This window comes from Lactuca serriola, chromosome 6 (genome assembly GCF_051521515.1).
Source record: "Lactuca serriola cultivar US96UC23 chromosome 6, Lser_US96UC23_V15, whole genome shotgun sequence".
Lineage (NCBI taxonomy): Eukaryota > Viridiplantae > Streptophyta > Magnoliopsida > Asterales > Asteraceae > Lactuca > Lactuca serriola.
This window is the reverse complement of record NC_136413.1, coordinates 170,917,845-171,062,023: the sequence shown is the minus strand read 5'-3', so window position 1 is coordinate 171,062,023 and position 144,179 is coordinate 170,917,845. Positions and strand designations below refer to the sequence as shown.

The 144,179-nt window shown below is 38.4% G+C and overlaps 8 protein-coding genes, 1 non-coding gene and 1 pseudogene across 10 annotated transcripts; 8 read left to right on the top strand and 2 right to left on the bottom strand.

Annotated features, from left to right (window-relative positions):
• Positions 1–26,040: 26,040 nt before the first annotated feature.
• LOC145060879 (small nucleolar RNA R71) lies at positions 26,041–26,147 on the top strand. Its single transcript, XR_013687061.1, has one exon. It is a non-coding gene; the product is annotated as a small nucleolar RNA R71 (small nucleolar RNA).
• Positions 26,148–63,118: 36,971 nt separating this feature from the next.
• On the top strand, positions 63,119–64,592 carry LOC145060411 (uncharacterized). The gene is made up of 3 exons (XM_079008083.1): positions 63,119–63,527; positions 63,613–63,924; positions 64,003–64,592. Exons 1-3 carry the CDS (start codon positions 63,464–63,466, stop codon positions 64,590–64,592), a joined length of 966 nt encoding a protein of 321 aa, XP_078864209.1. The 5' UTR covers positions 63,119–63,463.
• A 27-nt stretch (positions 64,593–64,619) lies between these two features.
• LOC145060410 (uncharacterized) lies at positions 64,620–66,855 on the top strand. Its single transcript, XM_079008082.1, has 3 exons — positions 64,620–65,693; positions 65,771–66,020; positions 66,095–66,855. Exons 1-3 carry the CDS (start codon positions 64,620–64,622, stop codon positions 66,853–66,855), a joined length of 2,085 nt encoding a protein of 694 aa, XP_078864208.1.
• A 4,730-nt stretch (positions 66,856–71,585) lies between these two features.
• LOC145057358 (somatic embryogenesis receptor kinase 1) lies at positions 71,586–75,393 on the top strand. Its single transcript, XM_079005174.1, has 11 exons — positions 71,586–72,064; positions 72,286–72,418; positions 72,522–72,593; positions 72,678–72,821; positions 72,904–72,975; positions 73,043–73,114; positions 73,209–73,321; positions 73,405–73,536; positions 73,618–73,959; positions 74,438–74,832; positions 74,912–75,393. Exons 1-11 carry the CDS (start codon positions 71,971–71,973, stop codon positions 75,224–75,226), a joined length of 1,884 nt encoding a protein of 627 aa, XP_078861300.1. The 5' UTR covers positions 71,586–71,970; the 3' UTR covers positions 75,227–75,393.
• A 901-nt stretch (positions 75,394–76,294) lies between these two features.
• On the top strand, positions 76,295–78,957 carry LOC145057359 (uncharacterized). Of its 2 annotated transcripts, none has more exons than XM_079005175.1 (9): positions 76,295–76,522; positions 76,650–76,774; positions 77,114–77,194; positions 77,300–77,388; positions 77,467–77,541; positions 77,851–77,912; positions 78,017–78,073; positions 78,151–78,414; positions 78,605–78,957. In XM_079005175.1, the coding sequence occupies exons 2-9, from the start codon at positions 76,652–76,654 to the stop codon at positions 78,706–78,708; spliced, it is 855 nt and encodes a 284-aa protein (XP_078861301.1). In that variant the 5' UTR covers positions 76,295–76,522; positions 76,650–76,651; the 3' UTR covers positions 78,709–78,957. The 2 variants fall into 2 exon arrangements, with proteins under 2 accessions (XP_078861301.1, XP_078861302.1); XM_079005176.1 differs by having other exon boundaries at positions 76,300–76,522; positions 78,169–78,414.
• A 5,022-nt stretch (positions 78,958–83,979) lies between these two features.
• LOC145057357 (uncharacterized) lies at positions 83,980–87,545 on the top strand. Its single transcript, XM_079005173.1, has 2 exons — positions 83,980–86,797; positions 87,097–87,545. The coding sequence occupies exons 1-2, from the start codon at positions 84,223–84,225 to the stop codon at positions 87,399–87,401; spliced, it is 2,880 nt and encodes a 959-aa protein (XP_078861299.1). The 5' UTR covers positions 83,980–84,222; the 3' UTR covers positions 87,402–87,545.
• Positions 87,467–89,536, top strand: LOC145060409 (uncharacterized; annotated as a pseudogene).
• A 5,152-nt stretch (positions 89,537–94,688) lies between these two features.
• Positions 94,689–95,811, top strand: LOC145060408 (uncharacterized). Its single transcript, XM_079008081.1, has 3 exons — positions 94,689–94,835; positions 94,924–95,099; positions 95,145–95,811. The coding sequence occupies exons 1-3, from the start codon at positions 94,689–94,691 to the stop codon at positions 95,809–95,811; spliced, it is 990 nt and encodes a 329-aa protein (XP_078864207.1).
• A 1,128-nt stretch (positions 95,812–96,939) lies between these two features.
• On the bottom strand, positions 96,940–99,233 carry LOC145057354 (large ribosomal subunit protein uL3z). The gene is made up of 5 exons (XM_079005170.1): positions 99,121–99,233; positions 98,695–98,801; positions 98,281–98,391; positions 97,450–98,164; positions 96,940–97,370 (listed from the first exon to the last, which is right to left on the bottom strand). The coding sequence occupies exons 2-5, from the start codon at positions 98,777–98,779 to the stop codon at positions 97,112–97,114; spliced, it is 1,170 nt and encodes a 389-aa protein (XP_078861296.1). The 5' UTR covers positions 98,780–98,801; positions 99,121–99,233; the 3' UTR covers positions 96,940–97,111.
• A 6,984-nt stretch (positions 99,234–106,217) lies between these two features.
• LOC145057353 (cellulose synthase A catalytic subunit 2 [UDP-forming]-like) lies at positions 106,218–112,635 on the bottom strand. Its single transcript, XM_079005169.1, has 14 exons — positions 112,386–112,635; positions 111,742–111,937; positions 111,407–111,639; positions 111,010–111,118; positions 110,753–110,927; positions 109,644–109,910; positions 109,212–109,557; positions 108,998–109,135; positions 108,788–108,913; positions 108,478–108,690; positions 108,110–108,389; positions 107,822–108,018; positions 107,245–107,595; positions 106,218–107,163 (listed from the first exon to the last, which is right to left on the bottom strand). The coding sequence occupies exons 1-14, from the start codon at positions 112,464–112,466 to the stop codon at positions 106,582–106,584; spliced, it is 3,294 nt and encodes a 1,097-aa protein (XP_078861295.1). The 5' UTR covers positions 112,467–112,635; the 3' UTR covers positions 106,218–106,581.
• Between the last annotated feature and the right edge of the window lie 31,544 nt (positions 112,636–144,179).

Here is a 144,179-nt window from a genome sequence, read left to right as displayed (position 1 = left end):
CACTTATTTTGAACAACGCTCATTTTATACATCCCTCCGAATCCATCCGCATAAGACTTCCTTAACCTCAAGTCATTTTTGGTTAAACTACCAAGCATACATAAATTCTAGAAAAATTACAGCTATGATACCACAATGGAGCTCTTTGTATTCTTCATTTATTTGATCTTTGATCTCTTGAATTCACCACCTTCTTTGTTTGATTTTTGGTATCTTCAACTTTTGAATTTTGTTTAGAATTTTGATCTTCATACCTTATACTTTGATAGCTCTAAAATTCTTTAACTTCTTGGTAATTTGTCTTTTTTTTTCAACATGTTCCTCACTTTTTTTTCACTCAAATCCAACATGCTTAAGCAAGGAGCTTAACTTCATCCTTTATTGTTAAGGTATTAGTCTTCCTAAAGACATTTCAAGTACACCATGCTAAACATGTTGCGTCTCTCAAACTAAGTGAGGTTGTGTTTCTGTCCCATGATTTTACTAGAATAAAGGGGGCCACAAATGCACTAGAACGTATATAGGCTCAACCAAACAGTTGGGTCCTCATAAAATCATCAAATACAATACTAGCATGAATCCTAATTGCTTTTACCAAAGTTTCCTAATTTAGCCCTAGCAATTTTAATGCAAAAAATTTTCAAAATTTAACTAAAATAACCAACCTCCTACCACACACTTAATTTATGCAATGTCCCCATTGCATATCATGCATGATAAATAAATAATAAAGTAATGAGGGAATTAGAACAAACTCCCCTGAGATAGTAGTGGCGAGGTTAATATTCTTCATTTAAAGCTCCATTTTCAATTGACTTTAGACATGGGAACAGCTCATCCATGCCTTGGGTGTTAAATCTCGTGTGGTTGACAACTCTAAATATGCAGGAAAAACTCTTAGAAATTCTCAGGAAATGGTCTTCAAAAGTATAGCCAATTACCCCCATCAAATGTGATTAAATCATGAGCTTGGAAGTAGAAGACTGAGCAACTCGTCGAGTTCATATATGGACTCGCCAAGTGGTAGCGTATTTGGCAGAAAAATCAGGTTTTTTTTAACTTGCACTCGTCGAGTTCAAGATATGTACTCAACGAGTAGGCGTTGTATGAAAATAATTATCTTCTGCTTCAGGTCCGGTTCTGGTGTACTTAGGTAACATCAAGATGACACTCCCCTTTATTTTTTTTCTGTTGGATTAGTGTCTAAGTCAGTAACCATATTTGGTATATACTTGACCCGAGTGTGCATGGTCCTTTTGGGTTGCCTTCACCAAAGCAACTTGACAAGGTAATTTGATATGAGAGAGGAGATATTATGATTTATTAATATATTATAAGAATAATATATTAAAGGAGAAATCATATTTATTTAATTAGTATTAGTCATAAATTAATTAGGAATTAATTTGGTGACTAAAAGAGATTAATTAAATAAAAGGGTATAAACTGTCAAATGTGTGATAGTTGAGTTTTGGGCTAGGAAACCTAATGGACTAAGGGGGAACGAAATTATGATGAAGGATCATCATATTTTCGTCCAAAGGCCTCATTCCATAAGGCTCCTTGGGCTGCTTGGTGGCTAAGCTGTCCATTAGGGTTTTTGACTAAAACCCTAGCACCCTATAGTATAAATACATGCCCTATGCTTCAATTTAAGGCCACTTGATTCCAAGGAAACCCTAGGGCCGAAATTAGCATCATTCTCTTCTCTCTCTTTGTTGCCTTCTTGCTTCAAGGTGTTTGTGAGCCATTAGAGGCACTACAATTGTGGTGCTTGCTTTCAAGAGTTCAAGAGAGTTCAAGAGATCAAGGAAACTAGTTGTTATTGCTATATAACAACAAAGGTATGTTTACTACACTTCTATGTATTTTTCGAAAATTATAGAAGCATGCCAGGGTTTTATTTTGTGTTCATAAAGTTGTATGTCTTATAGTGAAAACATAGATCCAACTAGGGTTGCATGCACACATAGGATTGTTTGTACAAAACCTAACAGTGGTATCAAAGCCATTGGTTTTTTGTTTTCAATTGGATTTGATGCATATTATGAATTTGACAAATTAGGGTTTATGGCAAGTAAACCCTAAGGCTTGGTGATTTTCGCAAATTAGGGTTGCAAAACCCTAGTTGGCGATTTTTTTTTTGATAGGGTTCTTAAACTCTTTTTGCCTAGCCTCCAAATTTCGAAATTAGGGTTAAGAAACCCTAGGGATTTCGAAATTCCCTTGCCCCCCAAGATAAGATCCCAAGATTTTAGGGATTTGGATATTGCTATCTTTATGATTATCCATTTAATTGTTTAAACTAGATAATTGAAGATCTTGTATTATCCTTTCCATATATTTAAAAAATCTAGGGGATAAAAGGATTAATTAAATTAATAATTTAATTTTATGATAAACCTTAAAGATTTAATAGTTCAAATTAATTGTTTAATTTTGATAATTATTAAATCAAATTTTTCTTGGTGTTTAAAATTTTTAAATTAAATAGCCTTAATATTCGAAAATTTTTAAATACACATTAAGATACTAGTATTTTGAAATGCTTTAAAATACACCCTTATACAATTATGATATTATAAGATTAATTATTATATATGTATAAGAATAAGCTAGTCTTATCGCTAGTAGGCCTCATTCACGAAGCCGGTCTATAAGGTGGGTATAAGGTTGCTGCCTATAAAATGGCGCTTAATGGATGTACACTCACATCTACCGCTTGCTTGACTGGTGGAGGGTCGTTAGCCGAACGGATAGGATAGGGCACTTAATTCCTCATTAAAAGTATAATGGAAATATTAAAGTAACTACATTGTTTTACAAATTCCCACTCTTAGTTACTTTAGGGTAAAATGTGAAAATGATGCTAATCCATGGAATTACACTTCGTACCCTTGTCAAACGTTGATGGAGCGCGTGTGGTTAACCGGCACATCAATTTGGGGATGACATAGGTAGCGAAGGGTGACTCGATGTTTGTCATAGATCAATGGAGCGTGTGTGGTTTACCGGCACATTGATTAGGTGATAGTGACGTTGAGTGCACCACGTTGATTCGCATGGTTATTCACAAATTTGTTTGCGATCCTCGGCATCCCAGTCGCAAATGTGAAATGCATATCGAGATTTAAACATGCCATTGAAAAGTTCAATGAATCTCAAAGATCTAGGAGTTTTCAATACATTTAAAACCTAAATTGCTTTTTCGTTTTTCATGGTGAGAATTAGTAAATCGTCATTCACTTACCTTCAAGTTATTTACTTTTAGAGTACGGCATCCCTTTCTAAGTTGTAAATAATGTTGTTGGATCCTAGCCCTAATTTCTCATTTGGGTGTTTAATTAGGGATTCATTTCTAATCAAGCTTTGTCCCTTTCTTTTTCAGATGTCTGCTAACAACAACAACAACAACGCTTCTGGGTCATTCTCGTTGATGAACTTGTGTCAGAAAGTGACATTTGATGGTTCAAACTTCAACGAGTGGATGAGATACATTCGCATGATCACACGCTACGAGGACAAAGAATATGTCCTCGATGAAAAGCTTGAGAAGATCATCCCAGATGTTGCTACTCCTGAGGAACTGGCCGCCTTTGAGGCCCACGAGCGTGATGCCACGAAAGTTCACTGCATCATGCTGGCCACCATGAACCTCGAACTCCAAAAGTCCTATGAGGACATGTATCCATATGAAATGCATCAGGATTTGCTGGACAGGTATCACCAGAGCGCGAGGCAAGAGCGCTATGAGATCATTACTAGCATGATCACCGCTAAGATGGGGAGTGGAGAATCCCTAACCTCTCATTTGCAGAAAATGCAGAGGTATGTTGATCGTCTTCTCAAACTTAATGTTAAGTTTGATGAGGATTTGGCTATTGACATAATCCTCCACTCCTTGCCCTCCTGCTACAATCAGTTTAGGATGACCTACCATATGAACAAAGAGGAGGTCTCCTTGAGCAAGCTCCAAGGACTCTTGAGGACTGCTGAGAGCAACCTCAAAGACAAATCCGTTGCACCGTCGCCTGCTGTGGCCGCTCCCGTGATGGCGATAGGTCAAGGAAAGGGTAAAAAGAGGAAGGCTCCATGTAAGAGCCACCATAAGGGGAAACCCCGTGATGGTTCGTCATCAAGTGGGACCAAAGCAGGCCCCATTAAACCCTCTTCCGATCCTAAAGAAGCAGAGTGCTTCTATTGCCACCAAAAGGGCCACTGGAAGCGAAGCTGCCCACAATATCTGCAGGACATAAGAGATGGGAAGATCAAGCCCACATTTGCAGGTATGTATTCTATTAAATCTAATAACTCATCATTTGCTACTTCATGGGTTCTTGATACAGGATGTGGTTACCACATTTGTTCTGATTTGCAGGGCCTAAAAAGAAGTAGGGAGATGGAGCATGGGAAGATGAACCTGATTATGGGAAACAGAAGATCATCGCCTGTGACCAAAGTCGGTGTTTATTCTTTAGTGTTAAGTAATGGGTTAGGAATAGATTTAGAGAATTGCTGTTATTCGCCAGATATGGCAAGAAACATTATTTCTTTTCATGGGTTGTTTAGACAAGGTTTCAGATATTCTTTTGATAATAGTAATGGTTCTATTAATGTTTATTTGAATGGTGTCTTTTATTTCAATGCATTACCTTGTAATGGGATTTATGAATCAGTGATGATTGTTGATAATTTTGGAAATAATGTTTTGAATATTGATTCGTCTACTAGTCTAGACAAAGCATGCTTGTGGCATTGTCGTCTTGGCCATGTCAACAAGAAACGCATAGCCCAACTCCAAAAGGATGGAGTGTTGGAGTCATTCGACCTTAGGGACGATGACACGTGTGAGTCTTGTTTACTTGGGAAGATGACCAAGTCACCCTTTACTGGCACTTGTGAAAGGGGTGAGGGTTTATTGGATCTCATACACACCGATGTGTGTGGGCCCTTTAGATCCACCACAAGGGATGCTTGCCGCTTCTACGTAACTTTTACAGATGATTATAGCAGATATGGATATATCTACTTGATCAAGCAAAAGTCGGAAACCTTTGAAAAGTTCAAAGAGTTTAAGAATGAAGTGGAGAATCAGCTGGGCAGGAAAATCAAGATGCTTCGGTCAGACCGAGGAGGAGAGTACCTAAGTCTTGAGTTTCACGACTATCTAAAAGAATGTGGAATCGTTTCGCAATTGACGCCTCCGAGAACGCCACAATTGAATGGTGTGGCTGAGAGACGTAATCGGACCTTGTTGGACATGGTTCGTTCTATGATGAGTCGGACTTCGCTACCAATAGCTTTCTGGGGGTATGCCTTAGAGACTGCCGCCCATATACTTAACTTAGTTCCCACTAAGAAGGTTTCCAAGACTCCTCACGAGATGTGGACAGGGAAGGCTCCCTCGTTGGCACATATCAAGGTTTGGGGTTGTGAGGCTTTCGTAAGACGAGAGACTCACGACAAACTAGAACCTCGTAGTGAGAAGTGTTATTTCATCGGCTATCCGCAGAAGTCTTTTGGCTACCTTTTCTATAGACCGAGTGACAATGTTGTCTTCGTTGCTAGAAGAGGGGTTTCCGAGAAAGGGAATTAATAAGCCAAGAAGACAGTGGGAGGCAAATTGAACTTGAAGAAATTCAAGATCAAAGCGATGAAGGAACCTCGGACACTGGCACTCAACTTGAGGAGGAAACTCCTGTTGAACCTATTGACGAGTCCCTACCTCTTCGACGTTCCACTAGGGCTAGCGTTCCACCCCAGTTTTATGGTTTTCATATTACTACTGAAGGGGATACATTTATTAGTGATAGTACACTAGTAAATTTGGATGAACCTAGCAGCTATAAGGAAGCCATGGCAGGCCCGGAGTCTGCAAAATGGAAAGAGGCTATGGACAACGAGATTCAGTCCATGTACAACAACCAAGTTTGGAATTTGGTTGATAATGTACCGGGTCGAAAGACAGTCGGGTGCAAGTGGATCTTCAAGAAGAAGACGGACATGGATGGGAAAGTGCATACTTATAAAGCGCGATTGGTTGCGAAGGGCTTTACTCAAACTCCCGGAGTTGACTATGATGAGACCTTCTCACCAGTTGCGAAGATAAAGTCTATTAGGGTGATGCTTGCCATAGCTGCGTTTCATGATTATGAAATATGGCAGATGGACGTGAAAACCGCTTTCCTTAATGGAAAGTTGGCTGAGGATGTCTATATGAATCAGCCAGAAGGTTTTGTCGATGTGAAGCATCCGAATAGAGTATGCAAGCTTGAGAAATCTATTTATGGATTAAAACAAGCATCTCGCAGATGGAATCTTTGTTTTGACGAGAAGGTTAAAGAGTTTGGCTTTCTGCGAAGCGAAGATGAATCTTGTGTGTATGTCAAAGCCAGTGGGAGTATAGTAAGCTTCCTCGTATTGTATGTCGACGACATACTACTCATAGGAAACGATGTCCCAACCTTGCAGGAAGTCAAGTCCTGGCTTGGGAAATGCTTCGCTATGAAGGACCTCGGAGAAGCCGCTTATATTCTGGGAATAAGAATAGTAAGAAACAGGGAAAAGAGACTGATAGGACTCAGTCAGGATACATACTTGGAAAAGGTACTAAAGCGTTTTAGTATGGAAAATTCCAAGAAAGGGGAGTTGCCAATCCAAAGCAATACCAAGCTGAGTAAGACTCAGAGCCCGAGTACAGAGACAGAGATAGCTGATATGAGCCGAGTACCTTACGCTTCCGCAGTAGGCTCTATCATGTACGCTATGACTTGTACTCGCCCTGATGTGGCCTTCGCTTTAAGCATGGTCAGCAGATATCAAGGGAATCCTGGTAGGGCACATTGGATTGCGGTTAAGAATATTCTTAAGTACCTTCGGAGGACCAAGGGATGGTTTCTAGTCCTCGGTGGGAGTAATGACTTAAGGGTACGAGGGTACAGTGATGCTAGTTTTCAGACGGATCGGGATAACTTCCGATCGCAGTCAGGCTGGGTCTTTACCCTAAATGGAGGAGCAGTGACTTGGAAAAGTTCCAAGCAAGAGACCGTAGCTGATTCAACGTGCGAATCAGAGTATATTGCGGCGAGCGAAGCGTCAAAGGAGGCTATATGGTTGAAGAACTTCATTGGAGACCTTGGAGTTGTGCCATCCATAAAAGAGCCCGTGGAAATTTTCTGTGATAATGAAGGAGCGGTTGCCTTAACCAAGGAACCAAGGGATCATGGCAGATCTCGACATATCGACAGGAAATACCACTTTATTAGACATCGGGTAGAAGAGGGACTCCTCGTTGTGAAGAGGGTATCGTCAGAAGATAACCCAGCAGATCCCCTTACAAAGGGACTGAGTAGGGTCAAGCATTTGCAGCACGCTAGGAGCGTAGGGCTGAAGGACGATATTAGTTTAGATTAGATAGGTAGAAAACTTGTAATAGATAATGTCATATTCAACAAATGATGATTAAATAAAGGTGTGTTATTTATAAGAAAGTTTCTATCTTGTGTTGATTATTTATCTATTGTGTCGATTTTGCATGTTTTGACTTCCTGAATAATAAGATTATTCGAACAGTTCACAATCGCTCATATGTTGGAAGTAGATATGAAGGAAGATTGTCATAAATTTGTTTGTAGATTGTCTGAAAAGTTTTAGACATAGCAAAGGTTTGCTGCAAAGTTTATGAGTGCTTATGAAATTTGTATTGAGCATTGAAATAGACCCACACTTGCTTCATGAATGTTATCACAAGTGATCGCAAGATGATAATATCATATAATCTTTAAACCTAGAGATATGGTTATTGTTTACTAGTTGATTATACATTGATAATGCGAAAACGCATCAGTAACTTGATGTTATAAAACGTATTATTGTGTGTGGTTTAACTAGTAAATGATAAAGGCATATTAGTCAACGTTTTCTGTTCCTTTTATTCTATGAGGATAAAAGCGATATCTCGGCCACTTGATGATTTAGTTTGACTTATGTGCCGGGCCCGGTCAGGATAAAGTTGATGTGTTCAACTGAGTTCTATGTCGAACAAATTAGAAATCAAGAAATAGAATGCTAGACAATAAGTATTGTTAGCATGATATCTAGAACAGAGGATTATACGATCCCTTATCTGAAGGACAGATTATTGGTCAGAGTTGACAGCGGCTATTGAAAGCTACGATTGCTATCGGGTACGGAAGTTATACGTGAGATATAGTTACTAGACTTATCTGTAACACTCGTGTTTCTAGCCTAGGCATTTATATCGAGTTGATAGTCTAGGCTAACCTTTGTAACTCATTTTGAAGAAATGAAAAGGAGTTATGTGAATATTATGTGAATAATGTGTTTTATGCTTAATTATTAGGGCTTAATTAATTAAGAATAAAAATAAGCGTCAAAATTTAAGTGTGAGATAAGCCCGATATCTTTACATAAAGTTGTAGTGGTCGAAACAAGGATTTCGGGGATATAAAGAATACCAAAATCCGAGTTATAACGAAGAAGTTATGACCTGTCGAAGTTTCGCGACAAAACCGGCACGGTGCTGAATGTCGTAAAAAGTGAGTTTTTGATAAACTACTTTTTAGCCTTAGTAATCTAAACGAAAGTTGTAGTATTCGTTAAACCGAGAAGTTCGATAAAAAGAACGCCCAAATCTGACTTCGTATGAGGAAGTTATGATTTTTCGAAGTTTCAGCGTAGCAGTAGACAGCTAAAAACTCGAATTTTAGATCGAGCGATTTTTAGCCGACACAACCTAAACGAGAATTGAAGGTCTCGTTATTAGGAGCACAACGGTAAAAAGTCTGACGAAAACGGACGTCGGATGAAGAAGTTATGAATTTTTAACGGATTTCCTGTCCCGGTCTGTTAAAAATAATAATATAAAATTTAAAGTCAAAATTAGCCGACGAAGTCTAAACGGAAGTTGTAGATCGTAATTTTAGCTACGCGTGCATATAAAGAACGTCAAAAACGGAGCTCGTATGCGAAAGTTATGGATTTTAGAAGTTTTGGCGTGAAAACCGAGAAATTTCGCATAGTCACACTTTGCCACGTCACCCTTGCCTCGCATGTGACACGTGTCCTGCTGAGTCATTAAGCTGCTGAGTCACCGAAGCTGCTGAGTCACCAAGCTGCTGAGTCACGAAGCCACCTGGCGAGGCGTGTCATGTCCTTCCGAGTCCGAGCTGCGGTCCAATCCGCTGACTACACGTAGAAGCCTCGGTGGCGAGCCTCGCATCCGACGCGTGTGTAGTGACTCATGAGTCCGAACCCTCGCAGGCGCCACGAACCCCCTACTTCGGACCCTAGACCTCGGTCCAATCACAAGCCGCCAGAGAGCCCTTCGCACGCGCAGCCCTCATGCGAGCCTCCCCCTCTGCGAGCCTTCTCAGCCGTCGGATCAGAAGCCTCCTGGCCGTCCGATCAGAAGCTTCCCCCTATAAATAGGAGGGTGCGAGACCTCCCGGGTATTTTTGGAATTTTGCCATATTTAGCCCCTAAACCCATATTTTCTTCATATTAACATTCCGCAAAGCCCCGGTATCGATTGTAAAGCCCGGAATACCCCACGAAGTGCCCGAGAAGCCCGGAAAATTTATCTTTTCGGTTTCGAAGCCCGACTTTTACAAAGCCCGGTTTCTCAATAAAACTCCCGGTTTTATTAGAAACGGTCGTTTTAGGAAACGAATTGCTGCCCGATTATCATCAAATCATGTGAGTGTATAGTCACTTTCATTTTACACATAGATATGAAGTATTTACCTTATAATATGTGCTATGTGTAAATATATTAATTATTTATTTGAGGTGATTGTTGTGTTGACGTTTTATACAAGTTTTAAACTGTATAAGTATTTTTATCTACAAATATGTTGGGTAGAACATGGGTAGATTGTGATGTGTGATAAAATAAAATTGATGAGAGGCCTCGATGTGTTTTGAGATCCAGTCATCTAGCGGAGTTTGGATGACGACCACGGACTTTCTAGACAGTCCAGTGGGAAACATTAGCAGGTCCGCAACCTGTAGGTGTTAATGAACTAAGAGTGTTCATTCGCTGTACTCCATCCCCCTCATGGTTGCCTTTAGGACATGTATGGCTGAGGAAACCCCTTAGCAGTAGTGTCCATCCCGGTGATATTCTTTAGGCTAGGTCCCTTGTGACAAGTGTTTAGGGACATAAAGTGAGGATAACGGGAACGGGTAATCAGGGTTATTGTTGATTGATGAACTTAGTAAGTTTATTATTATTGTGGGTTGAAAACCCTATATGCTCACCAGGCTCCCAAGCCTGACCCACTCAGCTTTTTATGTTACAGGTAGTGGACCCCGAGCATAGTCGGAGGACAACGAGAGATTTTTGGATTATAGGCCAGTAGTTGTAAATAACTGTTGAAAGGCTTATAATGTCTTGTTTATGCTTTTGGATCTGTATCGGAACATGACATCCCGAGGTTTTGATATATATATATATATGGAAAACATATACCTTCTTAATGAAGGGTTTTGATAAACTTTTATCATATTTTGTTTGGGGACTAATTCCGCAACATCTTTTAAAAAGATTTCTCTGATTTTATTTTAAAAAGCATAAATTAAATCGGTCTTTTCTGGCCGAGAAATTAGGGGATGTCACAGTTGGTATCAGAGCATTAGTTTAAGCGAACTAAGAAATTGTAGAATTTCTAGACTTGAACTTAGAATGCTAAGTGATGATTGTGAGATGAGTGTCTACCATATTCTAGACACGAGCACTAGTTTATTTTAGGGAAGATGCCTAAAATGCCCTTATGTGCTAAATGCTATGTGTTTTCCATGTGTGCCATTATTTGTTCGGATCTAAGGTCTGTTGCCGACCGGATCTGGAAACCTTATGTGTGTAGGATTCTAAGCGTATGATTACGAGATTAGAACTAACACGTAAACGTTTCGGAGTGATAAGGGAATTGACATGTCTAACAAGGATAAAGACCTAAATTCGCCTTATTCGTTATATAGATTGTAATGGCCATAACTCGTAGTGGAGCTGCAAATGCAAACGGAAACAGGGATCAACAGCCTCAACCTCAAGTAGTTGAGCAAGTACCTGTTGTAGGAGTTGCACCTGAGCCAATGACGATGGCTGGGGTACAAGCAATGATGCAAATGATGTTAGATCGCCAAATGGAGGAGACAAGGCAATTACTACAACAACATAGGGAAGAGACTACGATGCCTGTTGAACAACCCGTATTGAATGAAGGGCAATCAGTAGGAGGGAACTACAGTGGGACTCTTGGTCAAGCCAACCCACCGATAGTTAGACAAAACAACCAGGATGGAGGAGTTGATGGACGCGGATGCAAATACAAAGATTTCATGGCATCCAAACCGCCGTGTCTATCTGGGAGTCCGACACCGGTGGAAGTCATGAATTGGATCTCCGAAATGGAGACGATGTTTGAAAGTTGCGAGTGCAGCAACAAACAAAAGACCGCACTTGCAATTCCTCTGTTAAAGTCTGGTGTGTTGAGCTGGTGGAAGTTACTAGCTGATTCGATGCCCAAGGGTGAAGCTAGTAAGATGTCTTGGGAAGAATTTGTGGTCCAACTGAAATTGCAGTACTGCTCTGAGCAGGATCTTCTGGAAATCAATAATGAGTTTCAGAATTTAAAGAAAGGAAAGATGAGCGTTACTGAATACGCTGCCAGTTTTATGGAAAAGATGAAGCTAGTTCCTCATCTAGTTCCAACTGAACTCTCTAAGGTCAACAAGTTTGCCCTCGGATTACCAGCGGACTTTGGTCCGATGGTTAAGCAAGCAACCACTTTAAAAGCCGCCATATGGGCTGCTAAGAATGTCGAGGTTCAGATCAAGGAGAAGGGTCTGGAGAGGGCAGAAGTTGGTGAAAAGAGAAAATTTGAAGGAACTTCGGGTTCCAACAAGAAAAGCAAATTTTCTAAGTCCAAGAAGTTTGGAGGAGGAGGAGGTGAAGTGAAATGGTGTGAGAAGTGCAAGAGAAAACACTCTGGGAGATGTAGTGAGGAGGTGACTTGCTTCAAATGTGGTAAGACTGGGCATTATGCCAACGTGTGTCCGTCCGACAAGAGGGTATGTTTTGAGTGCCATGAAGTAGGGCATGTTCTTAAAGACTGTCCAAAGAGGAAGAATGCCGCAAAGCCCAATCTACCACCAAAGCCAAAGGCGAGAGCCTTTCAGATGACACTTGAAGCTGCAAAAGAAGAAGTCGATGTCGCTTCAGGTACCTTTCTCGTAAACGAATTGCCTGCCCAAATTTTGTTTGATTCTGGAGCCAATTACTCCTTTATATCGCATGAATTTGGTAGAAAGCTAGCTTTGCCTGTAGATAGGCTAGTTAATGCCTTATTAGTCGAGATTGCTAGTGGCAAGTTTGTACCTGTTAGCCATCGTATGAAAAACATCCTCATTGACTTGGATGGGAATAAGTTCCAAGAGGAATTATTGCCTATTGAGTTAAATGGATTCGACATAGTTTTAGGAATGGATTGGCTTAGCGCCAATGATGCAGAAATACTATGTAGAAAGAAGATAGTAAAAGTAAACCCGCCAGGGAAAGAGTCGTTTATGGTGTACGGAGACAAACGCAGAGTAAACTCTGGAATCATTTCCCTAATGAAAGCCAGAAAGTGTTTGGCCAAGGGATGTACATCATATCTAGCATTCGTGATCGATGCCAAGATGGAAAAGAAGGAGGTGCAGAATATTCCGGTGGTGTGCGATTATCCGGATGTCTTTCCCGAAGATCTTCCCGGATTGCCCCCTGATCGACAAGTAGAATTTCGTATCGACTTGTTACCAGGAACGACGCCGATAGCGAAAGCACCTTATCGATTAGCGCCAACCGAAATGAAAGAACTTATGACACAACTTCAGGAGTTATTGGACAAAGGTTTCATTCGACCTAGTTCATCACCCTGGGGAGCCCCTGTGTTATTTGTAAAGAAGAAAGACGGAAGCATGAGAATGTGCATCGATTACAGAGAGATGAACAAAGTGACGATAAAGAACAAGTACCCGTTGCCAAGGATCGATGACTTGTTCGACCAGTTGCAGGGTTCGAGCTATTTCTCGAAGATCGATCTTAGGTCGGGATACCATCAACTAAAGGTGAGAGAGCAGGACATCGAAAAGACTGCTTTTAGAACGAGATATGGACACTATGAATTTTTGGTTATGTCGTTCGGACTAACCAATGCCCCAGCAGCTTTCATGGATTTGATGAATAGGGTTTGTAAACCATTCTTAGATAAATCCGTGATAGTATTCATAGATGATATCTTGATTTATTCGAAAAGCAAGCAGGAGCATGAAAAGCATCTGCGTGAAGTGCTAGAAGTCCTGAAAAAGGAGAAGCTGTATGCAAAGTTCTCCAAGTGTGAATTTTGGATTCAAGAAGTCCAATTTTTAGGTCATGTGGTTAACCAAGAAGGGATAATGGTCGACCCAGCAAAGATTGAAGCTGTAATGAAGTGGGAACAACCAAAAAGTCCTACGGAGATTCGAAGCTTTTTAGGATTAGCTGGATATTACCGAAGGTTTATCCAAGGCTTTTCTTCGATTGCTACTCCATTAACAGCTTTGACCCACAAAGGAGCCACTTATTCTTGGAATGAGAAGCATAAGGAAGCCTTTGAGAAGTTGAAGAAGAGATTGTGTGAAGCACCGATTCTTTCATTGCCCGAAGGAGTTGATGACTTTGCAGTTTATAGCGATGCATCCGGAGTTGGGTTAGGTTGTGTTCTGACCCAAAGGGATAAAGTGATCGCGTATGCATCGAGGCAATTGAAGGAGCATGAAAAGAACTACCCCACTCATGATTTGGAGTTGGCAGCGGTAGTATTTGCCTTAAAGATATGGAGGCATTATCTTTATGGCACCAAGTGTAAACTTTTCACTGATCATAAGAGTCTCCAATATCTCTTTAATCAGAAGGAATTGAACATGAGGCAACGACGCTGGCTAGAGTTACTCAAGGACTACGACTGTGAGATACTTTACCACCCTGGTAAAGCAAATGTTGTTGCCGATGCTCTCAGTCGGAAGGTAAACCTTGAAAAGAAAAGGCCAAGAGCGTTGAGAATTGAAGTTGTCTCGACAATTCTGGAAAGTATAAAGAAAGCTCAAGAGGAAGCTTTAGAGAAAAATGACCGAAAGGAAGAACGTTTAGGCAAAACGTTAGTGTTCGGTACAAACAACCAAGGGTTGAAGGTATTTCAAGATAGAATTTGGGTACCTAAGATGGGCGGAATAAGAGATCTTCTGATGGAAGAAGCTCACAAGACCATGTACTCGATTCATCCCGGCAGTACGAAAATGTATAGGGATCTAAAACCCTATTATTGGTGGCCGACGATGAAGCTCGATGTTGCTAAGTATGTGGCCGAGTGTGTAACTTGTGCTAGGGTTAAGGCACAACATCAGAAACCGTATGGGAGTTTAGAACCTTTACCCGTACCCATGGGTAAATGGGAAGACATCACCATGGATTTTGTGACTAAACTGCCCAGAACAAGGAATGGTCACGACATGATTTGGGTGGTCGTTGATCGCTTCACTAAGAGTGCGCATTTCATAGCGGCCAAAGAGAAATGGTCTATGGATAAACTTGCGAATTCTTACGTGAAAGAAATTGTGAGGCTTCACGGTGTTCCATTAACGATTGTGTCCGATCGTGATAGCCGTTTTACCTCAAGGTTTTGGAGGAGTCTACAAGAGGAATTGGGTACCAAGTTGTGTTTGAGTACAGCTTACCATCCGCAAACCGATGGTCAGAGCGAGCGAACAATTCAAACATTTGAGGATATGCTGAGAGCATGTACCCTAGAATTCCAAGGTAACTGGGATGAACACTTACCTTTAGTAGAATTCTCCTATAATAATAGTTTCCACTCAAGCATTAAGATGGCACCTTATCACGCTTTGTATGGGGAGAAGTGTCGAACGCCATCATGTTGGCTGGAAGCTGGGGAAAAGCAGTTTATGGGACCTGAAATAGTCCATGAGACTGCTGAAAAGTTGAAAGTGATAAGGGAAAGGATGTTAGCTGCTCAAGATCGACAAAAGAGTTATGCTGACAAGAAAAGACAACCGATATCCTTCGATGTTGGAGATTCGGTTTTACTTAAAGTCTCACCGTGGAAAGGACTTATAAGATTTGGTAAGAGAGGGAAGTTGAGTCCAAGGTTTATTGGACCATTTAAAGTTCTTCAGAGAATCGGAAATCAAGCTTACAAGCTAGAGTTACCGGAAGAACTAGAGGGTATTCATAACACCTTTCATGTGTGTTATTTGAGAAAGTTCACAGGAGATGTGCCGACATAATTCCGATTTCTGAGTTAAGGTTGGACGAAAACAAGAGGTTGATCGAAGAACCTGAGGCAATCGTTGACCGTAAGACTATGAAGTTACGACGCAAGATGGTCGATTTAGTGCTTGTGCGCTGGAAACATACGAATGGACCAAATCTCACTTGGGAAACGGAGAGTGACATGATGAGTCGCCACCCGCATTTGTTTGGTGATATATGATTCCGGGGACGGAATCATCCTAAGGGGGAGAGAATTGTAACACTCGTGTTTCTAGCCTAGGCATTTATATCGAGTTGATAGTCTAGGCTAACCTTTGTAACTCATTTTGAAGAAATGAAAAGGAGTTATGTGAATATTATGTGAATAATGTGTTTTATGCTTAATTATTAGGGCTTAATTAATTAAGAATAAAAATAAGCGTCAAAATTTAAGTGTGAGATAAGCCCGATATCTTTACATAAAGTTGTAGTGGTCGAAACAAGGATTTCGGGGATATAAAGAATACCAAAATCCGAGTTATAACGAAGAAGTTATGACCTGTCGAAGTTTCGCGACAAAACCGGCACGGTGCTGAATGTCGTAAAAAGTGAGTTTTTGATAAACTACTTTTTAGCCTTAGTAATCTAAACGAAAGTTGTAGTATTCGTTAAACCGAGAAGTTCGATAAAAAGAACGCCCAAATCTGACTTCGTATGAGGAAGTTATGATTTTTCGAAGTTTCAGCGTAGCAGTAGACAGCTAAAAACTCGAATTTTAGATCGAGCGATTTTTAGCCGACACAACCTAAACGAGAATTGAAGGTCTCGTTATTAGGAGCACAACGGTAAAAAGTCTGACGAAAACGGACGTCGGATGAAGAAGTTATGAATTTTTAACGGATTTCCTGTCCCGGTCTGTTAAAAATAATAATATAAAATTTAAAGTCAAAATTAGCCGACGAAGTCTAAACGGAAGTTGTAGATCGTAATTTTAGCTACGCGTGCATATAAAGAACGTCAAAAACGGAGCTCGTATGCGAAAGTTATGGATTTTAGAAGTTTTGGCGTGAAAACCGAGAAATTTCGCATAGTCACACTTTGCCACGTCACCCTTGCCTCGCATGTGACACGTGTCCTGCTGAGTCATTAAGCTGCTGAGTCACCGAAGCTGCTGAGTCACCAAGCTGCTGAGTCACGAAGCCACCTGGCGAGGCGTGTCATGTCCTTCCGAGTCCGAGCTGCGGTCCAATCCGCTGACTACACGTAGAAGCCTCGGTGGCGAGCCTCGCATCCGACGCGTGTGTAGTGACTCATGAGTCCGAACCCTCGCAGGCGCCACGAACCCCCTACTTCGGACCCTAGACCTCGGTCCAATCACAAGCCGCCAGAGAGCCCTTCGCACGCGCAGCCCTCATGCGAGCCTCCCCCTCTGCGAGCCTTCTCAGCCGTCGGATCAGAAGCCTCCTGGCCGTCCGATCAGAAGCTTCCCCCTATAAATAGGAGGGTGCGAGACCTCCCGGGTATTTTTGGAATTTTGCCATATTTAGCCCCTAAACCCATATTTTCTTCATATTAACATTCCGCAAAGCCCCGGTATCGATTGTAAAGCCCGGAATACCCCACGAAGTGCCCGAGAAGCCCGGAAAATTTATCTTTTCGGTTTCGAAGCCCGACTTTTACAAAGCCCGGTTTCTCAATAAAACTCCCGGTTTTATTAGAAACGGTCGTTTTAGGAAACGAATTGCTGCCCGATTATCATCAAATCATGTGAGTGTATAGTCACTTTCATTTTACACATAGATATGAAGTATTTACCTTATAATATGTGCTATGTGTAAATATATTAATTATTTATTTGAGGTGATTGTTGTGTTGACGTTTTATACAAGTTTTAAACTGTATAAGTATTTTTATCTACAAATATGTTGGGTAGAACATGGGTAGATTGTGATGTGTGATAAAATAAAATTGATGAGAGGCCTCGATGTGTTTTGAGATCCAGTCATCTAGCGGAGTTTGGATGACGACCACGGACTTTCTAGACAGTCCAGTGGGAAACATTAGCAGGTCCGCAACCTGTAGGTGTTAATGAACTAAGAGTGTTCATTCGCTGTACTCCATCCCCCTCATGGTTGCCTTTAGGACATGTATGGCTGAGGAAACCCCTTAGCAGTAGTGTCCATCCCGGTGATATTCTTTAGGCTAGGTCCCTTGTGACAAGTGTTTAGGGACATAAAGTGAGGATAACGGGAACGGGTAATCAGGGTTATTGTTGATTGATGAACTTAGTAAGTTTATTATTATTGTGGGTTGAAAACCCTATATGCTCACCAGGCTCCCAAGCCTGACCCACTCAGCTTTTTATGTTACAGGTAGTGGACCCCGAGCATAGTCGGAGGACAACGAGAGATTTTTGGATTATAGGCCAGTAGTTGTAAATAACTGTTGAAAGGCTTATAATGTCTTGTTTATGCTTTTGGATCTGTATCGGAACATGACATCCCGAGGTTTTGATATATATATATATGGAAAACATATACCTTCTTAATGAAGGGTTTTGATAAACTTTTATCATATTTTGTTTGGGGACTAATTCCGCAACATCTTTTAAAAAGATTTCTCTGATTTTATTTTAAAAAGCATAAATTAAATCGGTCTTTTCTGGCCGAGAAATTAGGGGATGTCACATTATCCAAGTGGGAGACTGTTGGATTAGTGTCTAAGTCAGTAACCATATTTGGTATATACTTGACCCGAGTGTGCATGGTCCTTTTGGGTTGCCTTCACCAAAGCAACTTGACAAGGTAATTTGATATGAGAGAGGAGATATTATGATTTATTAATATATTATAAGAATAATATATTAAAGGAGAAATCATATTTATTTAATTAGTATTAGTCATAAATTAATTAGGAATTAATTTGGTGACTAAAAGAGATTAATTAAATAAAAGGGTATAAACTGTCAAATGTGTGATAGTTGAGTTTTGGGCTAGGAAACCTAATGGACTAAGGGGGAACGAAATTATGATGAAGGATCATCATATTTTCGTCCAAAGGCCTCATTCCATAAGGCTCCTTGGGCTGCTTGGTGGCTAAGCTGTCCATTAGGGTTTTTGACTAAAACCCTAGCACCCTATAGTATAAATACATGCCCTATGCTTCAATTTAAGGCCACTTGATTCCAAGGAAACCCTAGGGCCGAAATTAGCATCATTCTCTTCTCTCTCTTTGTTGCCTTCTTGCTTCAAGGTGTTTGTGAGCCATTAGAGGCACTACAATTGTGGTGCTTGCTTTCAAGAGTTCAAGAGAGTTCAAGAGATCAAGGAAACTAGTTGTTATTGCTATATAACAACAAAGGTATGTTTACTACACTTCTATGTATTTTTCGAAAATTATAGAAGCATGCCAGGGTTTTATTTTGTGTTCATAAAGTTGTATGTCTTATAGTGAAAACATAGATCCAACTAGGGTTGCATGCACACATAGGATTGTTTGTACAAAACCTAACATTTTCTTCATTTAATAGACACTCTTTAACCCCCTTCATGATCGAACTCATACTCGGACTCAAAACTTCTATTTCTCTCGGCTAGACTCGTTTTTTTTGTTCCTTGGTTAATATTGACTCTATACTCTTGCATTCATACCTTACCCTCAAATTGAAAAGACCAAAAACAACACATACGTAATAGGAAAGGAAAACAATTAAAAATCCTACTTAATCCCTAATTGCTACAAGTTTCACACATTAAAATTAAAAACAAACCAAACAAGCAAAAAATAAAAATTGTCTTGAAACGACCACACAAAAATAAAAACAAAAAAGGATAATCATTCTTCATCTTCTTCATCATCTCCAACTCCGCTCCCCCGGCTCCACTTTTCTTGAACTTATCCTCTCTTCCCAACTCCTCACATACAGGTACTCGGGTTCGTCCATGGGTGCAATATTCAAGTTATTGAAAAGTGAACAAATGGCCTATTGTGATAATTCATGCTTCTTCCAAGGTCATCTTGATACCTTCTTACCTCCATATTAAACCAATCCATTGGTATGTCATCGTCAACCAGGATCACCGGCGGGTCTTCTTGAACATTTTCTCGTCTTGGCCTAACCCGCCTACCCAGTTCCTCGGGAGTCAAAACCGCATCATCATTTGGGATGGCAATATGACCACCACCATAGTCTTCCACAATCCTTGCCCTTCTATACAACATAAGACTAAACGAAGGTGTGGGTATCATTGTCAAGAAAATCTTGACTCCTCTTTCCAACACACCACATGACCTTGCCAAGTGGGTCACAAACATTCCACCATTGATCTTTGAAGTTACCCTCTGTTTGACCGCTCCCTCTCCCAAATACTTTGCCAAACAATAAGGTATATTGCAAAATGTATTTGGCACAATAATGCACCACAAGTAGAAGACATCAAGAGTCGAGACTTTGTCATCATCTTTGCGCATATTTATGGTACTAGCAATCAAGCGGTGAATTAGATGATGAATGGGGGACCGTATGCTTCCCTCTTGAGTTTCCGAAGGAATGTAAACTCTATTTTCTATGGTGTTCCACCATGTTGAACCAAATACACCCTCTAGAAACTCCCTATGATAATTGTCTAGAAAAGTACCAAAGGCCCCAAACATGACCACAGATTGGTCATAAATTTCCATTCTCCAACTTACCTCCGTGATACTACACTGACGGGCTTCCCCATAAGACAAAACATGAGGGCATTTCGATTGTAGTAGTCATTACCCCCTCGGAAAGCAACGGTAGAAAATAATTCCCAACAGAGTTCTTGGTACACCGACTCTTGGTTTCGGAAAAGCCTTCGCCACCCATCACAGGTGACTGAGACCCCGTTTTGTGCAAAAGTTTTGACCAAGTATGGGGTCAACTCCTCTTCCAGACCCTCTTGTCCTATCCAATCCCAATCAATCTCATTTGGAACATAAATCTCCTTCTTCTTCAATGTTTCCAGCTTCTTCTTCATCCGAACCAATGTTGACTTTGAGTTTATTTGTGGAAAATTCAACCAAGGGATATCCCCATGGCTGCTTCCACGTGAGCTTTGTCCTCTTGTAGACATTTCCTGCAAAATCAAACCCAAAACACAACAAACAAACCATAGAGAACATTAAAAATCATAAATCTAGAAAGTAACAACATGGACTCATCGAGTCCATGAACAGACTCGGCGAGTCCAATGAACTGTTTGGGTCAGGTTCCTGATTTGGACTAAATCAACCATGAAAACTTGAAATTAGTTCCAGGTGTTTGTCTAGGGTCCTATATCAAGTGCTAATTCACAAAAAATTCCAACTATAACACCCTAATTTGACCAAAATCGAAACCCTAAAAATCATGTCAAGTTCAAAAATCGGAGTAGTAACAAAACTCAGCCGTGAAATCACCAAACATTGAACCTTTAACATAGTTAAGAGTGAAAGATCTTACCTTTTGACAAGAAATTGAAGAAATCACAAAAAATTGGAGATGCTTGCTTGAGAGGAAACTTGCTCGTCGAGTAGGGTTGTGGTGACTACTGGAATGAATAAGTTACCTATTAGGGTAAAAACCCTAATTTACATAATTTAAAAATTATTTTTTTTTCAGTAAATAGGACCGACTCGTTGAGTAGGGTCGCGATTTAAAAAAAAAAAAAGATTCAGAATTTGGACTCGCCGAGTGAGGTAACCGACTTGACGAGTTTTTTGCTATGTTTGGCCAAATTTTGTTTTCTTAAAAATGAATCCACCACACCCCACACTTAAGCTTTGCTTGTCCTTAAGCAATCATTTCAAGGTATTATGAAGATGTAGACTGAAAATCCTAATAACACACCAAAGAAAATAAAAGACTAAAAAAACGAAAAATAAAAGGGCAAAAGAAAGCAAACTCTAGCATCGGGTTGCCTCCCGTAAGCGCTTCTTTTTGAGGAGTCTTTAGCTAGACTCCTTCCAGCTCTACGTTGTAGCGGCTTTCTCCATATCCAACTCTTCTTCTTGTCCTTCATCCTTTAGCATTCCCTCTTCTTATTTCTTGATCCTATGCCCATTGACTTTGAAACTCGATCTATCATTGCTCCATAACTCAACCACCCCGTACGGATATACATGTTTGATTGTAAAAGGCCCAAACTAGCGAGTGCGCAATTTTCCCGGAAAGAGCTTTAATCTTGAATTGTATAGAAGCACTTTTTGATTGACTTCAAACTCCTTGTTACCCATCAACCTTGCATCATGCCACTTTTTAGTTTTACCTTTATATATGAAAGTGATTGTGTAGGATTCATTTCTAAGTTCCTCAAGGGCATTCATTTGCATCAATCGGTTAACACGAAGTTCGGTTAGTTCAAAATTACACAACTTCAAGGCCCAAAATGCTTTATGCTCGAATTCAACCGACAACTGGCAATTCTTTCCATAAACCAACCTATATGGTGTAGTAACAATAGGAGTTCTAAAATCCGTTCGAAAGGCCCAAAGTGCGTCGTCAAGCTTGTCTGACCATTCTTTTTCTATTACTTCCAACCGATCGCTCCAATATTTGTTTTAATGCCCGATTTGTAACTTCGGTTTGTCCACTTGTTTGCGGGTGATATGAGGTGGAAAATCTATAATGTACACCATATTTTTGTAACACCTTAGCTAATTGATCATTTACAAAGTGGGCTCCCCGATCACTAATTAGAGCCTTAGGAACACCAAATCTTGAAAACAACTTCTTAAGGAAACGCACCACCACACGAGCATCATTAGAAGGTAAAGCTTGTGCCTCTGCCTATTTAGATACATAATCTATCACCACTAATATATATTTTTTTCCTTTAGACATTGGGAATGGTCCCATAAAGTCGATCCCCCATACATCAAAATTTTCACAAACTTGAATGCTATTTTGGGGCATCTCGTTTTGGGATGAAATATTTTCCGACCTTTAGCATGAATGACATTCCTTAACATATTGAGCGACATCTTTAAAAATTATAGGCCAATAAAAACCTGTATCACATACCTTTTTAGTCGTATATTGCGCTCCACGATGTCCTCCGGTGGGCCCACTATGACCATGTTTCAAGATTTCTTGACTCTCTTTCCCGAATACACATCTTCTTATAATCCCTTCTGCACAGCTTCGAAAGAGGTATGGCTCATCCCAAAAATAATACTTGATTTCAGAAAAGAATTTCTTCTTTTGTTGTCTAGTCAAATCCTTTGGAATATAATCACTTGCTAAGTAGTTAGCTAAATCAGCATACCAAGGTACTTCTCCTTCTACATCCATAAGATACTCTTTGGGAAAATCATCTCCAATCTTGTTTTCTTCTAATTCTTCCAAGTGAAGGTTCTCTAACCATGATAATGATAGCTGCTACATTCTCTATTCCCTTTTTGTCTCTAATATCAATGTCGAATTCTTGTAACAGCAATACCCAACATATTAGTCTTGGTTTAGAATATTGTTTGGCAAAGAGATACTTAATGGCAGAATGGTCAGTAAATGCAATTGTTTTTGACAAAACTAGATATGGGCGGAATTTATCAAAAGCATAAACCACCGCGAGCAGATCTTTCTCGATAGTAGTGTAGTTCTCTTGAGTTGGGTTTAAAGTCTTACTTGCATACTAGATCAGTTGAAAATGTTTGTCAATTCTTTGTCCCAAAACAGCTCCCACCGCAGAGTCACTAGCATCACACATAATCTCAAAAGGAAGGCTCCAATTTGGGGTTATCATGATAGGGGTAGTGGTTAACTTTTCCTTTAACAATTGAAATGCTTCGTGACACTCCTTAGAAAAGTCAAACGGGGCATCCTTCAATAGCAATTGAGTTAAAGGCCTCGTGATCTTCGAAGACTCTTTAATAAAACGGCGGTAAAATCCTGCATGGCCTAGAAAGCTCCTTACCCCTTTTTCATTAGTTGGAGGTGGAAAATTAGCTATGGTGTTAATTTTTGCTCTATCCACATCTATTCCCAACCTTGAAACCTTGTGGCCTAACACAATCTCTTCCTTTACCATGAAGTAACACTTCTCCTAATTTAGGACTAAGTTTGGCTTCTTACATCTTGCCAACACTAGGTCTAAGTTAGATAAGCAATCTTCAAAAGAGGACCCGAAAACCGAGAAGTCATCCATGAAAACCTCCATAAATTTCTCGATCATGTCGTGGAAGATATCCATCATACACCTTTGGAATGTAGCCGGTGTATTGCATAACCCAAAAGGCATCGTCTATATGCAAATGTCCCACTTGGGCAAGTAAATGTGGTCTTTTCTTGATCTTGTGGGTCAATTGGAATTTGGAAGTAACCTGAGAAACCCTCAAGAAAACAATAGTAAAGATGCCCAGATAGCCTTTCAAGCATTTGATCGATAAATGGCAGCAGAAAGTGATCCTTGCATGTAGCATCATCATGCTTCTGGTAATCGATGCAAACGCGCCACCCGGTTACGGTCCTTGTCAGTATAAGTTCATTCTTCTCGTTGGTCACGATCGTTGTCCCTCCTTTCTTCTATACCACTTGAACGGGACTAACCCATGGGCTATCGAAAATGGAGTAGATTATCCCCGCATCTAAAAAGCTTGACAACTTCTTTCTTGACCACCTCTTGCATGTTGGGGTTTAAACGCCTTTGGTATTGAATGACCGACTTTGCACCTTCTTCAAGAATTATTTTATGAGAACAATAGGAAGGACTTATTCCCTTTATGTCATTAATTTTCCATGTGATGGCATTTTTTCTTTTCTTAGAACTTGCACTAACTCCTCTTTTTCAGTTTTGGTGAGGTCGGAAGCAATGATAACAGGATTTTGATTTCCTTCTTCGAGAAACATGTATTCCAAATGTTCAGGTAAGGTTTTCAGCTCTAAATTCGTGTTCTGTACACCGAACACATCAAGTCCAAAGAGGGGACTTGGCGAGTCCAAGCTAAACTCTTCGTCTGATCGCGATTTTCCTGATGGACTCGTCGAGTCAGTGACTTCGACTTGGCGAGTCGACTTTTCAGAGCTCCTGATTATTTCTTTGTATTCCGATTCCGCAAGCATTCTTTCTATCTCTTGTAGGTCCCTTTCAGCATCAAAGTCACCTTCAAGGTCATATGTGGATTCGCTTGACTTTTCTTCTTTCAATTCTTCCATTAGTTCGTCGAAAACATCCACTGAGAAGGACTTCTCATCACTATACTTGGAATGTTTCATTGCTCGATCAACGCCAAATGTGACTGACTCTTCTCCCACCCGGAGGGTAAGCTTGGATTCTCTCATGTCGACTATGGCACTTGCGGTATTTAGGAAAGGTCTTCCAAGAATGATCGGAACTTGGTGATCTTCTTCCATATCTAGGACTATGAAATCCGTGAGGAATAAAAATTTATCCACTTTTACCAATAAGTACATATTCCCCTTGGAAAAGTCACCACCTTGTTTGCTAAATGTATTGCCATGTGGATTAGTTTTAGCTCCGGAAGGTTCAACTTTTTAAAGAAGGGGTATGGTATAAGATTGACACTCGCCTCGAATCCGCAAATGCATAACTTGTAGCTAAGTTTCCAAATTGGCATGGCAAAGTTAAGCTACTCGGGTCCCCCATCTTCTTTGGTAATTTGTTCAACATTGCAGCTAAACAGTTTTCATTAAGCACCACTTTGGACACCTCTTCCAGCTTCTTTCGATTAGTAAGTAGCTCCTTTAAGAATTTAGCGTACTTAGGCATTTGTGGAACCGCTTCTATGAAAGGAATATTGATTTGGAGAGCCTTGATGTGTTCCAGGAACTTTTGATACTCTTCATTCTACTTGTCTTGTCTAGCCTGGCTTGGAAATGGCAATGGAGGTTGATAAGGTTTCAAAGGAGGGTCGTTTTTCTTTTCTGACTGTGGACTCATCGAGTTCTTGTCTCCGACTCGACGATTCGGATTGACTGATTGGTATCTCAGGTCTTCTCTTGCACCTCTCTTGTATCATCATTCTCTATAGGTGTCATAGGGGTAATTATTTTCCCACTTCTACTCGTCACCTTTCGAATTTTTCTCGGTAGTGCAAGTTGGCCTAACTGTTTTTCAATGTTTAGTATAGAGGTCTGCTGATTTCTCATCAATGATTGTTGATCTTTCATCAGAGCTTTTTGTTCTTTTATTGCATCATTGGTGTCGTTGTGTCTTTTCTCGGATGCAACTGCAAATCTAGTGAGCATGTCTTCAAATTCCATCTTCTTTTATTGCACCGGCTCCTCCTTTTGATAAAAACCTCTTGCTTACAACCTATATTTTTCCTCTTTAGCCTTCATGTACTCATCATAAGGTAGCCACTCTTTTTTTGGTTTTCGCCAATCTTCGTCATATCTATCGCTACTTGAGTAACATACTTGTGCCTTCCGGTTCCCATATTCATCTAGATCACAATCTTTAGTAAGGTGAGGTCCGCTACAGTTTTCACATCCCACCCGGATGGCATGGATGGATTGATCCATCTTTGTCATTTTGCGGCCCAATTTAGCCATTACGGCTGCCATACTATCATTGACCGAGTTCACCACCCCTTGAGTTAAGTCATTCCTAGGATTATGATATTCTCTAGAGTGCTTAGAGAATTCTTCAATTAGCTCCTTTATAGCCACGGATGCTTTCTTAGTAAGTAGTCCTTAGGAGTCAAGGAGTTTCCTTGTTGTCACATTGACTCCATCATAGAAAATTGAGACCTCTTGTTGAACGCTAAGATCATGATGGGAGCAATTCATTAGCAAACCCTTGTACCTTTCCCATGCCTCATAAAGTGACTCTCTTGCATGTTGTTCAAAGTTTGCAATTGCCTTCTTCAAATTTGCTATTTTGTAGGGAGGGCAAAATTGGTCTATGAACTCTTCACGCATTTTATCCCAAGTAGTAATTGATCCTGTAGGGAGTGATTTTAACCAATCTTTCGCGGCTCCTTTGAAAGTGACCGATAGCATACAAAGCAAAACAATATCGTGAGGCACATTAGGGATGTTGAAGTAGTCGGCTATGTCATTGACCTCGTCGATATGCTTGTATGCGTCTTCGTGATCTTTCCTGTAGAATGGGATTTCCTTGAGTTGTGCGAGAATGTGGCCTTTTAGTTCAAAGGTAGCAATTGCTGGTATTGCAGGTTGCACGAGTCCCGACCCAGTGTCGTCATGCATTCGCCTCTTGTACTCCCCCATGGGGATGTTTGCAATGTCTCCCATGGTATTGTCGGGTTCGCCTTATGGATCGCTTTCTTCATAATCATTTACACTTTCCTCTTTCTCAGTTTTTTACTCAGTGTCTTCCTTTGTGTTGCTAGATTCCCCCACTTTCTTTCCCTTCTTCTTTCCAAAAAATGATTTGAGACTCTTAAAAGGTGACTTCTTTTGAGTATTTTCTTCGGTCTCGTCCTTGTTCTTGCGAAAAGATTATTCCAGGTCTTCAAGTGGTGGAAGTAGTGCAGAGCTGGATCCTCGGGTCATAAAATACCTGAAAGAAATAGAAAACACGCGTAAAAAGAACAAAAAATTAAATAAAAACGAAACTGGAAAATTTGCGATGGACTCGACGAGTCAAAGCGAAAAAAGAAACGAAAAACCTAAGTTATAAATAGAAAAACTAGAACTTTAAACTAACTAATTAAATGTTATAAATAGTAACTTTATGCAAGATAAATCTGTGACATCCCCATTTTCACGGCTAGAAAATACCGATCTTGTTTATGCTTTATAAAAATCAGAGTAATTCTTTTATTAAAAATGTTGCGGAATTTGTTCCCACTAAAACATGATAAATACATTATCAAAGCATTTCCGAAGAAATGTATTTTTATTCATTTTAAAACATTTATGATATCATCGTCAATACAGAAACATAAGCATAAACAGAACTTACATTCATTTATACTAGTGATCTACATCTATTTAATCTCTTAGTGTAATGTAACTTCGTATCGACACCTGTGATACAAATAAACTGAGTGGGTCAGTTTGGGAAACCTGGTGAGTACATAGGGTTTTCAACCCACAATAATATAATTATTATGTTCTAACATCAAACAATCAACCCAATTACCCATCCCCATTATCTTCTTTACTCTTAAGGATCTACCCTAAGAATCAACTATTCATCGTTCATTTATTCCTAAGGATCATCCTAAGGAATCGGCACGAAGTCCATCGTCACCGGGTTTAGGCACTAAGTCTGCATAGTCGCCAGGGTTTATACAACAGGCACTAAGTCCGCATAGTCGCCAGGGTTTAGGTACTAAGTCTGCATAGTCACCAGGGTTTAGGCATCAAGTATGCATGATCGCCAAGGTTTAGGCACTAAGTCTGCATAGTCATCAGGGTTTAGGCATCAAGTCTACATGATCGCCAAGGTTTAGGCACTAAGTCTGCATAGTCTCCAAGGTTTAGAGTACACCGGGTGAACACATCGTTCACAACACCTACAGGTTGCGAGCCTGCTAGTGTTCCATTAGACTGTCTAGAATAGTCCGCGTTGTCATCCATACTCTGCTAGATGACGGGTCCATCATTTAGGTAAAAGGCTTCTCTCATTGCTCACCTCTCACCCTTATCTCATGGTCTATATCACCTCTCATCTCATTATCCGACTCATATTTCATCTACCCATGTTCTACCCAACATATTTTGTAGATATAAAAATACATATACATTTTAAATCATTTAAAACATATATAAAATCGTTCATTAAACATAGATAACAAGTATACAGATAAGATGCACACATAGCACGTAATTTATATTAAATACTTCATATCTATGTGTAAGATGAAAGTAACTATGCACTCACAGCACGTAATTTATATTAAATACTTCATATCTATGTGTAAGATTAAAGGGACCATGCACTCACTTGAAAATGTGGTGACTCGGCACTCGAACAACACTTCATTACTCGGACAAAACCTAGTATCATTACCATTAGAGTTTACTCTAATATTCGACGAGACTAATTAATAGTCTTATTATTATTATTATTATTATTATTATTATTATTATTATTATTATATAAGCGTTTAAACAATACTTTCCAACCACCATGTACAGACAGAGGCCAGACATAAAACACCGGAGGGCAGGACCATTTTGGCATATAGCACTTCTGAAATCCAACAACCATATGCGACCCTTTAAACCAGATTCCCCGTACCGCGAGTAGTTAAAAAGATATTATAACGACACTTATATAAGTCATAATAATAGCTCAAATATTTATTATCAGTTCATAATAACAACACTAATTTTAAATATAAACTATATTTAAAATAGGGTAAGCATAAATTACTTACAAGGGGGTTTTAGCTAGGAGTCGGGCTCTGCAGGGGCAGAACTTCGTCGCTGAATCTTTCTAAGAAAGATTCGTGCAGCGCTTCGGCGCTCACCTTACTATACTAAAACTACAGAAAGAGAAGTCGAATCACGAGGGACCGAAATGCTCGGGGGATAAGAAGAGAAAGATTCTTGAACCAAGAGAATGTTGCAAGAAATATCAGAGCCCAAGGCTCTTATTTATAGTAATTGAATTTACAAAAATTACCCTCCATAATTACTTAATGACCTTATAGTTATATAAACGACTAAACACCCCTTCATAGTACTATTTTAAATAGACTTAAAGATTTTTATACTAAACTAATGTCGAAAATACTCAAAAATAGTTTTATAATGACCGCATCGTTGATACCTTTCTAATGATATATAAATTTGTATATATATGTATACGTATATATGATTTATACTTTATTTTAATACATAAATATGCTATTATATTTTATAACTCGTTCATACGAACTCCGTTTTTGACGTTCTTTATATCCACGCGTAGGCGGGACTGTACCCTACAACTTTCGTTTAGACTCCGTCGGCTAATTTTGACTTTATTTTTAAAGTTATATTTTTAACAGGTTGGGACAAGATTGGTCCCTTAAAAATTCATAACTTTTACATACGGACTCCATTTTCGTCTGTCTTTTTGTCGTTGAGTTCCTATTAATGAGATCTTCAATTCTCATTTAGGTCGCGTTGGCCAAAAACCGATCGATCTAAAATTCGACTTCCGGGTTGTGCACTGTTATGCTAAATCTTAGAAAAATCATAATTTCCTCATACGAAGTTAGATTTGGGCGTTCTTTTTATGGACGCTCTCAGCTTAACATATTCTACGACTTTTGTTTAGATTACTAAGGCTAAAAAGTCCTCCATCGTAAAGTCACTATTTACGTCTCCCGGTGTCATGTCGGTTTTGCCGTAAAACTTCGACAGGCTATAACTTCTTCGTTATAACTCGGATTTCGGCGTTCTTTATATATACGAAACCCTTGAGACATATTCTACAACTTGGTTAATATTATTTATTCTAAACAATCGTTTGTCTAAAAGTCGTTTTCGACCCCTATTACCACTAAATTGACTAGCCCGGATCTGCGGGCGTTACAAAATCTTACACAAAGGATCGATAACAGTAGCAATTAAGATAATTATTTAAAACTGTTCCTCGGCAACGGCGCCAAAAGCTTGATGTGTGTTAAATCTACCAGATTTATCCTACTTACTTAGACACAAAAATAGACACACGAAAGGCAGTGTACCTATCGATTAGCAGTTTAGTTCAGGTAAGTACGATATCAAACACAGGGAACGGTAATAGTTAACCTAACTCCTAGAATTATCTAGACTAAAGCAAATAATAAAAGAGGGGTTTTCTCTAGTTTCCCAAGAGTCAAGACTAGAAACTTAACTAACTAACTAGCACGCAAACAAAGGAAATCAATAACTAAGGAATTAGAAGGTAACTAAATTCAATATTAGAAGAGACTTTTGTTTAGGTTCGACTCACTTGTTTCAATAGATGATTTTATGGCAAGTGCAATGGATTATTTTGTCATTGGCTACCGATTAATGTGATTGGGTTCATCCTTAGAAAACAGATTAATTTAAACAGTGGCCAACTGGTTAAACTAATGAATTTCCTAGTATTTTGATTCGGATTAATTAAGACTTGCAGGTGTAGCTAATTAAATTGATAATTCAATTAACATCTTGTATGATTGTTCGTCATACAAGCTTACACATTAACTTACCTATTTTCTAGTTAACCCTAGTTTCATGTTTACTATTCCTAGGCATATAATAATGTTTTCACATAAATCATATGAGGCAAGCAATTAAGAGGATGTTCATGCAACTTAATATACTTAGTAATTAACAAAAAATAGTTGTTGTTAACACATAAGGATCTTTCACAAGCTTGACAAAACAATTTTCACCAAAACAAATAATCCATACCATAAAATCAATCCATATTAACAAGCTAATCTACCCTAAAAAGAAGTTATGAGTTTTAGCTCATAATTACAACAAATAAAAACTAAAAAACGATATCCATAAGTGTAAACATAGGTTTATGCAATAGATTAAGGAAAAGAGAGTATATGTTGCCTTTAATCTCCTTCGAATCGATCTCTAGGGTTAACCTTCGAATTCAAGATCTCCAATAACCTTTAATTCGCTTCTAAGTTGCCAAAAGTGCCAGCAAAAAAACCTGGTCTAGGGAAAATAAGCCCTTTATATAGATTTCTGAAAACAGGGGCGCCTCGTCGAGTCCAGTGACCAACTCGACAAGTCCATCACTTAGAATCTATGTACGGCAAGGATTTTTATTATTCGCGAAGTTTCATGTCTACTCGACGAGTTGGATGCCCTGACTCGTCGAGTAGGAGCGGATTTCGTCGTGGATTTTAAGTGACCAACTCGATGAGTTGGAGCTGGCGGATGAAACCCTAATTTTCATGGCTTTGCACCCTATTTAAAGTATCATTAGCATCCCTTGCCCCCCCCCCCCCCACTGTTCCCTTGAGCTCTAAAACCCTAATTCGCATGTGCTCTCCTTTTTGTGTGATTTTAAAACTTGGAAGGTGATTAGGAAGAGGAAGGCTTAAAGTATAAGAGGATTGGAGCATAGAGGAGCTGATGGATCTGACTCTTCATCTTATTGGCATCATTTTGAAGGTAACAAGTCGTTACCTTGACTTTCCTCCTCCTAGATCTCTTTAGGTTTAAGATTAGGGCTTTTCTAGCATGTATGTGAATCATTTTCGGGTATGGGCTAGGGTTTGAAGTTGCAACTTCATATATGAACTTATCTTGGTCCCTATAGCTATAAAGTTCCCAGCTTTAGCAAGTATGAGCCTTCCCTTTTGAGTTAAACCCCATTATAAGCTTGGATTTGGTATTCTAAGCCTTTAAAGCCTTGCATGCACGTGAAGTTTGCAACATGACGTGATGAACATGCCTTGGGAAGCTTGATCTGCAATATGGAGCCTTGTAATAGTTTAGAATCGTCTGGATGGAAAAAAGACTGAAGGGACTCGACGAGTTGCATAGCCAACTCGGCGAGTCCGATGAAGATTGTCTAAAAAGGTTCCTGCATGAACTCGGAGAGTCAGTAGGACGACTCGGCGAGTTGGTTAGGGTCTTCCTGACATTGGACACGCATGAACTCAACGAGTTCCTAGAAACTCGGCGAGTCAAATAGGGATCTTCGTGGCTCCTCGAGTTATGGAAGGACTCGACGAATCAGTGAGCTGCACTTGACGAGTTAGGTCAACATGGACTGTTGACCTCAACCATTGACTTTGACTTTGACCAAGGGTTGACTAAGTTGACATCTGAGGGGCATTTTGGTAATTTTGGAAATTATGGGATTGGATCATTGGTAGGTGTTGGTATTGGAGCTGCTTTAGAAGAGATTGATACAATCGTTACGAGCTACTTGACAAGTGAGTTATCCTCACTATATCAACAGGGTCTAAGGCACCAATGTCGGCCCTTTACGGATTTGTATCCAGGTTCATTGCATGTTATGCTTTATGATATGTATCCTAGTTATAAGATGGTTGCTATGCTAGTGATTGGTTAGATCAGTATCCTGGTTATAGAATGGTTGCCATGATTAGTGATCTGTTAGATCTGCATGACTACTTGCTTATATGTATGTGCACATGTTTGTTGGTTTGGGGGATTGGGTTGAGGCAGGTCCTACTGTGTGCTATAGGCCAAGACACCCAGGGCGGACCGGATAGACTGCAGGCCCAGGCTGGGCAAATTAGTCAGAGGCCAAAGGCCCAGCGAGCGGTCCAGATAGGCTGAAGACCCCGAGGAGGGTGGACCAGACATTCCGAGGGCTCAGAGAGCGGTCCAGATAGACTGAGGACCGGGAGTCAGTCCATTCAGACTGATGGCTCATTATGCATGTTGTATTTGTTTATATGTTATGATTATATTTATATGGGTTGGTATTTTGGGGGTAACTCACTAAGCCTTCGAGCTTACATTTATCGATTATTGTTTCAGGTACTTCTGATGATCAGGGGAAGGCCAAGGCGTGATCGTGCAACTCTTTATATTTTATGAATTGATTATGGGGATACTCTGATGTTTAAACTATTTTAAAAATAAATTGTAATAACTTAATGGTTTTAAATGTTTTAAAAGTTTTAAATTGGCTTGATTTTTATAGGTGTTACATTCACATCGATATACGTATAAATCTCCATATCATTCCGAAAAGTTACACGCTAGTTATAATATCGTAATTAAACATTTAGAAGTCTAAATACATAAAATTTCCAGATCCGGTTGGCAATAGACCATAGATCTCATAACATCATAAAGCATATAAGACATATTATAGCATAAATCATTTAGCACATAAAAAGCAATTTAGTCATCTCCCCCAAATAAGTTAGTGCTCGTGTCTATTTAGGCATACATCCTAAATATAGCAGACACTCATCTCACAATCGTCGCTTAGCATTCTAAGTTTAAGTCTAAAAATCTCTTACAAATTCCTAGTTCGCTTAAACTAATGCTTTGATACCAATTGTGGCATCTCCATTTTCACGGCCAGAAAAGACCGATCTGTTATGCTTATAAAATCAGAGTATCCTTTTTGAAGAATAATATTGCGGAATTTGTTCCCATAAAACATGATAATGATATTATCAAAGCATTTCCGAAGAAATATATTTTACTTATATTAAAACGTTGGAATGTTATTGTCAATACAGAAACATAAGCATAAATAGGCCTTACATTAATTTACACTAATGATCTATACCTCCTTTAATCTCTCGGTGTAATGTATCTTCGCATCGATACCCGTGATACAAAAAAACTTAGCGTGTCAGTTTGGGAAACCCGGTGAGTACATAGGGTTTTTAGCCCACAATAATATAGTTAATTCGATTTATCACAAATTTCATGTCAAATAATTAACCTTATTACCTATCCCCATTTTCTTTATTTATTCTTCCCTAAAGATTTACTCTAAGGTACATTTCCTACATCATATTTACCTCTCATAGCCTTACATCGTATTTTCTTATATGTTTGTTCCTAGAGACTTTTCCTAAGGATCATCGCCTACATCACATAGACAATACTGATTCGGGGATTTCTCCCCCAGTACGTGTCCAGTAAGGGTTAGAGTATCATCGCATGAATACGTAGTTACTACATCGCCTGAGCTTGTAACTCATCACCTACAGGTTATGAGCCTGTTGGTGTTTCCACATGACTTGTTTAGATTAGTCAGTGGTCGCCATCTATACTTTAGTAGATGACTACATCGCAACATTTCATGTCAAGGTTATGACATCTCATAATCATCTCTTATCTCACCTCACCTATTCATCATCTCATATATATCATCACCTAGTTATCATCACCTATCACTCATCTACCCGTGTTTACCCATTATATTTATAGGTATAAAAATACATATACATTTTAAATCACGTAAAACATGTATAGATCATTCATCTAGCATAGATATTAGGAACACATATAATAAGCACATATTGCATGTATTAATATTAAATAATTCATATCTATGTGTAAGATGAAAGTAACTATGCACTCACTTGTTAAAGTGACAACTCGAAATTCGGACAACACTTCGCTTTTAGTAATTATCTTTTCATTTGACGAAATGTAGTATCATTATTACTAAGTTTTAGTCTAATATTTATTGCGACTAATTATTAATCTAGATTCATCATTAACTCAAAGTCTACTTTCACGATCTACCAAGTAAGGAACAACCAGGTAGGATCATATCGGAGGTAGGGTACGTTTGGTATACGAAGTATATTGTTCGGAAATCCCACTTTAAACACCTCACTAAATCACAACCTAGACATCATCCCTGTAAGGAGAACAATCAGTATAACAACTTGGAATCACTGATAAGTCTTGTTTATAGGTTCATAATAATGATAATGAACTTAAACATAAGTTATACTTAAAGCAAGGTAAGCATAACTCACTTACAAGGGAGTCTAGCGAGGAACTGGGCACTGCACGAGCAGAACTTTTGAGTCAAAAGCTCTTCTTCTCGGGGCCTTTATGGCACTTCGGGACTCTCTTCTAACACCTAGGAGGTTCTAGGGAAAAGAATAGAGGCTTTGGGGGTGTTTGGGAGACAGTTGGATAGAAAGATGTGAGAAAAATGAGGGAAAACACGACTCATTTATAGGCTGCCAATAGTTGTGTATGATGGGCGTACGTATTGGTACGTTAGGCGTACTCAGTACGCAAGGCGTACTTGGCGCTACGCAAGGCATACTCCGCCCATGTGTCGCGATCTCGTTCCAAGCAACAGGGAAGAAGGTGTGGGCCAGATCTTGCCACGTGTCACTCGTTGGTTAATCTTGAACATTAATTATCTTCTAAATTTTGTAACTTTTGCATACGAGCTCCGTTTTTTACGTTCTTTATATCCACGTGTAGGTAGCGACGTTATCTGCAACTCTTGTTTAGACTCCGTCGGCTAATTTTGACTTTATTTTTAAATATGTATTTTAACAGGCTTAGACAATTAAAGTATGTTAAAATTTCATAATTTTGTCATCCGACGTCCGTTTTCGATTGTTTTTATATTGTTAAGATCCTATTAATGAGATATTCAATTCTCATTCAGGTTGTGTCGCCTAAAAATTGACCGATCTAAAATTCAATTTCCAGGTTGTATACTGCTATGCAAATTCTTATAAAATTCATAACTTCCTCAAATGAAGTCAGATTTTGACGTTCTCTATATGCACACTCTCGGTTTAACGTTTATTATGACTTTCCTTTAGATTTTTAAGGCTAAAAAGTATTCCACCAAAAAATTCACTTTTTACGATACGTGGCGTCGTGTCGGTTTAGTCGCAAAACTTCGACGGGTCATAACTTCTTCATTATGAATCGGATTTTAGCGTTCTTTATATGTACGGAATCCTTGTGACATATACTATAATTTGGTTAAGATTATTTATTCTAAATAATATTCTATCAAAAAGTCATTTTTAACGTTTATTATCTCTAAATTGACTAGCCCGAATCTGCAGACGTTACATATAAGGCCCAAAGACCGAAAACTAGGGTTTATTGTCTCACCGCCGTCGCACTTCGGCCAATGCTCCACCGCACCGCGGTCTATGGAGCTTTTCCCAAAAGACTGCATTCCTCCAAATACCTTATGTTGATCATATTAGTCCTGAAAACGGGTGTTACAACAAGTCTAAGAGCTTCAAGTAAGAGTAGGCTCTCTTTTAGTCATTCAACTAGTAGTTAGTTTTTCAGCTATTTTGTCAAACATAACATTACTATAGTTGCAATTCGAAAACAGTTGTTTCACAAATTTAATTGGTCCACGCTAATGTAACAAGCCCTTTTTAGCGAAATAAATGGTATTTGTTAGAGGAATTTACAAAATAACCACTTTTCCTAATCATTTTCACAAAATATCCAAATATTAAGTTTTCTTCAAAACGAGTCATTTAAACCACAGGTGAGGGAAACATGCATGTAGATTCGTCGAGTCATCTGCAGTTTTATATTTTATGGATGACCATTTCGTCCATACACGAAATCGCAGATGACATAAGGGCTAAGGCCATCGCCGTTTCCTCTCATCTCACCCGTGACTTCTTCATTTTCTTTTGTAGTATGATATTTGAACATGTTTGTTTTTTCATGATAGATCGAAACCTTAATGACTTAGTATGTATTTTTGCTATTTTTTATGTAACATGTAGTCATTTTGCTACCGTGCCGATTTTAGGCCATGGATTTTAGTTTCCACACATATGCTTTGTATTTCCTGGAATTCTAAACGGTGTGATTATGTCTAAGTTTTGTTTTGGATGTAAGTATATACAATTCCTTTTCTTCTTTATGGTAACCTTTATATTTTAGCTTCCAACCAAATTCTGTGGAGCCAACTTGTTGTTTTGTCATTTTAAAGTTTATCGTTATACTTTTATACATCCTGAAGGTTGATATTATGTCATTTGCGATTTCAGTTTTTTATTTTTTAATTTTATAATCTTATATTTGGACTATGCATTTATATAAAATACTAATACATGATCAGGGATAGCATATAAGAACGAAACTGCAAAAAAATCAAACAAAATCGAAAAAAGGAGGAACGATACCATAGATGGCATATCCTTAATTATGTGAATGCAAAAGTCGTTAATGCACATTGTTTGCATTAAAACTTGTACGATCACAATGACTATGCCATCTGTCGTTTCGGTTTTTTTTTTCGAATTCGAGGCAAAAAAATAAATACAAAATACTATTATATTTCAGCTATATGATAAAAACAAATAAGAAATCAATAATAAAAAAAATAATAATTGCAAGATTGTTAATCAAAACCTCGTCTTATGCTATAAGAGAGAATTTATGCACCTTTGAATATGAAAATAAGATTGATTTTGTTTACAGTTTAAATATAATGGATTAATAGGTCACGATTCCGCAACCAACTAGATGAAACCACAGGCGTTTGCCTAATCTGTGGTTTCGATGATTTGTTAAAAAAAAATCTAATATTCGATTATTTTTGAAAAAATGATTAAGAAATTTAGCTATTTTTGTAAAAATAAATATATTAAAGTGCAACAAAAAGATAAGAAATTAAATAGCCTCCTATATTTTATGTACTTACTTTCCTACCCATATTAAATGAAATTAATAATATTTTAATATCAGGACTGTTAATATGGTACAACGAGTTTTAATATGTATAATAAGCCTGACAATTTGGTTGGGTTCAATTTGGCAGGCCATAATACATTGACCTAACCTAACCCGTATAATATATAAGTTGTCAGGTTTGAAACATCAACCCAACCCACACAACCCATTTAAGTATATAGGTTCATGGGTCAATGGGTAGATTCTGGGTCAAAAAATCGACGAGTCATTTTTTGGTGATTTTTTGTAACATCCCAAAAATAAGACCCAAAATTTTTATTTTTAGATTAATAAAACCAGTATTCCAGAAACACTATCATAAGAATACAGATAAAACAAATGTGTAAATCATCACATCCTATCAAAGTAAGTTAAGAAAATACGGAACGAGGTGGTGTGTGCTCTGTAATCATCCCAAATTCTTCCTTTGAAACCAGAAGTATCTGAAACATAAACTGAAAACCGTAAACACAAAGCTTAGTGAGTTCCCCAAAATACCACACTCAACACAACCCAAATAAATAGTTATGGTTTGTCAGCAACCATGGGGACTACCAGTAGTCCCAGTAGGCTAACAGCACGCCCGATGGGTCATCAGCAACCCTGGAAACTATCAACAGTCTCAGTCACATATAAACAACATAACACACTAATAACAACTAGACCCAGCTGGTCATCACAAATACATCTATTCTACCACACTAGCTCATACAGACATGCAAGAGTCACAAAGACAACTAGCATCCTACATATATAATTTTGTGAGTCGGCATAGGTGTCTTCGACTCATGAGCACCAGAAGAAGATTCACCTCGAACTGCTGACCCACACTGATAAATCCCCCGCTGCCGGTCCGATTAATCCTCGAGCTAACAACATCAGATAACATCCAAAAAATACTTGAATTCCAATCCATAATTATCATCCCACAATTAGGGTAAAAATACCATTGCACCCCTTATCTAGTTTGGTCCAAGACTAAGGCCCAAACCTACTATCCAAAAGGCCCTAAAACCCAATTAATAATACAAGGCCCAATCATGGCCCAATTTTCCAAATTAGGCCCAAATCCCTTTCATGGCTTTAACCCACGGCCCAATAATGCTCCCAGACTAAAACACTTGAAATCAGATGACCCAACAAGCCCTAAACATCTAGGCCCACAAGAATGGCCCAAACCGAAGACCAACAATCTGAGGCCCACTATGCTGAGTACGTGGGGCGTACTCAACTCGTACGCGCAACGTACTTGCCTCAGGGCATGCTAAACGTACTTGCTTGTACGCCCATCGTACCCTTGCATACAGACAATCTTCCATAGTAAGCTTTTATTCCATAAAGACTTTACATCACAGCCTAGATCTGACTTCCTTGGACTGATTTATCACAAAAACTTACAAACTTTACGTTCATGCATGTCTAAAAGAAGCTCTTAAGCTTAAAAATGACTTAATGCATGCATGAGACCCAATACCCCCATAAAGTTAGCACCTTTATGCACAAGGGACTTTCAGTAAGCTCAGAACCAAAAGAAATAGTCCTTCAAACGTCTTAACACAACAACCAACCCAAAAAAGGACCAACAACATAACAAATCATTGCGCCTCGCCATACAGTCATTGGGCATCGCCCGGTAATCATAAGACACATACTGATAATTAACATACAATATCCTCCTCAGGCCTTGCCCGTTAAACATTTCATCATATAACACATGCAAGATTTGGAAAGACATCTAGCTTCCTAACATAAAACCATGGGACGGAGTTGGTGCCTTCGACCCATTAAACCTAGTGAGGAGACTCACCTAGCACTGTTGAATCTCGCGGATAAATCTCTGGCAGCTGGCTGACCGATCCCCGAACTATCAATATCAAAACAACATCCAATTAACAGTTGGGTTCCAAACCATAATCCATAAATCCATACTTGGGGTAAAAATACCATTTTACCCCTAACCTAGCTTGTTCCAAGACTAAGGCCCAAACTCACACTCTTAAGGCCCCAAAAGCCAAATAATCAACCAATGCCCAATTATGGCCTAATTTTCCAAATTAGGACCAAACCCCATTCATGGGCCTTACCCTAAGGCCCAACCAAAATTCCTGGTCCAAGACACTCATACTTAGATGACCCTCTAAGGCCCAAAGCAACTAGGTCCATGAAGTGACCCAAACCGAGGCCCAAATATGCAAAATCTATAATGACCCAGTTTTCAAAAGAATTTATTTTTATTAACCAAAATACTTTCCACAAACCATGAAATTTCCAAATACAATTGTTTTTAGAATTCATAACCATTACAATTTTATTTCAAAACATCATAGTGTCCCATAAAAACGCATAAGAGAGAGTGCACGCCGCGTCATCAAACCTTTCCCTTGCCCTTAGGGTCAGATGTACCTGAAACAAATCCACAGACTGTAAGCTAATGCTTAGCGAGTCCCCCAGAGCATACCCCACACACAATCCACATAACACATATCATATTAGCTATAAAAGCAACATATATCACATAATCCATGCATACAAACATATAAGGATGCCATGGGATCCTCCCAAGGTCTTACTCCAGGATGCCATGGGCACCCCCACATGGTCTTACACCTAAGTGTCATGGGCTCCCCCCATGGTCTTTAGCTGGAAATCCATGGGCTCCCTTATATGGTCTTACATCCAATTGTCATAGGCTCCTCCCATGGTCTTTAATTGAAAATCCATGGGCTCCCCCACATGGTCTTACATCCAAGTGTCATGGGCTCCCGCATGGTCATCCCTGCAAGTATCACATATATAGCTAGCATAACACTAAGTATATCTAACTATCATACCACATATCTCTACACAATAAGTATACCACATATCACAAAATGGGCTGGCCTTGGTGCCTCAGACCCATTGGTATGGTGAGAAGACTCACATCTCAAATGTTGAACTGACAAGTTAAGACTAGATATATCCCACACACTGCTCCAACTCAAATGTATATAATCATTATGTGATTAACTTGTCACAATCCCGAAATACCATAATTATCCTCAAAGTCAACCTTGGTTAACCCTGGTCAATTTCAAGGTCAACAACCCATGTTGACCTCAACTCATTAAGTGCATCTAGCAACTCATTGAGTTAATTGAATAGTTCTTCGACTCGCCAAGTTACCTATGTAACTCGTCGAGTTCCTCCCGAGTCCATTCCACTGAATCCTAAGTCAACTTGTCGAGTTAGCTAAGTGACTCGTCGAGTTCATTAAATGTCCAAAAGAACCAAAGTCCCTTTAGACCAAAACTCTAATCCTTCACTGCACTTATTCATAAACTCGAAAACGGGCAAACCCTACCCCGACTCGTCGAGTCGACTAAGGGACTCGATGAGTTCCTTCAGTCCCTTTTGTGTTCAGTCCTTTTCAGTGGGATCTAAGGACCCAAACTTCAGATCCAACCTCCCCTAGTGCAGTTACCACGTAAAGTTGCAAACTTTACGTGCATGCAAGGCCTTACTAGGCGAAAACATCAAAACTAAGCTCCCTGCAAGGTTTTAGTGCATGGAAAGGGCCTAATATGGATAAAGTGAGCAACTTTATGTCATTGGGGACCTAGAGAGGTCTAGATCTGGAACCATATCCTTGTGATTAGTCCAAGTACGAGTATGACTCCATTTTACAGCAAAAATGGCCATTTACTTCAAAGAAAAGGGATCTAAGCAACTAAAGATCAAGGTAATGACTTTATACCTCAAGATGGTTGCCACTACAGAGTAGATGTCGGATTTATTGCTTCTCTCCTTGCTCCTTCTTCTTCAAGCTCCAAAAGCCTTCACAACCACACCAAAAATTACTCATAAAATCTCTCTCTCTCTCTCTTTCTCTCTCTCAAGAAGGTTCAAGGTTCAACTAGGATTCTCTCTGGCCAATGAAGTGCTAAGGGAGGCTATAAGAGGCGGATTATATTCTTTAAATAGGGTGAAAACCCTAAAAATTAGGGTTTCCCTTTACAGTGCCTACTCTTCAAGTCGGGGCATTCATACTCGTGGAGTAGGATTTAAAATCCGCGTCCTCGTAATGAATTCTACTCGACGAGTTGGAGCTCCCCAATTCTCCGATTCCGTGCACAAAACCCTAAAATTAGATAATTTAAATAATACATGGAACTGGTGTTACAAATCTCCCCCATTTGAACTAGACTTCGTCCTTGAAGTCTACTGACCCAAAAAGTAGTAATCTCGCATCTCGTCCTCCAGCTCCCATGTCCATTCAGAGCCCCTTCGGTACTGCCATTGCACCTTTACCAGCTTCACTTCCTTGTCCCGAAGAACCTTGGTCTTCCTATCTAGAATCGCAACAGGCCGCTCAATGTAGTTCAGGCTCTCATCCACCTGAATGTCGTCCAGAGAAACGACTGCGGCCTCGTTGGTGACACACTTCTGAAGCTGTGACACATGGAAGGTGTTGTGAATCTGGCTAAGCTCATCTAGCAGATCCAAGCGATAGGCCACTTTTCCCACCCGGGCCGTAATCCTGAATGGTCCAATATATCAGGGCCCTAGCTTTCCTCTCTTCCGAAACCTGATGACCCCTTCCATGGCGACACATTTAGTAACACAAAGTCCCCCACTTGGAACTCAAGATCCAATCGCCGCCGGTCAGCAAACTTTTCTGACGGTTCTGCGCGACCCACAGCCGGTCGCGCACCTGCTGAATCAGCCCGGTAGTCTTGAGCACTACCTCAGTGCTCCCCATGACCCGGTGTCCAACCTCGCCCATACAAATCGGGGTCCTACATCTCCTACCATACAACATCTCAAACGGAGGTCGGTCGATACTGACATGGTAACTGTTGTTGTATGAAAACTCTGCCAATGGAAGGTATGTATGCCAACTCCCTCCAAAATCCAACACGCATGCCTGAAGCATATCCTCAAGTGTTTGGATCGTCCTCTCACTTTGGCTATCTGTTTGGGGTGGTACGCTGTGCTAAAATGCAACTGAGTGCCCAGTTCCTCGTGGAACTTCTTCCAGAATCTAGATGTAAATTGAACATCTCTGTTAGAGACCACCGACACTGGCACCCTGTGTCTATCCACCACCTCTCACACATAAATATCCACCAACTTCTCAGTGGATATACTCTCAGAGATCGTAATAAAGTGGGCACTCTTCATCAACCTGTCCACAATCACCCATATGACATCCACGCCCCTCGATGTCCTCGGTAACATCGTGATAAAGTCCATAGTGATCTATTCCCACTTCCACATGGGATGGGGTAGCGGCTGAACCTTTCCATGAGGATGTTGATGCTCGGCCTTGACCTTCTTGCAGGTCAAGCACCGCTCCACGAACCAAGTGATCTCCCGCTTCATGCAGGGCCACCAATAGCTCAGTCGTATATCCCTATACATTTTTGTAGCCCCCGGATGTATAGAGAACTAAGACTTGTGTGCCTCCTCCAATATCTTCTGTCTCACCCCTCCAGTCACCGATACCTACACCCGGCCACACCATGTCAGGAGACATCGACTATCCCGAACAAACAAGGGATATTGTCCCTGAATCTGCTCTATCTTACAATTCTTCTTCTTCACACCCTCGACCTGAGCCTCCTTGATCATATCTAACAACTGAGAGATCATCGTCATCCTCACACAAATGTTCCTAATCGGGGAACCTGCCGCCTTGTGGTTCAAAGCATCAGCCACTACGTTGGCCTTCCCTGGATGGTATAAGATCTCACAGTCATAATCTTTCACCACATCCAACCACCTCCTTTATCACATGTTGAGGTTCTGTTGATACATTAAGTACTTCAAATTCTTGTGATCAGTATAAATAATGCACCGTACTCCATACAAGTAGTGCCTCCAAATCTTGAGGGCAAACACCACTACCCCTAATTCTAGGTCGTGGGTGGGGTAATTCGCCTCATGAGGCTTCAACTCCTCAAGGAGTAAGCAATCACATGCCCCCTCTGCATCACTACCGCGCCTAACGCTGAAATTGATGTATCATAGTACACTACCAAGTCATCCAACCCATCTGGTAGTACTAGAATGGGAGTCTCACATAACCTCTGTCTCATGGTCTCAAAAGCCAACTGTTGGTCCGTGCCCTATCAAAATGTCACATTCTTCTTGGTCAAGCAGGTCAAAGGCACAACAATCTTGGAGAAATCCTGGATGAATCTCCGATAATATCCCTCTAAACCCAAGAAGCTACAGATCTTGGGTGCGTTCTTCGGTACTTCCCACCGCATCACTGCTTCAACCCTGGCTGGATCAACCTAAATGCCTTCCTGGTTGCTGATGTGCCCCAAAAACTGCACCTCTCGCAGCCAGAAATCAAACTTTGAGAACTTGGCATACAGCCTTTCCGTTCTCAGTGTCTCCAATACCTCCCTCAGATGCTGCTCATGTTGCTCCTTGGTATTAGAATAGACCAGATATCATCAATAAAAACAATCACGGATCGATCCAGCATCGGTCTACACACTCTGTTCATGAGATCCATGAACGTTTTGGGCCATTGGTAAGCCCAAATGGCATCGCTACAAACTCAATGTGCCCATACCAAATCCTGAAAGTCGTCTTTGGTACATCCTCGTCCTGAATCCTCATATGATGGTATCCTGACCAAAGATCAATCTCAGAAAACCAAGACGCAACCTGCAACTGATCGAACAAATCATTGGATCTTGGTAACGTATAACGGCTCTTCACTGTTAGTTTGTTCAGCTCTCGATAATCAATAAACATCTTGTATGACCCGTCCTTCTTCTTTACGAATAGGATCGGTGCTCCCCATAGGGAACTACTCGGAAAAATAAACCCTCAGTCTAGCAGCTCTTGAAGCTGTGTAGATAGCTCCTGCATCTTAAGCGGAGCTAGCCGGTATGGTGTCTTAGCTATCGGAGCAGCACCCAACACCAAATCAATGTGAAACTCTAGTTGCCTCTCCGGAGGCACTCCAGGTAACTCCTCAAGAAAGATATCCCGAAACTCTTATACAACCGGTACACTACCCACATCCGACGTGGTCTCAATCCTCGTGTTTGAGATATAAGCCAAAAATCTCGAACAACCCTGCTGCATAAATCTCTTAGCCCTTACAGTTGAACAGAGGGTTAGCCCCTGCGAGACCCTCTCACCATGAATAACCAGCTCTCCCCCACTTGGGGTTCGAAACCTCACCAACTGGCGCTCGCAATCTATCATGGCCCCATTGGCCCCTAACCAGACCATCCCGACAATCACCTTCAACCCTCGCAAAGGTATCAGGACTAGATCAGCATGAAACCTCTCCCCAAGCATATTTAGGACACAGTCCCGCTACACCCTCGCAGCGCTCACAATGCGATCGTCCACAATCTCAACATCAAGAGGGCAATGCAAAGTCCCCGACGCATCCCGAAACTTATTTCTAAGTGCAATTGATACAAATGATAAGGTAGCTCCCGAATCGAACAAAACGTGGGCAGACATACCATCGACCAAAAAGGTCCCTATACATAGCACAATGTACACATAAGCAATGTAAATAAATAAATATAGAGCAGATAGATAAATTACGTACCAGCCACAATGTCTGGCGCTGCCCGAGCCTCCTTGGTGGTCAACTGAAATGTGCGGCTCTTCACCGCTGGAGCATCCGCCTTAGCAGGACAGGCATCAGTAATCCTCATCGTGGCAGGCGCAGGCACCACCACTACTCCTCCCCCTCCCTGCAACCTCGGACAATTGACCCGCTTATGGCCGGTCTAGTGGCAATGAAAACAAATCAAGCATTTTTTGGGGGAATCCCTGCTCAAGTGACCCGGCTGGCCACATGCATAACATCCTAAGCCCGTAATCTGACGAGCACCACTGTGCGGTTTACCGCACTTGGCACACCGGCCTCGGCCCTGCTGGCCCCTACTGGAAGAATTTGAGGTCTTAGGCTTTTTAGCCAGACCTATTGTTGTTTGTGCCTGCTTAGGCTTTCGCTTGGTGCGGAAGTCCTACTCCATCTCCCGCTTACGAGCCTTTTTCACCATCTCATTCATGGTTTTACACCCTGTAAAGCTCACAAACTCCTGAATATCATCCCTCAGCATGGAATGATACCTTGTCCTCTTCATGTCCTCATCCGCAGGGTACTGCGGGATCAACAGTGCTCGCTCTCGAAACTTGGCGATGATCTCCGCCACAGTCTCGGTGATCTGCTGGAGCTCCTGAAACTCCCTCACCAGTTGTTACACCTCGATAGGTGGTGCAAACTCCAAGTCAAATCGCCTAACAAACTCGACCCATGTCATCTCAGCCACACCAGTTGCTCCCACCTGGCGAGTCACCTCCTACTACCTTCCCTGGCTCGGTCCCCCAGCATACACGAGGAAAATCCCACCTTTGCTGCATCAGGGCAAAAGCTCGTGCGCCGGGCGTTCTCCATGTCTGCCACCCAGCGTCGACTAGCTATGGGGTCCTTGACCCCGAAGAACTCAGGCTCTCCACACGCCTTGAACTCCCGGAACGAGGGAGTTTGGGCCCTGACCTGGCCCGCAACAAGCTCTGGATACCCTGAGCCTCTCCTCCATAATCTCCATCATACCCTCCTTGACCGTCCCAAATATCACTGGGGTAGCGTCAAGGATGCCCTTCGTCACCTTTGCTGCAATGAACTCGCGAGGCCTCTCATCAATGGGCTCAGTACCGCTGCCCAACCCGGATCCAGATCCCAATCCTGATCCTGATCCACATGCTCCCAATCATGTCACCACCATACTGAACTGAAATTTCATAAATCAAAATGATCAAGATATCCATATGGGGGATCTTCTCATACCGGTCCTCCTTAGAGCTGTCAGATCTAACATTGGTTCGGGTACAGGTCTTGTGCTTTCAGTAGTATGGGCCCAATACTACCTTCCACACCTACCTGTACCTTCCCCAAGGCTCTACCTGATAACTCTAGTTCATCCCAAAATAAATCATATCCCACAAACTACGACATATCTCAAATCCCAGACTATCCTAAGATCCGCTCTACCCACATCAATCAGATCAATCATAACAGGTTGCCTTAATTCATGCAAGTTATATATAAAATAGAACCACATAGACTTTAAATAAGCTTCTACCCTAGACCACAATCCAGACAAGGAACAATAATAAGGAAGAATTCATCATTCTAGGGCTATGCAATCCTAAACGTATACAACTTTGAAAGCATACATGTAGCAAGATTCATACAATTATCATAACTCACATATCAGTATAACATGGCTAACATATATTTAGGAACTACTTACTTTTCTCGGCCGATCATGCGCGTTTCACTCTCCTCGTTTCCATTCTTTAAAAGCTTTAACTTTTATTTTATTTTTTTGAAAACAATTTTTACCATTTCCTTAGTTTGAGTCCTGACACACCCGAGAGTGTGCCTGAATCTCTCAAACAGAGACTCTAATACCAACTTGTAACGAACCAATTTTCAAAATATTTTTTTTATTAACCAAAATACTTTCCACGAACCATGAAATTTCCAAATACAATTGTTTTCAGAGTTCATAACCGTTACAATTTTATTTCAAAACATCAGAGTGTTCCATAAAAACGCCTGAGAGAGAGTGCACGTCGTGTCATCAAACCTTGCCCTTGCCCTTAGGGTCAGATATACCTGAAACAAATCCACAAACTGTAAACTAGTGCTTCGTGAGTCCCCCAGAGCATACCCCACACATAATCCACATAACACATACCATATTTGCTATAAAAGCTACATATATCACATAAGCCATGCATATAAACATATAAGGATGCCATGGGCTCCTCCTAAGGTCTTACTCCAGTATGCCATGGGCTCCCCCACAAGGTCTTACACCTAAGTGCCATGGGATCCCCCCATGGTCTTTAGTTGGAAAGCCATGGGCTCCCCCACATGTTCTTACATCCAAGTGTCATGGGCTCCTCCCTTGGTCTTTACTTGAAAAGCCATGGGCTCCCCCACATGGTCTTACATCCAAGTGACATGGGCTCCCCCATGGTATTCCCTGCAAGTATCACATATATACCTAGCATAACACCAAGTATATCTAACTATCATACCACATATCTCTACACAACAAGTATACCACATATCACAAAATGGGTCATCCTTGGTGCTTTAGACCCATTGGTATTGTGAGAATACTCACCTCTCAAATGCTGAACTGACAAGTTAAGACCAGATATATTTCACACACTGCTCCAGCTCAACTGCCTATAATCATCATGTGATTAACTTGTCACAATCTCGAAATACCATAATTATCCTCAAAGTCAACCCTAGTCAACCCTGGTCAATGTCAAGGTCAACAGTCAAAGTCAATAACCCATGTTGACCTCAACTCATCGAGTGCATCCAGAAACTTGTCGAGTTAATTGAATAGTTCTTCAACTCATCAAGTTACCTATGTAACTCATCGAGTTCCTCCCGAGTCCATTCCACTGAATCCTGAGTTAACTCGTCGAGTCAGTTAAGTGACTAGTCAAGTTCATCAAATGTCCAGAAGACCCAAAGTCCCTTCAGACCAAAACTCTAATCCTTCACTGTACTCATTCAGAAACTCGAAAACGGGCAAACCCTACCCCGAATCGTCGAGTCGACTAAGGGACTCGATGAGTTCCTTTAGTCCCTTTTGTGTTCAGTCCTTTTTAGTGGGATCTAAGGTTCTAAACTTCAGATCCAACCTCCCATAGTGCAATTACCATATAAAGTTGCAAACTTTACGTGCATGCAAGGCCTTACAAGGCTAAAACATCAAAACTAAGCTCCCTAAAAGGGTTTAGTGCATGGAAAGGGCCTAAGCTGGATAAAGTGAGCAACTTTATGTCATTGGGGACCTAGAGAGGTCTAGATCTGGAACCATATCCTTGTGATTAGTCCAAGTACGAGTATGACTCCATTTTACAGCAAAATTGGCCATTTACTTCAAAGAAAAGGGATCTAAGCAACTAAAGATCAAGGTAATGACTTTATACCTCAAGATGGTTGCCAATACATAGTAGATGTCGGATTTATTGCTTCTCTCCTTGCTCCTTCTTCTTGAAGCTCCAAAATCCTTCACAACCACACCAAAAATTACTCACAAAAGCTCTCTCTCTCACTCAAAAAGGTGCAAGGTTAAACTAGGGTTTTCTCTGGCTAATGAGGTGCTAATGGAGGCCAGAAGATGTGGATTATGTTCTTTAAATAGGGTGCAAACCCTAAAAATTAGGGTTTTCCTTTATAGCGCCTACTCGTCAAGTCGGGGCCTTCCGACTCGTCGAGTAGGATTTAAAATCCGCGTCCTCATAATGACTTCTACTCGATGAGTTGGAGCTCCCCAACTCGCTGAGTCCATGCTCAAAACCCTAAAATTTAATAATTTAAATAATACCTGGAACAGGTGTTACAAAATCCATTCTGCTAAGTACGTAAGGTGTACTTAGCTGTACGTTGCGTGTACACACTTGATGGCTTATACGCTGCGCGTACAGACTTGTACACCCAACGTACTCCTATATTAAGCCACTTATGCCATTAAGCACTGAATGCTCATGACCAAGATTCCAAAACTTAGATCTACTTCTTCAAGAACATCTAGACCCATGAAGTCATTGACTTGATGACTTTGCATGCCTCAAAAGAACCTAACATCAATTTAAAACATCAAACTTTCACCAAATGGACACCAAATCCTACATGGGGGATTACAAACCCTAAAGGAGGCAACTTTATGCATCAAGAACCCCAGAAACACCAAGAGTGGCAACTCATAGCTCTTGGAGTGGTACCTAACCACTATATCTCATTCTGGACCAAATGAACCAAAACTCATACATGCTAGATCTAAGACATCCATGATCAAGTTCATAGTTTTTTACCTCAAACAAGCTGGAAATGAAGCCCATAATCCAAATCCATAATCTCTTCCTTGATCCCCGTCCTTGCACCAAACTCCATCTTCTCAGAAATGGACCAAACACACCAAAAATGGAGACCATGAGCTCAAAATACCATCATGAAGGTTTGAGATCGATTTCTAGGGTTTTAAGGACTTGGAGGCTGGTAAAGAGGCCAACCCTAAGGACTAAATGTGTTTATATAGGATCCAATACAAAATATTAGGGTTTTCCTCTAACCCTCGTACGCCCCACATATACCACGTACGCCCAGCGTACGAGGTTCCACACCCCCGATATAGCCATCGTAGTACGCTATGCGTACCCTGAACTATGCCTTGTGTATCACCCCTCACACCTGTATGCCTTGTGTACTCGAACTTCCCTTCAAACCCTACACGTTTCAAAGACCATAACTTCTTCGGTACACGTCCGATTCCAACAATCTAAATATCCGCGAAAAGGTAACGAGAAGCTCTATGCACTAATAGACTCGTACCCGCCTTACCATATCCTGATCAAACATCCATTTCTATAGAAGCCCAAGCTGACAAATTACCGAAATACCCCTTTAACTCCAAACCACAAACCAAATACCCGAATCATCCAATATGCATAATCCACCTCCGAATGAGCCCAAAAACTAACTTCTTCGAGGATTCTAAACCTACTAATACCCAATCCTCGATCACCACCCCGAAATGAAAACGATCTAAAACAGGGTGTTACAGTACTACACTTCACATCAGTATGCCGCGCGTACTCCCTATGTACGCCCCGCGTACTAGGGTTTCCTCTTAAACACTAAAATACTCTGAAGGCCATAACTTATTCGCTATAAATCTGATTCCGACAATCCTTATATCCACGAAAAGGTAACGAGAAACTATACGCTTTTATCGACTCATTCCTGCCATAAAATTTCCCGAACAAGAATCCAAATTCCATAAAAGCCCGCGCTGACATATTACCAAAATACCCTTTAGCTCCAAAACACAAACCGAACACCCGGATTATCTAAATTTCATCATCCACCTCCAAATGAGTCAAGATCTCAACTCCTTAAGGGTCCTAAGTCTGCTAATACCCTATCCTTGATCACCACCCCCAATAGGGAAAGGATTCAGAACAAGGTGTTACACTTTTCACATGTTAAATTTATACGAAATATACACGTCTCTAAATTAATTAATACTTAATATTTTACATTGACTAGAATAAAATGAACAATCAAATACCAATCTAACATAATAAGTAATACATTTGAAAAAAAATGGTTTCAAAGATAAAGTTATAAACTCATAAACATCCAAATGAAATTGAAAGCATTCATGCAAAGTGCGATGCCGAACGAGAGGCTTAGGTGTGATGCACTTTTCTCAAGCCTCTACTTCTGGATCGAGAATTGGATTTGGGGTTAGGGATGTTAGAACTTACGGCACACGGTATGTTGATATTCTCTCTCTCTCTCTCTCTCTATATATATATATATATATATATATATATATATATATATATATATATATATATATATATATAGTAAATTACTGAAATCGTCCCTGTGGTTTGGTCAAAATTGCACGTTTGGTCCCTAACTTTCTTTTTGCATTCGGATCGTCCCTGTGGTCTGATTTTGTTGCGTTTTTTGTTCCTATGGTTTGGTAAAAATTGCATGTTTGGTCCCTAACTTTATGTATGTAAGGGACGAAAAATGCAACAAAATCAAGCCACATGGACGAAAATCGCAACAAAATCAAACCACAGGGATGATCCGAGTGCAAAAAAAAAGTTAGGGACCAAACATGCAATTTTGACCAAACCACAGGGACGATTTCAGTAATTTACTCAACCCATGAAATAAATGAATTGGCGGGTCGGAAATCATGGGGGCGTTGGGGGGGGGGGGTGGGCAGCTGCACAAGGCCCAATTTTTTTATATTATATTATATTATATATATATATATATATATATATATATATATATATATAAGAACTATTTTTTTTACTCGTCTTGGGCATTTGAAGATATTTGAATCCCTAAGACTGACCTGTCAGAAATTTCAACCAAAAGCCATTTATTTGTGTGTTGGATTACGATTTGGGTTGAAAATTGTCACCCCTACACGAGGGATAAAAAAAGAGAAATTAAATATTCTCATACTTTTGTTCCTACAAATCTTCTTACCAAATTAAATGATGACATGTGTCATATCCTCCTTAATAAATGAAAATAATTTTGTCACGTGTCATTCTATCATGCATTATGCCACATGTCATTTTGTTATAATTTTGAAATATTTATTTTCCACTTGTCATTTACTTGATTTTTTATTTTTTAATATATTCATAATTTAGTTTCCATAAATTAAACATACCATAATAACTATATTAAATTCAGATTTCAAACTTGAATTTATATTTTAAATAAATTTATAGTTTAAACATTTGTATTTAAAATTTTTATAACTAACACTTTTAGTACACAGGTCTGATAACTAAACACATAATTTTAATTTATTTTTTTTAATGTTTTCTTCTTATATTTTATATTTATTTCAAATTTCAAATTCAAAGAAACTTCCCGTTTAATCATTTGTATTTAACATTTTATTGTAATAGACCCGTATATTATAGGGGTCTCACGACTAGTTGGTGTACTAAAATAGTATTAAATTTTATTAAATTAGCATTAAATATTACATATGTCATTATTTAATTGGGTAGAAGGATTATAAGAAAAAAGTAGGAAAATATTTAATTTCTAAAAAAAACGATAAGAGGATTTTTAATTTTCTATCTATCTTATAAAGCTAGCATTTTTCCTTGAACCTCATGCATTTGAAACTTCCAAGACTATTCAACTTATATAATTTAATTTATGATTAATTGAAATGTAGTGATTTGTAACTTCCAAAAGTCTTTAAATCATGCTATTTAATTGATGGGTTAAATGAAATATTTAGCCTATCTAAGAACATTGTAGCTTGCATATTAGATGTATGTCAACACAAAATGATAGATTATATTGGTAGAGTTTGAAGAGTTATGCGAGTGGTTCCATGGATGTAAGAGATAAATTGCAACTTTTCCAAATGTAAATGCAAGTAAATGTAAATTTGGTACATGTAAAGTTTTATATATTACCAATCTTCAAATTTGAGTATGTGTGTATATATGTACTTAAGATAATTTTTTTTTAATTTTGTGTCGTATGGATCTTTTTATTATCACTAGATGATGAAGTGAGACTGATAGTTACTTCTCATGAACTTTTGGTAAATCATCATTGTAACACCGTAAAAATTAAAACAATTTTTCACATTTTCAAACACATTTTTCATTCACAATTATTAATAAAATCTCATTGTATCATATCTCTGTTCCACAAAACATTTCCCAAGATCGAAATACATAAAACTCCATGTGTGTGTACGAATCATGTCGGCGCCTTCCCGCGCTCCTCACTAATACCTGAAACACATAACACAAAACACTGTAAGCACGAAGCTTAGTGAGTTCCCCAAAATACCAATCTAACACATATTAGCCACTCAAGGCTATAAATCTGCTGACCCTCGGGTCAGTGTGTCTTAGTGGGACCCTCCAGTCCCAACTCTCTGTGGGTCCTCTAGCCCTAACTCTATGGACCCACTGGTCCTATCTCTGGAAACTCTGAATCATGCATATCACATATCACAATAACACATAAATAGCATACAAATAAACTGGCACATAACTCAACAGTACACTAGCACATAACTCTGTTACCACTCTAGGTAAAGTATAGTGAGAAGACTCACCTCAGATGTCTTGGAAAATCTCTGACTCGGTAGAAATATGGTCTAGCCTCCGCCTAATCACATAAAGTAAATACTCTCATAAATATAACTCTCGAGACTAGACTCAACCCTCTCTTGGCACCCTCAGAAAAGTAAAATACCATTTTACCCCTCTCTTGACACAAAGAACCCATTGTTGACCAAACCCTCAAAGTCAACAAAGTCAACGGTCAAACTTTGACCCGAATCGTCGAGTACATTTGGGCGACTCGGCGAGTCTACACGTGTCCAATATCCCTCTAGTCTCGCATGACACGTCGAGTCTTTCCCCTGCTCGACGGGTTACACCTGGCATGAATCGCGGGGCCACCCCGACTCAACTTGCCGAGTACATTATGAACTCGGCGAGTTCTGACTTGAACTCCAGTCCTCTATTTCCCTCTGACTCACCAAGTCATTCCCCCAACTCGGCAAGTTACTCACTGAGTGAACTATGGGAAACCCTAGCCCTACTCGTCGAGTCTGTTCTTGGGACTCAGCGAGTTCATGCCATGCTCAAGCTCAAATGACCTCCTGAGGTCAAATCCGTTCCTCTAACCCATAGATCTGGCCTCCTTAAGAAATATAAACACGTAAAGTCTGGATCTCGATGCCCATGCAAAGGCCCAATGGCTCTATTTGAAGAAATGGCCTCAATATGTCACCCTATGCTCATATTACCCAATGTCACCCCATAAAGATCAAGGAGTTAAGGTCTCTGGACCTCATTGGATCCAGATCCGAAGCCTCAACACAAGAAGGGACCAATTGCACCATCATTCACACTCTAAATGGGCTAGAAACCCTAACCCTCAAGGATTAACAACCAAAACTAAAGAAGGATCGAATATATACCGCAATATGAAGTCCTTAGGCTCTGAAATCCACATAATAGCACCCTCTTCAGCTCCCTCTTGCCTTGGTCACCTTCTTCTTGCAAAAACACCCACACAAGGATCAAAAATGGCCTCTTCTTCCTCACAAACGCTCTAGATCGCTTAGGGTTTCACTCAGGGGCCTGGTAGCCGCAATTGGTGGCTATAAGCCCCTTTAAATAGGTCTCAATCCCCGAGAATTAGGGCTTCATTAAACAGCGCAGACTCGCTGAGTCCACTACTCGACTCGCCGAGTCCGGTCATTGACCCGGATGGAATTCGCGACTCTACTCGGCAAGTCTAAGCATCAACTCGCTGAGTCCCTCCAAAATCTCCAAAATAAAGAATAAATATTGTACCTGGGAATCCGACTTTTACAATTCTCCCCCACTAGAATCAAACTTCGTCCTTGAAGTCTTACTCTGAAAACAACTCTGGATACTGCTCACGCATCTCTCGCTCCGGCTCCCAAGTTAGCTCGGATCCTTTACGATGTTGCCACTGGACCTACACAAGGGGCACTTCCTTGTTCCTCAGAACCTTTATCTTCTGATCCATAATCGCCACCGGTCTCTCAACATAGTTCAGGCTCGCATCCACTTGAATATCCTCTAATGGTACCACTGCCGACTCGTCGGTAATACACTTCCTCAACTGAGACACGTGGAAGGTATCATGAATCAGACTCAACTCCGCAGGTAGCTCCAAACGGTACGCTACCCTGCCCACCCTGGCGGTCATCCTGAAAGGACCAATATACCAGGGTCCCAACTTGCCCCTCTTTCTAAACCGGATCACTCCTTTCCAAGGAGATACCTTCAGGAGTACGAAGTCACCGACCTGGAACTTGAGCTCTGACCGTCGTCTATCCGCATAACTCTTCTGACGGCTCTGGGTCGTTAGTAACCTCTGTCTGACCTGCTGAATCTGCTCGGTCGTTTGAAGCATAATCTCTGTACTACCCATCACACGTTGCCCTACCTCTCCCCAACAAATGGGAGTTCGACACCTCCTCCCATACAACAGCTCAAAGGGTGGCATACCGATGCTCGAATGATGGTTGTTGTTATAGGAAAACTCTGCTAAGGGTAAATACGTGTCCCAACTCCCCATGAAATTTCTTCCAGAACCTGGAAGTGAAACACACATCTCGATCTGAGACGATCGAGATCAGCACTCCATGTCGCGATACCACCTCCCTCACATACAACTCTGCCAACCTCTCAGCGGAAGAGCTCTCATTGATAGCAAGGAAGTGAGCGCTCTTCGTCAACCTGTCCACAATCACCCAAATTGCATCGACGCCCCTTGCAGTCCTCGGCAATTTGGTGATAAAATCCATGGTAATATGTTCCCACTTCCACTCGGGAACCTCCAACGGCTGCAACTTACCATGCGGTCTCTGGTGCTTGGCCTTAACCCTGCAACAGGTCAAACACCTCTCAACGAACCATGCAACATCTCTCTTCATACAAGGCCACCAATACTCTCTCTTAAGGTCCAAATACATCTTAGTGGCCCCGGGATGGATCGAAAACCTCGATCTATGTGCCTCCTCCATCAAGATGGTACGTGTTCCGCCCATAAAGGGTACCCAAATCCGACCCTGAAAGGTCATAAGCCCTCGTCTATCGGTGACGAACTCCGATACCTGCCCGATAACCCGCTCTCTCTTACGGTTCTCTGGTCTCACGGCCTCAGCCTGGGCCCCTCGAATGGCGTCAAACACTGGAGTCATCACTATCAGTCTCATACAAACATCTCGTATCGGGGCGCCCTCCGCCCTACGACTCAGGGCATCGGCTACAATGTTAGCCTTGCCCTGGTGGTACAGGACTCACAATCGTAATCCTTCACCACATCCAACCACCTCCTCCGGCGCATGTGCAGGTTGGGCTGATCCATTAAATACTTCAAGCTCTTGTGGTCCGTGTAAATGGTACACCGAACCCCATACAGATAGTGATGCCAGATCTTGAGGGTGAACACTACTGCCCCCAGCTCCAAATCATGGGTGGGATACCTCATCTCATGAGGCTTCAGCTGCCTCGACGCATATGCTATCACATGCCCTCTCTGCATCAGCACCGCTCCCAGCCCCGATATCGATGCGTCACAATACACCACAAAGTCCTTCATCCCCTCCGGAAGGGCTAAAACCGGGGCTTCGCACAGTCTCTGGCGAAGTGTCTTGAAGGAGGCCTGCTGCTCTGGGCCCCATGAAAAAGCAACACCCTTCCAGGTTAATCTGGTGAGTGGCACGGCGATCTTGGAGAAATCCATGATGAATCTCCTATAATAGCCAGCCAACCCTAGGAAACTCCTAATCTCGATGGGGGATCCCGGCACCTCCCAACTCATCACCGCCTCAATCTTGGCCGGATCGATCAAAATCCCATTCTGGTTAACGAGGTGCCCAAGGAACTGGACCTCTCGTAACCAGAAATCACACTTGGAGAATTTGGCGTAAAGCCTCTTCGATCTCAAAACTCCAAGGATCTCCCTCAAATGCTCCTCATGCTGCTCTCTGGATCTCGAATACACCAATATATCATCGATGAACACGATCACCGAGCGATCCAACATCGGCCTGCACACTTTGTTTATTAGATCCATGAACACCGTCGGTGCATTGGTGAGCCCGAAAGGCATCACCACGAACTCGTAATGCTCGTAACAAGTCCTGAACGTTGTCTTCTAGATATCCTCATCTCGCACCCTCACCTGATGATATCCAGACCTCAAATCGATCTTGGAGAACCAAGATGCTCCCTGCAACTGATTGAACAAATCATCAATCCTCAGCAACGGGTAACGGTTCTTGACCGTCAACTTGTTCAACTCCCGGTAATCAATGCACATCTGGTGTGAACCATCCTTTTTCTCGACAAAGAGGATAGGCGCTCCCCACGACGAATTGCTCAGCCGAATAAACCCCTTCCCTAGCAGCTCCTGAAGCTGCGAGGATAACTCCCGCATCTCTGGAGGTGCAAGGCGATAGGGCGCCTTGGCGATAGGTGCTGCCCCCAGAACCGAATCGATACGAAACTCTACCTGCCTCTCAGGAGGCACGCTCGGCAACTCCTCCAGGAAAACATCTGGGAACTCTCGCACTATCGGAACCTCATCAACTGACCTCAGCCTCCCTGAATCAACCCTCGTATCCATCACATACACCACAAAACCACTACATCCTTGTTGTAGACTCTGTCTCGCTCTAGCGGCCGAACAAAATGCTGACCCAGAACGTGTACCCTTGTCGTACACCATAAGAACTCCCCCACTAGGGTATCGAATGGTCACCAATTATCTCTCGCAGTCGATAACCGCTTCACATTTGCTCAACCAGTCCATGCCCACGATGACACGGACAACTCCCATCGCAATAGGAACTAAATCAATCGGAAACTCAACGCCGAAAATCTCGAGTACACACCCTCGGATCACCTCGGTGGCATACACCGCTCTCTCATCAGCTATGGAAACTCTCATAGGTTGACTCAACGCCTCTCGGCTAATACTGATGTGCTGACTAAAAGCAAAAGATACAAAAGACCAACTCGCACCCGAGTCAAATAACACCAAGGCAGGTACAAAACTCGCAAGAAAAGTACCTACGCATAACATAATATAAACACAATATCTCAAACATCAAAATAAATACATGAAAGAATACATACCTGCCATGACATTGGGCGTTGCGGGGACCTCCTCCACGGTCAACTGGAAGGCTCTCCCTCGTGCCTTCGGTGCCTCGGCCTTCACTGGCCGGCTCTCGATAGCTCTGATAGCAGCAGGAGCAGATCCCTGAGGTGCTCCCTGTGCTGATCCCCGCAGCTGTGGACACTCTACCTTCCGGTGTCCAGTCTGGTTGTAGTGAAAACATACTGCAAACCCTTGGGGAAATCCTTGGCCATATTCCCCTCCTTGCCACATTTGTAGCAAGACCCTGCTCTACACACCCCATCGTGGCTCTTGCCGCACTTGCCACAAGTGCGGCCCCTCTGACTCCCAGATCTTGAATCAGCGGGCTTGGCCCGCTTGGCTGCTGGCTGAGACTGCGCTGGTCGTCGATCTCTCCCCTGAGACTCAGCCTCCTCCCTAGCCTGGGTCTCCAGCTCTATCTCCCTCTTCCGGGCATTTGCCTGAAGCTCAGCAAATTTCCGGTACGTCGAGTTCGCCACGAACTCTCGTATATCCCTCCTCAACACACTTAGATATCGGCTCATACGTGCCTGCTCGTAGGACACGTGCTCTGGGCAGAACATCGCCCACTCATGGAACATCCTCGTAATCAATGTAACAGACTCAGTACCCTGCTTGAGGGTCAGAAACTCCTGGGCCAAACGCTCCCTCTCCACCTGGGGAACGTACTCATCTCGGAACATAGCAGTGAACCTCTCCCAGGTCACTGCAGCAAGCTCATCAGGTGAATAGTGCGCCGTCACAAACTTCCACCAGTCCTTCGCTCCCAAGCGAAGCTGGTTCAGCGCGAACCGGACTCTCAAATGCTTTGGACAAGAGCACGTAAAGAAACACCCCTCGATGTCTGAAATCCACCTCATCGCCGCAATCAGATCCTGCGTCCCATCAAACTCTGGTGGTTTTGTGTTGCTGAACTCCCGAAACAGCAACGCATCACCACCCTGCGGTCTAGCCGCAACTACAGCTGCAGTGGCCGCAGCAACCGCAACCTCAGAAAGAGCAGCGTATCTCTCATCAAATGTCTCTATCAGTATGGTCTTGATAGACCCGAACATCTCTGGTATCTCTGCCTTGATGGCCGCAGCCACCTCCTCATGAATGATCCTATGGATCTCCTCATCACTAGTACCGCTGCTCCCTGGTGTGTGGTGTTTCCCTCTGAAATAGGACAAAAGAATATTAGGGACTCACTCGAGTATACCCACACTTGATGACTCCACCATACTTGTTCCTTAGTACTCTAAGGATTCTTACTTGGACTGCGCACTGACCCGATGTATTTAGTAGTACGGGCCTAATACTATCGTCCACACCGCATCAGCATTCATCCCAAGTCCTCCTCCCAGAGTCCCAAATCCCAAGTACTCTACTCTCTTTAATCATATGCTACTCACTAGCAGATCTCTCATAAGCTCCTCGCTGCTATCTAAACACTCTCAAGCATCCCTAGCAGCAAAACTCCTAGACTAAGGCATCACATATCAGGTCACTCTAGTCCAAATAAGAATACCTAGTCTACTCTAGCATGCATAATATAACTCATCATATAACATAACATAATATATCTCATAACACTTATTGCAAGGGTATTTTGGGAAATCATCGTTTGGGCGCTGGCTGATCGTACACACAGATCTGCTCTGTTTGTATCAAAACTCTTTTTACTCTTTTAAAATTGTTTTGTTATCAAAAAAATTCTCAAATCCTCAGTTTGAGTTCAGATACGCCCAAAGATGCATCCGAATCCCTCAAACCAAGACTCTAATACCAACTTGTAACACCGTAAAAATTAAAACAATTTTTCACATTTTCAAACACATTCTTCATTCACAATTATTAATAAAATCTCATTGTATCATATCTCTGTTCCACAAAACATTTCCCAAGATCGAAATACATAAAACTCCATGTGTGTGTACGAATCATGCCGGCGCCTTCCCGCTCTCCTCACTAGTACCTGAAACACATAACACAAAACACTGTAAGCACGAAGCTTAGTGAGTTCCCCAAAATACCACTCTAACACATATTAGCCACTCAAGGCTATAACTCTGATGTCCCTTGGGTCAGTGTGTCTCAGTAGGACCCTCCAGTCCTAACTCTCTGTGGGCCCTCTAGCCCTAACTCTATGGACCCACTAGTCCTATCTCTAGAAATTCTGAATCATGCATATCACATATCACAATAACACATAAATAGCATACAAATACACTGGCACATAACTCAACAATACACTAACACATAACTCTGTTACCACTCTAGGTAAAGTATAGTGAGAAGACTCACCTCAGATGTCTCGGTAAATCTCTGACTCGGTAGAAATATGGTCTAGCCTCCGCCTAATCACATAAAGTAAATACTCTCATAAATATAACTGTCGATACTAGACTCAACCCTCTCTTGGCACCCTCAGAAGGGTAAAAGACCATTTTACCCCTCTCTTTGACACAAAGACCCCACTGTTGACCAAACCCTCAAAGTCAACAAAGTCAACGGTCAAACTTTGACCCGACTCGCCGAGTACATTTAGGCGACTCGACGAGTCTACACGTGTCCACTATCCCTCTAGTCTCGCATGACACATCGAGTCTGTAACATCCCAAAAATACAGGGCAAATTTTTCATTTTTAATTACGTCATTTTAAAACCAACAGTGTAATAAAACATCTGTAATATTATGTCATGTCAAACCAAAGTAGAAATAATCAACCATGCTATCATAAAACAATATCAGAGTGTAATCCCAAAGATCTCGTGTGCGGAAAACCATAGTGTGATGCGCTGCGATCAAACCGACTCCTTTCCTTTAAACACGAAGTACCTGAAACCAAAACTGAAAACCGTAAGCACAAAGCTTAGTGAGTTCCCCCATCATACCACATACCATACAATCACATATCATACATACTGTCGGGCAATTCTGGGGTGCCCGACCTACCCGGTACGGCCATTCTGGGGTGCCGACCTACCCGTGTCAAGCCGTTCTGGAGTGCTGACTACCCATGTCAAGCCATTCTGGGGTGCTGACTACCCATCGGTCCTAACAACCGATCCTCGGGGACTATTTCACCCCCTACTGCTACTATCACATATATCATAACATAACATATTATCAGACATATCTGGGGTGTCCGATCTACCCTTCGGTCCTAACGACCAAACTTGGGGACTATTCCCCTCCTACTACCACTATCACATATAACATATCATGCCAACATATAAACATATCATCACATACTGTCAGACATATTTGGGGTGTCTGACCTACCCTTCGGTCCTAACAACCGAACTCTACTACTATCACATATACATATCATGCCAACATATAATATATCAGGTAGTAACAAACTTAGATGATATCACAAAGACAATCATCTAACATACAACTCCTACTGGTGGGCCGACATTGAGGTCGTAGACCCACCGCTACTGGAAGGTAACTCACCTCGCACTGCTGAAGTCCCGTAGACTTAACCCCACACTGCTGAAGTCTCGCAGGCTCAACCCCAGCTGCTGGATTATAGATTCCCGAACTGTCAACACACCAAAACAACACCCAATTAATAATTGGGTCCCAACTCATAACCATAATACGTACTTGGATAATTACTACATTACCCCAAGCTTGGCTTATTTAAGCCCAAGGCCCATCCATAGGCCCAAAGTCCAACTAGGAATCAAGGCCCAACATATGGCCCAATTTTCCAAATTGGGCCTAAGCCTATACATGGTCTCATTCTAAGGCCCATCATCATATAATCATTAAGGCCCAAACTATGGCCCAATTTTCCAAATTGGGCCCAAGCCCCTTACATGGGCCTTACCCTAGGCCCATTAACTTATTCTAGTCTAATTGCTTGACTTTGGATGGCCCATTAATAACCCGATCATCAAGGCCCAATAACAAACCCAAATAAAATTAGAGTTTCACATAAAATGATGATTAGGGTTAAGTTTCCTACTTAACCCATTAAGGACTTAATCCATTAAGGACTTAACCCATTAAGTCCAATATTGCTTAGATTAATTTTCGCCAATGATTATTATTTAATATTCCAAGTTATTAAATAATTCTTGTGTGTGTGACCCGATTAATTCTTAAGGTTAGGGTTTCATTGGCATTAGGGTTTTCCAAACCCTAATTAGGGTTTCCAACTCAAATATTAGCCCATTTATTAATTTGTTGGGCTTTTAGATTGGTTAGGGCTTTATTGGGCCTATTAAGCCCATTAGGGTTTTATTGAGTCCATTAGAGTCCATTAAGCTTCATTGGGCCCATTAGGGTTTTAGGCATTCCCAATCGAGTCAATCCACAAGTCAAGCACACCGCCACCCGACACGGCGGCCGGTGGCGGCAGCCACCACCTCACAATGGTGGTTTCGAATTTCTTTCCATTATTCAACTTGTTACAGTTTACAACGCAAAATATCAAATAAACACACACACCTACTAACACACACACACGAACACGGTGGTGTATGGTGGCAGCCACCACCTCACGGTGGTGGCAGTGGCCTTTTCTCAATTTTTTTCAAGCAAGCATAACACACAAGACACCCACTTAACAGAAATACATTCCTTTGCTCGAGAAACGGACCCAAATCTTCCACCTGCGGTGGGCAGTGACAGCAGCAGCCACCATGGCCGGTTGCCATGGTGGTTCTTCACAACTTCACTCGACAGAGAGCCGATACGCATGCAAATCCACATCGAAATCACTAAGAAGCATGAGTGTCTCCGACGGCTTATGACCCACGCACAATGACCCAAGTCCAACTCTGATTCGGCGACTCGCCGGCTGCCCATGATGTCTCCGGCAGCAACGTAGCATTCGATGGCGGAGTAGCGGCTTGGCTACCTGGTCCGATCGGAAAACGAACGAGAAGAAGAAGGAGATGGTAACAGAGGCACGACGTATCACATCGACAATCAACCCTCCGGGGGACGTGCTCTCGTTCCGACGAGGGGAGAATGGAATCCGGCGACTGGCTTCAACGGTGGATGGAAGATCTCCCATGGCGGCAGTTGAAGGTAAGGAGTAAGGTGGCGGCTGGGAGGGTTACGCTTCTAGGGTTAGGGAGCATGGAGAAGGTAACGGGTTTAATACCCGTGTCCCATACAAAATTCATGAGGATTGCCACTTCTCACCCCTCCCATCTCTAATATTTCATTTGTAGTCCAATAATTACATTCCAGCCCCCTGACTCTAAAATCTTTACAAGACTAATCTAAAATTTACCTTATCAACCCAATCCATGGAAATCCCTTACAAATTAAGTCCATAAACTATCAAATAGCCCCCAATATCTTAATTATAACATATTCCGCCCCTTCACCTCCTTTCTTTTTAAAATAATTCCCAATAATTACCACGGAGCCCCTGTCTTCATAAATATTTATAAAATGAGTCCCTAACTCACGCTTTTAACCCCCAACAAATAAAAAGACAAAATTGCAAGTTTGGTCCCTGTGGTATGTCAAAAATTGGATGTTTGGTCCAAAAAGTTTTGGGGTTGTACTGGTGGTCCAAAAGCTTTGATTTGTTGTGGAATTGGTCCAAAGGCTTAACAGCCGTCTACCCCCTCCGTCTGTGTGAGGGTATTTTTGTCAATTCACGCTCATTCCTTTGATATCTTATTAAATTAAACCTCATCATCCTAATTAATTGATACCTGCCGCCAAATCCTCTGTGCATTTCGTCGATCGACTCTCCTGTCACTTTCATCTTCATTCGTTACCCAGAAGCCCTAACCTCCAAGTTGAGTTTTTTTATTGTGATCGGTGTTATTTCAGTGTATGAACATACCAATGTGGAATATAAGGCTCTTAGACAAACCGTTCAACGCAAAGGTGGCTTATGGTAAGGATTTTGTAATTTCTCTGTACATTACATGTTTTGTATGTGAAATCATGCTTCTGAACTTATTTTTGTTGTTGGTTTGAAGATGGCCACCCAACATTATTTACCATCAAGCTATACCATGGAGGTGAGTTCACCAAGTTTCCTGATGTTCAATACATTGACGGAAGTGTGAACTATGTTGACATGGTGGATATAGACACGTTTTCAGTTCATGAGTTGGATGCTATCATGAAAGGGTTCAGGTATGGTGTTCCTCCTGTGATTTACTATCACTTCCTTGTGCCTGGTGGAGACTTCCACTTTGGTCTTAAACCCTTAGGCAATGATGATGATTTACGAACTTTTGCCCAATATGTGTGTGATCACAAAATCATGAGGGTATATACTGAACATGGTGAGACAAAGTTACTTACCTACTTTATGAATCCTAAACCTGTTAAGAAGGTAACTGTTGAACAAATGGATGAAATAGATGAAAATGATGACAATGAAAACCACACAGCTGAGGTACAAGAATTTCCAAGCCCACCTAGATCATCCCCTGTTGAGGTTGAGGTACAACCATTACATGTCGAGGTTCATGATAGACAAAAAGAGCTTATTGCCAATGACTTTATGGAGGCAACTACAGAATTTGATATTGGTTTGTATCAAAAGATGTTACAATCAAATGCAGATGTTCATGAACATGTACAAGTAGAAGTGGAAGAACATGTTCAAGATGAAGTAGAAGAACATGCACAAGTAGAAGTAGAAAAAAATGTACAAGATGAAGTGGAACTGGATCATGGACATGAGGCTGCCATGGAAGACAACTTGGATAATTACATGGATAATTACATAGACAACAACATGGATGATTACATGGAGACTAAAATGGAGCATGACAATGGGAGCAAATCTGATGGAGAAGATGGGAGCATATCTGATAGGGGAGAGGGTAGTCACTGTGATGAGGAAAATGACAGTGAGGATAGTGATTGGGTGGATGATGAGAATATCATTCCTGAAGTTGAAGTGGATATGAGGGATTTCCACATGAGCATTGACACTGAAGCATAGTTTTTTGAGAAAAGACTAAGGAATAGCATGGAGAAAGATAGAAATCAGGAGCATGAAGATATGGAGTTGGATGTTATTGACAATGATGAATGGGATTCAACAGATGATGATTCTGAGATGGGCAAGAAGAGAAGACAAGTTATTAAAGAATTAGGTAAGGAAAAAAGGTGTTCTTTAGGAGAAGTTCATAAACCAACATTTCGTATAGGACAAAAATATAAAAGTAAAAAAGAGTTGAAAGACAAAATTGCCCATCATGCCTTGGAAACCAGGAAGAATCTTTTTATTAAGAAAAATGATAAACTTAGGTTGCGGGCCACATGCAAAGGAAAAGTAGTATTCAATGAGGGGAAAGTGGATGGACCTACCACTGGGAAGAAAAGTAAAGGCAAAAGTAAAAAGACAAAGACAAATACTGAACTGTCTTGTCAGTGGGTTTTACAAGCATCTAGGAAAAGTGAGGAAGAAAGTTGGTGTGTGAAAACCTACCAACCTGAGCATTCATGTCTCAATACAAGAAAGGTAAGAACGGCCACAACAAACTTCATCTCTAAACAGATTATGGATCTAGTGGAATCTAACCCAACTGTGCCAATCAAAGCTGTACAAGAACTACTTCAGAAAAGATATCAGGTGAGCTTCTCCAAAGACAAGGTATTTAGGGCTATAGCAGATGCCAAAAAACATGTGATGGGAGACTACACAAAACAATATGATGTGCTGAGAGATTACATATTAGAGTTGCAGTCCACAAATCCTGACACAACTGTGAAACTGGAACTGGTTCCAGAACCAAATCTTGTAAATGCAACTTCAAGATGTTTTCAGAGAATTTATATTTGCTTGGGTGGAATGAAAAAGGGGTTCAAAGCATGCTTAAGGGATTTTATTGGTTTAGATGGGGCCTTCATGAAAGGAGCTTACCCAGGGCAGATCTTGACTGCAGTTGGCTTAGATTCTAACAATGGTATATACCCATTGGCATACGCCATTGTTGAGTCTGAGAGCACACAAAGTTGGAAATGGTTTCTAGAGTACCTGGGAGATGATTTGGACCTGTCACAACTTTCAAACTTCACTTTCATAAGTGATAGACAAAAGGTAATAGATTTCCTTGATGTATTTTAGTTTTCTTATTACACTTGTATTATACTAACCACAGTTTAATGACTTTGTAGGGCTTAATTCCAGCCATTGCACAGTTGTTCCCGGTTGCTGAACACAGATTCTGTCTTAGACATATCTATGAAAACATGAGGAAGAGATGGAGAACTAATGAGTACAAAGAAAAGTTATGGAACTGTGCCAAAGCCACAACAATGCAAGAATTCAATCGTTTGATGAAAGAGTTTAGTGAATATGACATAGAAGCTTATGAATGGTTGAAGAAGATCCCACCACAATATTGGGCTAGAAGCCATTTCACAGGTCGACAACTCTCAATTCAGTGCTAAGTTACACAAATTTGTTGTATGCTGTTCTAAATTACAATTATCTTGCAGGTAGACCAATCACAGACATGCTTTTAAATAACCTATGTGAAGTGTTTAACAGTAAACTGATAGAAGGTAGGGATAAACCAATAATCACATGCTTAGAGTACATTCGAGAGTACATGATGAAGAGGATTTGCAATGTGATAAAGGTTCAACAGAAGTGTGCAGGTCCATTGACTCCAACAGCAACAAAGATCATGGAAACAAACACAACAAATGCTTCTAACTACATAGCCAGGTGGAATTCCTCAGACAAGTATGAAGTACAAGGACCATGGCAAGATCAACATGTTGTTGACATGGGCCAAAGGGTATGCAGCTGTAGGAAATGGGAATTAACAGGAATTCCTTGTAGGCATGTGATTGCAGTCTTATTTGATAAAGCTGACAATGGTGAGGATGTGGGTGAACTTTACACTTATGTACACAAGGTGCATTGGCTTGAAACCTGGAAAGAGGCTTATTCCTACAAGGTAGAACCAATCAAAGGTCGTATCATGTGGCCTGTTAGTGATTGTCCAATACAGATCAGCCCTCCTCCACATCGTAATCAGCCTGGTAGGCCCAAGAAGAAGAGGCAAAGATCCATGGAGGAAAAATCTCAAAGTCAGAGCCAAACTCAAAGTCAAAGTCAAACAATTGGTGCTAGTGGTATAGATGGTCATGGTCCAGGGGGCAGTGGAAAACTCACAAGGAAGTTCATTACTGTCACTTGTAGCAAGTGTAAAAACAAGGGACATAATGCAAGAACATGTAAGGGGCAATGAGGAAATTGATGTGTTGTCTTGTTGGATTAAGATGATGTAATGTGTTACTTTTGGGAACCATTGTGTTGTTCTTTTGGGTGTCTGTTTAATGGTTTTGATGTTTTTTGGACAACTTTACCCTCCATTTAGAATGATGTTTTTTTGGTCATGTAACAAGAATTTGGTATGTGCAAACAATGGTTATTAACTTTGGATGTTCTTTTGTTTATGCATCATTGTCCTTTACTTTTTAGCATCTTTATGTTACTATTAGGTTATGTTAAGCATTAACAGTTTGTCCCATCACTGCTATGTCTAGTAGAACCAAAATATTTGGATGTTTGAAACAAATAACTTCATTACCCACTAACCATAACAATGCATTCACTTGCATGTCCAAAAGAGTACATTCACAAACATAGCAATTTTCCCAAATCTACCACAAAATAAACCACTAAAACATGGAAGAACTACTTCATCAGAAAAAAAAACAAACCCAAAAAAAAACCCAGCTACATATCAGGTACAACTTTAGTTTTGATTTTTCTTCCTTTATTTTTCCAATATCATACTTGAACATTTAATTTTCTTCCTTCAATTTTCCAACTTCAATCTTTAGCTTGTTGATTGATCTCAGCAACCCAGGTATTATTGATTTTGACCGTTCACACATTTGAGGGTCGATCCATCCCACAAACCCACATGTCGAATCCTAGCAAAATATAAGAAGGAATTGAGTGATCAGTGAAAAATCTTCATAACCAACCACATGAATACTAACCTCTTTAGGGCATCCCCAAAAACGTCGACCAGGGTTCTTATCAGTCCAAGCCGTTCGCACTATCGCCATTTGACCACAAAACACCTCACCATTGTTGATTTTGAGTTTGGAAGACACGATTTTGATTTTAGCAGGAGGAGATATCGATTTAGGGAAAAGATGAAACACATGTTCGATCTATTAATAAGGAGAGTAGACGTTAGGGGGGTTTAATTTAATAAGATATCAAAGGAATGAGCGTGAATTGACAAAAATACCCTCACACGGACGGAGGGGGTAGACGGCTGTTAAGCCTTTGGACCAATTCCACAACAAATCAAAGCTTTTGGACCACCAGTACAACCCCAAAACTTTTTGGACCAAACATCCAATTTTTGACATACCACAGGGACCAAACTTGCAATTTTGTCAAATAAAAATATGGCAATTAACTCTTCGAACCCAACACCCTGCATATATAATTCTTTATTTTAGGGCTACCATTCATTCATAAATTTGTTTACGTATTTAATAAATAAACAGGGTCTTACAGAGTCTTTCCCCTGCTCGACGGGTTACACCTGGCATGAATCGCGGGGCCACCCCGACTCAAATCGCCGAGTACATTATGAACTCGGCGAGTTCCGCCTTGAACTCCAGTCCTCTATCTCCCTCTGACTCACCGAGTCATTCCCCCAACTCGGCAAGTTACTCATTGAGTGAACTATGAGAAACCCTAGCCCTACTCGTCGAGTCTGTTCTTGGGACTCGGCGAGTTCATGCCATGCTCAAGCTCAAATGACCTCCTAAGGTCAGATCCGTTCCTCTAACCCATAGATCTGGCCTACTTAAGCAATATAAACACGTAAAGTCTGGATCTTGATGCCCATGCAAAGACCCAATGGCTTTATTTGAAGAAATGGCCTCAATATGTCACCCTAAGCTCATATTACCCAATGTCACCCTATAAAGATCAAGGAGTTAAGGTCTCTGGACCTCTTTGGATCTAGATCCGAAGCCTCAACACAAAAAGGGACCAATTGCACCATCATTCACACTTTAAATGGGCTAGAAACCCTAACTCTCAAGGATTAACACCCAAAATTGAAGAAGGATCGAATATATACCTCAATATGAAGTCCTTAGGCTCTGAAATCCACAGAATAGCACCCTCTTCAGCTCCCTCTTGCCTTGGTCACCTTCTTCTTGCAAAAACACCCACACAAGGATCAAAAATGGCCTCTTCTTCCTCACAAACACTCTAGATTGCTTAGGGTTTCACTCAGGGGTCTGGTAGCCGCAATTGGTGGCTATAAGCACCTTTAAATAGGTCTCAATCCCAGAGAATTAGGGCTTCATTAAACAGCGCGGACTCGCCGAGTCCACTACTCGACTCGCCGAGTCCGGTCATTGACCCGAATGGAATTCGCGACTCTACTCGGCGAGTCTAAGCATCAACTCGCCGAGTCCCTCCAAAATCTCCAAAATAAAGAATAAATAATGTACTTGGGAATCCGGATGTTACAATCATTTAAGCTATTTATCAGTTAGAACGATTAACTTTGTTAACATGTATGTATCTTTATGTTGTCTTTCTCTTTTATGTTAAGACGATATATTTTTCTCTCCAAGAAAACAGTATTCAGTATGTATTTTAAGCTATTAGTTATATATTATGTTAGTTTTTATCGTTTATTTTGTTGTAAATAACATCGATGAAACTTTTGATAATTGATTTTGATCAAACGAGTTTACAATTATTATTCCAAATTATTGATGATAATGACAAATTAGAATGAATGATTTTCAATATGATATGACGTTATTGTTGAAAATCAATGATTATTTATGTGTTATAAAAATACATTCATTATGTTCTCGCAAAATTTATATGTGTGTATCAATTTTTTAAATGTTTTCATAGTAAAAAAAATAAGAACTCTATTATATCTTATTACATTAGTTAATTTCTTTTTTCCTATCCGCTCTTCACCGTAAAGTTAAAGTAAAATTAAAGAAAATATTAATACTTTTATAAGAAAATATAAGTGATAAAATTATACTTCACGTGTAACACTCTCCTCTCCATAACCCACACTTAACATGTTTTTATTTTTTAAAGATTGGTCTTAGTATTTAACAATTACCATAGCTTTGAATTTCAAATCACTTTTTTACTTGGACTATTCATTCCCTTCCGATATTTCATAGTTTTAACGACAAAAGTACAATACTAAAGTATGATAATTTTTTTTTTTAAAAATATAATAATGATTTTTTTTTTCAAACAATTAGTTTTTAATTAAGTAAAAGTAATAATAGTTTTAAATATAATAAAACTACAAAATAGATTATATTATGTTAAAAGATGATTGTTATTATATAATAACAATAATATTAATATTAATAATAATAAATAAATAAAATACTTAAATAAGTTATTTTGAAATCATTTAAAATTATCTATAATTATTATTAAATTAAAAACTTTATTTTGTTCGATTCAAACAAAACTTATTATATTTATTTTATAGTATTCAAAAAATAATTATAAAATTATTTACAACTTAGTGTAAAAATGATTATTTTAATGATAAATTCCAATAATATTGTTATTATAACATGTAACTATCAATATTTATATTATATTATTGCATACAACTCAAGTGTGTTAAACTCTTATTACATCTCTGGAGTTTTTATTTTAAATATAGTTTTGGTTTCAAATTTGATATAATTAATCATGTTTTTTTTTATTTTCCACTACATTCAAGAGTTTTTATTTTTATTTTATTTTATTTAAGTTAAGATTATTAATGTTCAATACTCTTTTTTTCATTTATTTATACACACTATAGCTAAATTTGTACTATATGAATAAGTTTTGATCAGAATATGTTTGAAAATGTTTGTGGTTCAAATATGAAAAGAGTTGAAAAATAAGTTTTGTCGCATCAATGATTATTTCAATGTGATTTTTTTGTAATAATGTTTCTATATATCAAATGTATGTTGATTTATAAATATTCATTTTAAATGATCTATAAGTATTTAATAAATTTTGTTTGATGTAAACTAAATTTTGTAATGTTTTTATATTGTTGAAAGTTGTAGTATTTTTTCATATCATTTCTTATTTGTTTTATATACAAATCAATATAGGTTTTAGATATAATTGCACAACTTAAAATGATTTATTAAATCATCAGAAATCATATTATTTATTTTTTCATACTACTTTGTTATTTGATATATATATATATATATATATATATATATATATATATATATATATATATATATATATATATATATATATATATATATATATATATATATATATATAGGGAAGAGTTATATGGAAAATGAATGATTAGGACAACACATATTTGAACCAATGAAAACATGACAACACATCACTTCCACAATAACTTCCACAATACATTACTTGTAAAGAAAGAAATGAACACGTGTCATTTGATTATTGGTTCCGGTAGATGTTGCCCTAATTATTTGTTTTCCATAGAACTCATTCCTATATATATATATATATATATATATATATATATATATATATATATATATATATATATATATATATATATATTGGCATATATATATAATTACACAACATAAAACGGTTTATAAATCATTAACTAATATTAGGAATAACCAATAATATAACTTATTATAGCTAATAAAATTAATAGATCAACCATGTTTTATTTTGCTACTAACATTAGTTTATATATATATATAAAATCATAATTTGTAAATTTTATTAATTTAATTAAATAATTATATTCATGCCTAGTTTAAAAAATATTTATTGGAAGCCGTGATGGAATAACTTTACTTTTCTAATTATCTTAAATAAAAAAAAGACGTTTAATTACGGGGCAGCTGGACAGCGCGAAGCCGTTTTAGAGTCTCGGGCAGATTGGGCAGTTCCATTCGGGCAGGCAGCTCTGAAAAGCCACTGCACACGCCCAAAAAGTTGCTTCTAATCTCTCCAACACATTCCGCAGTAGAGAGAGAGAGATTTCTGGTGAGAGAAACGTAAAACAGCAGATGAAAAGTTAGCAAAACAAGATATGTAAAGATCGTACTTAAAAAGGGCAAATTTCGAAATTTTCGTGGTGTTCTTTCCCCATTTTTCCCTTTTATGAGATCAGGCTTTCAATTCTGATTATCCTGGTGTTTTTCTTCCCCGAAATGGTGGAAACTTGAGGAAATTTGGAGTCTTGTGGTTAGGGTTTTTGTGGGATTTTGTGCTAACTTGTAATGTTGCCGCTGTGTGTATATTATTTGGATCTGAGGGACGACAGTTGAAGATGACTGAAGCAAAATAACATAATCCTTCAACAACATTGTGTATGAATGTGATGGGGAGCGAAGCTCTGATATTGTTTTTAGCGTGTTCGATCATCGTCCTTCATCCAGCGAAGCTCATTTTTGCGAATATGGAAGGTGAGTTCATGTTATGCTATGCATATTTATTTGTTACAAAATTTCCACTTTTGGAGGGTTTCTAGATTGTGATTTTGACTAATCTGTTTTTCAAATTAGGGATCTTTAGGCTACTAAATTTAGCAATAGAATCAGTTACATAATTTGGTTTAATTCTCATTTCTTACACATGTGATATGTATCTTACTGTTTGATTGTCCATTATACCATCTTGTTGACAGGTGATGCGTTGCATAGCTTAAGGACTAATTTGGATGACCCGAATAGTGTGCTCCAAAGTTGGGATCCGACTCTTGTAAACCCTTGCACTTGGTTTCATGTCACCTGCAACAATGATAATAGCGTCATACGAGTGTAAGTATCTGTACCTTTTATCCAAAGCCATTGAATAACGATTAACAATACATTCAGTTACTACATGGATTCTTGTAATCTCTTCACACCATGAATTTTTCAGTGATCTAGGAAATGCAGCTCTATCTGGCACATTGGTTCCCCAAATTGGTCTGTTAAAGAATTTGCAGTACCTGTAAGTATCATTCTCTAAAATAACACTCCTACATTTACAATTACACACTTTTGATGATTGTTTCTTCTTGATTATTTTCTACAGGGAATTATACAGCAATAACATAAGTGGCCCAATTCCAAATGATGTTGGAAATTTAACAAATTTAGTGAGCTTAGATCTTTACCTCAACAGTTTTTCAGGGCCAATTCCTGTCACATTGGGGAAGCTTTCAAAGTTGCGATTCCTGTATGTTGACTTACCTCATCCTTTGACTTGCATTTGACCAAAAAGAAATTAATAATTTTTTTTAATGCTTGTGTAAGGATAGCCGGCTCAACAATAACAGTTTGACCGGTCCAATTCCATTGCAGTTGACTAACATCACATCTTTGCAAGTTCTGTAAGTGTTCTTTGACTTTTTCCATTAAGTAAAAATATTCTTCTCATTTTCTAATTTATCATTTTAGGGATTTATCAAATAATCGTCTGTCAGGATCAGTTCCAGATAATGGATCTTTTTCACTATTTACACCAATCAGGTTTCTTAATAAAATAATCTTATTCTTATTTCATTTTTTTTTTCCTTCAAGAATATAACTAATACAAGATTAATGTCAATTGTCAAACTCTTAGTTTTGCTAACAACCTGGATCTTTGTGGCCCGGTCACCGGGCACCCCTGCCCGGGGTCACCTCCATTCTCACCACCTCCACCTTTTGTGGAGCCACCACCAATCTCTCTACCAGGTGATTAGCTCAAAATATTTCTATAATCTTTTTTTTATATTCAATTGTTTTGAAAGTAAGAATCCATTGTTGTGTATTTTCAGGTGGAAATAGTGCCACCGGAGCTATAGCGGGAGGGGTGGCGGCTGGGGCGGCACTGCTGTTTGCCGCCCCTGCTATTGCATTTGCATGGTGGCGGCGTCGAAAGCCTCAAGAATTTTTCTTTGATGTGCCTGGTTAGTCATTAACAAAAAAAGTTTTTTTTTTTTTTTTTTAAAAGATATTGAATTAATTGAGTTGAAAACATGAGTGTACAGCTGAAGAAGATCCAGAGGTTCATTTAGGACAACTTAAAAGATTTTCTTTAAGAGAATTACAAGTGGCAACGGATAGTTTCAGCAATAAGAACATATTGGGTAGGGGCGGATTTGGAAAAGTGTACAAAGGGCGATTAGCAGACGGGTCCCTCGTTGCTGTAAAAAGATTGAAAGAGGAGAGGACGCCAGGTGGCGAGCTCCAGTTTCAAACAGAAGTTGAGATGATTAGTATGGCTGTACACCGAAATCTCCTTAGATTAAGGGGCTTTTGTATGACTCCAACTGAAAGATTACTTGTTTACCCCTACATGGCTAATGGAAGTGTAGCATCATGTTTGAGAGGTATTATTATTATTATTATTTATTTATTATTTATCATTCCTTACTTTTTCTTCTATTAAGTCATTCTTTCTGCATCAAGTGAAAAGGGAACACTTGTATATTGGCAGGTTTAGCCCTTACAATTTGTGTGTTTCATACTTTGATCACACATTATGTTTGTGTATTGGTAGGTTTAGTCCCTAGAATTTTTGACTTTCATATATTGGCATATTTGTTCCCTTAACTTTTCTATATTGCCATGTTTGGTCCTACAATTTTTTGGGTTTCATACTTTGATCACACAATCTTTTTGTATATTGGCAGGTTTGGTCCCTAAAATTTTCGGGTTTTAGACATTGACCATAAGACTTTCATATATTTGGCATATTTGATCCTTTAACTTTTGTATATTGCCATGTTTGCTCCTACACTTTATGGTTTTCAGACTTTTGCCACATGACTTTTGTATATAAATTATAACTGATTTATTTATTTGTAGAGCGGCCTCCAAACGAGCCACCCTTGGATTGGGGAACCCGAAAACGAATCGCATTAGGATCGGCCCGTGGACTTTCTTATTTGCATGATCATTGTGACCCGAAGATAATTCATCGCGATGTTAAAGCTGCAAATATTTTATTGGATGAAGAGTTTGAAGCAGTTGTTGGTGATTTTGGTTTAGCTAAATTAATGGATTATAAAGATACACATGTCACGACAGCTGTACGTGGCACAATTGGCCATATTGCCCCTGAGTACTTATCCACGGGCAAATCGTCCGAAAAAACCGATGTTTTTGGATATGGAATCATGCTTTTGGAGTTGATTACAGGTCAAAGGGCGTTTGACCTTGCTCGCCTTGCTAATGATGATGATGTCATGTTACTTGATTGGGTAAGTATTTAGTATTTAGTATTTACTATTCCATTCCGTTGTTGATTGTGATTCCGTTCCCGTTGTGGATTGATTTCAGGTGAAAGGGCTGTTGAAAGAGAGGAAAGTGGAAATGCTTGTGGATCCGGATTTGGAATCGAATTATGTGGATTCGGAAGTGGAGCAACTGATACAGGTGGCATTGCTGTGTACACAAGGGTCTCCAATGGAGAGGCCTAAGATGTCTGATGTGGTGAGAATGCTGGAAGGTGATGGATTGGCTGAAAGATGGGATGAATGGCAGAAAGTGGAAGTTTTAAGACAGGAAATGGATTTAGCACCACATCCTAATTCCGATTGGATTCTTGATTCCACTGAGAATTTGCATGCTGTTGAATTATCGGGTCCAAGATGAGGCGATTTCAAAGTTAGGGTTATATTATGATTATGGTGGTTAATTTTGTGCATATTTTGAGGTTGTAATTGAATTGTGGGGATTAGTATAATTTAATGGGATTATATCATAGACTGATGTAATTTTGACGATAAGGTTTTAACTAAAAATGGTGGTTCCTTTTGGAATGAATGTGTTTCTTTCATTGGACATGACGAATGTGTTTCTAACGTCTTCAGATATGTGGTTAATACTAATAGTGTTAATTAACACACTTATTGAAATGATGAAATATGTCTAAAATGACAACATTATGTCAAATAATAATTGGGATGAAATTAGTTAATGCTTATTGATTATTAACTAATTATGTAATATTTGAAATTAAAAAGTGATTAAGGCATAATTAAGACATGATATTGTTAAAATGGAAGTTCACAATGTAATAATAAATGTATGTCATTTCAACCCCAATATTTTTATTCAAAGTTTATGTTTTATTATTTTACCACAAAGTTAAAGTTATATTTTTGACATTTTTTTGAAGTTTGATAAATATGTATATATATATTTCAAAGTTAAAAGCCTAAAACTAAATTGTTTCAAAGTTGAGAAATATATTTCGGTTCCAATTTTATGCTGAACCGAACTAGAAATATAAATTTCTAAGGTATTGAACATGAAACAAAAAGACAAAGTTAAAGAATTTTAAAACCAAAACTCAAAGGGACGTATTTAGGAGCTTTTAGTTTTTAAAAAGAATATCATGTATTAGAGAAAAAAAAAACTCTTTAAAAGTATGGGCATAATATTTATTTTAGAACAAAAAGCTAATAACTCAAAAACTATTTAGAATAATTTTTGGGAATTTAATACGTTTTTCAGTTTATAACTTTTACTATTTTTATGTAATTTTAAAAATGATTATAACTATTTACAACAAACAATTTTTACACAAACTTTGGGCTAAAACCTAAAAAACTACATATATATTCTAAACCAGGTTAGTTGAATCCCATGTGGTCCGATCTGAAATCCTACGTTTCGATTTTATCGGTTGAAACCAAGATTTATAGACATCAAAAATTCAAAGGCGAAAAATATAAGATTAGATAAATACGGCGGTCTGATTGGCGATACGACCGCCACACTTACAAAACCCTACTCTTTTCTCTTTCTTTAACGACAAACATTATTACTTCTCTTCTCTACTATCAGCAGCTATCCACTCCTATTGCCAAATCACAATAAAACTTTTCAGAGCAGAAGCTGCTGCTTTTCAGGGTCTCATTTTTATCACTCAACAATCAATCAGCTGTACTCCTTCTTTCTTACACATCTTTTCCCAGTTTTTTTTTTTATGTTTATGTTTAGCTTTTCTGGGTTTATGTTGCATCGATTTGGGATGTTCATTATTATCTGGATTATTGACATGTGTGTGTAGATATGGATCGGTATCAGAGGGTAGAGAAGCCAAGGACTGATGCGCCGATTAATGAGAATGAGATTCGTATAACCACTCAGGGGAGGATGCGGAACTACATTACTTATGCCATCACTCTCGTCCAGGTCTTTATTTTCGCATCCTTTTCTTTTCTTTTTTTGTTCTTGTTCTTAATTTTGGGATGAATCTCTCATGTTATTGGAATGGGGCCTTCTTTCGTTATAATTTTTGCAATCGATAAATTGGGTTTGTTCCTGGTGGATTTCGTTTTTGAGATGCATACCATGTGTTTGATGTTTTGTCTCAGTGGGCCTGCTTCTCGATTTAAACTATCTCCATATAGAAAGTAATAGTTTAAACATAAATAAGCATAAAGTATGTCTCTTTTTCAACGCGATTAGCCCTTTCATCTGTCGATATGTCTGGAGTTTTTGTTTTACGATGAACTTGATATGATCTTACAGGAGAAAGGAGCTGATGAGATTTCTCTGAAGGCAATGGGCAGAGCTATTAACAAAACTGTTATGATAGCTGAATTAATTAAGGTAAAATTAGTTAGTGATTCATATAAAATTTTTTATTCTTTCCATACCTATATATCGTCTTTATTTATTTATTTTTTTTCTGATTAAAAAAACTTGTTGTTTCAGAGAAGGATTGCTGGTCTCCATCAAATTACATCTATTGGTTCTGCCGATATAACAGATATGTGGGAACCACTAGAAGAAGGCCTCCTCCCGTAAGAACATTTTTTTCAAAATTTTTTTTCTTGATGTTATAATGACGTGGAAATAACTTTTTTTTTTCTTGAATTTAGTCTTGAAACTACCCGGCACGTGTCAGTGATTACGATTACCTTGTCAAGAAAAGAGCTTGACACATCATCCATCGGGTAAACTTCCCTAGACTTTCTTCTCATTTTATTTCTTTTAATAGTGATGAAAAATAATGCCATAATCAGTTAATAGGATTTTTTTCCCATATGGATAGAGTGGCTCAATGGGTAAATAATGTTTGTCCGGATAACATAAAAGTTGTTTTTTTTAATAAGTGAATCATCGAGGTTAAATGACTATTTTACCCTTACGCTCCAACGAACATTTATCGAGAAAAAGACTACATGGAAAAAAGAAACAAGGCCTTACATGAATTTTGGTCAACAAGGTGGTTTTTTGAAATTCCATTTTTGCCCTAACTGCAGGTATCAACAACCTATTCCAGCTGATCTAGTGAAACCATTAGTAGAATACGATCATGAAGGAGGTAAACTTTTTATTTTCATAACATATTTCATTTTGTTAAGTAAAATTTTCTACTAGAAAATTTATAAACTTTTGCATATTTAATTATTTATCATAATGCGTTAGATGGCTCACCTAACATGCGTGGAAGAGGCCGTGGTCGTGGAAGGGGTAGAGGTAGAGGTAAATAATCATATCTATAATTTTTATTTTATTTTTCTTAAAAATTTACACATTTTCTGTTCCCACATATTTTATAGAATTGTACTTTTTTGTAGGAAATTATAACAATGGAGGGATCGAGTACAATGGAGATGGTGGGTGGGAAGATGGGCAAGGATATGGTGGTGGATGGGATGACGGGCGTGGTTTTGGTGGAAGAGGGCGGGGACGAGGAAGAGGTCGTGGCGGTTACCGTGGACGTGGTGGTGGTGGTGGTGGTTATCGTGGCGGTGCTCCACCACAAGAATTCGGTGGTTATAATGATTATGGTGGATCCGGGCAAATGCCTCCTCCCGGACGTGGTAACTTCTCAAAACCATCTTTCTAGGATTTATATGTCAGCTACCTAGTGGGCCACTGTATACCTGGTTTTTAATGATGTCTATTTGGTTTGAACGAGACCAAATGACCATTTTACCCTTACATTCCCAAAACAAATTTCAAGATATTAAGTGTTTAACCCATTAAGACATGAATATATGTTTTTTGCAGGGCGTGGGCGTGGTCTTTGGCGGGGAAGAGGTGGTGGTCGGGGACGTGGCGGTGGTGGTCGGGATTTCAGATCAGACGCACCACCCGTCCAAGCTGTAGCTTGAGCCCTGAATTTGTGATGTGTGTGTTTCTTGGGTGAAATATGGTGGATGCCTGCTCTGATAATTATTATGACAAAAAAAGAAAAAAAAGAGATTTGGAGCATATAATTGATTAAAGCTGCTGTTGTGATGACGTGGCGGGGGGTATTTTTGTAGTTTTAGAATTAAGTAAGTAGGTAGCAATTTGGTTATTACAGAAACTTGTACACCATTTTTCATAGGAAATAATAGAGCAGTACATTCTTTATTCAAGGTATATCTCATTTAACTGCATATTCTCAAATTTGGCTCCTAAATCAATTATGATAGCGGTCCGTGCACATCACCCCGGGTTATTGTGGTCGGTTGTGATTGTTGAGTCTCGTGCTCTGGAGGACGATGGAGAACGATGAAGGGGAAAAGAGGAAAAGAACAATTTTTTCTTTTAAACTTTTATTTTTTACCTATAAGTAACATATTTTTACACTTATTTTTTACACCATTCTTTTCTTTCTCTATACACAATATACAAACAACAATTTCATATCAATCAAAATGGATCCCAAACAAAACACTCGTCAAAACTTTAGAAATCTCAAACCCGATAACGTTTTTGCGTTAGACACAATCCCTCGTCAATTCCCGACCATGGAATCACCTCAAAGTGGTTTTGTCAATTTGCTTCAAATCGGTTTCTCTATCCAACAAACAACATTTTTCCAACAACAATATCAAGCTTTCCCGGGCCTTCCAACAGCTTCAACTATATCAAGTTTTCCAAGAATTCCAACAACTCCAACAACAACAATTCCAACCACAACAATCACAATCTCTTCATTCGCCGCATTTTATTTCGGAAACTCAACCTTCACCACCACCTCAACCTAAAAAGAAAAAAGGAAAAAAAACGGCTCGAACCAACACCACCTAAGAAAGGGTTCCATGGACAAAAGACGATGAAGAAAAGCTAGCAGAGGCATGGATTTCGGCTTCCCAAGACCCAATCGAAGGCGATAGTCAAACGTTCGGTTGTTTTTGGGAGAAGGTTTGTGCGGTGTTTTACGAGTTAACGGGAAGTGAAAGTCAAAATCTCGATCAAATTAGCTCCAAGTGGCGTGATATTCGACTCAAATGCTCCGAATTTGGAGGAATTTACAACAACCTCCTAAACATACGAAAAAACGGGTCAAATGGTTTGATGTCTTCAAGGCGGCTTTGGACCAATTTGAAAAAATAACGTCAACCTGCAAAGCTTTTCCGTATGTGAAACCTTGGCTAAAATTAAAAGATACTCTGAAATGAAAAGAGCAAACAGAAGGAAGTTCACAATCTTCCGGTTCAAAGTGTTCAAGAAACCCTGATGCAATGTCTCAACAATCGGACGGGCGAACACATTTAGACACCAACGATGAACCACTCGATCTTGAAGACGAGCAACCTCTTCGTCGGCCCTTTAGAAGAACTAAATCAAAAAAAAAAAACCGGCTTCAACAGATTCGAGATCTAGTGTTATGAATCAATTTGGAGAGAAATTTGAACGTTATGTACACGTTTAAGAAACGAAGGTGGAGATGTTGAGTCGAGTAGAACAAAAAATGATAGAAACACAATTGGTGATTCAAACAAAAACCAATATGGAAATCTTGAAAATGAAAGCAGACGACCTCGAAGACGAATATTTTGAGCTATTTCTCGCGATGAAGGAGTCCGTTCCAGTCTGACGTAGGAACAAATGATAGTTTTTTTAGTTAAGCTTGGTAATTTTAGGTTTTTTATTTTTAATGTTATTTTTATTTTATTTTAATTAATGCAATTTTTAATTTTTTATTTTAATTAATGTAATTTTCATTTTTAATGTTATTTATTATTTTTTTAATTAATGTAATTTGGTTCTTTAAAATAACGAAAACTAGTATTATATATATATATATATATATATATATATATATATATATATATAATTTTTATGTATTTTTTATTAAGGTGGAGTGGTGTGTTTAGTAGTAGGTATCCCATGGTTAGTTGTAGGGAGTGTGGTGATGATATGACACACATCACTATAGTGGTTACTGGTGTGTATAACGGATGACCTTAAAGCTTATAGCGGTATCAAAACAGAGTTTTTAAATAAATGTTTGACAATGCTTATCCGGTGTCAAATTGTTATAAAGCTGATAAGTCATTTTTAGTGTTTGGCAAAAAAAATTACTTATATGTGTAAAATTATCAAAAAGGGCTTCTTTTTTATATTATGACTTATTTAAGAGAATTAAAACATAAACAATTATCATATTATAACTCTTTGGAAAAAAAGAAAAAAAACTGTTTATATGTGTAAAATGACCAAAAAAAAGCTTTCTTTTCCGTATAAACATCTTAAGAACACCTTTCAAACACAATAAGAGGAAATTAGTAGCATCTATTATTCATTCCCAAGCTACCAACTTCAAAATTCAAAAGTTAAACATTAAAAACATGTATATTAGAATTGATATGTGAAAACATGCATAATAATAAAATACTATCCCTCTCGGGCATTTAATGAAACAGCTAGCCTGCAAAGTACAAACACATTCCTTTTTATAGAACATTGTAAACATCAGACTTCATACATTTGAACATTAAACACAATTAGCAAATCAGTACGTAACTCTTGAGGAGGGAGTCCTTCCCTCCACCATCTCAACTCACTGTCACATCAAATTCTCTTTTCTCTCACTTCCATCTTCCCAACTCACAACACATGAAAATCTTATTTTTCTCAACTCATTCAACCTATTTGCCACATCATTCTTTTTTATTTAATTAAATTAGAAAATATAAAATAAAATATAATAGTTTTTTAGATTAGATTTGCCATTAAAAAAAATGAAATATAATATAATATAATATAATAGTTTTTTCCTTTAAAAATAAAATCTTGTTTAAATTTCTCACAGAAACACACAAATTTATATTAAATGAAGTGTGAGTATTATAATTAGATAAAATTGCAAGAATGGTCCCTATGATATGTCAAAATTAGCAAGTTTGATCGAAACAAGTTTGGACTCGCAAGGGTGGTCCAAAAGTTTCATTTTATTGCGAGTTTAGTACAAAATGTTTGCAACTTTTTAAAATGACGGATTTACCCCTATTAATATGATTTTCATTTTTCTTATTTATTTTTTCTGATTTTCAGATTTAAAAAAAAATAAAAATAAACATACACCCTAATAATCCACCCAAACCCCACCCCAACCACATCTCTCTCTCTCTCTCTCTCTCATACTTCATCGGAAATCACCCCATCGTCGGAAGCAACTGTCAGCGTCAGCGTTAGAAAGCTCCACGACCGTCGCCAGGAACCGCTACCACCGTTGATGGAAGATCTGAAAGACGACATGGACCTCTTTGTTGGAACGCCTTCGATCTGAAAACCCTCGCCAGATATTTCCAGATATGTTCCTCACTGGAGCCGTCACCCTCTTTATCGGTTCGTCCTTCTCCAATGGAGATGAAGGACGCCCCCTTGAAGTGTCGCCGACAAACTGTGGCTCGAGATTCCAGACAAAGCAGATGAAGCCGTCTGTCGAGTTTACATATCTGGAAAAGATCAGAGCAAGAATTCTTTTTCCATTTTTTTCGATGGAGATGAAGGACGACGAATATTTTCAGATCTGTTTCGGTGGTCGTTCGATGGTTTCGGAGAAGGCGGTGAGAATGAGAAGACAGAGATCTGTAGAGTCATTTGGGAGCTAGGGTTTTCAAAATGTAAACCACCTCAAATTGAAAAAGACGAAGACGAAGAGGAAATCATCCGGCTGCGGTTAGAGAAAAGCAGTGGCTGTCGGCAGGTGGTGGTAGTGGTGTTGTTTTTTTAAGTGTAAAAACCAGGTGGCCGGCGATGGTTTTAAGATTTTCCAGGTTTGATGGATTTTCCAAGTCTAATGTGTTTTATGTGTTTAGAGAATAAAACCATCAAATATTGGTGAGCAGATGGTGGTAGGCGACGATAATGGTGGTGGCGTACGGTGGTGTCGGTGGCAGCAAATGTTGGTTGTGGTGGCAGCATTCATGTTGTTCTGAATGTGTTTGTATGTGTTCTTGAGAGAGAGAGAGAGAGAGAGAGAGAGAGAGAGAGAGAGAGAGAGAGAGAGAGAGAGATGTATTTTATTTTTGTTTTATTTTTAAATGTTTTTTAATTATTGTAATACAAAAATAAAAAAATAAATGGCAAATTCGTCATTATAAAAAAGTTTAAAAACGAAACTTGCAACAAAATTAATCAAACTTTTGGACCACCCTTCCAGGTCCAAACTTGTTAGTTTTGAGTTTTTGACATACCACACAAACCATTTTTACAATTTTGTCTTATAATTATATAAATTTATATTAAAAAAAAACGAATGATGCATTAAATACAAAAAAGTGGCAGTTAACGATTTACTTTTTTCACTTTTGAATCACCACATTTCACTTTTGAATCACCACATTTACTTTCCACACATGCAACTTGACGAGTTCACAAACCCGCAAAATTAAAATCAATACTCCAAACCGCTCATCCCTTGGTGCAAGGTGTCCTAAACCGATGGTGCCGGCACATCCCACAGCCCATCCCACTTGCGATTCTGTCTGCCCTTATGCATCAATTGATCAGTGAACCAAAAAATTATTCTAACAAAAAGTAGGGAAAAGAAGGAAGAATAAAAGCTACTAAAAAAATCGAGAGAGGGGAGGTATCGACAGCAGCAAAAAAACGAAGATAGTAAAAGAAATATCGCTATCTGTTCATGCCTAATTTCAACTAGTTGAGTGTGTGGAGATCCTCCATAACAATTTACAACCACTTCTTCTATAAATCAACGTATGCACGATATCTGATTAGCACAAAAAATCCTTGCCCAAACAGGAGCGATCGGCAGAAGGGACGGTCTCCAGCCGGTGGCTTCACACGGGAGAAGCGGCGAGCAGGGGAGGTCTCGCTTGGAGGAAACGATCGACAGATTCACAGATTGGAGGTGTTGTGTTGTACTGTAGATGTATAAGGTTATTACCTTAGGGGTTATATCGGTCAATTTCTTCAAAAGGTGAAATAAGGAGTTTTTGATAAGTGAAAACCTGATGGTTTGTACACCACGATGAGCTAAGGTCTTCGCAACTGGGATTCTACCAAGACGAGTATGCCAAATAAAGCATGAAACTTTTATGGGAACCGTTTTAATCCATATAGTCTTTGGGGCTCGATATGTGTTCAATTTTGAATCCATAAATTTATGCATAGACTTTAAATAAAACCGTCGTCAGGATCGATATGTGATATAAACTAAACATATGCAATGTTAAAAAAAAAATGATTACATATTATTTGTAATCGGAGGTTGAATTAATTACAACCGCATGTATCTCTTTCAACGATAAGATAGAAATAATCAAGTAACCAAATCAGTCAAACCATTCGTCAGCGCCTGTTACAATACGCAGACCGCAGACCCCCTTCTGAAGATTATAAATGAACCTTTTGTCATATTCATCTTTAACAATCTTTAACCCAAAATGAAATCATCCCAAATTCTTTCTTCTTTCAAATCAATCATCATATTCCATACCCTGATCACACTACTTCTCGCAACAACTGCTACCGATAATCTTAGACCACACCTCGGAATCGGTATTTCCATGGTAGCTCCGGCTCTCCAGAACTGGAAAGCAACTCTCGATGACCAAACCCGTAAGCTTCTTTCATCATGGGTCGGGTCTGACCCATGCAACAACTGGGTCGGCATTGGCTGCAACAACACAACTCATGTCATAATTAGCATCAATCTTGATCGTTTTCACTTACGAGGTACACTCGATTATCTTAACTTCTCGTCTCTCACAACTCTCCAAAGTTTGAATCTTTCCACAAATCAACTCACTGGATCAATCCCGTTACAACTCGGTGAGTTAAACTCCCTCGAGAGTCTCGATCTCTCATCTAACGGTTTCAACGGTCGAATCCCATCTTCCTTAGGGAACTTAACTCGATTGTACTACCTTAATCTTCACGAAAACTCACTCTCTGGCCCAATCCCGTTTCAACTAGGAGGCCCAAAAGACCTTCTAGACCTTCGGCTTTCAGTTAACCATCTCTCCGGTTCAATCCCGAGTTCTTTTGAAAACTTCACTCGACTCGAACGTCTTCACCTTCATAGCAACCAGTTAACAGGTTCCATTCTTCCCAAATTGGGAAACCCAGAAACACTTATGGATCTCCGTCTTTACTACAACCATCTAACAGGCTCAATCCCGGGTTCTTTAGGAAACTACACAAAGCTTGTATCGTTGTATTTACATCAAAATCAACTATCGGGTTCGATTCCTCCGGCTTTAGGACAACTTAAATCGCTTCTTGATTTGGCATTATCGCTTAACAATCTTACGGGTTTGTTTCCTGAAGAACTAAACAACTTAACGGAAAAACTGGAGACATTATCGCTCGGAAGCAACAATCTATCAGGACGTTTACCAAACCGTATATGCAATCGTGGGTCGCTCCAGATATTCACGGCAAACAGCAACTCATTCTCGGGTCGGATCCCGAGTTCGATCAGAAACTGTAGTAGATTGTTACGACTCAGGCTCGATGGGAACTGGATTACAGGAAACATATCGGATGTTTTTGGTGTGTATAATGACTTGGAGTATGTTGATATGAGTTATAATAATCTTTATGGAGGGGTATCTACAAACTGGGCGAAGTGTCGTAGCCTAATGGCTCTCAAGATGTCTAATAATAATATTTCTGGAGTAATACCCGACAATCTTGGAGACTCTCGGTTGCAAGAAGTTGATCTTTCAGCGAATAAGTTAACTGGAGAAATCCCGCCAAGTTTAGGAAGATTAAGTTCGTTGCTCGATCTTTTTCTAGATGATAATCGTCTTTTGGGAAGCATCCCTCGTGAATTCGGGAAACTTATGAATCTTGGAAGATTGAATTTGGCAAAAAATGCTCTCAATGGTGGAATTCCAAGTGAAATCGGTGGCTGTTTAAGGATGCGGATCTTGAATTTGAGTGGGAATGATTTACAGGACACGATTCCAGTTGAACTCATGAGGTTGGCTGAGCTTCAAGTTCTTGATGTAGGTGACAATAGGCTCACCGGAGGACTTCCACGAGAGATTGGAGGTTTGAAAATGTTGGAAATTTTGAACATCTCACATAACAATCTCACTGGTTCAATCCCATCCACTTTTGTTGACCTTTTGAGTTTGATCACTGTCGATATATCATACAATCAGTTTGAAGGTAAGGTTCCTGATATCCGTATCTTTCAAGAAGCACCATTCGAAGCAATCGAAAACAACAAAGGGTTATGTGGTAATATCATTGGTTTAAATAATTGCCTTACGAAACAAAGAACTCGCAAAAACATCCGATCTCTTCTGATTCTGATTATACTTCCAACCGTGTGCTTCCTTTTTCTCTTGATCGCCGGAATCTTGTTTTTCCGGCGATCAAAAGAGAAGAAAAACGAGCCGGAGGAGTCTGTAAATCACTCTCCTTTCTCCATCTGGAGCTACGATGGGAAAATGGTATACGAAACCATCATTGAAGCTGTTGAAAACTTCGATTCCAAGTATATAATTGGGATCGGGGGTTGTGGAACAGTCTATCGAGCCGAATTACCAACTGGTGAAATAGTCGCTGTGAAAAAGTTTAACACACAAGAAGACAACGAGTTGAGGGATGTTAAAGGTTTTGAGAATGAGATCCGTTCATTGACCGAAACACGACATGTTAACATCGTGAAGCTTTATGGCTTTTGTTCGCATCCACGACACATGTTTTTGGTGTATAAGTTCATAGATGGTGGAAGTTTAAGAACGATACTAAATGATGCTGAAAAGGCCAAAGAATTTGACTGGTGCAAGAGGTTGAATGCAATCAAAGGTGTTGCGGATGCATTGTCGTATATGCATCATGATTGTTTGGAACCGATAGTTCATAGAGATTTATCGAGTGGTAATATTTTGTTTGATTCGGAGTATATTGCTCTCTTGTCGGATTTTGGCACGGCCAAGTTTTTGAAGGCTGATTCGTCGAACTGGACTTCTTTCGCAGGAACTTACGGTTATAGTGCTCCGGGTATGAAACAAAAAGATACATATATGTATTAAACACAATATACATATACATACATATATAGGCATAATGTATGAAATTGTGCACAACCACAATCCCATACATATAAGTACTTATTTACTGATTTACATATAAATATGTAAATCAGTAAATATGTACGTATTAGCAACCAGACACATCCACGTCCATCAACACAATGGATGTGTCCGGTAATGATACATGCATCATAAATACTAGTATGCATCATACACCCTGAGTCATATTTGGTTTGATGATCATGAATTCTTTGTATTGATACGTAGAATTAGCGTATTCAATGGCGGTGAATGAGAAGTGTGATGTCTATAGCTTTGGGGTTCTTACACTAGAGGTGATAATGGGAAAGCATCCAGGAGATTTGACAATGTCAAGGTTAAGTGTTGAAGAGTTATCAAGACAGGTTGTTCTTGACCAACGACTTGTTCCCCCTACGGGTCAAGTTGTTGAAATTGTGAACGGCGCTGTAGAGCTTGCTTTTGCATGTTTAAACACCAACCCTCGCTCTCGTCCATCGATGCTACAAGTTTCTATAAAACTGTCAACAATTATAACTTTTATATCTAGATGATCCAAGTGTAAGAGAAACTAGAAAGTTATGAGGTTATAACAGGGTTTTGATAATTAAGAATTTAACCAAAGGGGGAAAATGTGATAGAGATTGACTTGTTTATTCTAAAGAAATTGATAAAAAAAATTTGTTTTTGTTGTAAAATATTTCGAAAAGGGTATGGGAAGGGTCAATTAGCAAATGAGGGTTTTAGGGATTGGATACATCTTAACACTAGAATTAAAGAGCATGAAACTAGTATGGAACATGTTAAAAATATAAATACTTGGTATGATTTGCGTTTAAGATTACAAAAAAATAAAACTATTGATAATGCGGCTCAAAAACAATTAGAAAAAGAAAAAATTCATTGGAGACAAGTTTTGTTGAGAATTATTTCTATTGTGAAATTTCTTGCTAAACATAATCTAGCTTTTCGTGGTACTAATGAGAAATTATATGAAGATAACAATGGAAATTTTTTAGGCTTATTTGAAATGTTGGCTGAATTTGACATGGTTTCTTATGACCATATACAACATATTACAAATGAAATTGGTATCCATAAACATTATCTTGGGCATAGGATACAAAATGAATTAATACTTTTGCTTCTTCAGAAATAAAGTCTATGATTATTAAAAAGATAAAAAATGCAAAATATTTTTCTATAATACTTGATTGTACTCCCGATATAAGTCACCAAGAGCAAATGACTATTATTTTAAGATATGTAGATGTCTCGTCAAATGTTGTTTGCATTGAAGAATCTTTTTTAGGGTTTTTAGATGTAAATGATACAACCGGCCAAAGACTCTTTGATGTTTTACAAAATGAATTGAATTTGCTTGATCTTGACATTAATAATGTACGTGGACAAGGTTATGATAATGGATCAAATATGAAAGGAAAACATCAATGAGTGCAAAAAAAAGCTTTTAGATATAAATCAAGGGCTTTTTATACTCCTTGTGGTTGTCATAGTTTGAACTTAACTTTATTTGATATGGCTAATACTTGTGGTAAAGCTAAAGGTTTTTTTGGAACAATACAACGTATCTATACAATTTTTGCAAATTCCACTAAGAGATGGCAAATTTTAAAAGATAATGTGAAAGGGTTAACTCCTAAATCGTTGTCATCCACTCGTTGGGAGAGTCGTGTTGATAGTGTTAAAGCTATAAGATTTCAAATTTTTGATATACAAAAAGCTTTACTTCAAGTAGCCAAAAATGATAATGATCCAAAATAACAAGTGAAGCTAAATCCTTAGCAAAAAATGAACTTGGCAACTTTGAGTTTATATTGGCATTAGTAATTTGGTATGAAATGTTAAACACTGTTAATTTAATTAGCAAACAATTGCAATCAAAGATATGCTTATTGATGTTGCTATGGAAAAAATAATGGGGTTGATTTCGTATTTTAAGGAATATAGAGAAAATGGGTTTTTAAATGCTTTACAAACCGCAAAAGATATTGCCTTAGAAATGGGGATCGATCCAATATTTCCTAAAAAACGTGAACCTAAAATAAAAAAAAAACATTTTGATGAGATTTCAAACGACACTTCTTGTAGTTTTTCACAATCCGCCCAAGAGAAATTTAGAGTTAAATATTTTATTTATATTGTTGATCAAGCAATTACTTCTTTAACTACAAGGTTTGAACAATATCAACAATATGATAAAATATTTGGCTTTTTATTTAATTCAAAAAAATTGCTTTCATTAGATGATATAACATTAAAGTCTTGTTGTATGTCTCTTGAAACTTCACTCAAGAAAGGTGAGCAATTGGATATTGATGGAAATGACTTATATGTTGAATTAAAATTACTTTTACATCTCTTGCCTAAGGAAAAATTGACAACAATTGATATTCTAAATTTTTTAAAACGTGTTGATTGTTTTCCTATTACATCTATTGCATATAGAATTATGTTGACTATTCATGTTACTGTTGCATCTGTAGAACGGAGTTTTTCAAAATTGAAGATTTTGAAGTCCTACTTAAGATCTACAATGACTCAAGAACGACTTAATGGATTGGCTTTGATGACGATTGAGCGTTACATGTTGGATAAAGTTACTTATGAAGATGTTATTGAAAAGTTTATTTCAACGAATATTAGGAGGATGGTTGTTTTCAAGTAGAAGCTAATTTTTTTTGTGTATTAATTTGAATGAAATTTTATTGTTATGTATTTGCAATAGAAAATTAAATTATAATTTTTTTTTGCTTAAATTTTGAGATCTTTCAAATTTTAGGGCCTATTTTTTGTTAAATCGCACAGGGTCTCCAATATCTCGGGGCCAACCCTGAGAGAAAGTTATGAGGTTATAACAGGGTTTTGATAATTAAGAATTTAACCAAAGGGATTCTAGCCTATCAGTATCTTGGTGGAAAGTTGTTCATGAGTCATAGGTTGAAGGCAAGTCTTGACGGAGACAAAATGAATAGTTTAGGCAGGACGGAATCGTGGAAAAGGTAAGGGCGGTACAGTCGTCGGGAAACGATAACTCGACCATCGGTTTCAGCAGGTTCGTGGCTTCACAATCTAAAAATGGGTTCGTGAACCCGTTGGTGAACCCGTGCATATGTATTAGAATGTGGGACCATTGTGTGTGTGTTTTTTTTATTGAAAAGATTCCCTGCAAAGAGTTAATGAATGTGACTAACTCTTAAATAGCATGTGATCTTTCACTTTGACTACATTCGTACGAGTTCTTTTTTTATTTTTTACTTTTTTGTTTTAAAATTTTATTTACTCTATGATTTTGTAGTATGTTTTCATACTATATAAAGATGCATAAATAATTCATTCATTAGTAGTGTTTTTACTCTGGAAAATTTTATATTTCATTCGATTCTTTAATTACATTCAATGAATTCCTTAGGAAAAGTTAAACAAACCGGTTTTACCAAAAATGCAAATCCACACAACGCCGGTTCAAGTCAAGATATTCCATTTTCTTTTACGGAATTTCAAATCATCAGCAATACCAACACTACCAACAAAACCAAAACTATCCACAACAATGGCTTCCAGAGGAAAATCAGATTATAATCCATGGAATCAGTTTTCTCAAAGGGTCTAGAAACCTAATTTCATTCTTCTCAACCTGAGAATTTCCAGTTTCGTGATGCTCAAAACGTAAAATCTGACAGTTCTAGTGACAACCCGACTCCCAAAAGAAACAGAAAAGAAACCATCGAGGATTTGCAACTCGTTGCTGAGAAAAAACGCAACTATACACACCGCTAGACGCGAAAAAAATTGGGTGAAACGCGAAGAGTTGACTTTGGCTAGGGCATATGTTGATGTTTTTAAAGATAAACAACACATAAATCAACAAATGTTTGAAATATCATTTACGAATAACGGTGGCACTATTAGCGGCGCTATTTACTGTTATTTACCGTGAATCTTATCAGCGTTATAGCGATGCTACACCTGCTTTTACAATTTCGTACATATTGGACTACTTTAACAAAGAAAAAAACGATTATGTGTTATTTCAAATAATAAATATAATTAATTACAAACTACAAAGTAACAAATGACAATTTCTCTTTCTCGTTTGTTTCAGTACCTAGAAACCACAAACGACTTGAGCTGCGATGATATTTTGATACTTTTTAGTTTCCATATTACTATATTATAATATTATACATAGGTTATTTTATGTTTTTATATGATTTTTTATGATAATAATTCTATATAGTTTTAATAATCTAATATATAAATTTTGTATAAATATATAATATAAATTATAAATAATATTAAAAAAAACATTATACCACTGCTATACCACCGCGATAACTATGATTTCAAATAGCGGCATGTGACCGCTATTAAATTTCGACCGCGATAACTGCTTAGCTAGCAGGAGATCTGAGGCTGGTGTTTTACAATCTTCACTAAGCAGGTATCGGAGGACTATTAATCAGAAAGGTTTTCCTCATCAGCAAGCTTAGGAGTGGTTGAAAGACAACGATAAATAGGTACTGGTTACACTTGGTGAAGACTCTCCACCTCTTTCTTCTAAACGAACCAAAACATCTTCATCCAACGCTTAGACATCATCTTGTGATCCATTTAATCCTCCTGGATTCTCCCCCCAATAACAACAGTCGTTTAGTGTTGCAGACTCGCCGACTCAAAGAAAAAGAAAATAAAAGAAAGCGGCTTCAGCATCATCAACAAAAAATGAAATGTTGGATCTCATCAAACAATTTGTCGGAATCAAGAATGCAACCGAATTTGAGACAGAACAGAGAAAACGATATCGGGAATAAAAATTGTGCATTCTCGAAGCTAATGAAGAACGAAAAGCTCAATTGTTGGATCGGGAGATAGATAACCAATTTATAGAGTATTTTCTCCGACTGTGTGATCATTTGACCAAAGGTATTTTGCGCAAGGTGCTTGAAAGGAAACAACAAATTGCAACTAAGTATGGTTGAGAATTGAAGAATTCGTGAAGTTAAAAATGTCGGCATGATTTGACTGGAGAATCTTTCTCTTTATTATTATGTTTTTTTCTTTTCTTTTTCTTTTTATTAAAATTCTCTATATGTACCCTTGTTTCATTTTATATATATATATATATATATATATATATATATATATATATATATATATATATATATATATATATGTTTGTTTCATTTTCTCTCTATTCAAAATGAATCCAAACGTTCGGGGAAAATAGTAATGGGAGTTAACGATAATAATTCATCATCTGATGATGAACTTATTAAAAATTATTTGTTACTTGTATTATCTCGTACTGCACAACTTCTTCTCCATAATAATGTTAGTTCAAGCAACATTCAAAGGAGAAACATAATCCACAGAGATCGTTTAGAGAATTGTTGATCAAATATTATTTTGTGGATGATTCAACCTATGGGCACATGCAATTCCCTAGAAGGTTTTGTATGAGAAAAGGTTTGTTTATGCGACTTCTTGGTAACATGAAGATAAATTATCCTTATTTTCAAACAACATGGGATGCAACAAATCAGAGAATTTTCAATGCGCTACAAAAAATGCACACTAGCAATACGTCAGTTAACAAAGGGTTATAACTCAGACTCGTTGATGAGTATCTAAATATGCCAAAAAGAATTTCCCGTGAAGCTATTGAAAACTTTTGCTACGGTGTTATCCAAATGTATAAGGCTGGATATTTATGCCGTCTGACATCCACCGACATTTAACTTTTGTATGAAGCACATGAAACTAGACATGGATTACTGGAATGCTTGGTAGCATTGACTGCATAGATTGGAATTGAAAGAATTGTCCAACGGAATTGAGAGGCCAATACATGAGGGTGACCATCAGGATTTATGGTTTTGACATGCATTCTATGGTGTAACTGGCAGGGATGGTTTTGTAGTGGTGCCCGGTGTGGCACCAGCAACACCTAGTTTTCGTATATGCAGTGTAAATTTTTTCAAATTTTTTATTTATTTATATATTGGCAACTACGTAAAAAAAATTGGCAACTACGAAATTTTTTTTGCCACCCAATTGGATCAACCAAACCCAAAAATATATTTATAACTTAGACTTATCAATTAGTAGTCCAAAAAGCCTATTAATTTTAGCCCAAAAAAAAACTAGTGTAGCCCAAAGCTCATTTGGATAATTGGATCTTTTGATCCAATTGGGAGAAGGGCAAAAAAACTTGCGACCGATGAGATGAGTAGCAAAACAGAAAGCAAAAAAAAAAAAAAAGTCATCGACACAGTGAAGTCGACTTCGAGACTTCGACTGTGACGCACGCCTCAGCCCTCACGAAGACTTGCTTGGTGTTGATGCTTCCATTGCTAATTCCTTCTAATTTCTTGAGTATCTTGTTGATTGAGTAGCAAAAATCGATTCCCAATTGTTCAATTCGACTCCAAGTGACCAAACCCTAGCTAAGAATGAAACAAGTAAGTGTTTGAAAATTGAAATTTTACCAATTTGTTTAGGTTGAAATTGCTATGTTTTTATCTTGAGTTTGGTGAAATTGCTATGTTTTCATTGATGTTATTGACTTATTGATTGATTTGGTGAAATTGCTATGTTTTCATTGATGTTATTGACTTATTGATTGATTTGGTGAAATTTTACCAATTTGTTTAGGTTGAATTTGCTATGTTTTTATCTTGAATTGGTGAAATTGCTATATTTTCATTGATGTTATTGACTTATTGATTGATTTGGTGAAATAAAATTGCTATGTCATATTGTCTTTATTGAAATTCAATTTTGATTTGGTGTAATTTCTATGTTTTGACTTTTGATTGAAGCTATTGGATGATTTGGTGAAATTATTAGTTATTTAGCTTAATGTTGAATTGTAGGTTACCCTTGGTGGTTTTCTTACCAAGAGACCAAGACCTAATATTAATTAAAGTGGTGAAGGATCTTCCCAAACACCAATCACCAACCAATCAATTCCTTCGGTCTCTAATGCAATTCCACAAACACCATGCTCTAATGAAACTAATGATGGTGTTGATTTGAAAGATCTTCCAAAGGACCCGACGGATAGGCCAATGATTACAAGTTATGCCTCAAATATAAGAGATGATGTAAGAAGGGCATATTTGCTTCAAGGACCTTGTCAAATAAGGCTACATAAGTTTCCAAAAAAGAAAATAGGTGATAGATTAAGAAGCTTCGTTCCTTCATGGTTTAACGATTTTGATTGGTTGGAATATATTGTGAAAAATAAAAAAGCATATTGTTTATATTGTTATGTATGTGGAGACCTCATGGGACAAAAAGGAGGGAGAGATGCATTTGTTTCCCAAGGTTTTGATACTTGGAATAAAAAAAATGCATTTCGGACTCATGTGGGTAATGTTGATAGTTTTCACAACAAAGCAAGAGGAAATTGTGACTTTTTATTGAGAGAAAAACAAGCTATTAATGTAGTCTTGAGGAGGCAAACCGAAGCAGAGGACCATAAATATAAAGCGTGATTACGTGTTTCTATTATTGTTGTTAGACTTTTATTGAAGACCGGTTTACCGTTTCGTGGTAATGACAACTCGGTTAACTCGGAAAATAGAGGGCTTTACATTGAAGTGTTAAAAGTCATTCGAGAGACTAGTTAAGATATTTTCAACAATACTTTAGAAAATGCTCCTAAGAACAATCAACTTATTTGCCCTAAAATCCAAAAAGAACTTGTGCAATGTTTTGCACAAGAAGTACTTTTTAGTATTAGTCAAGAGATTGGTCAAGATGTATTCGCTTTATTGGTTGATGAATCTAGCGATGTCTCAAAAAAGGAACAAATGGCTATTGTTTTGCGATATGTTGATAGTCTTGGCTTTGTGAAAGAAAGATTCATTGGAGTTGTGCACGTGAAAGATACATCCTCTTCGACAAACAAAAACGCCTTAAATGAAGTACTTACAAGTAATAAGTTGAGTTTTAGTCAGGTAATTTATTCTTTACTTTTTGTTACTTCAATTTAATTTAATTAGCTTTGTGTTATATTATTTATATATTTTTCAATTTTTTGAATAGATAAAAGGACAAGGTTATGATGGGGCTAACAATATGCGAGGGGAATTCAATGGTTTGAAAGCTTTGATATTACAAGAGAATGACACAACTTTTTATGTACATTGTTTTGCACACCAACTTCAATTGGTGGTTGTAGCTGTAGCAAAGAAGCATGATGGTGTTAGTGACTTTTTTGAGTAAATTTCGTTGGTGGTTAATGTTGTTTGTGCCTCGTGTAAAAGAAAAGACTTGTTACGGGAACAAGCAAGACAAAGGGTGCAAGAAGGCTTATGTAGTGGTGAACTTGAAACAGGAAGAGGATTAAATCAAGAGACTACACTTGTTCGGGCGGGAGATACAAGATGGGGTTTACATTTCAACACACTCACAAATCTGATGAAGTTGTTTGCGGATGTTCTTGTGGTTTTAGAATTTGTGAAAGTGGATGGAGGGTCATTGGCAAACCGCCAACAAGCGTCCGAAATTTTAGCATATTTTCAACCATATGAGTTCGTGTTTTACTTGTATATGATGTATGACATTTTACACCTCACGGGTACATTATCAAAGCAACTTCAAAAAAAAGATCTAGACATTTTAGAAGCGGCTTCGATGGTTAGAGGGACAATGGAAGCATTGCAATCTTTAAGAGACACGAGGTTTGCTACCATTTTGCCAAAGGTATCCTCTTTTTGTCAAACACACAATATTGCTACTCTGGAAATGCAAGATTTTTATATTGGTGCGAGAAACCGTACGACCACAAAGACCAATAGATTTCACTTTGAGGTTGAAATCTTCAACACAGTGGTAGATATGCAACTGACAGAATACCGGGATCGATTTAGTGAAACAAGCACCCAGTTACTAGAATACATGGGTGCTCTGAGCCCTTGTGATAGATCTTGAAGGACAACTTGAGATATTTTATCACTCTTCCATCAAAGATGAGCGTTTTACCACTTTGAAAGGAATTTTCGAGCTTTCTCGTTTGATGGTTAGTACGGGGAAACATCGGTCTTATCCTTTGGTTTATAAGCTTTTAAAATTAGCTTTGATATTACCCGTAGCAACCGCTAGTGTAGAAAGATGTTTTTCGAAGATGAAGCTCCTGAAGATCGACTTGCGCAACAAGATTGCCAATGAATTTTTGAACGATGCGTTACTTTGCTATGTTGAGAATGAAAAGGTAATGGAACGGTTTCAAAAGATGTCCACACGAAAATGACAAATTTAAATTGTATAGATGATAGATTGTTGTTATGGTTTTAACTTTTATGTAATGGATCGCTTATTTGTATTAGACATAATGAATTAGTTTTTGGTTTTATATTAAGTTTGATCGGAAAAAAAAAAATTTGGCAACACCTACTATCAATTCCTGCGTCCATTTCTGGTAACTGGGTCGAACAATGATTTAAACGTCCTCTATCAATCACCGCTGTTTGATGTGAAATACTACGAAACAGGACCCGATTGTTCCTTTTATCTGAATGACAAACACTACAAGCATTGTTACTATCTTACGGATGGAATATATCCATCATGGGTTGTACCCTCCCAAACTGTTTTAAATCATTGTTTAAATCTCTATTACCAATTTCACTAAATGGTCAATGACACTAAAATTATTTGTATTATGTTATGGTTTAATGCTCTAATCATCGAGCACAATAACCGATTTAAAGATTGTGTAAACCAGGGAACACAAAGGTGGAAGAGCTGCTACAAGGAAGCAAATAATACTTAAATTTTGAAAGGATAATCACAACATAAAAATAGAATCAAAAAAACTAACGTTTATGGTTTTAGTAATCAGATTCTCTCATTTAATCGCACAAATTTTGCTGACTATTATGTATTCTAGCTTACTTTGGCATTTCAACGAGCATTTGATTCGACATATTTCAGTGTAATTTGCTCACGTTTAAAATAGTCCGATATAAATTTAAGATATTAATGTCTTGCTTCAACCATGAAAAACGAGATTTTTCATAAAGGCAATTTTAAATAAGGGAATATAAATAACCAAAAATATATTTAAAACATACTTTCTGTATTAAAGATAACCAAGACAAATAATACCAAAAAACACGTCCATGCTGAATAACAATTTAACAAGACACCAACCAAAACTTGTTCTCATAAAAAATAAACTTGTTCAAACAAACTTCAACTAACCATAACTTACCAAAATTACCCTTCTCCCTCAAGCCTTCATGCGGTTATAGAACTTGAGCTTCTCCTGTGTAGTCTGGAAACGCCCATGTCCAAATTTGGAAGAAGTATCAATGAACTTGAGCTTAATCTCCTCAAGCGCCAGCCTGGACGTCTGTGCCAGCAAGGATTGACGAAGTGTCACCACCCTCTTCTTGGGGCCCACACAGCAACCTTTGATCAACAAATAGTCATCCTTCACCACTCCATAGTGAGGGAACCCACCCATTGGAGTTATATCCTTCTCAGTCCTACATCAATCAAACATTATTTACACATTAAGTCCTCCTATAACATTTATTTACATTTTTAGTCCTTAAAATAACAAACCTGTCAAACTCAGTAAGAGCAGTATGCGACTCTAGTCCAGTTTTCCCAAGCTTGTAAATCTTCTTGTTCATTTCAGTACGATGATGGTAACCATTCTGCCCGGCTCGGGCAACTGTGAAGGAAACTCGGGCAGGGTGCCACGCTCCGATACACGCCACCTTACGGAGACCTCTGTGAGTCTTACGTGGCAGCCTAGTCACACCCCAACGAGTCACAACACCTTCATAACCTTTACCTTTTGTAACTCCAATTATATCAATCATTTCATCCTTTTGGAAAACTGCATCAATTGGGATTTGCTTTTCGAAAAATCCATAAGCAAAATCCACCTTTTGAGCAATTGTTCCTCCGTTTACTTGAATCTCCATTAGGTGTGCTTTCTTCTGCTTCAACCCTTTCATTTTCCTGATCTGGGTGTGGGCTAAGACCCGGATTACAGTTCCATATTTCTTCATTTTCTCAAGCTGGGATTGAATGTCCTTTTTGCCCTCGTCAGATTCAAATTTCTTTGAGTATTTGGCAAATGCTTTCTTCTTGGATTTGCACCAGTTTTTGTAGAATCTTCTCTTGATGTCTTCGCTCAGATGTTGAGCCCAAACAGTGTTCAATGAACGAAGGCCACGTGGCGTCTTGACATAGGCTACCACTCCAACAACCACCATGGGTGGGGTCTCGATGATGGTCACTGCTTCGCATGTTTCCTTCTTGTGAAGCTCTGTGAATCAAAAGGAAGATGTTTTTTAATCAATTAGATTAATCAAGAATTTGAGAAAGTTTCAGACTTTTTTTTCAAAGATTGAAAAGTAAGTGGAAATCTGAAGAGGGTTTTACTTGATCCAGGCTTCTCGACATCTCTGACAATGTGAGTCATCCCAGCCTTGTAGCCCAAGAAAGCGGTTAGCTTGCATGGTTTGGTTGGGTCATCCTTGGGGAAAGCCTTCACTGTAATGGATATAAGGAAGAAAGACATTGCATAAGATATAACATGATTTAATGATATCAGATTGTGGCTTTAGGTCTTAGATTACATGTAGTTAAAGTGATTAAGCCAACAAGGATTTAAGTAAAAGAAACCAATTATATCAAATTGAAGAGGAAACGTTATTGTTCACATCATAAACCTCAAACTACAAATGAAACATTTTGATGTTGATTTGTGATGCAAATAGGCATGGCTTTGTTGACACAAAATCGCAAATAAGTTTGTTAAACAAAGCCATAATCATGTAAGTCCTTAAGGTATACCTTTCCCTCTGTGGCGAGCAGCACGCTTCCTGGGAAGAAATCCAAGGGAACCATGTCTGGGGTGCTCAAACTTCCTGTGAGACATCCTACTCTACCTCCTCCTTCACCTTTAAAGTTAACAAGAAGAAAAAACGATTACAAACAATACACACCTCAAATTAGCTTTAAATCGAAGTATAAACAAGCATATACATCTCTAAATCGACGTACACACAAAAATAGAGGATTCAAAATGATTGCAAAAGAAAGATGCTTCTCTTTAAACAGAATAAAACTCGTATATGGTCAATTGAATATGTTAGCCATAAATGCAGATCGACTAAATTGCAGAATTAAACGATATAAAGGTTATCATCTATGATTAGCATACAAAAACAGCAATCGAGGATCAAATGTGTTAGAGAGATGTTGAAAGGATGAGAGAACCTGCTAGTTGCTGCGAAGATAGCCGTGCGGCGATAGTTGCCCCAGTGAAATGCATCTAAAACCCTAGCAAAATATATATAATCGTCGTAGTTTCCATTGCACAACAAGCCCCCCTAAACTTTACAAAAAGCACAGAAATTCCCCTCAGTTTTCTAAAAGACACCTAACGGGCTTGGGCTAAAGTTGGTTCTTGTCTTCCTGGGCCAGGGCCTCTAACTCTGTGTGTATTTCAATTTTCAAAGGCAATGTTTACATCATATTGATAAAAACTAGAATTCATTTTATAGAAATAAAAAATACATGTTTATTTTGTCTAATAAAATAAAACGAATCATCGTTGTTATTGAAGAATTGTTTATTTACTTTTGAAACAGCATTTGTTGTTAGGGCCTAGTTGAAAATATATTTACTATTTTCAAAAGGATTTTACTAAAAAGTAGTTGCGTAAAATATGGTTTCAACATATTAAATATTTTAATATATTAAATATTTTAATAAGTTTAAAATAATAAAATTGTTAACAATAAACCTATCAAAATATGATTCAAGCTCACCTTATAACTTGTGGCCTCTTTAAAGTTCAAAATAATCATTATACAAGCTAGGGTCTTAAATCCAGCACACATTAAATGATTATGACTTGAACCCTAAAAATTAGGGTTTTAAGTCAGCATACGTATGTTGCGCATACCACTTTGTCCTTGCGCGTACATGCATGGCTCCACATTTTCCTTGTTCTTACTATGTCGTGCATACGACTTCAGCTAGCCCAAACACATAGAGGCCCAACCTCTAAGCCCAAAATAACTTCATGGCCCAGAACAATTAAATACATTATTAAATAAATTAGCAATACCTTGAAATCACGGATGTTACAGAATAAGAAGCTTCAAATAGACTAACTATGGACACTTATGCAAGTATAGTCCATCCTTGTTATTCTTTTATCTCATTTGATTATCTTTTCACAAATAACTCCGTCTACCACCATCTATTTTCGTATTAAACCCCTCCCCGCCATATTCCTCACATTTTAAATCTTGCATAGTTAAATAAATTGGTAAATATTCCCATTTTTCCCCATTTAAATCTTCAAATAATTGTAAAGTCTTTATTCAAGGTTTTACCTCCATAAAAAATTAATTTTTTTTATTATTTTATAGTTAATTTTATTTTATTAAAATATTTTTTTTAATTTCCCATTTTTTCTCAAAAAGTTCAAAACTTTTAGGCCCAAAATTACGATGTTACAATTTTATGTGATGTTTTTGTAACGTCCGGATCCTGGTATGTATTTTAAATCAAACTAGTCATTTTTGCAAAGGGACTCGACGAGTTAGAGGCCCAAACTCGTCGAATAGGAATGAATTTTTGGACGCGGGACTTGAAATCTACTCGATGAGTTGAGAGCCTCGACTCGACGAGTAAGATGCCAGATTGAAACCCTAATTTTCAGGGTTTGCACCCTATTTAAACACCTTAACCTCCTAAGGATGGCCTCATTTGTAGTCTCCATCACTCCAACCCCTAGCCATGAAACCCTAATCCACCTTCGAGTGTTCTTGAGCCATTTTTGGGTATTCTTGGTGATTTTGAAGCTTGAGAAGGAAGGAGAAGCTTGAGGATTCAAGAGGAAGGCAGTGGATCTGAAAGTTGACCTGCATTTCTGACTCATTTGAGGTATAAAGTTGATACGTTGGCTTTCCTTTGCTTAGATCTTCATTTAGGGTTGTATTTTGTTACTTTTGGGCCATATTGAAGTCATTTTTGGGATTTGAGTGTATCATTAGGTTTTGACTTCAGATCTAGACACTCATGAGCTTATGAGACTTAAAGTTGTCAGCTTTATCAAGCCTTGACTATTCCCCATGCCCTAGACCTCTTATATAGCTTAGTTTTGGTGTTTCTAGCTTTGTGGCACCATACATGAACATAAAGTTAGCAACTTTACGTGGTAACTTAGTCCTAGGGGATCAGATCTATGGTTTGGAAGCATTGAACTCGACTGGAAACGACTGAATGAGTTCAGCCTATGGGGGACTCGACGAGTTGTTCATGCAACTCGGCGAGTTGGGTTGTGGTCCCCCAACTTTTTCTGTTGCTGGGTAAACTCATTGAGTCTAGGAGATGACTCAGCGAGTTGGCCATGATTTTGGGATTTAGAAGATTGAAGAACTCGACGAGTTCAAGGAGGAACTGGTGGGTTAAGGGAAATGTCTCGACTCTGTTATGAGGAGGAATTCAACGAGTTGGATCGAGATTTCTAGGGTTTTATGGATATGGAACTCAACGAGTTTATGGACCAACTCGGCGAGTTGAGTCAACCAGGATGTTGACTTTGACCTGGATATGGACTTTGACTAGGATGTTGACTTTAACTTTGACCATTGACCAGAGTTGACCCTTAAAGGGGTTATGAGTATGAAAGGGGTAATTAAAGGAGATTTTTATATGTAGGAGTTTGAGAGGAGTTGATCCCAGAGCCGAGGACAATTCAACTATTACACGACATTTCAGGTGAGTTGTCTTCCAGAAGAAGTGGGTCGAAGGCACCAATGTTGACCCACTGGTATGAGTTATAGTAGAGATGATTATCTTTGTGATAATTATTTGGTATGTCACTATTTGTTATGCTTTATGTGCTAATATGTTATGATATTATGTGATAGTGGTAAGAGGGGTAGGATAGACCCCAGTACCGGTCGATAGGCCCGAAAGGGTATGCCAACACCCGGATAAGCTAGGCAGTAAATGGCTTATGTGTTTACGAGCTAGAATGTTATATGGTAGAAGTAGGGTTGAAATAGTCTCTGGTACCGATCGAAAGGATCGAAGGGATCGAAGGGGTAGGCAAGCACCCTGGTATGCTAGGATAGGTACCGGTCGAAAGGACCGAAGGGGTAGGCCAGCACCCTGACATGTTAGGCGAGTTATTGGTTGCAAGAGACCGAAGGGGTAGGTCATTACCCTGATATGCTAGGCAGCTACCGATTGAAAGAGACCAAAGAGGTAGTCCAGTACCCATATATGTTAGACAATATGATTATTGTATGGTATGTGGTATGATGGGGGAACTCACTAAGCTTTGTGCTTACAGTTTTCAGTTTTGTTTCAGGTCCTTCTTCTTCTTCGAATGGAAAGGAGTCGGCACGATAGCAACGCATCACACACATGAGATTATTGAGATTTATACTCTGAAATTATTTTCCTATGATATGTTTTTGAGATGGTTGACATAGGGTTTTCATGATATAAGATAACATTGATGGCATTTTCAGTAATAGTTTTATAAATCTTTGAATTTAAAATGAAATTTTTGGTCTTGAAATTTGGGATGTTACAAATTTCTTTTAATTTCATAATAAGATTGAACGGATATTTAGTAAAGATGATATTTATATATTTTTTATGTTGGATTAGGTGTGTAGGACATTAACTAAATTATTAGCAAAGTCCTTTTGGGTTTCCCTCAGACTAGTAAAAGACTGGAATGTTATTTGGAGAAAGAGACTGATTTATTAATTTATTATATGATTAATAAACTAATTAGAAGTCAAAATAAATAATTTATTAATATGTCTTGAGAAAAATATATCAATTAAAAATTATATTGTTTAATTATAAATTAATTAGAAATTCATTGAAATTGATTTTGGGATTAATTGGAATAACTAAAAGTGGAAGGACTAAAGGTGACAATGTTCAAAAGATTGAACATTGACCAATTCTAGAACCTCCCAAGAGGGTTGGACGAATTCTATAATGGTTCAAGGGTTTTCTTAGGTACTAAAGGTGCATTGGATGCTTTAGGAAGGAAGTTAAGGGGATATGACTTATCGTAAGAAACTGTCTTATCCTTAGTTCCATTGATCATCTATATAAACCCTCCTTAGGTTTCATATTTTCGGCCATCATACCTCTCAAAATAATTCTAAAAATTCTCCTTCTTTCCCCTCTCTCCTCTTTAGCCTCAAACTGTTAGAGTTTTGGTGTGAGTCATCAGAGGCATGAGATTTCTGGTGTTGACTTTCTGAAGTTCTACAAAGAAGGATTAATAGTTTATTTATAATAACAGACTAAAAGGTATTTTTTCTGTTATCCCTTCTCCTAAATCGAAAATAGCAATGTACTTTAAAGTTTTTAAATTCAAATTGTTATTTGCATATCATAGTGAGAACATAAATCCTTTAGGGTGTATGCGAACTTAAGGTTTTAGGTTTTCCGCTAAAAATATGATTTTTGTTACCTATAAAACTCATCATTTTATTATTTAACTAAATTATAATCTTACATTTTAAATAATGAAAAAAATACTAATTTGATTGTAATATACTTAGTTTAATGAATTTTTATTATATTATATCAGTCTTGTAGAAAAAAGCATTTGAAATAATATGTACCAGTTTAGATGTACATTTTTTACATAATAAAACATGTTGGAGTCTAAAGTTTATTTTGGAAAGTCTGAGTGAATATTTGTTTTCAATGTTCAAATTTTGCTAAAGATGTTCTTAAAGATTTGGAGTGGCTTAGGTGTTTTTTGTTTTTGTAAAAAACTTTTTCAGATCATTTATTTTTGTGCGGCGCAGCGCCACACTTGTCCCCTCGTAGCAATTTGTGTTTTGGAAGGTTTCAGACTACAAAATCTATGCGTGTGTTGTGTCCGGCGCAACACTTGACTTGTCTCTCCAAACATTTTCAGATTTCATTTTTTCCAAGTTTTTTTTAGAATTTTGGTATAACTTTTTTTTAAAACTTTGATTTATGGATTTGATATAATTTTTTTTATAGTTTCCACAACTTCTTATAACTTGTTTTTTTTTTCTTTTTTTTTTTTTTTTTTTAGTTTTGATTTTTTAAATTTTTTTTACCATTTTTATTAATAATATTTTTAGTTTCGATTGCATATTTTTTAGCATGTGCAATTTTTTTCGAACTTTGTAGACATCGTTTGCACTATTTTCTTAAAAAAATTATTATTTACTTTTTTTTATGTTTTTTAAAATTATTTTTTCTCTAGAATAAAACTGATAGTTTCTTTTATATTTTTTAGATTTTTTTTAGAAATTTTATATTTTTGTTTTTTTGCATGTTCTTTTTAGTATTCTTTTAATGTTTTAAGAGTATAATTATTAAAATTTCGGTATTGAGAATTATTTTCAATTTATAAAATTAGTTTATTTAAATATCAATTTACCACAGATGTTAAAAAACAAACATGTTTCTTATTATATGTTGCAGCTGTTAGGTATACCTCTTCTGTTGCAGAGGTGGTCCGTAGACTTCATGAATTTTTGTTTCGAAAAACAAAGAGCACCTTAGCTTAGATGTACCTTTTTCTGGGGAGGAGATGGTCAGGTGGAAAAAGAGTTTTGCGTCGGATGATGTTGGATAATCGGGGGTTGGCTTGTTATGCTGACTCTTTTGGTTAAATGAAGGTGACATTTTTTATAATGAACCTATGTCATATGAGTGTGTTTGATTAAAAAGTGTCCATTGTGCTCATTAAAGTGGAATTGTGTGTGCTTTTCGAAGTTTTGAGGGATGATCGATTGTGTTTAAGATAATTTGATGATCCAAAAGAAAATTGGTTCTTACTCAGGTCACTTTTTGTTTGGAGACTTTTGATTTGTTTGCAAAGTGAAGATATGACTTATATCGATTTGTATGAGATTTTTTGATGGGGGTGTCAAGATGATTTTTGTATTTGGGTCTTATGGGGATCTAGATGTTTTTGTTCTCTTAACTCATATTTTTTGGAATTTGGATAGTAATTCATTTTTTTTGACGAGTTAACAAGATGTAATAAGTTGGTGTTGGTAAAAATTCACATTTTAGCTAGGCGAACATTATCGAAACAGATTGGGTAAGTGAGACATTTTATTTTGATTTTGGCTGGAGTTTCTTTTTGATTCAATTCTAGTTATTTCCTTTCTTGGCTTAAATCGGGTTGTAGTAACTTTACTTATTCTTCATCTAATCCCAATTTGACATCTAACTTGTTAAAAGACCCTAATTTGAAGGGGTGTTTGGCTTAGTTTTTCACCAATGTTTTAAAAACCAGTTGGACCGGAAATCGGGGAAGTGAACGGTTCAACTATCACCGATTTTATGTCTATTTCTGAACCGGTTTTTACAAAACCGGTTGAACCGGTTCAATTAAACCGGTTGAACCCGTTAAATTGAATAAAAACATATGGAATCGAAACCTTTTGCATAATAAACTTTGGTAGTTTTTTCATATTTATTAAATTTTTTTGAATAAAAGCATATGATAAATATTATGAAGTTTTTTGATACATTTATATGCATCTAGGACTTTATTTGCTTTTTAATGCACATAGATTAATGTAAAACTTATGGTTATGAGTTATTTTAATGTACTTAGAATGATCTACAACTTGTTTTGGCAAATTCACTCAGCGGTCGAACCGGTTAAACTGGTTGAACCGAAAATCGGTCATCAATCCGGTTCAACTAAAAAACCGATTTTTAAAACATTGTTTTTCACAGTCCAAAAGTCCTTTTTGAAAAAGAAAAAAAAAGTCATTTTTGGAAAAGAAAAAAACAAAGATGTTTGACAAAACTAGTTTTAAAAGCTACTTTTAAAATTTTTATATAAGGAAAATGAATTTTTTAGAAAAGTCAGGAAATCCTGACTTTTTGTAACTTTTCAAAAAGGACTTTTGGTTGCGAAAGTTAAGCCAAACACCCCTGAATTCTTGTATTGTTTATATTTGCAGCTAGTTCTTTGCTAATTTATATAATAAAATCTTTTCTTTGTTCAAAAAAATATATAAACAACTAATATGAAAAGTGGTTATATCTATAAGGACATATTTGTTACTTAGATTATTTTAAGGTTCCATGACAACCACAAACGATCAAAGTCGAGTATTTCAAAGCTTCACGACATCCAAAGATGACATAGACAGATCATTAGACAACTGTTGTCCACTAAGATCCAACTATTCAAGCTCAACTTAAAAACCAACTTCAATCCACAACTTTCAACTTCAATTGAGAGATATACTCCAGCTCAATCCAAAAATGGCCTCAAATATGTAACACAAATTGATGGAAACAAGAACAAGTGGTTTTATTCCAGAAAGAAGATATTAAATTATATAAAAATAACTAAACTTTATGTTTCTTCATGGGATTACAGACAGATTCATCTTCTTCTTGAAGTCTATCCCTCACAACCCACAAAAATTACCCAAATTTAAAAGAATCAATAAAAAAGATTTAACCCCAAAAAAAAAAGAAAAACAAAAAAAGACTTTGCAAAATCAATCATCATCAATGTATCAGGTCCCGATCCCTTTCTATCTACACACATTCACTGATAAATATTTCACTCACAGACCAATCAAAACCTTCATCCAGACCTTTCTTCTTTCTTCTGTAACATCTCTAATTCTTCTTTCTTCAATCTTCTTTCTTCACGTCTGTATCACTTCAGTCACAATCCAATCCACAAACTTCCAACACAATCCCACCCCTGTCCAAAAACGGGTTGACCCGGACCCACAACAGAGAGAAAATCGACGCCAACAAGATCGACCACACAATCAAAATCGTCGGAACCCCACTTTGCTTCCCCATCATACCCTTCAAGAACGGATAAAGATGCAAAATCACCCAAATCGCGAAGAACAATCGACCAAAAAGCGGACCCCATGATTCGTATCCATTGCTAATCGCATCTGATATCCCAACAATCACACCGATTATGTTGATGATTAAGAGGGTCAATGGCGGGATTAAGAGGGTCGTCCATTTGAAGAGATAAAGCTCTGCAAAATCACCATCGTCTCCTCCTTTTGACGTAACTGTAAAATTCGTGTTGACTCCGGCCAATACTTTGAGTAGACCTTGAAAAAGGGCAAAAAGATGAGCTGAGACACCACCGATTACCCAAAACTGTTCGTTTCTCCATAAATCATCAATCCCGACACCTCCCCATTGGATTTCGAGAATGCTTGTTACAGCAATGGATAAAAACATGAGCATGAAGAGAATACTTGCGTAATTGCTTATCTGCAAATTTGTACAACAATCTCATCAGTCATCAGTCATCACCAATCTTTTTAATCTTTGATAGATTTTCAAAATACTTACCTCAGGAACAATAAACTTTCCAGTGAGTAGACAAACAGCAGGAAGTGTACAATAGGCAACCAAGGGGACAGATGTCAACGGATAAACAACCGAATTTATATATGAAAACCGCTCCAACGGTTTCAACCCGCACCCGTATCCGTACCAAATCGGACAATGTCGGCTCAACAAGATTTCAACCGACCCGAGGGCCCACCTAAGAACTTGATGAAGACGATCCGATAGATTAATAGGAGCCGAACCCTTAAAAGCCGCCCTTTTTGGAATACAATAAACCGATCTCCAACCATGACAATGCATCTTGAATCCCGTTAAAATATCTTCCGTAACCGACCCGTAAATCCATCCAACCTATTTTTAAAATTAAAAAAAAAAAAAGTTAAGTATATATTAAAATAAGAAAATAACCGCTATGCGTGTCCATTTCGTTGGTCTCGTTTTGTTACAAAAACGGGACCGTGAAATGGATCTTGGGTCCTGTTTCTGTTTCGGTAACAGAAACAAGACCTACAAAATGGGTCCTGTTTCTGTAAAAGAAACAGGACTCACAAAATGGAAGAGGATTTTAAGGGAATACCTCTTTTCCCCATTCGGTTTTATCTTCATAACCGCAACTTATAACATGAATGGCTTCTTTCAAGAGTGATGCGGAAGTTGCTCCGGGAGGAACACCGCCGTCTTCCAAAAGTGTTGAAGCGATAAAAACCGGAGATTGACCGAATTTTTTCTCAAACTTTATTTGAGGCATGAGTGATGACTTTTCACTATCGATTCCTATATTCAAAAGAAGAAGAAAAAAAAAATTAGGGTTTTTGACATAAAAAGATTTTGAAATTGGTCCCCTTTAAAAGCACACGATACTTACCTTCGATTCCTTCTTCGATATTCTCTAACGCATGTATTTGTGGTGAAGTCTCTTTATTCTTCTTATTACTCTTGCTTGTTTTCTCCTTTGACTTCCCTTTTCCTTTCTTCTTTCTTGATGACAAACAACAACAAAACCATTTTGGCAAACAATTGCATGTTTTCCCAGGTGGTTTCTTTTTTGTTGGGGCATCGTATCCATACAATGCTTGTCTCCTAAACACACACCCCGTTCCCACATATATTGGCCCTTGTATTCCATCAAGCCCTTTCATATTAATCTAATACAAAATATCAAGTTGAAATTAGTTTATGATGATGACATTAATGTTATATATAAAGATTGAGTTGAAAAGTTAGTTTGCATACATCGAAGAACACAACATTACGATTTGAGTATCGATCGTGTCGATCAATACCATCGAATCTTTGAGGAAATTGAACATAACAAATCTTCTTTCCGGATGTGGGGTCCATCATGAAACACATAGATTCTCTAAGTGCTTTAGAGTTGTTGATGTAGTGATCACAATCGACATTGAGCATATAAGGTGCGTTTGAGATCACAGCCGACACCCGAATCTTTTCAAGAAAAAAAAAAAGATGTTAGAAACAAACCATGAAGATATATCTAAACAAACAAAAAAAAACTATAAAAATCAAGAAAGTTTTTTCCTACCAAAGAATTCATGGCACCAGCTTTCTTGTGATGATCAAATCCAGGTCTCTTTTCACGAGATACATAAACAAGACGTGGCAATTCATTTCCTTCTATGTCATGTACACCATTATTCCCAAGAAAAACCTATTTTCATAATAAAAGAAACCTCTTGTTATTATTAAGTTTATATAAAAGAAAACCAATATATTTATATTATATTAAGCACACCTGAATCATTCCAGGATGATCCCTAACATCATTTCCTGGCCATGGAGTACCATCTTGCATAGTCCATCCTTCTTCCGGAACCTTCTGTGCCATTGTCACAAGCCCATTGATCCTCACCTTAAAATCTTCATACTCCCTCTATAATTTTATAACGTTTATCATCATATAAGTATATATAGGTTTGACCTAAAAAGTCAAATAAGAAGCTTCTTACCTTCATAGCACGACGTTCCCTAACAAATGAAGGGTGTACTTTATCTTTAAGATAATCAACTTTTTCAGCAAAATACCACTCAGGGGCACGTGGCTCAATGTTAAACTTCTTGCAAAAGGGTACCCATTTTCTTGCAAATTCAGAAGTTTCTGAAAGAGCTTCAAAGGTAAGCATGGCAGCACCATCATCAGAGACATAGCAAGCCACCTTGTCCACCGGATAATCCACCGCCAGGATTGACAACACCGTGTTGGCGGTGATAAGTGGCGGCTCTTTCAACGGATCCACTGTACTCACAAACACATCTATAGGAGCTAACTCAGATGGCTTCCCCTCTTTCTCATACCTAAAATAAAAAACTTAGGTTAAAATTTTTTAAACTAGAGATGCAAGAAAGATTAATGGGAGTTGAATAAATAACAATTTATGTACCTTAGTGATAATCGATCGAGGTATGTTTCACGTTCAATTGGGAACCATTTTGGGAATTGATCAAAGATCCATGAAACAGCAAACCATATTTCACAAATAACTGAAATGAGCCACAAGGCGTATGCATCGTTCACAGGGTGGAGGATTCTATAGTGGAAAAAGAGGCCAAGAATCACCATACGAATCAATATCACCATTCGATATGGATTTATCTTGCTTGAAGAAATCGGTAGCTTTCTTGAAAGTGGTTGCCTCCCTTCATCCATCCTATAAAGATTTTTAAAAAAAAAATAGTCTTTTTTTAGTAGATTGCATGTTATATTAACAATTAACAATAATAAGAGTATAAGACACCTTTCATCTAAAACTAAGTCGGATAAAATGATGCAACCTAAAAGCAAACATGGGTCCTTAACTCCTTAACTCCTTTTATCTTCTTTTTTTAATCGAGAAAACGATAACACACTTGAGGAAATAGAAGGAAAAGATAAATGAGGGCAACTTTTGTAGAAAGGGAAAGACTTTTTCTTTGACTTTCTATATTGAGTAGTTGTTTCTACAATAAGTCGTAAAAGAATATTTATATGTAGCTTACCGGATTAATTCTTGTCTCCATTAAGTCAAAAAGAAACAACACCTAAAAAGGTATGCATGAATGTATATAACAAGACAATAAACTACACCTTATTGCACCTTACATTACATCAAATGAACTTTTTTTGTGCCACTAACTACCAATTATGCTTTCACAAGTCACAATGCGCATTTATAGTTCTTTTTTATCGATGAAAATTGAAACATTAGTTGACTTAAGGAGTGTTTAACTTTCAATGAAATATCCCAAACACCCTCCTACAATGACAAAAAAAGAAACAGAATCTTGGGGGGATAAAATCAAAAGATATGTGACCTTAACAAGAAATATTGTCAATACAAAGGTAAAGTTGCAACTTTTATGGAGCAAAAAGTGTCCAATAAAGTAACAATATACGCAAGATTTTGTGTCATTTCTATATAAAGATTCGATATTTATAACTTATAATTACTCTAGAACTAAACTAACAAACAATTATAACAAAAAAATTATATTTTGAAAAGGATCCACTTACTTGGGCATATCAGGATCATCAACATCTCCATCATTATGTCCACCACCCTCATGTTTAACCATTTGGAGTTTATCATTTTGCCTTTTCCTCCATTCCTCCATTCTATCTTTCCAAGCAACTGTTCCATACCCATAAACTGCCAAATCTTTCTTAGGATCCATTGGTCTAGGTGGCACTATAAACACCAAAAAAAGATTAGTCAAGAAAACTAATTGTCTTTAAAAAAAATTCAAACTTTATCATAAACCAATTCTTACAAGAAACTTGTGAAGCCGTATCAGAAAACGGCATTGGATGGACACGTTTTGTCCGATTCATAAATGGTGGAATAATTAAAGCATGCTTATCAGCCGAAATCCCATCGTCCTTCAATAAAACAAAAAAAAATCACATTAATTAAAAACGTTCACAACTTGAAATCACAATAAAGTTTGTAAATCTTGATTTTGACCCAATGACACTAACTCTAAGCCTCTGCAAAAGCTGCAAAAAGGTTATTCTTTCAACAACCCCTGAGCTGGTTCACACAAATCAGGTACACAGTGGCCCACTACGAGCACAGTGTCCAAAGGTCTTTAAAAGTTGTATAAATTCATAAATTAAACTATCAAGAGAAATAGAATTATGGCTATTAAGCCTATTACATATTACTACCTCTTGACCAAAAGTAAGAAGAGGGATCTCAGGGTTCAAGGCGGCTGCATCCACCTCAGAAGGGGTGGCAAATCCGGAAGCATTAGATGGGCCCCGCCCAATGTTAAGACGCGAAGAGAATGCCATGTCAGCAACATTGTGAGGATCTCTTCCTGAATAGTTTGCAAGATCAAACTCATTGTCCAAATCATCAAATCCCTCCTCATCTTCATCACCATCTACTCTTGGACTCCCTAATCAACCAAGATCCAACAAATTAGATAAAGATTCACAAAATCTAAGTGTTTCTAGTAAAATTGGTATGAAAAAGATAAAATTGACAATTTTCTGGTCACCTTTAATCCGCTTGTATCGAGTTTTGCATTGAGGACAAGCTTGATTACCCTCTCTTCTTTCATATTCATAGCAAGGTCTACAAATCGGGAAAGCACATTCATTGCAAGCGACAAATGGTTCTCCATCAACTGTTATTTCAATCTCATCTCCACAAATCTGACAAATCTGTCCACTCAATTCTTTAACAGAAGTCACCTGTTGAAAGAAATCGAAAGTAGTTTAGATTTCATCGAAAGTCAACTAACTGATCCTTAAATCTTGACCGATAGATCCCAAATTAACATGGATTCCGAGAAAAGGTATAATCTTTATTTAACTACCTAATAGATAAAGAAACAAGAGATTTCAAGTGATAATCTTTGAAATCGAAGATGAATTTTGTGATGTGAAACCCGAATCTACCATATGAACAGTGATTCTTATCCAAAAAGAGTAGTTTCTTCAACACTGTTGAAGCCACCGACAGAAATAAATATAGAAAATTTGCTTTTTTTGGGCATGGGAACTCAAATTAGAAGTCCAAATGCACGAATTCAGTTCAAGAAGTAGAAATATTGCAACATTTAAGCCATAAATGGAAGTAAGATTTGAAACCCAGTTGAGATAAAAAGAAGAGGGATTTAGATTGGGAATTCTAACTTACTCTTCCAACTTCATCCGCATTGATTAGAACAAATTCATTACGATTGTGTGAACCCGCAACAAGCCGTCCTTTTGTATCCATTGAATCACCGAAATACACACAAACTTAAACACATAAACACTGAAAGAAACAGACTTTGAGAAATCCAAGAGAACGCACTTCACACGACAAATCTCTTGAAGAAACCCATGAACAAAGTAGAGACTAGAGAGCTTTCCTCTCTTTGTTTCTCTCTCTAACTCTCTCTCTACACTTGTTTTGTGTTCTTTCTCTCACTTATTTAATATACCCATCAGAGAGAAAACCAAACCCACATTATAATACGACTGAAAACGAAATGTAAACAGCAAATACGTATATAATTTGGAATATAATATATGAAAGATAAAAACCAAGATGTTGATTAAAAAAATCAAGTGGTAGTTTCGATTGATTCCTTTCTTGATGGAGAGAAGAGAACCCAGTTGGGGGGGTTTGTTGAGCTGTAATGTTTTGTGTTTGTGGATCACAGAAAAGGGGTTAATGGTTGAAGAAGAGATCAATGAAAAAGATAACTTGTGTTAATTTTTTAGAGAGAGAGATGGGCGTTGAAAGTTCAACGCGTAATACATAAGGGACACAGACACAGATCGCTTTGATGGATCTGTGGGAGGGTTTTTTGATGATTTTAGTGAGAGAAAGTAGAGTATGAGTTGTAATTCGGAGGAAGTGGGGCCCTGTCGAGGAGATGGTGGTGGTGGGGAGGTGGGCCCCACCATGTACGGTGGTTCTTGGAGGGTCCGAGCAAGGGTAGGATAGTAAATTACCAAATTCGGAAATTCGTCGGCAGGATTTGCCGCAAGATAAACCCCTTTGAGATTAACTGTCGGTGGGGTGGGTATAAAGGTTGTACTTTTCAGATTGAGATGACGATGATTTACCGGAGTTCTTGAAATCTTGAAGTGGTTGTCCGGCGGCGGTGGTGGTTGTAACGGCGGTTGGGGTTTCACTTTTAACCTTTTTCTACCATTTCACGGTTTTAACGTGGTAGATGGTGTCAAAAGACAGAGAAAGATCCTGTGTACTATACACACACTAAAACACACACACGAATGTCCATATAAAAATTATGTATGTAGACGGAGGGCAAAAACCTTAAAAAGAAAATTTATGTTTTAGTGGTGTACTAATTGTGTCTATAATTATCGAAAATAATAATAATTTGCAAACCTTTGAAGGGGTGCTTGATTTTGAAAAGATAAAATGTTTTCGATTATTTTTTTTATCAGTTTTAGACTCGTGTATTATACGATTGATTAAAAAATATATATAAATGGCTAAACATTAAACATTTTAAAGTAAAATTTCAGAAAATATGACCGAGATAATGAATAAGTAAGTAATTTTTTATATTTATTAAAACATAATTCTTATGATATTATCTTAAACAATCCGGACCCGTAATTGTATTTCATTTCTATGTTTTTCACCCTTAGATCAAATTGTTGACATCATATTCCCCAAATGGAATGTATTTAGTTCTAATAAAAGTTTTCCAATTGTCAAACAAAATTAACTTACATCTGTTGAAATGAAATGTATTTAATTCCAATAAAAGTTTCACATATTTTAAATCTTCAATTTTCGGTTATAAAGGTTTTAATATGGTCAACTTTAAAAACATATTTCTAAAAATCATTTCAATTAAGGCATTAAATGTCAACCATTAACATAAATTTGTTTATATTAGTAAACCATCAATATAAAATCAATTTTATTAGTAAATCATCAATACCAAAAAGTCATATTCAAATTATCACATACATATACGATTCATCATTGAATACGCGACTCACACTTATTTCAGTCGTTGCTTTTTTCAAACATTCTCGTACAACATCATTCTTATTGATTATAACTTCCACCATTCCACCATCATTCTCTGTTTCAAACCTTCTTTGTTAAACACTAGAAGATCAGTACCTTCTTTCATTTTTTTATATTTTTTTGATTATTTTTTTGTTCCTGTATTAAATATGTGTATTCATATATTTCAATTTTCTTTGTCACAAATTACATTAAACCGTTAACTAATTTTCTGAAACTTTTCAAATAAACAATAAAAAATATTATTTGCCTTTAATCTAGAAAAAATAGTGTACTTTGATGGAAACCAGTTAAAACAAATTATAGCAAAGTATTTTGATGGGATGACAAATGCATCCCTACCCATTTCCTGTTCATGGTAATCAATTTTTTTGTGTATTCGTTTAGCATGATACTTCCATTTTTTTTTATCTGGAGGGTAAATCATTAATTTAATATGTACAATGTTCATCAGAAGCGTAAATCGGTAATTTAATTTAAACATTGATCAAATCATGAGCTGCTACTAATTCTGTTTGTTTGATTATCTCAACCTGGATATTATTTTTGATTGTATATAATATCTTAAATTGTCAGCTGAATTACAGGGATTGCAATCTTGATATAGAATTCAAATAATATGTTAAGATAAATATATGGTAATACCGAATGGAAAATTTAGGATAAGGGTATAATAGGAATAAATATATTTTTCTTAGTGATTGAATGTAAATTAATATCCTAATATGATGGTTGAATTACAACAATGATAACTTTAAATTCAAATCATAACTAAAGGATATTGATAATTTTGGATGGATTTTTTTTAAATGCTAAGTATGATTTTAAGGTTTAGGGGCATAAAGATAATTTTATTTGGGATAGAACAAGAAGATTTGAATTTACCTTTTGAAGATATCAATAAACTCCTAAATTTACGTGATTTATTTGAATTTGGTTGCAAATTAGATACAAGAAACCTTTAAGTAAGGAAATATAAGGGCAAAAGGGTAATTCGACTTATGAAACTAGAAAAGCATTGGGTTGGAAAAGCAATTCATCAATAGATATTGAGATGACACATGTACTAAAATGATTCTTTTAGCATGATACTTTCATTTTTTTATTCGAATGGTAAATCATTAATTTAGTATGGACAATGTTCATCAGAAGGATAAATCGGCAATTTAATTTAAAAATTGATCAAATTAGTTGCGGCTACTATTTCTATTTGTTTGATTATCTCAAATTGGTTACTATTTCTGACCTTATTGTCGCGTAACATCCCAAAAATCACAACAAATTTAAACTTTTCAAAACAAGTCATCTACTAAAAGAAATGTTTACAAAACCATTGTTTCCAAAACATTATTTAAAATCAGAGTCTTCCAAGATCCAATTAGTCATAAAACCAAGGATATGTACGATCACGTCTTCTCCTTGCCAGGATCCTCTGAAGTATCTGAAACAAAACTAAAATTGTAAGACAACGCTTAGTGAGTTCCCCCTAAAGTACCACCACGAAAACATAACAAACAACAACATGTATTGGGTCCATAGCTAAAAGATTGGATTACCCCTGAGCCCACAGTATGAGTTTGGCATGCCTATCGGGCCCACAAACTTATATATGTCTTGCTCCAGACCCCACAACATAAGTTTGGCTTGCCCTCGGGGCCCACAACTTATGTATGGATTACCCCTGGCCCAATCAGTCATCGGACTGGAATGCCAACATACGACGGGTCCACTCAGTCATCAGACTGAAATACCCTTGGCCCTCAGTACGAGTCTGGCATATCAATCGGCCCTCAGCTCGTATCTGGAATGCTCCGGAGCCTTCAGTGTGAGCCTGGCATGCCGATCGACCCTCAACTCATATATGGAATGCTCCCGGGTTTGTTGGCTACAACACAACGCAGTACAACCTCAACCCAACACAAGATGTTGGCATATACATAACAGATAAACATACAATTAATCAACAGGAAAACATGCAGATCTATAGATCATTACCACATAGCAACATCCTATAAACTATGATACAGATCTGACAGATCACTACATCAAACAACATACGGTAAACCAAGATATCAATCCAATGAGTCGACCTTGATGTCTTCGACCCGAAAGTACAGTGAGGGAAATTCACCTCAATCCGTTGAGTATCTAAGACAAATGCTTGGACCGCTGATCCGGAAATCCCTACATGCTAGCACCATCAAATAACATCCGATTAATAATTGGATCTCAACCCATAATCAAGAATCTAAATTACTTGCCTAATGACCAGGGTAAAAGACCATTTTACTCTTTTCTTACTTGGCCCAAAACCAAGGTCCAACTCATTTGCTCAAAAAACCCAACTCCTAAATGGCATCCTAAGGCCCAATATGGCCCAACTTCCTAATTGGGCCCAAAAACCATCTTGAATCTAATTCCAAGAAAGCCCATAATCAATCCATAGCCCAAGGTCAGAAGTCCAATGGCCCACCCGCATATCGACCGCCAAGGCATGATGTACAAGTCTCCAATGCATGAAACTCGCACTACGTTGAGCGTACCCTCCTACATACGCCCAACATACTCATCAGAGGTACAAAATTCCATATTAAGCTCTTAATGGTTAAGACAAAAGCATCCAAACACTTATCTTAACCGTAAATGATGTCTTGGACCATAAAGTCGAAACCTTTAAGCCTTTGCATGGCTAAAGATGGCTAAATCTCCAAAACCATCGCTTTCACAACACTCAAAACTACTTAACTTTTGCATGGTTCTAAGGAAACGATCAAGCAAACATTTTTATGACTCATAACACTCCAAGGCCTCGGAAAGGAAAACTATTATGCTATGGAGTAATCCATAGTCACAAAGATCCAAACTTTGGGACAAAAAGGCTTATAAAATATGCCATAACAAGATATAAGAATATAGTCATCAAGTTTGAAGCTTTATACCTCCAAAAGGTAGATCAAGATGCACCAAGTCTGGATCCACAAGCTTCAAGCAATCCCACACTTATACAAGAAGCTCATTCTTCTTCATTGAGCACCAAAATTCATGAAATCACACCAAAAGGTCAAGAACCACACCAATGGGGGCCAGGGTTTCATTCCTAGGGTTTAAGGGGATGGAGGCTGAAGATAAGAGGGTTTGGTGTTGAGTTAAGGAGCTTAAATAGGGTCTAAGATCCTAAATTAGGGTTTAGTTCTGACTGGAGTACGCCCAACATACTCTTGGTATGCCCAACGTACTCCATGAGTCATCCACGACTTCCCTCCCTAGTACGCCCAACGTACTAGGCTTAGCCCTTAAGCCTCCAACTTCCGAAAGCCATAACTTCTTCGTTCTAGGTCCGATTTCGACGATCCTTATATCCACGGAAAGGTAATAAGAAGCTATAACCTTCTATCAACTCATCATTGCCTTAAAACTTTCCGAACTAAAATTCAAAATTCATAAAAGGTCTCAACTGCCCATTTATGATTACACCCTTAGGCTCCAAATCACAGACCGAACTCACAGGTCATCTAACTTACATTACCCATACCCAAATGGGTCTAGAACTCTATTTCCCAAAGGCCCTAAGCCTTATGATAACTGTGATGGGTTTTGAGCATAACAAAAAAATTCCTATGTGTGCATGCAACCATAAAATTTTGGATCTATGTTTTCTTTAATTGAACATACAACTATTGAACATCAAATGGAAAACCCTAGGAGGTATATGATATTTTCAAAATTCATATAACTAGGGTTAGAATACATACCTCAATTGTTATATTGCAATAAAAATGAATTCATGTTCTTCTTGAAACCTTGAGAGCAGGCGTCACAAGTGTCACACCTCTAATAGTTCACACCCAACACTAGCAATAAGATGAAAGAGGAGAGAGGATAAGAGGCGTGAGAATTTCGGCTATTCCTCTAAGGAATCAAGTGGTTAAAAATAAGAAGGGGTAAGGCTCCTTATATAGTGAGGTGGCTTAGAGCCAAAGCTAGGGTTTTAGGAGGAAACCTTAATTCTTTAGCTTAAGGACCAAGCAACCCATAAACTCCCATCCAAGAGCCCTTGGACGAAAATTTAGGGCCTTCTTAGAGATTTTCGTCCAACCTCTTATAGGAAGGTTCTAGAGCCCAATTCCTCAACTATCAATAAATTGCCAAACTCATGCACTTTTAATTAATACAATTAATCCCAAAATTAATTCCAATTAATTTCTGATTAACTATTAATTAAATAATATGATTTCTAATTAATATATTATATCCATAATACATTAATAAATCATTTATTTCAGTTTATTAATTAAATAATAAATTCAACTTTTATCTCCAAAAGTCATCCTGTCTAGTTGCTAGTTTTGAGGGCAACCCAAAAGGACTGTGCTACTATCAATTTAAGTATATACCAATTATAGTTATAGGCTTAGACACCTAATCCAACAGTCTCCCACTTGGATAAGTCTAATAACTATAGTTTCTAGTATAACTTCAAAAACTGATTAGCAAATTGTAGCTCTCAAAGCCGCTGGCGAACTCTGATCCAGTCAGTTACGTGTCCTAAGATAAGTGATCAAATATTCCTCCGTTTTACAAGATATCGTATGGACATGAGACATGGATTATAATCAATCTCATTGTCCAAATTTTGTTTCCTGATTTCTGATTTATGACGACTGATTCAAACTACCAATTGAACACATCAATTCAGTCCAGGCTTGGCCAAACGCTTTAGATGTCGACATTAAATCATCGAGGGGCCCACATATATCGCTTTTCCTATTAGGGAAAAAGGAACGGATAAACTTCCACTTATATTCTTGCACTATTCACTCATCAAATCACGCACAACAATACGTTGTATAACATCAAGTTACTGATGTGTTTACGTATTATCAATGCACAACTGACTTGTAAACAACAACTCATATATCTCCATTTCAAGAATATAAGATATTAACGTCTCAAAATTATTTGTGATATAATCCATGAAGTAATTCTCTGAGCGTGGGTTTATCCAATACTCAAAATCCTCATTTCCAAGTACTCATGAACATTGCAACAAAACTATTGCTATGTCTTAGACAATCTACAATTCTATTCATGACAGTCTTAGTTCGCTACTTACTTCCAAAAGTACGATCGACTGTGGATGTTTGAATAATCCAATTATTCGGGAAGTAAAACATGTAAAGTGAAACACAATGATAACATAATTAATTATGCTCTCAAAACTATTGACTATAAATAAAACTCGTAATATTTAATCACCATATTAATTAGAATTTATTCATTGTATAATGTTTCGAGTAATCAACTAAACACTTGAATTAAACATCAGTCATGCCATGTTATAAACATGCATAATATGTCCCTATATGGTCCTTCCTTTGTGAACAGATCGATTGGACACTATTCTAATGATGCTCGTTTCACAATTCCAAAATCTTGTTACTACTAAATGTGTTAGAGTTCAACCTTACATGCAATATCCTTTTCTGATGTCGAGGCTTCAAAGTCACAAAGACTTTGGCAATGATATCACAAAATGTTCCCTTGGAACTTTGTTAGTAAAAACAACTCCATGGTAACGAAATCCCAAATTCAAGGTATACTCCTTGAACATCTTCCTTTCATTAAAGTTCCTAACTCACAAGCCACATGTAGATTCTAATCATCAACTCGCATTATGGAAACATTTTCATATTCCCATATAAATATCAATTCCGAACAAGAGTCACCTTCATTCAGAATTATGTCAATATGGTCCGTCCATATTAATACTATACTTCCAAATAGGGTTGTTATTCGGGCCAGAATCGGGCCGAACCCGAATAACCCGAAAACTGAATAAGGGTAACTGCATGAACCGAAAACCGAACCAATTAACCAATACGGGTTCGGTTCGGTTATTACCCGGATAACATGTACAAGATGATTAAGGACCTAATATTACTGAAAAAACTTGAATAAACCATATTAAGATTTTGTAACCTGAATAGTAGAATAACAATGTACTGTTATACATCAACGTAAAACATTCATAGACTAACATAACACAATAACACATTGAAAGAATAACATATAAATAGTAGATTAACATACTAAGAATTAATTTCTTACTTGATTTTGTTGAGTCAAAGCCTAATTTTCCATGACTAGATAAAGTAGGAATTTGTGAATCCCTAGAGACAATAGGAAGGGTCGAATTTTGAAAGTCTAAAACAAGAGGAAGGATCGACAGAAGTGATTTCAAGTTTGAAAATAATTGAGAATATTGGTCAATTTCAAAACGACGAGAACGAGAGTAGGGTTTTTTCTGTTATGAACGATGAGGACAGAAGTGTGAATTGTGATTTAATTTCTATTGATAAGAGAAAGGGAACGAGGAATGGTTATTCAGGTCGGTTATTTAGAACTGAATAAGCTCTTATTTGGGTAACCCGAACCGAATAACCCGAGAACTGAATAAGCATAATATATATACCCGAAACCCAAATCGAATTGCTTATTCGGGCCTAATTTGATTCAGTTCGGTTTGGGTTTCCAGGCCAAATTCTCATCCCTACTTCAAACTGTCCAAAAGCAACCAATCTTCAATAAACCTTAGAGTTTCCTTGATAGTTGTTTAACAACTTTAGTCACACCATGTTCCAGTCCTTTTTCCTTCTCAATACACAAGGCATTTGGAAAAAATCAGAACAAGTGAATATTATAACATATGTAAACGATCCTATATCTGAAGCATATGGGACTCAACACATAATGTCTTACATAAAGACCTGATGTCTGATCAGTCTCTTGCTATAATATTTCCATATATCGAATTTCCTATGTTGAATCGTTTCAAAATGACATTCATATATGTACAAGACTAAGTTCTATTAAAACTTCAATCTAAACTTTTAGATTTGAAATGAAGTATGCGTGCCCTCCCCCCTAAATCTTATTGTAGCAAAACAATTCCCAAACTTTGCAATTTGCAAATTTTGAAACCTTTGTTTCCTACAACTAATATTGCCAACTTGCAACACTTAACATAATAATTATGCTCCCACTAGCATAACAATTATGTTTCCACTAGCTTTGACATGTATCCATAAATCAACTGGAGTTCTAGAAATCAATACTTTTTGACTTTCTTACTAAAGTGAAGATTTCTGATATGTAATGTATCGATAAGTCTTTATACAGACTTCTCAAGCTCATATACCTTTCATTTGATAGCATATGTGTGGTTAAACCCTTTCAAAACTTATAGCCATAAGTCCTGAACGTTCAAACTATTTATTGCCAATTCTCACAATTCAAACTATGAAAATGGATTTCGTAATCATATTGCGAATTTGAGAACGTAATTAACACAACCATCCAAAATGATATTTATCAAATCTTTAAAATCTACCAGTAAAAGTATTTCCTCATAATCATTTTCATGAATTAGAGCGAAACCTTTTTCCACCTAAATTTTATGGTGTATGTGTTCCTATCCATGTGAATCTATCACTTTCAACCTACAATCATAAGAAAAGTTTTTATGACAAATTCAATTTTATCTTTCATGGACTGAACTTTACTTATTCTTAATTTCTTTCCATCCGGATGCATAAGGGCCTACCGGTGCTTCCATGTTGTTTAAGCAATTCACCCATATTGATCAATGTATATTCACTTACTAACGTGCTCTGCCTTTTATAGTCAAATGAGATCCATAAAACTCATAAGCATTGCCAACTCAACTGGAAGACACACAGAAACAAGAATTTGTCAACTTAACATGATAGGTTATCAACCTCAGGTCGTGTGCTAGTGATAAGCAAAAGGTTTATTCTTAATTGACTCTTGAAACTCTTCAAGATCAATAAGACTCCCACCGACTTCTTGACATATGAAACCTCCCAAAAATACAACCCAAAAATTTCGATTTTCAATCATTATTAAAACCATAAATATCATCACCATAGTATAAAATCAAAAACCATGTATCTCAAAATATCATAATATCTGTCAAAATATCAAATTCTCATATCAAATATAAGAGTAAATCTCCCACGCTAGGAAATTGTGGTGTGTGCCATGCGATCATCCCGAGCCCTTCCCTTTGCTAGATGAAGTACCTGAAACCAAACTAAAAACTATAAGCACGAAGCTTAGTAAGGTCCCCCAAACTACCACATACCATACACATATATCATATAACAAATAACACAACTATGGGACACTGCCCAGCTGCATCGGGACGAACCCGACATCGGACTCCTGCCCGGCATCGGGCTCACCCCGACATCAGGCCAAGTTTGGCATCGGGCTCACCCCAACATCGGGCTTACCCTGACACATACACATCATATTATATATCATAAACACATAACATAAACATATAACATACATCGGGCTTGCCCCGACATTGGGCTTACCCCGATATACATAACATATAACATATAAACTAGCATGCATCGGGCTTGCCCCGGAACACATAACACATAACATGCATGAATCACAAAGACATAAAGCATACATCAACTCTTCTTGGGACCGCCCCGACATCGGACCGTAATCCAGAACTACTAACGTCTAAAGGGCCAGTATTGTGGCCTTAGACCCATTCCTAATAGAAGAGGATCCACCTCTCAAACTGGATGTTGAACTCGTGCGTGAGAAATCTCTGTTGGCTGCTCCCACGACTCCCCGACTAACTCTATACAACAATACTTAGTCAGAAAATCTGAGAATCCTTCTAAGGGTAAAATGACCATTTTACCGCTGTTATGATTTGGGCCATTACCAAGGCCCAAATCCATTTAATCTTTATAAGTCCACTAATAACCCATTAAAGGCCCAATTTTCTAAATTAGGCCCAAGATCTCAAATGGGCCTTCCCTAAGCCCAACAATGACCATAGTCCAAAATCAGACTTCTGATAGCCCACTAAGGCCCAATAGCTGATTAGTCCAATAGTTGGCCCAAACCGAGGCCTAAAAAGGTAGAATCCCAATATTGTTGAGTACGCGGTGTGTACTTCTCTGTACACAGCACGTACCTGCTGCATGGCTTGTACACTGCACGTATAAGCTGGTACGCCCAATGTACTACTCTGTTAAGCTACTTTTCCCATTAAGCACTTAATACTCAACTCTAGAGGCTATAACTACATATCTAAGTCCCTTTCAACGTTCTAATCCATAAAGTCGATCACTTGGTGGCTTGCAACCCACCAAATGAGCCCAAACATAGAATAATAGCAACTAACTCCATAGAAATGGCTAGATCACATGCATGGTTCCATAAAAGCCTCAAAGATTGAAACTTTACTGCTAAAGGAATGCTTTGAGCTCAAAGGGTGGCAAGCCTAAGCTCAAAAACGAAGTTGCATGATAAAGGTCCATCTTCGGACCTAAAAAGTTCCAAATCTCCATAATCTTAGATCTAAGCTTCTAAGAGGAAAGTTAGAAGCTTTATACCTCCTTTGAGTGTCAAAAGATGAAATAGTTCTAGATCCTTGAGCTCAAAATACTCAAGTTCTTCTCCTCCAACTTCTCTTCACTTCTTCCAAGCTTTTATTCACCAAAAATAAGCTCAAGAGGTCAAACACACACAAAAATGGAGTATGAGGGTGTATTAGGGTTTTTGAGGGTGAGGGGCTGGTAAGGAGGCCAGGGGTGGCTATAATGGGGTATTTATATGTCTTAAACCCTAAAAATTAAGGTTTTGGCATCTGGTCACGTATGCTGCACATACGTGCACGCGTCTCCCGCATCCAATGCATGCCTCTACGCCACCCATACACCAAGGCTACGCTCAGCGTACGTCTTATGGGCGGCCCATATCCTTGGCCCATTTTCTTAAGTCTAAATCAAAAGTCCTTTTATCCACATTTGGCCCAACAATAATTTAAGAAATAATTAATAATTAATACCTCAATTGACGATCGTTACAATTCACCCCCACTTGAATTAGACTTCGTCCTTGAAGTCTGATGTATCTGGAAACAACTCCGGGTAGTGCTCCTTTATCTCCTCCTCGGGCTCCTAGGTCCACTCCGATCCCTTGCGGTGCTGCCACTACACCTTCACCAGCTCCACTCTCTTTTTCCTCAGCTCTTTCGTCTTCCTGTTAAGGATAACCACTGGTCTCTCGATGTAGTTCAGGCTATCATCCACCTAATTGTCGTCTAAAGGTACGACTGCTGACTCATCCACTAAGCACTTCCGTAGCTGAGAAACGTGGAAAGTGATGTAGATATGGCTGAGCTCTACCGGAAGATCTAACTGATATGCCACCTTGCTCACCCGGGCTATAACCCTGAAAGGACCGATGAACCTGGGGCCCAGTTTGCCCCGCTTCTGGAACCTGCTAACACCCTTCCAGGGTGACACCTTCAGAAGGACCATGTCGCCCACCTGGAACTCTAAGTCTGAATGCCTCTTGTCGGCGTAACTCTTCTGCCGACTATGAGCAGTCTGGAACTTGCTCCGAACCTGCTGGATCCTCTCAGTAGTCTTGAGTACTACTTCAGTACTCCCCATAACTCTTTGACCGACCTCACCCCAACAGATTGGGGTCCTACACTTCCACCCGTAGAGCATCTCAAAGGGAGGTTGGTATATATTAGCATGGTAACTGTTGTTATACTAAAATTTCGCTAACGGAAGATACGTATCCCAACTGCCACCGAAATCTAACACGCATGCACGTGCATGTCCTTGAGAGTCTGTATCATCCTCTCGATCTGTTCGTCTATCTGAGGGTGGAAAGCGGTGCTGAAATGGAGACGAGTACCCATCTCCTCGTGAAACTGCTTCCAAAATATGGAAGTGAAACGGACATCTCGGTCTGATACCACCGAGACAGGCACCCCATGTCGTGCCACTATCTCTCGTACATAAATCTCAGCCAACTTTACGGCTGATATGCTCTCCTAGATCAGGATAAAATGAGCGCTATTGGTCAACCGATCCATGATGACCCATATAGAATCCACCACACATGCGGTCCTGGGGAGCTTAGTGATGAATTCCATAGTAAAGTCCTATAATTTCCACATGGGGATGTCCAATGGCTGCATCTTGTTATGAGGCCTTTGGTGCTCTGCCTTGACCTTCCTACAGGTCAGGCATCTCTCTACATACCAAGCTACATCTCGCTTCATACAGGGCGACCAGTAATCTGGTTGAAGATCTTTATACATCTTCTTCGCCCCGGGATGGATAGAGAACCTCGAATTATGGGCCTCATCCATCATAACCTGCCGTACTTCGCCCCAATACGGAACCCAGACCCTCCCATGCAGGGTCAACAACCCTCGTCTGTCATAATCAAATGAGGCCACCCGAACTACAATCCTCTCACACTTATGGCGCTCTTCCTTTGGGCCCTCAACCTGCGCCTCTCTAATCTGCTCCAACAGTGGAGTGATCACCGTCATCATCAAACACAGATCTCTGATCGGAGCCACTATTACCTTGCAGCTCAGGGCGTTAGCCACCACATTGGCCTTGCCCGGGTGGTAAAGGATCTCGCAATCATAATCCTTTACCACATCTAACCACTAACGCTGCCTCATGTTCAGATTCGGCTGATCCATGAGGTACCTCAAACTCTTGTGGTCCGTGTAAATGGTACAATGGACCCGGTAGAGGTAATGCCGCCAAATCTTAAGGGTGAACACCACAACCCCCAACTCTAAATCGTGCGTCGGATAGTTAGCCTCGTGTGGCTTCAGCTGCCTCGTCGCGTAGGCTATCACATGACCCCTCATTATCAGAATTACACCCATGCTCGAAATCGACGCATCACAATACACCACAAACTCATCTACTCCCTTAGGCAGAGTCAAAATCGGTGCCTCGCACAACCGCTGTGTTAGAGTCTCGAAGGTTGCCTGCTGCTCAGGCCCCCAGTGGAATGTCACCGATTTCTTGGTCAGTCGGGTCAAGGGAATTGTGATATTGGAGAAGTGCTGAATAAATCTCCTATAATAACCCGCCAGACCTAGGAAACTCTGAATCTCAGGTGGAGACCTCAGAATCTCCCACTGAATCGTGACCTCTATCTTGGCTGGATCAACCAAAATACTATTCTGGTTGACGAGATGCCCAAGTAACTGCACCTCGCGCAACCAAAACTCACACTTAGAGAACTTTGCAAAAAGCCTCTCTCTCCTCAGTGTCTCTAGCACCTCTCTTAGGTGCTCCACATGTTGACCCTGAGTCTTGGAGTAAACCAAAATGTCATCGATGAATACTATTACAAACCGACCCAGTATCAGTCTACACACGCAGTTCATGAGGTCCATGGATGCGGCTGGAGCATTGGTGAGTCCAAACAACATCACCACAAACTCATAATGACCATAGCAAGTCCTAAAAGCTGTCTTCTGAACGTTATCATCAGTAACTCGCATATAGTGATACCCTAACTGTAGATCAATCTTGGAGAACCAAGATGCTCCCTGAAGCTGGTCAAACAAATCATTTATCCTCGGAAGTGGGTAACGATTCTTCACCGTTACCTTGTTCAGCTCCCGGTAGTCTATGCACATGCGATGTGACCCATCCTTCTTCACAAATAGGATCAGGGCTCCCCATGGTGAACTGCTCGGCCTGATAAAACCCTTGTCCAGCAGCTCTTGCAGCTGCGTAGACAACTCCTGCATCTTAGGAGGAGCCAACCGATATGGTGCCTTGGCTATCGGAGCCGCACCAGGGACTAGGTCAATCCTAAACTCAACCTGTCTCTCCGGAGGTACCCCAGGTAAATCCTCCGGGAATACGTCTGGGTACTCTCGCACTACCGGTACATCATCAACTGTTGCCTTACCCTTATCCCGAGTATCCATGACATAGGCGACATACGCTGCACAACCCAGCTGAAGGTGGTGGCTTGCTCTCGTTGTTGAACATAAAACCGGTCTACGTTGTGGCCTTTTGCCCTGGATCACTAATCTTCCCCCACTAGGAGTGCGAACCCTCACTAGATGCTTCTCACAATCAATCACTACTCCATTAGGGCTCAACTAGTCCATACCAACTATAACCTTATTCCCTCGCAGGGGAATAAGAATCAAATCCACTGAAAACTACTCATCGCATAACCGTAACATACATCCTCTATGAACCCTCGTGACCCTGACGGTCCTGTCATCTGTGACCTCAACATCAAGTGGGCAATCCAGCTACCTCGGAGCTCTACTAAATCACTTGCTAAGTGCGAGTGATATAAAGGATCGGGTGACACCCGAATCAAACAGTACCAAAGCTGATATGCCATTCACTAAGAACGATCCTATAACAAAGCACATAAATGTAAGTAACAGACAATATAAATAAGGAGATAAGAGAAAGATACATACCCGTCACCATATCGGGAGCTACTCGTGCCTCCTCTTAGTAAGCTGAAAAGCCCTGCTCTGCGCCGTAGGCGCCTCAGCCCGGCCCTGACGGCCATCTGTAATCCTCAATGTGGCAGGAGAAGGTGCCGCCACCATCCCTGTTACTGCTAAACTTGAGCACTGGGACCGCTTGTGTCCCCTCTGATTGCACTGAAAGCAAATCAGATCTTATGTTGTCGTGGTGGTGGTAGTGGCTGTGTAATCTCGGCTCACATGACCAGTTCGGCCGCACTTGTAACAGCCCGAACTCCCCGCCTTGCACGCTCCCTCGTGAATCCTGCCGCATTTTCCATAACGGTCGTAGCTCTGCTGGCTCTAATATTTGTGATCTGATACCTTGGGCTTCTTGCTTGCACTCCCTGACTGACTTCCCTCTCGTCTCCTCTTTCTCTCCATCTCTAGATCCAACTCTCTTTCTCGTGCCCTATCAATCATGTCCTCTGGCGTCTTACAAATGGAGTGACTCACAAACTGTCTAATATCACTCCTCAGCATCTCATGGTACCGAGCTTCTTCATCTCCTCATCCGCCACATATTGTGGAACAAGAAGGGCTCTCTACTTGAACTTGGCAATGATCTCCGCCACCGTCTCTATAGTCTACTGGAGGTCCTGAAACTCTCTAGTAAGTTGCTGCACCTCAATAATAGGTGCGAACTCAACCCTGAACCTAGTCATGAAATCACTCCAGTTCATCGCATCCAACGCTATATTATCACCAATGGCTTGTCCGACCGCCTCCCACAAGTCACGTGCCATGTCCTTCAAAAGACAAGATGCTAGCCTAACCTTGTCCCCCTCGGGACATCTGCTGGTGTGGAATGCATTGGAAAGATCTGTCACACCCCAAAACCAAGAACGGCGAAAACGTTCTGGGGCGGAGGACGTCATGTACAGTATCACAACAATTAAAAGTAGTAAACAAGCAACAACATCATCCATTGCATTAATAATAGAATTATTATACAAGTATGTTCTATCAAATTCTGATAAACACTAAAGCATAAATCAAAATGAAAGATGAGTCTTGAACAAGCTCCATCTTCCTTTCTCCTTGCATCGGTACCTGTCTATGATGACCTGAGGATACAAGTAATTTTGAAAGCGAGTATCAGCTTTGAAGCTGGTGAGATCATAAGTATTTAGTGTCTTAATTTGTATGTAAGAATTTGTAAGTAAGAATTTGTATGTAAGAATTTGTATATGAACTGTAAGTATGAAAATGTTTGTAAAACAACTGTAAACGTTTGAAAAACCCTAGGAATCCCTATGATTCCTACTATTATAATTGGGAGTCTTCTACCAAGACTTAACTGATTCTCTATGTAGTCTTCTACCAAGACTTAACCGTTCCATATGTTCGTCTCTTGTAAAAGTGTGTAATTTTCCCAAGTGTAACTATCATTATCAAAATATAGTTTTTACATTTATAGTTTAAGTGAAAAGATCACTAAATATCTGTACAGGGAAAATTAATGTAGTACTAAAACGTAGCGCTATAAGAACTACTGCTGTACTAATTACCTTAAACCGGATTTATATTAAGGCATTATGTGATAAATTGCACCATACTATCAACTAGTAACAAGGACATACGAATGGTCGTAATAACGGAATGACGTTTGGCACCCGCAGACCTGCAGGTCCGGCTGTAGCTAGCAGCAAGGTGTAAGATAGTCAATCCAGTATAGATCTATACGTAAACTCACGCTCTCCCTCCAAGAGACTCTTGTTACAACTCGGGTCATGAAATTTAAGTCATGCTCCGATTTAAATCACAATAATTAACGTATTCTTGTATATGTAATGTAATGAACTGTTCTAGCTGTAATGTACGTGCTCTCTACCTAGCAAGTATAGTAATGTAATCATTCTAGTATAGTTGTATATGTTCTCTTCCTAGTATAGTTGTATATGTAATGTACTGTAATGTTCTAGAAAGTATTGACTCATGAATGAACTGACTCATTGTATGATATCGCGTTCTAGTAATTGTTCTAGTATCTTCCTAAACTACCCATATGGTAGTTTACTAGTAATCTAACTGGTACGTATGAACATGGATGTATACCCTTGCTACCCAAGGGCATGGGATGAACTGGAAGGACCTTTTATGACTATATATGTACACATGATATATAACTAATATTTAAACGACCTTCGGACGAGTACCCGATATCCCACCAGACCATATCTCAAGCGCGAAAAGGAAATAGGGTGGATAACCTTCCTAAGTCTTTTAAACATTTCTTATATAACTATACATATAGAGGCATGCAATTTATAATATAAAAGCATAAATAAGTTTTGAAAAACATTTGAAACATAATTATTATTTTAAGAAAAGATCGACTTGATGTCAACCTATAAAACAATTTGAAGGCATGGGTTTGATAAAACAGTTTAGTATAAAGAAACATTTGTTTGAAACACAATTGTAAATAAGTTTGAAATGTGATATACAGAGTAAAATATACAGTGTAATAAGGAGTTTAAAACATATAAAATGTTTATAAAAATCATTTGAAGGAAACTTTTTGGTAAAACGGCTAATGAGTAGCCTAATCATTTGAATGTTGTATATTAATCACATGTGATTGATGTAATAACTAACATAATTCTACTTATTAATCACATGTGATTGATATAATAAGTAGCATGATTCTACTTGTATCCCCCCCATAAAACATTTAAAAATAGTTTAAAACATTAGTTAAGGGGTATGAACTCACCTGCAGTAAGTGACTGGAATTGAACGGACTGTTATCGTAAGCAAGGATCGGGCAAGTGCTCGGTGTCAAGTGAAGACTTTAGACACACACAATGATCCTAATTACATATGAAGACATATGTATATAAATAATTAGTGATTAAAAACACTAATTATACAAGTATAAACATTTAAACGCGAGGAAAACACTTTTGGTCAAGTGCTAGGAGGCTAATGGGTTGCAACAAAGGAGTGCAATACCTCAAATGGGAGTTTAAGGTCTAATGACCATGTTCTTTGGAGTTTACAATTTAGGGGAGTAAGCTCCTGGCCGTAAACTCTCAACCAAGTCCCTAAATGGTGTCTACCAATTATACAACTCATGTGGTGAATTGTTTCAAGGCTATAACAAGTGTTTGGGTGCCATATTAACTCCTTTGGGGGGGGGGGTTACAGCCCAGAGACCATATTCCCTTGGATTTTACGGCCGTAAACTCCCTTGGGAGGGTTTTTATGGTGTTTTCAAGTCTCAAACATTTCTAGGTAATGATCTATGTTGGGTTCAAGGCATAAGGAAGGAGTTAGGGTGTCATTTGACCCCTTTATAGGTGTTTACGGCCCAAGAACTTGTCTTGGCCGTAAACTCCTCAATACTAGTGATTCCTTATGTTTTCTAGGCTATAAACACTTTAAAGTACTTGTCCTAATTTAAGCCTAAGCCTTAGGAAGTGTTTGTGGCATCAAAACACCCCTATTTAGAGTTTTCGGCCCATGAACCAAATGGCCATGTGTTTACGGCCGTGAACACCCCTAGGTGTTGGTATTTTGATTGTTTTGCGTATTAGACACATCAAGGTAATGTGCTAGGGTAGTATCTTGGCTAAATGAAGGCTTTTAGGGCATTTTGGGCACTTAAACATGGAGTTCACGGCCCAAGAACCTCCTTGGCCGTGAACTCTCTTTTACCCTTGAATCTTAATTGTTTTGGTGTCCTAAATATGTAATGAAGGCTTCTAGTTTGAGTTCTAGTGCTTTGAGGGTCATTGGAACCCTTTGGGACCTTAAAATGGAGTTTACTCCCCAAGTGTTCTTGGGCGGTAAACTCCCAAATCTTGGGTTATTAATCCGATTTCGCTGTTTTCTAGTCGTATACACACTAGCATACAAGTATAAGGTAGTTACAAGTCACGGAAAAGGACTAGGTAGCATTTAAGCCACTTTTTGGAGTTTACTCCCTAAGAACGTTCTTGGGCGGTAAACTCCCGAATCTTGCAGATTTGCTATGTAATTGGCGTTTCTAAACACAATCTAAGCTATATAAAATAACTAGATCGAAGTACTCACAATTTGGGATAAAAACCCGAAGATCCGTGTGAGAGAATTTTGGCTTTTCTCTAATTGGAATTCAACTAATGAACCAATTTGGTTCAGAATTCTATTTATAGTCCTGAGATATTTTTGGCAGAAAATATTTTTATTCCTAGAACGAATTCTAATGTCCTAGAGTATTGGAATAACAGTGTTGCACAAAACCCTAGTGCATCCACTCTCCTAATATCTCCTTAAGTGTAAAATCCTGAAAACTGCCAAACTTATACTCGAAATCTGAGTTTTCACTGTAACTGTTCTACTTCTATTGGCTTCAAACGGTTTGTTCAGAATGGAAATTTTGGGTTGTCACAAGATCAGCCAACCATCTAGTACTCGCAATGGGGTCCCGGGCACCATGATAGTCGGGAGCTCCACATGCTCTGAACACCTCGGAAAGTGAGTGTGCGCGACCCCATCATGGCCGCCACCTCAGTACGGAAAGCACTAAATCTCTCATCCATAAGCTCCACGATACCCTCCTTGATCGAACTGAAGATCACAAGAGTCTTCTCAAGAATACTGTGCATGATCTATGAGGAGATGAACTCCTTAGTAAGCTCGTCTAACTGCTCAGCTCTAGAGCCTGAGCCTGATCTCTCACCGACACCTGAACTGTCGACTGTTTGTCTAGGGCGTAAAACCACCATTCTGAAAAGAAAACACATCATAACAACATCAAAATACTAAACATAACTCGAGGGATCTCATACTCTACAAGTTTCCTGGTTTCATCTCAGCCTTCATTGATTCGAGTATGGATCCTCTGCTTTCAGTAGTATGGGCCCATACTACCTTCCACATTTATCTGTACTTTCCTCAAGAACTGCTTGACTCCACCAAGTCCCTTCTACTACTACTACTCTCTGTTAATCTTATCCTAGGCTTGCCCTAGGGTAATCACCAACCCACTCTCCGCCATCAGCTACTAACTAGCTTTCGGATACTATTACATATAACTCAGACTAGATAATTCTTCGAATGAGAGGCTCTACCCTACAACAGTTAGACTCAAATGAGAGCTGCGAAATAAGGCTTAAACCTAACCTTCTGAAATTATTTAGTCCTTGTAATATGTAACTTAACATATTCGTTTACTAGTTAGTAAAAGATATCCAGAACTCCTAAAAGCACAAATCAAGCAGCATTCGAGCATTGAGTACACATAATCAAGCATATACTACTCAGGCTATCATACTGACTAATCTGTACTAGCATGTAATTCTCATAAAGCTGATACACATATAACAGGAACATAAGGCATCCTTCCTAGATCCTTAGTCCTAATCTAGCATGTAGTTCTCATAAGGTTGATAAACATATCATAACACAAACTTGTATGGGTAATTTGGGAGTACTTACTTGAGCTCGGATGATTGCATACACCACACCCTTTTTCTCTTTTCATAATTCTTTTCCTTTCTCATAAATCCTTTTTATAAAAAAATGATTTGTCTTTTGAAAATTTCTATATCAATTCCTCAGTTTGAGTTCAGACACACCCGAAAGTGTGCCCAAATCTCTCAAACCAAGGCTCTGATACCAACTTGAAACATCCCACAAACACGGTCCAAAAATTTCATTTTAAATCATTATTAAAACCATAAATATCATCACCCTAGTATAAAATCAAAAACCATGTATCTCAAAATATCATAATATCTGTCAACATATCAAATATAAGAGTAAATCTCCCAGGCCAGGAAATTGTGGTGTGTGTCATGCGATCATCCCGAGCCCTTCCCTTTGCTAGCTGATGTACCTGAAACCAAACTAAAAAGTGTAAGCAAGAAACTTAGTGAGCTCTCCCAAACTACCACATACCATACACATATATCATATAACAGATAACACAACTATGGGACACCGCCCAACTGCATCAGGACGAACCTGTCATCGGACTCCTGCCCGACATCGGGCTCACCCCGGCATCAGACCACGTCTGGCATCGGGCTCACCCCAGCATTGGGCTTACCACGACACATACACATCATATCATATATCATAAACACATAACATAAGCATATAACATACATCGAGCTTGCCCCGACATCAGGCTTACCCCAGAATACATAACATATAACATATAAACTCGCATGCATCGGCTTGCCCCGGAACACATAACACATAACATGCATGAATCACAAAGACATCAAGCATACATAAACTCCTCTCGGGACCACCTCGTATCGGACCGTAATCCGGAACTACTAACGTCTAAACGGACCGACATTGTGGCCTTAGAACCGATCGTACTGGAAGAGGACTCACCTCTCAAACTGGATGTTGAACTCGTGCGTGAGGAATCTATGTTGGCTGCTCCCACGACTCCCCGACTAACTCTATACAACAATACTTAGTCAGAAAATCTGAGAATCCTTCTAAGGGTAAAATGACCATTTTACCCCTGCTATGATTTGGACCATAAACAAGGCCCAAATCCATTTAATCTTTCTAAGTCCACTAATGGCCCATTAAAGGCCCTTTAATGGCCTAGTTTTCTAAATGGGGCCCAACTTTTCTAATGGGCCTTCCCTAAGCCCAACAATAACCATAGTCCAAAATCAGACTTTTGATGGCACACTAAGGCCCAATAGCTGATAAGTCCAATAGTTGGCCCAAAACAAGGCCTAAAAAGGTAGAAGCCCAATATTGTTGAGTACACGGGGTGTACTTCTCTGTACGCAGCACGTACCTGCTGCATGGCTTGTACACTACGCGTACAAGCTGGTACGCCCAGCGTACTACCCTGTTAAGCTACTTTTCCCATCGAGCACCTAATACTCAACTCTAGAGGCTATAATTACATATCCAAGTGCCTTCCAACGTTCTAATCCATAAAGTCGATCACTTGGTGGCTTGCAACCCACCAAATGAGCCCAAACATATAATAATAACAACTAACTCCATAGAAATGGCTAGATCACATGCATGGTTCCATAAAAGCCCCAAAGATTGAAACTTTACTGCTAAAGGAATGCTTTAAGCTCAAAGGGTGGCAACCCTAAGCTTAAAAATGAAGTTGCATGATAAAGGTCCAAAGCTCCATAATCTTAGATCTAATCTTCTATGAGGAAAGTTAGAAGCTTTATACCTCCTTTGAGTGTCAAAAGATGAAATAGTTCCAGATCCTTGAGCTCAAGATACTCCAGTTCTTCTCCTCCAACTTCTCTTCACTTCTTCCAAGCTTTTCTTCACCAAAAATAAGCTCAAGAGATCAAAAACACACAAAAATGGAGTATAAGGGCGTATTAGGGTTTTCTGAAGGTGAGGAGCTGGTAAGGAGGCCAGGGGTGGCTATAATGGGGGTATTTATATGTCTTAAACCCTAAAAGTTAGGGTTTTTGCATCTGCTCACGTACGTCGTGCGTACTCCTCCTGGTACGCTACGTGTGCCTCCCACATGCTATGCATGCCTCTACACCCCTCGTACACCAAGGCTACGCTAAACGCACGTCTTATAGGTGGCCCAGATCCTTGGCCCATTTGCTTAAGTCCAAACCAAAAGTCCTTTTATCCACATTTGGCCCAACGATAATTTAAGAAATAATTAATAATTAATACCCCAATTAACGGTCGTTACAACATATAAGTTTTCCTTTTAAGGAACATTCCTTGACAAACTTAAACATATATTCAAAAGTCAGAGTGGATTCTCAACAAGAAAACACTTCACATAATTGGTCTCAGCGTATCCTTTGTTTTAACCAACCAACTTCCAAATCCAATGTGCTAGAGTAAGAAAACATCATTACTCCACATTTCATGAGGTGTTATAAACCTAATTAGTATGAAACAAGCTTCCAAATACGATTTATAGTCACTAGAGCATGACTCTAAAATTTTAACTAAATACGAAGTATGAGTCATCTCTTTATTGAACCATTTCAACAATATCTGGTTCCTCTTCTTAGTCAAACAATTACACTAATATGTTTTTCGAGGATCAATTTGTGACATTGTTCCACAATCATTAAGATGATCATAAACACAATACTAAAGTACTTTCCTTTCCTTTTAGATTGGAGAACCTTTATCTTTCTACCTAATCGATTCCTTTTATTCGTTCTGCTACTCTTTGAATTTTTTCGAAGTGTCAGAATTGTGCTTAATCTTATAAACACAATCATATTTACTGAAGCATCAGTAAATCATGACGAACAAAGTTATCATAATTTATGGCAGATCTGAATAGTCCACATCAATGTGTACTTTAACCTTTAGTCCTTCACTTTACACACATAAACATGTGATCAACGAATTAGTCATAATCTTCCAATGATTAAGATTCTCATATATCACACTAATCAAATTGCCTGACTCCAAGTTTCTATCCAATTGAAACTTGGGTGATGAGAATTCTTTTTCACCTGGTCAATCATGATATTACCATAAACGATATAATAAGAATCAAATCCATAATTAATATTGCTAATAATAGAAATGTAACCAACACTTCCTTAAATGCCATTGCAATGAAATATAAAGTAAATCAAAATTCACTTTTATTGATAATAAGTGGGAAAAAATTGTCCTTACCATGTAAAAATATGAAAACAATGTTTCGAGACATTTCCTAAGTAATCTATTAAATTATCATAACTCCTAAGTAGTAGCTTCCAATATCTGATCATCGAACCAAGCGATCAAAATCCATCTCTTACGATCAGATTTAGCTTACTCTTCTTAAGCTTCCTTCTTTCTCTTAGCCCCTTCAAAACATCAAAATGTGACTATCACATCATGTATTAAGAATCTATGAATAGAAACTTAATAAAATAATGGAGTTAGATAGTGGATGTACCTGAAGTAGAGTCACACGACTTGAATTTACTATCTTTAAGATCTTTTAGGTAGTTTGGGTAGCTAAACATCCAATGCCCCTTCAATCGGCAATAGAAACATATGGACCTTTTAAGAATAACACATGGTACTATCTCAGAACTAGCATTTTCTTTACCATATGGTCAAATGGCTTGACCTTGGTTGGTCCCTTTCCATTAGGAAGAGAAACCTTTTCTAGGCTACCATTTTTTCCATTATCAATGTCCATGGGAATTTTGGAGACAGATCCTTCAATCACTTTTGCTTGACTTGTGCTTTTAAGCATGTCCGCTTCAACAACAATCAACATATATGTTAGATCAATTAGGGTCACGTCGTGGTCCCTCACATAGTAGTCTTTAATGAACTGAATATATGACTCATGAAGCTAAAGTCGAACCAAGTCAATGGCTAATTCCTTTGGGAAAACGACACCTAACATCCCCAATCTGTCAATGTGCAATTTCATTTTCAGAACATGTGCACACACATACTTTCCATTTTGATGTTTACATACCAATAGGGCTTGAGTGACTTCTTATTTTTTCAGCTTGAAGGAAACATGACTTGGGGAGAGTCATTAGATGAGGAGGAAGAAGAGTTGAAGAAACATGATCTCGAGTTCCACCATCGCTCGAAAAAAGGAACATTCTTTCACCTTGATCAACATGTGGAAGATCATCTTCAGATAGAGGAAAAACATTTCTAGAAGAACGAGGAAGGCCATTGTTGTTTGAACTTGACATCTATTATAGGAGAAAAGAGAATTCAAGTTAGTTGATTTTAATCCATAATTATTAACCCATAAATTTAAATTAAGTCTAGGATCCATATTTACAATTTGAATTTTGAAGAGGTATGTCGTAATCACATCCGGATCTATTTTAGGTAGGTAAAGCATTTACCAATTTCAATCTCATGAAACTCCTAGACCATTTAAGATTCATTGAATATGATCAATGACATGTTTAATCTCGATTATGCTCTCACTTTGTGACTGGGATGCCGAGGATCACAAACGAGATGTGAATAACCATGCAAATTAGCTTGGTACTCTCGATGTCATTTATTATCTCATTTATTGTGTTGGTTAACCACAAGCACTCCATTAATCAATGATAATTTTCGAGACACCCATTATCACCCTTTATTAGTCCCATATTAGTGTGTCGGTTATCCACACGCGCTCCACTGGCGACTTATAAAGTGTAATGTGCAATTTTATCGTTTAACATCAAATTCACATTTTTCCTAAAGTAACTAAGAGTGAGATTTTAGAAAATAGTTTAGTTACTTTTCATCATTATACTTTTAATGAGGTTATGTCCTATCAAACTCGTTCAGCTAAGGACCCTCCACCAATAAAGGATGTGGTGGGTAAGAGCGGATACCTAATGACGGTCATTTTATAGGTCGTTTTCTTAAACTCCCCTTATAGACCGGCTTCATGAATGGGGCGTACTAGTTGTTCGTCTGACTTGTTTTATACATATAGTAAATATTAAACATTTAAAGTTTCCATATAGTATAAGGTGTATTTTAAAACTTTTTAAAATTCCAAGGGTTTAATCTTTTAATAAATTAAACTTTTAATTTAATTAAATTTAAACCATTTTACGGATTTATTGATTGTCTTTTAATTAATCACTTAATTAAATTAATAATAAAATCCATAGGGATGTATTTTAAACTTTTCAAAATACTAGGGTTTTTAAATTTTATATTTAAATTTCGAAATTAAACAACTTAATTTTAATTAAGCCTTTAATTAATTTATTAAACCAATTGAGGATTATCCAATTAAATTAATCAAATAATTTAACCTAATCATCTCCCCCTAAAATTCTAAAATCATGGGAGGGATAATGCAAATTTATAATTATCTAGTTAATCAAATAAGGATATAATTACAAGAAAAAGGAAACCCTACCAAGAAACCCTAATTTTCAAAATTTAGCAAATGTTGGGGAGGAAGGAAAGGATTTCAATCCTTTCCATATTTCGAAATCCTTGAGGGTTAAGGAACCCTTAATTTGAAATGTGAGGGACAAAGGAAAGGGTTAAGATCCTTTCCAAAAATTTTGAAATCTAGGGTTCAAAAATCCTAGAATTGAAAATCCTAAGTCCCCAAAGGGTTTAATTGACATAAACCCTAATTGATCAAATTCAAAACAATTTGCAATCATATTCAATAGAATACAAGCCAAGGATCTGATACCATTGATGGGTTTTGAGCATAACAAACAATTCCTATGTGTGCTTGCAACCCTAAAATCTTAGATCTATGTTTTCTCTACTTGAACATACAAATATTAAACATCAAATGGAAAACCCTAGGATGTATATGCTATTATCAAAATTAATATAACTAGGGTTAGAATACATACATTACTTGTTATATTGCAATAAAAATGAATTCCTTGTCTTCTTGAACCATGAGAGCAAGCATCACAAGTGTCGCGCATCTAATTGTTCACACCCAACACTAGCAAGAGGATGAGAGAATAGAGAGGAGAGGAGGCATGAGAATTTCGGTTATTCCTCTAAGGAATCAAGTCGTCGAAAATGAGAAGGGGTAAGGCTCCTTATATAATGAGGTAGCTTAGACCCAAAGCTAGGGTTAGCTTAAGGACCAAACAGACCATAAACTCCCATCCAAGAGCCCTTGGACGAAAACTATAGGGCTTTCCTAGAGATTTTCGTCCAACCTCTTCTTGGGAGGTTCTAGAGCTCAATTCATTAACGATCAATAAATTGTCAAACAGCCCCTGTACTTTTAATTAATACATTAATCCCAAATTTAATTCCAATTAATTTCTGATTAACTATTAATTAAATAATATGATTTCTAATTAATATACTGTCTCCATAATACATTAATAAATCATTTATTTTAATTTATTAATCATATAATAAATTCAAAATTTCATTCCAAAATCCATTATGTTTAGTTGCTAGTTTTGAGGGCAACCCAAAAGGACTATGCTACTATCAATTTAAGTGTATACCAATTATAGTTATTGTCTTAGACACCTACTCCAATTAACCGATCCTCAGGCCACAACGCCGAATGAGGAACGATTCAGAACAGGGTGTTACAACTCTCCACCACTTAAATTGGATTTTGTCCTTGAAATCACTCCTTACCACCCACCTGGAAACCAAACTCTCCGGCCAACACCTCCTAAACAAGAACAAAACATTGATCCTTTAACCGTCGAACCAATACATTTTGTTATGAATCTGAAACCCCATAAATTGCATGACTTCTGCACGGGTAGAACCAATCCAAAACACAATCACGAGGGCCTTTTTCTACCATCAGAACTGAAACACATCCTTCTTTATCTTGAACCATCCAACTGATACTTTTGGCTGGCAGATTCCTTAACCATAACTTTCTGATGAACATATCCAGTATATAAATACCATGATGACTCCCAATGTAAGTCTTATCAATATAACCGCCACAAAGAAGCACGTGAAACATCAACATATTCCCCGACTTCCTAACTATAAGATCGAACTTCTAGATAGAATCACAAAGTCAGGGACTCTCAAAACTACAATCACCGAATCAACTCTATCAATATGCTTCTCGAGACCAGGAACCCATCAGATCTAAACTTCAGAACCCATATTCCAGGACTAATATTCATCCATTCGTTGAACCCACCCCTTGACTTAGACTATGAACACCAGAAAACATGCGAAATGAAGATTTCAAAACACATTGATCGCGAATTTCAACCAGTTCCAAATCCATAAGACGTACCAAAAAATTTAGATAAACCCTTGACTCCCTAACACTCCAATACTAACCACTTTTCTTACGTGCAAAGATGATCAATCCAAGAATTTTCACATTGCGTCCAACCCTTATCTGCTCAGGTGTAACCCCACCTAGCAAATCACTCAAGACATTCACAATGAACTTCATGAAACGAGGCTCCATAACCCAACCTTGGTAACCAAACCCCTAATAACAACTCATAAACAAACTGGATTTATAATGCAAGCACTCCACAAAGACTTTCTGATGCATGAATGATACTCCCAACAACCCTTAATTGCTCACTTTATCCAAACCAGTTGGTTTGTGAGTCTCTCGACTTATAACAATGCACCAACACTGAAAGTACTACAAGCAGAAGAAATATACAATAATGATCATTGGGCCCATAGCCTATGTCTGGAATACCCCTAAGAGGTCCTCAACGTAGGTCTGGATTGCCTCCGAGCCCACAACATGAGTCTGGAATTCCCTTCCTGGCCCTTAGCCCATGTCTAGAATGCTCTTGGTATTACACTGATCTTATCGACATTCCATCATTAGTCTAGGAACTCACGACCAACACCACGTGGCCTAAAGATACTCAAACTAAGTTATTTGAACGCCTTCTTATCTACTCATTGGCATCCCAAAAAGGAACCAATGGCTACAACAAGCTCCTTGACCAACTATTTCCTGATACGAGACAACTCGTGTATCTCTTGAACACATACATCTGATAGCCACTTACTTTACACCCATGACTTGACCAAACCTTGTACCACAATCCCGTATACTTGCACCGCAGATCCCTATGAACTATTCTTCCAATACTACAAACTCAATAGATTGATGACCCTCCAAGCAGAATACCTAGTCCCCCCCCCCCCCACTTATGGTTCGAATTATCACCCAATGGTGTTGTAACCAACCATATCTTAAATCGGCTCAACCAAACAAAAACCATCCCTAACTATTGGATGATGTAACACACGCAATACGATCTTCCAAATAAGGACCAAGCAAACCCTAAGAGATTCTGAATTTCAGATGAAGACCTAAGAAATTTTCCAAACTTTACCACCTTTACCATTAAGGATTTCATGCAAATGCATAAGCAAAACACTGAATTACTACCCAAAACATACACTCCCTGCCTACAATCCTAACCGTCAATTCGGTACCTGACCTACCTATATCCAAGGAAAACAAACCCTTGATCGGATCACTACACGTCCATACCACGTCAATCCTCTTGCACATCCCCACGCTGTCACACTGCCGCCAAACACCACAACCAACTATCCCCCATGTTGGGTTTACATCCCAACTTTGAAAGTAACAATCCTAATCACTCCTTCATGGAAAACTATCAGGACATAATTCTCGCCATAGATAGCAACATTCCAATCCATCTGTCAACCCCTCAGCTTCCAGCTGTAATCCTCAAGCCGATCAGACGATCATTGCAATTGCTTCCTTCTTGAGTCCCATGACTCAAATGCACGACCTCAAGCAAGGCCTTCGAGACCTCAAAATCAACAAAGTCACCTAGGTATGCACCATTCAAACCCAAACTGACATCACCACTATGGACCAAAATAATTACCAGACACATCCTCATGCCTGAACAACCATGACCAAAAGATCGACATATATGGAACCACTACCACGAATCATGGTATCAAACCACATTATCCTCCCTGATTGGCCCTGCGAATCTCCGAAATTTTCCTTAATTTGAGTATGGATCCTGTGCTTCTAGTAGTACAAGCTCGATACTACCTTCCACACATATCCATACTTTCCTCAAGAATCATTCCGGGTCCTCTAAGTCACATACTCATAATAATACCCCCAATACATGCTCAACAGCGTAGCAACCGCGCTAAAATACTTCTTAGGCTCTCATAAGATTCCCCACCTCCCCTGCAATTAGCTGCTTAAGAACCCCTACTAACTTAATCTAACCACTTCATGAATACAATTACATGCAACAACGCTTAAATAATCTTTCGACTTAAGGACTCAACCTTACAACAGTTAGACTCAAACGAGAGCTGCATAGTAGGACCAAATCCTTCACTCTAAGATTATTTAACCTTCATAATATGTATTTTAATGTATTCATTTGATAGTTAACTCACATCAATATGAGTCCCACAAATCACAAAGCAAGCAACATTCGAGCAGAGGAGTCGACGGGCACTAAGACACACTAAAATCAGGCAAATCCTTATACAGAATTCCCGACCACCAGGCCTAAGCATCTAGGATACACCTTCATCCTGCCCTCATTCTCTCAAGAGTGGCTAATCCTTCCTCACGATATCCTGCTATGAACTACACCCATTCATGAAACTTCCACCAACCCTGCAACCACTCGTGCGTGCTAATCATACATAACGTTGGATCCAATAGACAGTCGAATATTTGACTTTACCATAAGCCCTTAATCAGACAAGAACAGGAGGTAAAGCTAAATCAAACATTCTTAGACAATAGAATCTTTGTTATGTACAACTATGATGCACACACTAAGCGACCACAATAATGGTGTCAATTTCATCTAGCATATAAGAAGTCCTCCTAGGCTATCAAGCATCATACACTAGGCAATTCTATCATGCAATTCCTGAATATCCCTAACCTATCACTAACATGCAGTTCTATCATACCATAACAAATAACAGTGTGGTAACTTGGGGTAACTTTCTTGTTACACATCTCCCTTCCTTGGTTACTTTTAAAAATAAACTGAATTTAATTACATATCCTTATTTTGAGTTTGGATTGACATGAATGTTCATCCAATTCACTCAAACCAGGGTTTTGATACCAACTTGTAACATCCCAAAAATCACAACAAATTTAAACTTTTCAAAACAACCCATCTACTAAAATAAGTGTTTACAAAACCATTGTTTCCAAAACATTATTTAAAATTAAAGTCTCCTAAGATCCAATCAGCCATAAAACCAAGGATGTGTACAATCATGCCTTCACCTTGTCACGGTCCTCTAAAGTACCTAAAACAAAACTAAAAGTGTAAGCCAACCCTTAGTGAGTTCCCCCAAAGTACCACCACAAAAACATAACAAATAATAGAATGTACTTGGTCCACAGCTAAAAGCCTAGATTACCCCTGAGCATACAATATGAGTCTGGCATGCCTATTGGGCCCATAACTTGTATTTGGCTTGCTACCGAACCCACAATATAAGTTTGGCTTGCCCTCGGGGACCACAACTTATTTCTGGCTTACCCTTGGCCCAATCAGTCATCATAATGGAATGCCAACATACGACTGGTCCATTTAGTCATCAGACTGGAATACCCTCGACCCTTAGTACGAGTCTGGAATACCAACCGACCTTAAGCTCGTATCTAGAATGCTCACGAGCCCTCGGTATGAGTCTTGCATGCCAATCAACCCTCAACTCTTATCTGGAATGCTCCCATGTTTGTTGGCTACAATACAAAGCAGAACAACCTCAATCCAACACAATATGTTGACATATACATAACAGATAAACATACAATCAGTCAACAGGAAAACAAGCAGATCTACAGATCACTATCACACAACAACATCCTATAAACTAGGATATAGATCAAATAGATCACCACTTGATAGCAACATACGGTAAACCACGATATCAATCCAATGGGCCGGCCTTTGTGCCTTCGACCCGAAAGTACAGTGATGAAAACTCACCTCAATCCATTGAGTATCTCAGACAAATGCTTGGACCACTAATCCAAAAATCCCCGCGCGCTAGCACTATCAAACAACATCCAATTATTAATTTGATCTCGACCCATAACCAAGAATCTAAATTACTTGCCTAATGACCACGGTAAAAGACCATTTTACCCT

Coding starts and splice junctions, on each gene's coding strand:
- LOC145060411 (XM_079008083.1), top strand. CDS start 63,464: ATGAACATACCAATGTGGAATATAAGGCTCTTAGACAAACCGTTCAAC. Junction 63,528..63,612: donor CAACGCAAAGGTGGCTTATG/GTAAGGATTTTG, acceptor GTTGGTTTGAAG/ATGGCCACCCAACATTATTT. Junction 63,925..64,002: donor GAGGGTATATACTGAACATG/GTGAGACAAAGT, acceptor TGGATGAAATAG/ATGAAAATGATGACAATGAA.
- LOC145060410 (XM_079008082.1), top strand. CDS start 64,620: ATGGAGAAAGATAGAAATCAGGAGCATGAAGATATGGAGTTGGATGTT. Junction 65,694..65,770: donor TCATAAGTGATAGACAAAAG/GTAATAGATTTC, acceptor ATGACTTTGTAG/GGCTTAATTCCAGCCATTGC. Junction 66,021..66,094: donor GGCTAGAAGCCATTTCACAG/GTCGACAACTCT, acceptor ATTATCTTGCAG/GTAGACCAATCACAGACATG.
- LOC145057358 (XM_079005174.1), top strand. CDS start 71,971: ATGAATGTGATGGGGAGCGAAGCTCTGATATTGTTTTTAGCGTGTTCG. Junction 72,419..72,521: donor GATAATAGCGTCATACGAGT/GTAAGTATCTGT, acceptor TGAATTTTTCAG/TGATCTAGGAAATGCAGCTC. Junction 73,115..73,208: donor TCACTATTTACACCAATCAG/GTTTCTTAATAA, acceptor TCAAACTCTTAG/TTTTGCTAACAACCTGGATC.
- LOC145057359 (XM_079005175.1), top strand. CDS start 76,652: ATGGATCGGTATCAGAGGGTAGAGAAGCCAAGGACTGATGCGCCGATT. Junction 76,775..77,113: donor ATGCCATCACTCTCGTCCAG/GTCTTTATTTTC, acceptor ATGATCTTACAG/GAGAAAGGAGCTGATGAGAT. Junction 78,415..78,604: donor AATGCCTCCTCCCGGACGTG/GTAACTTCTCAA, acceptor TGTTTTTTGCAG/GGCGTGGGCGTGGTCTTTGG.
- LOC145057357 (XM_079005173.1), top strand. CDS start 84,223: ATGAAATCATCCCAAATTCTTTCTTCTTTCAAATCAATCATCATATTC. Junction 86,798..87,096: donor TTACGGTTATAGTGCTCCGG/GTATGAAACAAA, acceptor ATTGATACGTAG/AATTAGCGTATTCAATGGCG.
- LOC145060408 (XM_079008081.1), top strand. CDS start 94,689: ATGGCTATTGTTTTGCGATATGTTGATAGTCTTGGCTTTGTGAAAGAA. Junction 94,836..94,923: donor ATAAGTTGAGTTTTAGTCAG/GTAATTTATTCT, acceptor TTTTTTGAATAG/ATAAAAGGACAAGGTTATGA. Junction 95,100..95,144: donor GGTGTTAGTGACTTTTTTGA/GTAAATTTCGTT, acceptor CTCGTGTAAAAG/AAAAGACTTGTTACGGGAAC.
- LOC145057354 (XM_079005170.1), bottom strand. CDS start 98,779: ATGTCTCACAGGAAGTTTGAGCACCCCAGACATGGTTCCCTTGGATTT. Junction 98,392..98,694: donor TGCTCGCCACAGAGGGAAAG/GTATACCTTAAG, acceptor TATCCATTACAG/TGAAGGCTTTCCCCAAGGAT. Junction 98,165..98,280: donor TGTCGAGAAGCCTGGATCAA/GTAAAACCCTCT, acceptor TTTGATTCACAG/AGCTTCACAAGAAGGAAACA.
- LOC145057353 (XM_079005169.1), bottom strand. CDS start 112,466: ATGGATACAAAAGGACGGCTTGTTGCGGGTTCACACAATCGTAATGAA. Junction 110,928..111,009: donor TACGGCTTCACAAGTTTCTT/GTAAGAATTGGT, acceptor TGGTGTTTATAG/TGCCACCTAGACCAATGGAT. Junction 109,911..110,752: donor GATGATCCTGATATGCCCAA/GTAAGTGGATCC, acceptor AAATCTTTATAG/GATGGATGAAGGGAGGCAAC.